We start from the raw sequence: 104042 nt of genomic DNA on the forward strand, positions 1-104042 counted from the left end.
TCATCTCTGGAAGCTCCATTCAAGTCTACTCTTCCAGGCCCTCCACCAGCAACATTGTGAGCTGAAGCATCTCAAATTTCAATGTTCATATTGGCGTGAGGGTACAGCTAAAGAGTAGAGTCTGATTCAGTAGATCTGGAGTGAGATCTCAGATTCTGCATTCTTAACAAGCTCCTATGTAATGTCTGATGGTTAGGATGAATTTTTTTTTTTTTTTTTTTTTTTTGGCTGCATGAGTTTTAACTCCTGACTATGGATTGAAACCGGGCCCTCAGCAGTGAAAGCGAAGAATCCTAACCATTGGACTGCCAGGGAACTAGGATGGACTTTTAGTAGCTCAGTCCGAACGTGTCCTCTGATAACCTACATCTGATCATAAATTCCTTTCTTCTTTGTCTGCTGAATGATGGTTTCTGATTCTTCCTTGTTTCTTTTAGAGGATCTTCTTGCTCTGTTTGTCCCTTTATATTGGTATTTCCCAAAACCCTTATGGCAGAAAGTGAAGAGGCGCTAAAAGCCTCTTGATGAAAGTGAAAGAGGAGAGCGAAAAAGTTGGCTTAAAGCTCAACATTCAGAAAACGAAGATCATGGCATCTGGTCCCACCATTTCCTGGGAAATAGATGGGGAAACAGTGGAAACAGTGTCAGACTTTATTTTTGGGGGCTCCAAAATCACTGCAGATGGTGCCTGCAGCCATGAAATTAAAAGACGCTTACTCCTTGGAAGAAAAGTTATGACCAACCTAGAGAGTATATTCAAAAGCAGAGACATTACTTTGCCGACTAAGGTCCGTCTAGTCAAGGCTATGGTTTTTCCAGTAGTCATGTATGGATGTGAGAGTTGGACTGTGAAGAAGGCTGAGCGCCGAAGAACTGATGCTTTTGAACTGTGGTGTTGGCGAAGACTCTTGAGAGTCCCTTGGACTACAAGGAGATCCAACCAGTCCATTCTGAAGGAGATCAACCCTGGGATTTCTTTTGGAAGGAATGATGCTAAAGCTGAACCTCCAGTACTTTGGCCACCTCATGTGAAGAGTTGACTCATTGGAAAAGACTCTGATGCTGGGAGGGATTGGGGGCAGGAGGAGAAGGGGACGACCCAGGATGAGATGGCTGGATGGCATCACGGACTTGATGGACGTGAGTCTGAGTGAACTCTGGGAGATGGTGATGAACAGGGAGGCCTGGCGTGCTGCGATTCATGGGGTCGCAAAGAGTCGGACATGACTGAGCGACTGAACTGAAGACTCTGGCTTAGAGGGCATCTTACAAACTCCTTCTGCATGATCCCCTTCATTCTCCAGACTTCAATAAATATCTGTATGTTTCTCAAATCTTTATTTCCAATTAATACTCTCCCCTGAGTCCAGATTCCAGTACCCACAGCTTACCAAAATTGAGTTCTACAGACAAATAGGACATGAAAGAAAGCCTCCATGGTCAAATAAGTTTGGAAAATACTGCTGCTGCTACTGCTAAGTCGCTTCAGTCGTGTCCAACTCTGTGTGACCCCGTAGATGGCAGCCCACCAGGCTCCTCCGTCCCTGGGATTCTCCAGGCAAGAACACTGGAGTGGGTTGCCATGTCCTTCTCCAATGCATGAAAGTGAAGAGTAAAAGTTAAGTCGCTCAGTCGTGTCCAACTCTTAGAGACCCCATGGACTGCAGCCTATGAGGCTCCTCCACCCATGGGATTTTCCAGGCAAGAGTACTGGAGTGGGTCGCCATTGCCTTCTCCTTGGAAAATACTGGATTAAATAAAATGAAATTGACTATTTTGCTGAAGTGCTCCTAGAACAGTTAATGTGCTAAAAGGTATTGCAAACATTTAAGAGGAAGTATGACCAACCTAGATAGCCTATTGAAAAGCAGAGACATTACTTTGCCGACTAAGGTCCGTCTAGTCAAGGCTATGGTTTTTCCAGTAGTCATGTATGGATGTGAAAGTTGGACTGTGAAGAAGGCTGAGCACTGAAGAATTGATGCTTTTGAACTGTGGTGTTGGAGAAGACTCTTGAGAGTCCCTTGGACTGCAAGGAGATCCAACCAGTCCATTCTGAAGGAGATCAACCCTGGGATTTCTTTGGAGGGAATGATGCTAAAGCTGAAGCTCCAGTACTTTGGCCACCTTATGTGAAGAGTTGACTCATTGGAAAAGACTGATGCTCGGAGGGATTGGGGGCAGGAGGAAAAGGGGACAACAGAGGATGAGATGGCTGGATGGCATCAATGACTCGATGGACATGAATCTGAGTGAACTCCGGGAGTTGGTGATGGACAGGGAGGCCTGGCATGCTGTGATTCATGGGGTCGCAAAGAGTCGGATACAACTGAGTGACTGAACTGAACTGATGTAATACTCTGTATTTCTTAAACTTGTTAGGTCTGTATAGGACATAAGCAGTACATTTCCTCAGATTCTCCCAGTCCTGCCTGAGCCCTGAACACATGACCTTTTGCTTTCCTTAACTATTTCACTGTAACCAAGTGTAGTTGTGTGGCCAACCAGCCACTCCTCTTGGCATCTTGCATTGTTTTCCATCCCACGCCCCTTCCCTTTTATATCATTCTAAAGGTTTTGGGTTTGTGCCTTCATAAAAAGCCTGAGCACATAATCTTTGCCTCAGGCTCTGTTTTCTAGGGAACTTGGGCCAGTACAACTTGCAACAGACCCCCACCCTTTTTCTTGGAATATTAATATCTCCCAGAACTTGGGTTCCTAGAACACACTTTGGAAATTCAACTTACTTATCTTTCCCTGAATATCTACAGGCACCTGAGACTCAGCATGTCCTAGTCTGAATTGATCTGTTTTCCTTTATATCTGTTTCTCATCTGGTCTTTTCTGTTTTAGTGATTGCACCACATTTGCCCACCATGCAAGTAACCTGGGTGTTGCTCTTGACTTCTTTTCCTCTTCCGTCCAATCTGTTCACCCTCTCTTGCTTCCTCCTTTCTTCTCATCTGGCTAATGAATGATTATTTGTCCCTTTTAAAAATTATTCATCTGTTTATTTTTGGTTGTGCTGGGTCTTCATTCCTGTGTACAGGCTTTCTCTAGTTGCAGAGAGCAGGGACTACTCCGCAACTGCAGTGTGCCAGCTCTAGTGGCTTCTCTTGTTGCAGAGCACAAACCCTAGAGGGTGAGGGCTTCGGTAGTTGTAGGGCTTAGTTTCCCCAAGACATGTGGAATCTTCTGGAACCAGGGATGGAAACTGTGTACACTCCATAACCACTGGACCAGCAGGAAGTCCAACAATTACTCCTTGTTCTTAAAGAGACAGTGTAGGTACCATCTTCTTACCCTGTCTCCTCAGTTTGGTGGGGTCTGGGTGATGTACCACTCTGAGTTCTCAGAAGCCTCTGAAATTGTCTCTCTTACAGCACTTATCACACTGTGTGGTAATTGATCTTTTCAAATGAATCTGTCTCCCCTCACCACCATCTTTGGTATCTTATTCAATTCTTAATCCCTAGCACCTAGGATAGAAAACTTACTGATTTATTGATAGATGGGAGTGGGTGAGGACTTTCCCAGTGGCTCAGCAGTAAAGAATCTGCTTGCAACGCAGGATTCATGGGTTTGATCCCTAAGCTGGGAAGATGCCCTGGAGGGCATAGCAACCCACTCCAGTATTCTTGCTTGGGAATCCCACGGACAGAGGAGTCTGGCAGGCCATGGTTCATAGGGTCACAAAGAGTTGGACACAATTGAAGCAACTTAGCACATACGCATGCGTGGGAGTGGATGAGGCAGGAGGGAGAAAGGGGACTCCAATTTGTAAGCCTTCCAAAGGAAGAAAAATAATTTCCCCTTTACCTTTCTGAGTTCTTTGGGGAGATCTCTTCAGTAAAACACAGATTAACAAGAGAAAAGCAAAGAGAAGTCTACTAACATGTATACCTTGTGCATATGTGGGAGATGTCCAAGAGAAAATGAGTAACTCTGAGTTGACTTAGAATTCAGGATTAAATACCATCTTAGTAGAGAAAGAAGAGTGAGGATGTTAGGACGCTCTGCTGCTGCTGCTAAGTTGCTTCAGTCGTGTCCGACTCTGTGCGACCCCATAGATGGCAGCCCACCAGGCTCCCCCATCCCTGGGATTCTCCAGGCAAGAACACTGGAGTGGGTTGCCATTTCTTTCTCCAATGCATAAAAGCGAAAAGTGAAAGTGAAGTCGCTCAGTCGTGTCCAAGTCTTAGTGACCCCATGGGCTGCAGCCTACCAGGCCCCTCTGTCCATGGGATTTTCCAAGCAAGAGTACTGGAGTAGGGTGCCATTGCCTTCTCCATTTAGGACTTTCAGGGAAGAGGAAATGATTTTTAGGAAAGATGAATAGGCTCTTCAAAGACTAGATGGAAGAAATGATAGTTTGTGACCAAGTTTGTCTGTGTGTTGTGTCAACCTCTAGCCTCCTCTCCTGTGATAAGTCAATCTCCTTGGGTTAATGATACCTCTAGGGAGGATATTTATGATAAACGAGTTCTTTTTGGAGGATCTATCTTTAGGCAGATAAGTAGGGTTCAAAGAAAGCTCTACCTGCATTTGCCACTTTTCAAGTGCCTACAGCTCCAAATAGTTAGTACACCAAAGCAGCATATTTTGGGATAGCATGTCTTGAACTCCTGCAGTCATCTTTTGGGGTGGCATATTCTGCTACCCTCATGACCCACCTTTGAAAACTCCCCAAGTTTCATGGTCTAGAAGCTGAGTTGGTAGATCTCACTCAACCAGTCTCTTAATCTTGAGAATAGGTCAGTTCAGTTAAACAACTGTGTCTCATTCCAGGAAGTGATATTGCAGGTGGGATCCTCCCAAAGTTAGAATTGATATGGTACAAGTAAGCAGGTATTTGATAAGAGGCATTTCTCTGGAAACAAAACAAACAATGGTTGGAGCACACTGTAAGTCAGTGTCTGAGTCCAGAGGGCAGCCCTGAGAAGATTTCTATATATTGGGCTGGAAGTACCTTTTGAAGTTTAATATTAATATTTTTGATGATGTCATTGGGTGTTCTGGTGAACTTTCTGAGTGACCTAGACAGCAACAGACATGAAGGTTGTCCATACATGATCCGTTGTGGTGATTTCTCTGAGGTTTATATCAAGTTGTCCAGCTTCAGCTTCCAGGGCTTTGGGAAAAGGGCAGGTTTGTTTTTAGGGATTTCAGTCAGAAGGGTGAAAGAAAATTGCAAGCATTAGTTTGGAGAATTTTAATCAGATATTAGAGAAAACTAGAATTTAAGATCCAGTCCAGTTTGCTAGAACCTCATATCCACAAAGATTGTTATAATTTTCTACTGAAACAATCTTTTGCTGTACAATCACCCCCATTTCTAGAAAATATAATCACAGAAAAGCAAATTTGTTCACAAAACAAGTTTGGGCTCGCAAAACTTGACCTGATTATTTACATAAGAGCAGCAAGAATAGCAATTGAGCATGTAGGTGCTTTTAAAATCTGCTTTGTTAGAACTTTCATAAGGAATCTCAGATTGGACTTTTAAAAGACTTTCAAGGCTAGGAAGCCAAACCAAGAACTCATTGTCAGAGTTCACATGCATATCTATACATTTGGGTTAATTCCTCTCTTCTCAAAGTCCCCCCCCCCCCGAAATATACTGAGATTCCTGGGACTGGTAGGAAGTGATCTTCCTTACTCACTTGGTAAGGCTGGAAAACCTAAAGTCAAGGAACCAGGAAGTTTCTTAGAAGGGGCTTAATGGCTCAGATGGTAAAGCAGAGCCTGGCAAGGTATAGTCCATGGGGTCACAAAGAGTCGGACACAACTGAGCAACTTCACTTTCACTTTCACTGTAAAGTCAAGCTTACTTCCTTAAAGCTGTCTGGTCATATCTTATTCTACGTACATCATTCTCCAATTTGATATCCTAGTCAAGCCTTAGTAATATAACTGTTTCCAACTGTGTCCTGTCACAAGAACAACAGATTCTTCTACAACTTATGCAAATAGCTATATTGCTGTGAAAATAAGAATACACATTAAGAGTATGAATTCTGGAGGGATCAGATAGGGAGAAAAGATAAATGCTTCAATTCTGTTTATGAAGGTATACTAAACCAAACTGCAGTAAGTCATAGGTAGCTTAAGAGAAAAAAGCTTAAGAGAAAAGAGCTTTCTTAAATCTAGAAAACAAAGCATGAAAGAACTAGCAAAATTTCAAACAAAAAGTAGTACAAACTGTAGCTGTGCTCATCAGTTTATTCAGTCCCCTATGATTAAATCTTATTTTGCTTGATCTTGAGCTACCAGTTTTATGACTCATTCTGTTTTTCCATTACAGTTTTGGAAATTCTGACCCAGTTTAATGATATGATCTTAAAGTTATTGGAAACTGGTATCCTAGCATACTTATAAGTCCTTTCCATGAATCTGAAGACAAAGAGTTTTTGCATCATAGGTACTTGCAAAAGCTTTCAGGAAACATCAGAGTAAAACAATAACTGTCTGTGACTGACAAAATGACCGTGGTTAAAAACTTGATGAAAGTTCATTTAAGAATAACTGACAAGGAAATTTGGTTATTTCTGCGTTGTACACAGTTTAGGATGATAACTAGAGTTATGACTGATAACATTGTAGGAGGATGTATCAGATTCTAGGAATTTCATATACTTTCTGGAACACACAATAATAATATACATCCTTACAAATATAACTTAGGAGGGTTAAACATTACTTCCTTAAAAAAAGAGAAGAACTCTATTTTGTACTGGCATATAGCCAATTAATATGTTGTGAGTTTCAGATGAACAGCAAAAGGACTGAGCCATACACATACATGTATCCTGCTGCTTCTGCTAAATCGCTTCAGTTGTGTCCGACTCTGTGCGACCCCATAGATGGCAGCCTACCAGCCTCCCCCATCCTGGGATTCTCCAGGCAAGAACACTGGAGTGGGTTGCCATTTCCTTCTCCAATGCATGCATGCATGCTAAGTCGCTTCAGTCATGTCTGACTGTGTGACCCTATGGACAGCAGCCCACCAGGCTCCTCTGACCATGGGATTCTCTAGGCAAGAATACTAGCTCGCCCTCTGTTGTCCCCTTCTCCTCCTGACTTTAATCTTTCCTAGCATCAGAGTCTTTTCTAATGACTCGGCTCTTCACATCTGGTGCCCAAAGTATTGGAGCTTCAGCTTAAGCACCAGTCCTTCCAATGAATATTCAGGGCTGATTTCCTTTAGGATTGACTGGTTTGATTTCCTTGCAGTCCAAGGAACTCTCAAGAGTCTTCTCTAGCATCACAGTTCAGAATTTCACATGATGTACTCTGCATATAAGTTAAATAATCGGGCGCCCTCTGGGAAATCCCAAAGTTAGTTCAAGGTCAAAAAGACTTCATTTAGAATTTGGTTTTTGGTACATTTTCCAAACTTTTTAAGAGATTGAAAAGATGCAAGAATACACAGAGAAAATGTACAAAAATGACCCAGATAATCATGATGGTGTGGTCACTCACCTAAAGCCAGACATCCTGTAATCTGAAGTCAAGTGGGTCTTAGAAAACATTACTACAGACAAAGCTAGTGGACTGGAAAAGGTCAGTTTTCGTTCCAATCCCAAAGAAGGGCAGTGCCAAAGAATGTACAAGCTACTATACAGTTGCAGTCATTTCACTTGCTAGTAATGTTATGCTCAAAATCCTTCAAGCTAGACTTCAGCAGCATGTGAACCGAGAACTTCCAGATGTGCAGGCTGAGTTTAGAAAAGGCAGAGGAACCAGAGATCAAATTGCTAAGATCTGTTGGATCATAGAGAAAGCAAGGGAATTTCAGAAAAACATCTAATTACGCATCATTGACTAACTAAAGCATTTGTTTGTGTGGATCACAACAAACTGTGGAAAATTCTTAAAGAGATGGGACTACCAGGCCATCTTACCTGCCTTCTGAGAAACTTGTATGTAGGTCAAGAAGCAACAGTTAGAACCTTACATGGAAGAACAGACTGGTTCCAAATTGGAAAAGGAGTATTTCCCAATACAAGGCTGCATTTTTTAACTTATATGCAGAGTACATTATGCAAAATGCTAGGCTGGATGAATCACAAGCTAGAATCAAGATTGCTGGGAGAAATATCAACAACCTCAGATATGCAGATGATACCATTCTAATGGCAGAAAACGAAGAACTAAAGAGTCTCTTGATGAAGGTGAAAGAGGAGAGTGAAAAAGCTAACTTAAAACTCAAAATTCAAAAAACTAAGATCATGGCATCCAGTCCCATCACTTCATGGCAAATAGATGGGGAAAAAGTCAAAACAGTGACATATTTTATTTCCTTGGGCTCCAAAATCACTGCATATGGTGACAGCAACCATGAAATTAAAAGACACTTGCTCCTTGGAAGGAGAGCTACGACCAACCTAGACGGCGTATTAAAAAGCAAAGACCTCACTTTAACGACAAAAGTCCATATAGTCAAAGCTGTGGTTTTTCCAGAAGTCATGTATGGATGTGAGAGTTGGACCATAAAGAAGGCTGAGCACTGAAGAACTGATGCCTTTGAATCGTGGAGAAGACTCTTGATTCCCTTGGACTGCAAGGAGATCAAAGCAGTCAATCCTAAAGGAAATCTACACTAAATATTCATTGAAAGGACTGATGCTGGAGTTGAAGTTCCAATACTTTAGCCATCTGATTTGAAGAGCTGACTCACTGAAAGGACCCTGATGCTGGGAAAGATTGAAGGCAAAAGAAGAAGAGGGCAGCAGAGAATGAGATGGTTAGATAGCATTACCAACTTAGTGGACATGAGTTTGAGCCAACTCTGGGAGACAGTGAAGGACAGGGAAGCCTGACGTACTGAAGTTCATGGGTTGCAAAAAGTCAGGCACGACTTAGTGACTGAATTATAAAAACAAGTTTTTTCAAAAATATCAAAAGATTTCAAAACACTTGGTTAACTAGTAGCATAGGTCACTGTGAAATAACACTTAGTTATCCATTTAACCAAAAATGACAAAGCTCTCAAAGGCAAATATGGAAATTATATAGTAGTAAAAAGAAATTCAGCTCTTTTAACATAGAAGATTTGCTTTTCTTTTCCTTTTACTTGTGTTGAGGCATAGCTGATTTATAATATTATGTAAATTTCATGTGTACAACATAGTAATTCACAAATTTTAAAGGTTATACTCCATTTACAATTATTTTAAAATATTGGCCATATTTCCTATGCTATACAATGTATCCTTGTAACATTTATTTTACATATAGTGGTTTGTACCTCTTAACCCTCTACCCCTATTATGTTCTGCCCCCCTTTCCCTAACTCCAACTGGTAATCACTAGTTTGGTCTCTAATGTGTGAGCCTGTTTCTTTTTTTGTTGTATTCACTAGTATTTTTCAGATTCCACAAATAAGTGATAACACAGTAGCTGGAGAAGACTTATTTCCTTAAGTAATCAAAGATCTGATAAAACAACATGAATCATAAGAAATTATTTCCTTTACAATGTTCACACATAATTACAGCAGTGTTAATTATATTGATTATATTGTACATTACATCTCTAGTATTTGTTTCTCTTATAATTGGAAGTTTATACCTTCTGATTGAAAGGGAAGTAGCTCAGTCATGTCTGACTCTTTGCAACCCCATGGACTGTAGCCTACCAGGCTCCTCCCTCCATGGGATTCTCCAGGCAAGAATACTGGAGTGGGTTGCCATTTCCATCTCCAGGGAATCTTCCCGACTCAGGGATTGAACCTGGGTCTCCCACATTGTAGGCAGATGCTTTAACCTCTGAGCCACCAGGGAAGTATACCTTCTGATTACTTTCCTCCAATTCCACCTCTCCCCTCCTTTATTCTTGTCTTTCTCATTCTGGAACAACCAGTTATTCTATTTTAGGACAAAATCACTCTCATTTTTTTCTTAACAAAAATATGTCTCCATACCTCATAATTTTTCTTACTTAAAATCATACCCTACATGCCTTGTATACTTGGCATAGTTTTTGTTCCTACTGCTTTTAATTATATGCATTAATTAGAATTCTTAACTCTTGAAAAGTGAAAGTAAAAGGGAAGTCCAACTCTTTGTGACCCCAAGGACTATAGCCTATCAGGCTCCTCCACCCATGGGATTTTCCAGGCAAGAGTGCTGGAGTGGATTGCCATTTCCTTCTCCAGGGGATCTTCCCGACCCAGGAATCGAACCCGGGTCTCCTGCATTGTGGGCAGACGCTTTACCATCTGAGCCACCAGGCTTAGAGACTTTAATTTCTAGTAAAAACTAAGAAAAGCAATTGGAACTGTCTGTCACACCAACATTCCAGAGGTGGCAAACTTGTGACTATGTCATTTCATAACATCCAGAATCATAGGCTTCCACGTTGTACAATTTTTTAATGTAGCAAAAGGATGCTTACTATTAGAACCAATTTTTTTCTGTTTATAATTAGAGACCAAAAGTGAGCAAACTTAGGCTTTCTTGTTTTCTATGTGTAAAAATCAAGCATTTTATTTATATAGCAAGAAAGCACTCATTTATTCTCTATTTAAATAGCATACTTGAGATTTAAAATCATATTTGGCAATGTACTGCAGGATGCTAAAAAGACTTCATCCATATTGCTTTGGATTTCCTGACATCTTGTTATATGTTTTCCATCATCCATTGAAACAGTTAGTTCAGCTTCCTTAACCTGAACTGGACACTTTAAGGATGTAAAAGCTACACTTACGTTTAGTAAAGTTTCAGAATATTATTTTATTTAGAAATTATCTAGATATTCAGTGGACATTTCAAGCGACCAAAAAGATTTTGGAAGCTATTATAAACTACTTTATATTTTATAAGACATAATTGTTGAAAAGTTCATTTAAAATTTATTTTTAAAATTTTATTTATTTAAAAAATTTTTGGCTGTGCTGGGTCTTTGTCGCTGCATGATGGCTTTCTCTAGTTTCGACGAGCAGGGTCTGTTCTTCGTTGTGTTGTGCCAGGCTTCTCGTTGCGGTAATTTCTGTTGTGGTGGCGCACAGGCTCTAGGTGCCTGGGCTTCAGAAGTTGCGGCACATGAGCTTAGTAGCTGGGCTTCTGGGCTCTAGAGCGTGGGCTTAGTGGTTGCGGTGCATGGTCTTAGTTGCTCCGAGGTATGTGGAATCTTTGCAGACCAGGGATCAAAACTGTGTCCCCTGCATTGGCAAGCAGATTCTTATCCACTGTACCGAGGAAGTCTGAAAAGTTAATTTATAAACTTTTATTTCATCTACATTTAGTTAATTCCTTTGTTCTTAACAATTATGTTTGGATAAGTGGTGACAATTTCATGAGATATTATACAAGTTAAATTATTTTAAATTATGTTTCTTCCTGACTAGTAAACCCAGGTAGAACAAAAGTTGTATATATGTATAACATTTGATACTAACATCCCTGAAGACATGCCTATTTTTGTTTCATTAAACCAGTAATATTCTTATTTGCCAAAGATTACCTGCCACGTGAACTTGAAAAACACTGGGTTTCTATATTTCTCTGAGAGAATATTTAATTTATATAAGTATTTATTTTCCTTTAAGTCAATTAAATAGAGTTCTTTTACTAATTGGGGCTGCCCTGGTGGCTCAGTGGTAAAGAATCTGCCTGCCAATGCAGGAGATGTGGGTTTGATCTCTGGGTCGGGAAGACGCCCTGCAGGAGGACATGGAGATTCATTCCAGTATTCTCGCCTGGGAAATCCCAGGGACAGAGAAGCCTCGTGGGCCATAGTCCATAGGGTTGCAAAGAGTGGGACACAACTTACTGACTAAACAGTATAGGCATACATAAACACACAAGACAAACACAAACTGAAATCTTACAGCTTTTATCTTAAAATTTTAGCCATATGTTAGGTGTATTAATTCACAAAAGAACAGTTGGATCCAAATTGTGTTTCTGGCAGATTAATAGGTTGATTACCCACTACTTGGCTAAGGTTTTCACTTGTATTCAAGGAGAAGACTTTTAAGAAATTTCACTTTCTCAGATTCCAAAAGCTCCTAGTTCCTTTTCCATAGTTGCTTTGAGGGGTGTTTGAACCCCTTGAAAGCCCCTGATGTGGGGTAAGGGACCTTAAGTTCAAGTGTCTGTAGGGAGTTGAGGGGCCAAAGTGGGAAGGAAAAGGTCTGGTAGGGTGGACAGAGGGCTGGAAGAGGTAGGCGTTTGATGGGGCTTAGTATAGGATTCAAAGGAGCTGAATGGAAGATGCAAGGTGGCAAAAGAAGGAAGGAGGAGCAGAGAGAATATGGAAAGGAAGGGGTCTTAGAGGAGTCAGTTTGGTGAGATCCTAAGTTTTCCCAATGAAGTTTCAAATTATCTGCAGCAAAATCATGCTGACAAAAAGGAAGTGGAGAGATTTCCCTGGTGGCCCACTGGCTCAGAATCTGCTACCAGTGCAGGAGACACGGGTTCAATCCCTGGTTCGGGTACTAAGATCCCAAGTGCCGCAAGTCAACTAAGTCCACATGCCACAACTACTGAGCCCGTGTACCGCAACTACTGAAGCCTGTACACCTAGAGCCTGTGCTCTGCAACAAGAGGAGCTACCGAAATGAGAAGCCTGCGCACTGCAACTAGAGAGTAGCCCCTGCTCTTTGAAACTAGAGAAAGCCGGCACACAGCAATGAAGACCCAGTGCAGCCAAAAATAAATAAAGAAATAAAAAAAACTTTTTTAAAAAAGGAAGCGGACAAAATTGGTGGAATGTAATCAGCAGAGCTTTGAGAAGAGGGTTTCAGTTGATTGGAAAGTCCCGGGAAGAACACTGTCAAATAGAGAGGACAGAGAAGTCTTAAAAAACAAAAACAAAAACAACTTCTATCAGGCTCTGAATATCAGCTTCCAATTAGGAAGGGCATCTTCTGACCATTGTTTAATCACTAAGTCGTGTCTGATTTTTTGCGACCCCATGAACTGTAGCCCACCAGGCTCTTCTGTCCATGGAATTTCCCAGGCAAGAGTACTAGAGTGGGTTGCCATTTCCTTCTCTAGGGGATCTTCCCTACCCAGGGACTGAACCCACGTCTCGTGCATTGGCAGGTGGATTCCTTTACCACTGAGCCACCTGGGAAGCACCTTCTGACCATAGAGTTCTTTTTTTAAAAATTCTTTCAATATATTATTTTATCACATTTCAGCAAGTACAAACAGCAAATATTTCTGGCAATATTGAGCTGCTTTTAAAAATTATCTCTCTACCTTTTCTTTCAAACCAAATATAACTACCAAGTGACTCGAAACCAGACCTTTCACGACTTAACTACGGACATGAGAGCTGTCCCGAAAAAGGGTGCAAAATGTGCAGCTCTCCTAAGACCCAGAAATACAAAGATCGCTGAAAGAAAAAAAGGCTTACCTCCCCTGCAAGCTGGCAATAGTCAGTAGGAGGAGAGCTGCAAATGGGGTGTGGCCCACATTCCTGTTTGGCTACATTCTTGGCGCCCCCCAACCTGATTGAGCCACCTGTACACACAAGAACCAACAGCCTGCTTTCAAGCTGAGGTCTCAGGACACAACATGAGACAAATAAAAAAGTAATAGCTGTTTCCAGGAGGGAAAGGATAGATAACCAAAGTGTTGTGTTAGTTGTTCAGTTATGTCCGACTCTTTGCACCCCCATGGACTGTAGCCAGCCTGCCAGGCTCCTCTGTCATGGAATTCTCCTGGCAAGAAAATACTGGAATGGGGTGCCATGCCCTCCTTCAGGGGATCTTTCTGATCAAAGTGTACCCCAAAAACAAAATTCATAAGAGTCACAATTCAGAGAACTAATTCTTTTGTGGGGTGGGGCTAGGCTGGATCTTAGTTGAGGAATATAGGATCTTTAGTTGTGGCATGCGAGCTCTAGTTCCCTTTCTAGGGATCAAACCTGAGTTCCCTGTGTTGCAAAGAGGAGTCTTAACCACTGGGCAACCAGGGAAGTCCCAAAGAACTCAGTAGTGTTTTTCTCCTGCTAATTTGAAATTGGAAAGGAAGGGCCTACATAAAACTTTGCCTTTCTCTCTTGATTGAGCCATACAGAGAGTTCCAGGAACACTGACTTTGGGATGAAGTCTTACCCATCTGCCAATGTTCCTAGGATTCCATCTGAGGAGGGTGGCTCAGTGGTCCCTTCTCATCCCCAGAAACTGTAGAAGAGGGAAAATAATTTTCTCTGTACCCTTCTGAATTCCTGTCTGAGACTCGTAATAGAACACAGATTAACAAGAGCAAAGCAGACAGAAGTTTGTTAATCTGTCTCTCTCATACATACATGGGAGATACCCAAGGTAAAAATAAATAAAATTTCCTAAGGTGGCTTAGGAATTCAGGATTAAATGCCATCTTAATAGGGAAAGGTGAAGGGTTGGAGGGCAGGGGATGTAGGCCTTAGAGGAGTGAAAGTGTGCTAAGTCACTTCATTCATGTCTGACTCTTTGTGACCCCAGGGACTATAGCCCGATAGGCGCCTCTGTCCATGGGATTCTCCAGGCAAGAATACTGGAGTGGGCTGCCATGCCCTCCTCCAGAAGATCTTCCCAACCCAAGGATCTAACCTGTGACCTGGGGATCAAACCGGAGTCTCTTACATTTTCTGTATTGTCAGGTGGGTGCTTTACTACTAAGGCCACCTGGGAAGCCAGCTTCACAGCACCATTCAAAGATTTTAGATCAAGCATTCCAGCAGGACTACTGTCACACAGCCTGGCATGGCCAGAGGTGCCCACTTCTTAGGCAGGCACCTGCTGTCAGGATCAGCCCTTGCAGGAACTGGAGACTGATTGCACCTGGAAGCGGGGGGGGGGGGGCCCTGCCACCTGACACACCTCACCCTAGCCCTTGACCCTGCGAGCACTTAAGCTGGGAGAGTCACTGACTCATGATGAAAATCAGACATTTAGGCCTCTTGTAAAACAAAGTTCCGTCTAGGGGAGTGTATTCGTTTCTCCAGGTTGCCATAACAAAGTCTCACAAACCAGGCGACTTAGAACAGAAGAAATCTATTTTCTCACAGTTCTGGAGGCTAGAAGTGTGGAATCAAGGTGAGGGTGAGATTAGCTCCCTTTGAGGTTCTGAGGGAGAATTCATTCCCTTGTTTCCCCTGGTGGCCTGCAATCCTGGCACTCCTTGGCTCGTAGGTGGGTGATTGCTACCCTCTCTGCCTCTGTCTTAAAGTGGCTTCTCCCTGTGTCTTTCTGTCTTCACGTGACTGCCTCCTTCTAAGGACACCAGTCAGATTAGTGGCCAATCTTACTCCAGTATGAACTCATCTTAACTAATTACATCTGCAATGACCCTATTTCCAAATACGGTCACATTCTTGGGGTTAGGAATTCCACTTACAAAAAAAAAAATTATTTACTTTATTTTTCTGCATCAGGTCTTAGTTGCAGCATATGGGCTTTTTCACTGTGGTACACAGACTCTCTAGTTGTGGTGCGTGGGCTTAATTGCTCTGAGGCATGTGGGATCTTAGTTCCCTGACCAGGGATCAAACTTGCGTCCTTTACACTGCAAGGCAGATTCTTAACTACTGGACCACCAGGAAAGTCCCGGAACTTCCACTTGCTATTAACTAATTTATTTATTGAGACAAGATGACACAAATGAACCCATAATAGGGCAAAAAAAAAAAAAAAAAAGAATTTTATTTTACATCAGTTTTGAGAGCTGCTTCGTTCTAAGTATCCTTATTTCTGTTTGGAGCAAGGATCACAACCTGGTGATTCAGGGCCAAATTTGGCTTCCAGGAGTGGGTCAGTGTCTCCACCATTCCCTAGTATGTTAAGCTGGCCACTTCACAAATTTGCTTACCTGAGTGGTCCTTGAAGGCATCTGCATATGTGACCCTTGGATTAGAGCTTGCTGTCTCAGTGTGCCTTCATGATTTACCATCTTAGCATCAGAATTACCCTGGGAAACAGAACAAATGTGTTCCCATTTCGATGACCAGGACACAGAGGCTCAGAAAGCAAAGGGGATCTGCCTCGATCACGCAGTTGGAAGTAGTGGAGCTGAGTCTCCCACCCAAGTCTCCAGCCACCCTGATGGGGCTTGTACCTGATCAGGACATCTCCACGTTTCCAAAGCTCTAAGGCTGCAGTGGGCTCTCAAGACCTGCCCTCTGCCCCATTTCTTCAGCTAGATTTTCAGAGTAGCAAATGCCACTAGCATTTTGAGTCACAGAGACTTTTTAAATAGCAGGCACATTCCTGGAGGAAAACCTTTGCAGATGTTCCTCTGAGAGAGAAGAAAGTATAATAATATGCTGTCTGAGTTAAGGGCAGGCTTGTTTTGAGCTTGGTTAAAATTTTCCTTCTCCAAATATGCAAGAAAAAGGAGTGAAAGGGACTACTCCTTCTTTTCTCTTATTCTGGAATTCCTATTAAATAGGATGGCAAACATTTTGGACCCACCCTCCAGGCTTCCTAACCTTTCTTTTCCTTTTTTCCCCCATACGCCAACATGGTATTTTAAAATTAAAGATCCAGATGAGGAACAACCTTTGAGGGAAGGTCTTACTTAGGGGTCAAGCCCCTCCAACCAGCCCCCCCCCCCACCCCTTTGAAGGCATTGGCTTCTTGGAGGGAGTGTTCTTCAACTTGCTTTTTGGTTGCTCTTTTGAGAACTGGATATTTGTTCTGGGTCCTCCTAGAAATATGCACTTACAGATGTAAGGAAATGGAATGAAATTGCTTGGCATTTCCTTTTGCTTGGTATTTTGAAATTTCATCATAATTAATCCAGGTGTTGCTGCTGTTGTTCGGTCACTAAGTCATGTCTGACTTTTTGCAACCCAGTGGACTGCAGCACTCCAGGCTTCCCTGTCCTTCACTATCTCCTGGAGCTTGCTCAAACTCACATCCATTGAGTCAGTGATGCCATCCAGCCATCTCATTCTCTGTCGCCCCCTTCTCCTCCTGCCCTTAATCTTTCCCAGCATCAGGGTCTTTTCCAATGAGTAGGCTCTTTGCAACAGTTGGTCAAAGTATTGGAGCTTCAGCTTCAGCATCATCAGTCTTTCCAGTGAATATTCAGGGTTGATTTCCTTTAGGATTGATTGGTTTGATCTCTTTGCTGTCCAAGGGACTCTTAAGAGTCTTCTCCAGCACCACAGAAGTTCGAAAGCATCAATCTTTCAGCGTTCAGCCTTCCTTACGGTCCAACTCTAACATCCATACATGACTACTGGAAAACCATAGCTTTGACTATATGAAACTTTGTTTGTAAAGTGATGTCTCTGCTTTTTAATACATCATTTAGGTTTGTCATAGCTTTCCTTCCAAGGAGTAAGCCTCTTTTAATTTCATGGCTGTAGTCATCGTCCACAGTGACTTTGGAGTCCAAGAAAATAAAATCTGTCACTGTTTCGACTTTTCCCCCATCTATTTGCCATAAAGTGATGGGACCAAATATCATGATCTTAGTTTCCTGAATATTGAGTTGACAGAATCCAAGTGTAGGTCTTTTTTAAAAAAAGTTATTCTTGGTGCTCAGTGGGCCATTTCACTGTGAAAGCTTATTCCTTTCTTCACTTCTAGGAAACAATATGTCATTGCTTTCTTTTTTAATTTTTCCCCTTCCATTCCCTCTGTTCTCCCTTTCTGAAATCCCTATAAAATAGGATGGTAGAATCTCTGGATCCATCCTCCATGGATTCCCCACTTTTTTCTATGCCAACATGAGGTGTTTTTTATTAAGTAATAAAAATAACTAAATGAAATCCTCTAAGTCCCTTTAAGACTCAGCCTTGCTGTGTGCACAGTAGGTGCTGAATAAACATGACCTCCTTCATTCTCAGCACCTATATCAACAACCACATTATTATCAACAGTAACATTTATTGGCTCCTTATTGTGTGAAGGCAGTGAGCAAAGTACTTGACACAGAACCTTATTTAATTCCCAGAAACCTATGAAGTAGGTATAATTATTGTTTCCATCTTACAAATGAGAACACTGAAAGCCATTAAGCAGAGAGGTTGGCAAACTACTGGCAGTGAAACAAACTGACCTCTGTCTTCTAACTTTTATTATTATTAGCTGCACCATGGGGCTTGTGGGATCTTAGTTCCCTGACCAGTGATCGAAACCAGGCCCTGGCATTGAAAGCGCCAAGTCCTAACCACTGGACTGCCAGGGAATTTCTATCTAACTTTTCTTTTATACTGACCATCTCTGTTCTTTTGAACTGCATTTTGGGAGAATTTCTTCATTTGATCTTTCAACTTTGTTATTCACCCTTTAGCAATATCTATTTTGTGATTAGTCCATTGAATTTTTATTTGGAAAACTGAGTTCTTAGATTTCCAAAATCTCCAGTTGATTTTTTTTAATATATGAAATATCCTTTCACATTTCTTGTGAACCTATTAATTGCACTGAATCTGAAGTCCTGTTCTTTAGTATTTGTTAATTCTGCTTATTTAGTATTTGTTTGGCTGCTTCAGGTCCTAGTTCCATCACTCAGGATCATTGATCTTTGTTGCAGCATGCAGGATCTTTAGTTGTGGCATGCAAACTCCTAGTTCCCGAATGAAGGATCTAATTCTCTAGCCAGGGATCAAACCTGGACCCCTTGCATTGGGAGCTCAGAATCTCAGTCATTGGACCAGCAGGGAAGTCCCTAATTCTGTTTCTTGATGTTAGTTTTTCTGATAGTGGATTGTGATGGTCCTATTTCATTATCCTGACTTTATTCAAATGTGTAGTTTTCTAGATATTTGTCCATGTCTTTATTGTGCATTCTTATTTTTGTCTGTTTTGTTTACTGAGCCCCCATGTAGTAACTTTGTGGGAGGAGTGGAGTGTGTTGGTTGGAAATAGATGAGGTGGGTGTAGGTAAGAAAGAAGAGGACCTATCTTGTCTTTTGGGTATGACAATCCTCTACCCTTTCTGGACTTTAGCTATTTGGAACAAGACCTTACCTCGGGCCAAAGAACCTGGTTTGAGGTGAATCTCCCCCATAGCTTGGTGATCAGTATAGGTGTGAGGATAAGGAAGGGGGAAATTTCATTAGATACTTCAAATGCAGTTTCCAAATTAACAATCCCAAGGAATGGCCCAGGTTCCAGTAACACAGAAATTTTGAAATTCAAGTTCTTTCTTAACATTTCTCCTTTTGTGCCAGACTTCTCTGCATGATTTTTTTTAAAACCAGTGTCAATTTGTTCTTTATTCTCTGCCTTTAGTATTGAACTTAGAATGGTCTTCTCTACTCCCTTCCACTTCAAAATGATATTAATAAATATTCATCTATCTTCTTCTTTTACTATTTTGATGATTTTATATTTTACATTCAAAGGTTTCAGCCATCTGGAATTTATTCTAATGTCAGCCATGACTCGGAGCTCTAACTTAATTTTTTTCCCTAATGGTGAGCAAGTTGTACCCACCATGCGTTTGGCCTTTTAAAAGGCAGCTCAACTCCCAGAGCTCCATAAAAGCCTAAGAGTTAAGAATAGAAAAGCTAGGACTGTAACTCAGTCAGATCCTAATCTCTGCTGCATCACCACTCACTCTGGGACTCTGGCAGCACTCTGTTCTCCTTAGGGAAAAAGCTCTGGCCAATGATGTAAGGCCAAGAGGGCTGAGGCAGTGAGAGGAGGATTTGCAAAGAACCCTCTGGAGGAGGTTAACAGAGGCTATGTCCCTGCCACCAGGCATGGCCTTATGAAAAACAGTTGGTCAACCTTGAAACTGTTGCAAGTGGCCCCAAGCTCTCCTCCTTAACTGTATTCTCTTTCTTTAAACCCTTTGTCCTTTCTTGACTCCAAGCCCAGTTCATGCTGCTCCTCTATGAAGCTTAGGTGCTCCTTGTCCTGGACCTCACTGCATTTGGCACTAATGAAACCTTTGCCATTGTTTATTGACACGTCAATGAGTTAACAAATAAACTAAGTTCCCAGGTTCAAAGGATGCTGCCTGCCATGTACAGGAGACAAAACCCCAAACACCAGAAGATAGATGTGGCCACCTCTGTAATGTTTGCTGGGGCTCCAACCGTTCGTGGTACCGTGGTTGGTACTGTGGAATGGCTGTGACTCTGATCAGGCCGCCAGAAGCTAAGGAGGCCATTCTATTTGACGAGTGTCAGATCCTGGAGAGAGCAGGAAGAGTCAACTTTCTCTCTTTCCTCGGGGAGCTGATAACTTATGTGTAAGTGTGTAGAGGGAATCTTGGAAGAAACTTCAGGAAAGAAAGAATCAAGCCCAACAAAGCCTCCTAAGAGAATAAGGGATAAAGGTGAGTTGGAGAATGCTCCTTCATCTATAAAAAATGTGCACCAGTGGTTCTTGTGTGCTGACTGTGTGTGAGGCTCCAAACTCTTAACACACTATGTCTCATTTGATCCCCGTGAACCCAGGTGGCATTTTGTTGATGGGAGGTGAGATGACTTAACTATGATCACCACAAGGGGGCCACAACCAGAAATCCAGGTGAGGAGGGGGTTAACTTCAGAGAGGAGAAGGACCCACCCTTGGCTGTTTGTACTTCTTCTCCTTCTCCTTCTGCTTGGAAGTACCTGGTGGGGCTGAACAGAATTTTCAGTCTTGTTCTCTGGGCCTTTGAACTGCAGTTTCCTCCGCCTACATTGCCCTTCACAGCACTTTTCCTCTGGTGAAATTTCAGCCTTCTTTGAGAGGCCAGCCTCCCATGTCCTGGCCCCCGTAGGGCCTCCTGCTCCTCCTCCGCCCCTTCCTGGAGCCCCTTCCTGGAGCCCTTCAGGCACGGTCCAGCCTGATTGTAGTTCATGAAGTACATGTCTCCCCTAGGCCTGCCTCCCTGCAGGCTGCCCTCACTGAGGACAGACTAACTCTTTTTGGTCTTTCCAGGGTCTAATATAGGGCCTGGCATGTATGCTTGTTGAATAAGTGCAGGCAGAAAACCAACACTTTTTTGAGCCATGTCAATGCATCAGTTTCAGAGCTTGTTCCTTTTTATCCCTCTAAATCCTCCCCTGAAGATTATGTGAAACTTAGCTGAGAACCACAAAAATGCTCATTCCTTTGAATTGTCTTTTGCGCTATTTCCTTGGGAATTATCCTTCCCCTGCCCCGCCCCTAAAAGATATTTTACACTTTGAGACTTAACAAAGAGAAAATTTCTTAAAATATACATGTATTACAAAATTTATCATCGCACCCCTTTTCAAATGCACAGTTCAGTAGTGTTTAGTATGTTCACAATGTTGTGCAATATATCAGATGAACTTTTGCATTTTGCAAAATTGAAACTATACCCATTAAACAACTCCTCATTCCCTACTCCTCTCAGCCCCTGGAAACAACCATTACACATGTCTCTATTAATCTGACTACTCTGGGTACCTCATGTAAGTGAAGTCATTCCGGATTTGTGACTGGCTTATTTCACTTAGCATAGTATCTTCGAGGTTCATTCATGTCATATCATAGCATATGTCAGAGTTTCCTTCATTTTAAAGACTGAAGAATATTCCGTTCAGAGGTAGCTTTTAGTTTGTTTCTTTTTATTTAATTTTCAACTTTTCTATTGCTTTTCAGTCTCAGATTTTGCTATTACTTTCTCGTCTCACTGCATTGTGATTAGAGAATGTTATCTATATTCATCCTACTTTGAAATGTACTGAGATTTTGTTCATTTGTTTTTATCAGCCTGTCATGTGGTCATTTGTTAATGATCAACAGGCACTAACAAGAGTATATTCTAGGTTTTCAAGGTATGAAGCTTGATGTCTTTTAATTTGATCTATCTTACTAAGTCAACAAATCAAGTCCTCATATCCTTCCTGATTGTGTGATTTATTGATCATAGACTAAGAGAGGTAAGTGAGAATTTTCTACTATTACTATATTTCTGTCCATGTCTCCAGGTACTTCCTCTTTTTTTGCATTATAAATTCTGATACTTTATTTTTGGTGCATAAATATTTATGACAGATCTTCACTGTGACTGTCAGCCTTTATCATTACAACATTTTCTCCTGCGGCTTGTTTTCTGATTTTCTGTGAGTTCAGCTGTGTCTGATATTAAAATCATAACTCTTTTTTGTTGTTGTTGTTACTTGTATTTGCATGTGTGATGTTTATTCTGTTTTCTATTTTTTCCTTCTCTTCTACTTTCAGTCTGTCTGAGGAGCACTATTTTAGATATGTCTCTTACACATGGCACTAGCTAGGTTTTATTTTATGATTTCATGAGCTGCTTCTAAAGAGTGGGGTGATCAGGTCAAAGTTAAAGAAAGCTTTTAAAGCTCTTCATCCTCATGGCCAAATAATTTTTTCACTGGTTGGACTGCTTTGTCCTGTTACCAGCATTTAGAAGCAAGCCATCTCCCCACAATTATCAGCATGACTATTACACTGCTGCTTAAATATTTAATAGGTGAAAATGGGACCTCATTGTTCTTTCATGCTTTTCTTGGCTTCATCTAATTCTACTTTAAGTAAATAAAGATGGAAGAAAAAAAGAAGTTAAAATGAAACATTCCTTTTCAGATATCTTCAGTGAGATTAAAATGAGTGGTGGTATTTCTTATTCCAGATTTCCATGACATTGGACCAATCTTCCACGGGCTCCTCAGCTCAGGCCTTGGATCTTTGCAGGAGAAAACTGTCCAGGTTTCTTTCTCATAGCCCTACACCATGCTTTCTTCCCTCTGAAGTGAACAGGCAAAATAACAGAATAGGAAGATACTGGGTCTGAAGCTAAATTGAATAGCTTCATTGCTATCTGCCATATTGCCAGATTGCAATAGCTAGATTGAAGCTAGATTGAATAAATCTCAGCTCCATCTCTGCTGTTTACTAGCTGCGTGTTCTATGGCAGTTCCTCAACCTCTCTGTAACTTGGTTTCCTGAGGTAATAATTCTTAGGGGTAACAATGACTATAACAGTAAATACAGTAACACCTGTTGGGGTTGTTGTGCAGAATAGTTAATTTATGCAAAACACCCAGACAGGATTGCTGTTGGCTCTTCCTCTGGAAAACACACGGCTTACACTTCAACTACGGTGGTTTTGGTGGAAGCATTTCCTTCTTCCAAGACCCTGTTCTCTTAGCCATTGCATTCAGTCTTAGGCCAGGGGCAGGCTCCTCACAAGAACAGAGCCAATCACAGTCTTTTCCTGGGAACTAAAACTGGGACATGAGAAAAGAAGCCTTTGGTGCCTTTCTGATAGGGAAACTCCCACAGTGTGAGACCCAGGTTCCTGGCAGCCATGTTTCCAGCCTGTGAGGGGAGCTTGGCTTTGAGAGTGAGGCTAACTGACCAGTGGAGAAAAGTTGACATTAGAAATGAAAAGAGATGGACATTATTGGAACCTTTACTTTTGGCTGTCTTCAAAGGCACCTTATGAGCCAATAAATACCCATTTTCTCTAAGATTGCCCTCATTGAGTTTGTCACTTGGAATCAAAAGAGTCTATTTCTTAAGGCACCTTAGGACAGTATAGATCATGAAGTCTCCTGTCTGTCCACCTCTCTGAGAAGCCCTCCCTAAGACATACACACACATACACACACACACATATTCGTGCACACACACTCATGGCAATTCTAGATATGAACTGGTAGTCTTTCTTCGCCTGTGCTGCCCACACAGACCTTAGCTTCTCTATACACACCAGAGACCGCTGTGCTCATGCCTGGCCTAAGGAACTGCACTTGCTAAACAGGATGTTATCCCGGAAATCTGTGCCCTTCTCTGTAGGCCCCTTGTTCTTTTTTTTCACTGCCCTATTCAGTAACTTCGCAAATATCTAATGAGCACCTGCCAAGAACCATGTCAGGCCTGGGGCCCCAGAGAGGCAGCAGACAGTTCCTGCTGTCAAGGAGCTGCAGGCCATGGGGGCCATCAGGCTGTCAGAAGACAGCTCCAAGAGAGACGGCGGGGTGAGTGTGGAGCAGATGTTTCTGCCAAGTGCTGCAGGAGCTCAGAGGGGGCTCTGTCACTGGCTGCCGAGGATTGTCTACTGAGACTCTGTCTATCTGCCTCCAGCTTCTGCCCACCCCAGCCCACCCTGCCTACTGCCACCAAAATGTCTCCCCCAACAGCTCAGTTCAGACTGCCTCTGCCCCCTTCCCAGGCTTAAGCCCACAAGCCTTAGCCTGGCAAGACCCTAATCCGGATATTACCTCAACCTATTTTCTCAGCCATGTTGTCCCCTGGTCCTCAGGAAACTTACCCATGCCCGGTCACTCACCTTCATCACATATGTCTGTGTTTCCCCACCTTGGTGTCTCTGCTCACCCTGCTCCCTCTGTCCCCCATCCCTGCAAGTCCCAGGTATACATACCTTCCAAGGTGAGGGATGGCAAATGTGTGCCATGTGCCTGCTCTGATCATCTGGCTGTGTTGCCGTGTTGAGAAGGATTCTGTGGACATATCTGTTTTCAGTGAAAGAGTAAGGGATCAGGGACTTCCCTGGTGGTCCAGTGGCTAAGACTCCAAACTCCCAATGCAGGGGGTCTGGGTTTGATTCCTGGTCAGGGAACTATATTCCACATGCCACAACTAAGACCTGGCACAGTCAAATAAGCAATTTTTTTTTTTAAGAAAGAGTAAGGGATCAGTCAGCAAAATCAGCCATTGGCACCAAATTGGGTGTGTGCTGTGGCTGGTGATCGGGGAGAGGTGGAGGGTTGGAGGGAGTGGGTGGTGATGAACAGCACTCTTGGGCTGCAAGAGCATTTTGGTCTAGGTTGAGGTCTTATGGATTGCCCCACCCCCATGAAGACTTCCTTGCTCCTTCAAGTGAAATTAACCTCTTTCTCTTCTGAATTTTTATAGCCTTCTCTCTGTGCCTCAGTGACAGCACAGATTGCTGCTATCTTTTTATGGTACCTCTGCGTTGTTTTTTTTTTTTGAGGAGACAGATGGTACCCTATAGAGTATGGTACAAGGGAGAGATTCAAAACACATTAACCAAACAGATGGAAACCTGGTTGGTTCCACATGATGGAACTGTGTGGAACACTAAGATAGATATACAAAGAGCCGCAAAGGGCCTGCACCATGCGGTCGGCCTTCCCCATAGCCTTGGGCAGACCTGGGGACTGTTACAGCTCCGTTCTGACTCCTGAACCAATGTCCCACCCTGCTGCTTCTGCCTGACCTGTCACCTGCTATCTTCCCGGGCACCTGTGACCACTGAGGTCTGAGCTCCCAGCTTCTCTAATTCATCCCTTGACTCAGTAAACCAGGGTTGATGCTTCCTCAGCATCCTTCTCTTCCTGTGCTTGCTGTTAGGGGCCCAGGGACGATGTCCTGCCTTCAATCTGATCACAGGCTGGGAGAGAGTGGGGCAGAGGTGGTGGAAGGATGGAGCCCAAGTCACAGGATTCAAGAAGTGATGTGGGTCCTAAGATAGGAGCAGAGAGGGTGCTGAGGAGGGATAATAGTGGCTTCTGGGGTGGGGTGGAGTGAGGGTGGAAGTTCTTGACACACCCATACCCATCAAATTTCCTCTTCCTCCACGTTCTGCAGCACGTCATGGCTGGGTTGCCTGATTGTCACTGCAAGCTCTGTGTCCCCCAGTTCCCAGGGGGCCTGTAAAGATGGAGTGAGGAAACATTTAAACAGCCTCAGAGCCTCCCACCTCTCCCTGTCCCACACAAACACTCAGACCTCAGCAGCCCAGCCCTAATGACCACTCCAGGCCTGAGAGCTTCCAGCCACTCCTGGACTCTCTTGAATCTCCTTAGCTGCTGTTCACACCTGGGATTCTGGGCCCAGGTAACCATCTGCCTGTCCCTAAATTATTCTCGGGGCTCCAGGATGACTAGCAGATTCACTCAGGCTGCCCTATCCCTCTGTTGCTCGGGGACTCTGGTGCCACCCCTGGCACCTCCCTCACCCTTTTACCCACTCCCCTCCCTGCTTCCCACTCCACACACGTTTCGGCTGGAGACCCAGCTGCAGAGCCGTGCAGCCCTGTTGGCAGGAGATGTGCTGGCTTGAGAGCTGCCTGGAGGGGAACGTGGCAGATCACATTTCTTCAGCTCGTGCCAAATATTATTCAGACGCAGCTTTTCAGACAGACACAAATTGCTCATCCAATAAACACAGAAGGGCTAATCCCAAGACATTTATCAGAGTGGAGAAAGATGAGAGAAAAGGGAGACACACAAGAGGCCTTTGAGAGCTGGCCTGGTGTGGCTGGCCTGAGGGGAGGTGGGGAGACCTGCAGGCACTCCCAGGCTTTTCTCCTTAGAGGACCCGAAATCCAGCGCCAGGGCATTGGGGTTTGCTTTCGCTGTGACACACAAAGCCAGGGCTGGTGTGTACATGTCCCAGAACAGAGTGGAGGAAATGAACGCAGGCCAGGATGACTCTCTGGGCAGTCGCCCCCACCTCTAGTTGTCAGTGGTCGTGGGGATTAGCCGTCTGCAGGGACTCTGTCACTTCTCAACCATGCACACACAGTAAGCTCTCAAGGTGTGCTGTGATTGCTGGCAAAGCTGTCAGGAGACAACACTCCTGGACTGGAATTTCTTATTTCTGGCTGACAGGTGTGAGACCACAGCTGCTGAGAAACAGGTTGATGTAGTCGGCCAACCACGATGGCAGTGGACTGGAGACACAGGGGACCTCCATCAGTACCAGAGGGCTGGCCAAGCCTCTGAGGTCCTTTGCTCATCCCTTTCTGCCGTGCCTTCCAAAGGGCGCCTTGAGTGTTCCTCTTTAGGGATTCTGCCCAGAAATGAAAGAAAGCAGGCCCTCCTCTGACACCCCATCTTGGAAATCAGGGAGAGGAGGCCCAGGTGAAGTCTCTAGAGATAGCCTGGATCCTCCCACAGTCTATGCCATGCCACTGGGACTCTGGTGTGTGCCCAGGGAGAGGTGGGCATGTGCCCATTGGAGGGAGGAGGCATTAACTAGATCAGAGTGAGGGCACAGAAATAATTGCCAGCATTTATATAGTCGGGCACTGTTCTTACTTTTCTCACAACACCATGGCACAGTAGATGTACTATTATTGATGCCATTTTTCTGGTGAGGCACTGAGAGGTTAGCTAGCTTGTCTAAGCTCACCCACTTCCTGAATGAGAGGCTTTAGCATCTGTGCTCTTAACTTGCCATACTGCCTACAGTGATTTTCAGAAATCAGCTTCAGAAATGCCAGTTGTATGGAAGTACTTAAGAGAGTAGGGTTTGGAGGCTGGAGTCCCTAGACCTGGGATGGTGCCTCTGAGGCCCAATGTTAATGCAGGTTTCCACTGAGAACCTGGGGGGGTCTATAATTAGGCTGATTAACCCTCGTAGTTTTCCAAGAACTGAGAGAGGTCTTGGGATACTGATTTTCACTTTTAAAACTGGAATGGTGGTTCAGTGCTGAAGAATCCACCCGCCAAAGCAGGAGACCTGGGTTCAATCCCTGGGTTAGGAAGATCCCCTGGAGGAGAAAATGGCAACCCACTCCAGTATTCTTGCCGGGAGAATTCCATAGACAGAGGAGCCTGGCAGGCTATAATCCATGGGGTCACAAAGAGTCAGAAATGACTTAGCAACAGACTTTCATGTTCATGGGCAAGTAGGGTTAAGTTGACCATCCTGCCTGTAACATCAGGGCTGGTCTTGGATTGCTGTGCAACTTCAGGTCCAACCTGCAGGCCACCTTCCCCCTCACATTCCCAGACTAGGGAATAACAGAGTGGTGTGCTGACTGGGAAGAGGGGCAGAATAACAACCAGCTGGCAGCAGCTCTTCCCAGACACTTAGGAGGTGCTGTGCTGTGCTTAGTTGCTCAGTAGTGTCCGACTCTTTGAGACCCCACAGACTATAACCCACCAGGCTCCTCTGTCCATGTGGATTCTCCAAGCAAGAATTCTGGAGTGGGTTGCGATGCCCTCTTCCAGGGGATCTTCCCAACCCAGGGATCAAACCTAGGTCTCTTGAATTGCAGGCAGCTTCTTTACCACCTGAGCCACCAGGTAAGCCCAAACTTAGGAATTTTGGACTGTAATGACAGGCAGCAAAAAAGCAGGGACACCTCAGCCCTCAAAGCTTAGTGGGCACAGGTGTCTTCTGGCAAGGCCAGTCTTACACAATTAGGAAGACTGGGAAATTACCAGGGGAGGACTGACAGGCAGCCCAGGTGCCTCCCAAGGAAGCCGGGGGAAGCCCCTGCCCACCCGGCCTGCCAGGAGCAAGTTTCTATTCCTGAAACTTCATTCCTGCCAGGAATGGCCTCTCCTCTACCCACCTACCCAGTGACCCACATTGACCTGTGTGCCTAGGCTAAGCATCCCTTACCCTTCTCCCTCTCTAATTTTGTCCCTGCTTGGTACATGACCTATTTGTCAGTCTCTTTGATTGTAAAGTCTGAACTTCACTCATGCAATACCTGGAAGATTCCAAGAGGAGAATGGCACAGAATCCACGGGTAGAAATGCTATTGGGTCTCCAGAGGGACAAGAACAGGGCAAGAAGCCTCAGGAATGTAGGCAGTGCTCGCTCTTCACTTCTGGTCCCACTTCTCTTTGTGGTCTGTAAAATAGAAGACATTGCAAGAGTTCATCCAGCTGCTCAAAATAAATTTGTTTCCTGCCCAAATGAAGTCAATCCAAGACACTGAGAAAACTTCCAAGTGAGATTGCGCAATCCCTGTCAGGGGTTTTTGGAGGACGAGTGCAATATGAAGAAGTCTGGAACACTGGTCATGTGCAAATGATTTTCCACTTTTGAAAAAGGATGGGTGGTGGTCGGTTTCTGTTACTTCAAACAGATCTAAGGGGGAAAAGGGAGGGGGGATTTGCCAGTTCAGATTACTGATGAGTCCAGGGCAGTCTGATATGGCCATGGCAGGGCACACTCCCACCTCCTTTTCGGCTTCAAGGGCAGGCTCTTTCCACGTGGTAGTTTTAGGGGGTCGAATGGTGTACCCCCAAAATTCATGTCTACCCAAAACCTCAGAAAAGATCTTTTTTAAATAAATAATTTTATTTATTCATTTATTCTTGGCTGTGCTGGGTCTTTAACAAAGAATGGCTGTGTGGGCTTTTCTCTAGTTGTGGTGAGTCAGGGCTACACTCCAGTTGCAGTGTGCAGACTTCTCATGGCGATGGATTCTCTGGTGGAGAATGAGCTTTAGGCATGTGGGCTTCAGTAACTGTGGCACATGGGCTTAGCTGTTCTAAGGCATGTGGAACCTTCCCAGATCAGGGATCGAACCTGTGTCTCCTGCATTGGCAGGTGAATTATTTATCACTGAGCCACCCGGGAAGCCCTCAGAAAAGGTCTTTTTTGGAAATAGGGTCTTTACATATGCAATTGGTTAAGGCAAAGATGAGGTCATACTGGATTAAGGTTGGGCCCCTTTTTCTAGTGATTGGTGCCCTAATCAGAAGACAATACATCTGCAGAAGAGAGAGATACACACAGAGAAGGCCATATGGTAACAGAGATAGAGTGGAGGGACGCAACTAGAAGCCAAGGAAGGTCAAGGTTGCTGGAAGCCACTGAAGGTAAACGAGGCAAGGGAGGATATTCCCTAGAGCTTCTGAAAATGCTAGGGAAACATCCTGTGTTTGGACTGCTAGCTTTCAGAACTGTGAGAGAGGATATTTCTACTGTTTTCAGTTGCCAAGCATGTGGCAATTTGTCACAGGAGTCCTAGAAAACTAATACAATACCCTTGACAATTCCAGGTTGGCCACCCTAGAGGAAAGGAAGAGGCTTTTTCTCAACATTTACCAAAATTCTGGAGAGGAGGGGACCTTTGCTTCCTGAACAAATCACTGTGACTGGAGGAAAACAGCACTCTGTTTGGACTGATATGAATTCCACATTTACTGAGTGGACTGTGGTGAGGTTAGACTGTCCCAACCACGTGGGAAGAGTGGACATCTTTTACGAGAATGAGGAATGAATACAGGGGAGACAAAATTAACACCTGTCCATTACAGGGAGGAAAAGCTGATTCTACAAATCATGCTCTCATCTAAGAATAGATTTTTTAAAATAATTTTATCTATTTGCCTATGCTGGGTCTTTGTTGCTGCATGGCTTTTTCTCTAATTGTGGTGAGTGGGGGCCACTCTCCAGTGGAGCTTGGGCTTCTCATTTTGGTGGTTTCCCTTGTTGCAGAGAACTGGCTCTAGGGCACAAGGGCTTCAGTAGTTGAGTTGTGGCATGTGAGGTCAGTAGTTGCAGCTCCCAGGCTTTTGGACAGCAGGCTCAGTAGTTGTGGTGCACGGGCTTAGTTGCTCCACACATGTGGGATCTTCCTGGACCAGGGATTGAACTTGTGTCTCCTGCATTAGCAGGCAGATTCTTTACCACTGAGCCACCAGAGAAGCCTAGATGATAGTACAATCAAGAGGAAAAGTAATCTGCTAAATCACTGGAGTGAATCTATGTCACTACATTTGTTCATTCAGCATGCAAACCCCTTTCTAATTTTGGAGAAATTTTCTAATGATACCATTATAGTATTGTGCTTAGTCGCTCATGTCTGACTCTTTGCGACCCCACGAACTGTAGCCCAACAGGCTCCTCCATCCATGGGATTCTCCAGGCAACAATACTGGAGTGGGTTGCCACGCCCTCCTCCAGGGGATCTTCCCAACCCAGGGATTGAACCCGGGTCTCCCACATTGCAGGCAGATTCTTTACTGTCTGAGCCACCAGGGAAGCTGCCCTGGAAGACTTTCCTTTTTACTTCCTTGCAGCCAGGGGTCAATCATGTGAATTAGGCTCAGCCATTCCCACCAGGGACTTTTAATATTTAGGAGGTGAATTTAAGAGGTGGAGGTAGTGTAGGAAGTAGTCATGACAACAGCAGCAGCAGCTGACCCATCCTGAAGTGATGATGCTCAGTGTTTACCGGCAGTAACAGCTATGGCAGAGCAGTGGTGTAATTGACTGTCTATGCAGTCAAAAACACTGATTGGTACAAAGACTGTATTTTAAAAGTTCCAGGTCAACTTGTAGAGGGTGTTTCCATTGTTCCAGGGTTCTGTCTTCAGCTCTGTCTCTAACATGGACATCAAAAAGTGAAAGTTGTATTAGAAAGCATTGGTGAAAGTGTGGTATATGGGACCATGGGGGTGAGGGATAGTTCTGCTCTCTTTTGTTCCTGAGACCCCAGCTGGGATGTTGATTCAGACCCAGGTGCTGCTCTTTTATGGAGGAAAGTGACAGGCTAGAGTCTGGTTAAAGAAGAATGATCAGGACGGGGAAGGAACTCAACCACAAAGCATGAAGAACAGTAGAAATGACAGATATGAGTCAACCTAGAGAGGAACTGCCTTTATGTTGGGAGAAGGCATATGTCTGACCTTTTAAATCTTTTTTCACTTTCTATTAAGTGAAAGAAGATTCAGTTTATTCTCTGTGGCTCCACGGAACATAGCTGGCATCACTGCTACTAGTGAGTTTCAGCTTAACTTGAGAAGGGTTTAGTAGTTGGGTCTGTGATATACACAGTGGAACAGGCTGGCTCATAACATAATGGGCTCTCTGACACTGGAGGTGTGCACACAAAACTGGATGAACTCTTTAGAGTGTATTGTGTGAGAAAATCCTATTTTGTGTGGATGAAAGAAGAGCTGGTGTCCTTCCAGTTTCTCTCCAGTTCTGAAATCTGACCAAATCCATAGGCCAGGTTGGGAAGGGCAGGAAGCTGGAGGTAGGAAGATCAGGGGAAATGCAAATTGTGAGTTGTTATTAAAAAAAAAAAAAAAAAAAGGCATGGAGGATTGCATTATTCTCAGTTTCTCACCACTCCCTGTATTTCTCTAGAGACAGAATACATTTTCCTGTCCTGCTAATGTTGGGTTGGCCAAGTGATTTGCTTTGGCTCACAGTGTGAGTAGAAGTGACCATTCCAAGCATAGTCTCAAAGGGGCACTGGATTTTTTTACTCACTCATCTTGTGTTTTTGACATTACCATATGAAAATACATGCCCTTGGTAGGTAACACAGAATAGAGACTCATGGAGTAGACTCACCTAGACAACCAACAGATCTCCAGCCTTAAGCAGAGCTGCCCTAACCAACCTATGGATACGTGAGAGAGAAATACATGCTTTATTGTTGTGAAAAGTGAAAGTGAAAGCTCTTCAGTCGTGTCCGACTCTTTGCAACCCCACGGAGTATACAGTCCATGGAATGCTCCAGGCCAGAATACTGGAGTGGGTAGCCATTCCCTTCTCCAGGGGATCTTCCCAACCCAGGGATCAAACCCAGGTCTCCCACATTGCAGACAGATTCTTAACCAGCTGAGCCACCTACAGCACTTAGATTTGTTGGTTATTTGCTATGTAGCATTATTACGGCATTTAGACAGATAGGATATTCCAACAGACCTTCAGATACAGCATTGAGAGCAGTTTCCAGGCTTCTACTGGCCTTTCCAGGGTATGAGAAAGTAGCACTTGAGGAAAGAACTCATTCCAACAGACTGTGGGCACATTCTTTTCAGGGTATAGATACTGCTGGGAATGGATGGTCAAGGTCACTTCATGGGGCACAAATCCAGCATTAGGGGCACTTTGTGGGTTTGGGGGAAAGAATGTGAGGAGGAAGCCAACCTCACTTCAGGTCATGGGAAGAGGCCCACCTGGGCACTCAAAACAAGTGTGGATGGGAGTACCATCCTGAGAAATAGTTTATTTATGTTATAATGACACAAATTCTTTGCCACATCTCTCATCAAGAGATGAAGTCTGCTTCCCCTCCTCTTGAATCTGGGCTGGCTCTGTGACTTGTTCTGACCAGCAGAATGTAGGGCATGTGCCACTGAATAACTTCCAATACTTGGCCTTAAGAGATCTTCCACTCCCTCCTATGTATTTGGGATACTCCTTCTTAGAGTCTAGCTGCCATGCTGTAAGGAAGCCCAAGCAGTCATGTGGAAAAGCCCCAGGAAGGAAAACTGAAACTTTTGGCTAACAGTTGCAACTAAACTCCCAGATAGCAACCAGCGGCAACTTTTAGCCATGTGAATGAGGCCATACACCAGCCAACAATGTATGAAGCAGAAAACCACCTAGTTGTTCTAAGAAATCTCAATCCCAAACTGCAAAAACAGTTTACTCAAAGTAACCTAAAACCTAGAGGCAGTATTAATTCTAGGACACTCCCAGTAATGTTTGGTTTCAAGGTCAAGGACATGACTGTATTACTCTTGACAGTAAAATCTCATAAAGATTTTAAGCAGTACCTTATGGACTTCTTATCTAGGTGAAAGTGCTTCTAAGAATCTTAAGGATTTGTCCATTGGTACACTGACTCACAAAACAAGGGAGAAACTTGTGTTGAGACTTAGGGATGTAGTTTTTGTTGAATGGAGTGAAACTCAATAAGGTTCATGGGAAAAACACAAAATTTTTGATTATCTTCTCTTCACCTAACAGAATTGTACCAGCGTAAGTACCAGTAGCTTGGACTAAAATAGACTAGGACAGTTCAAAATGAAATGAGGGCACTGGGCACCCACTGAAGCAGCCTGAACAAATTACTCTGCTGCAAACCAAGGGAAAGGAGGAATGACCCAGAGGATGGAGCCAAGAACCCACAGGGTGAAGAACCACAGAGAATCACATTTCTGGACTCTGGAGCAGGGGGAAATTGTGACATTTGCACCATGGAATCCTAGATTTCCTAAAGACTTAGGGACTGCTATGTTTATTACCCCCTTTTAAGTGGGAGTTTCTACTATGATTTTCCTGCCCCTGTCTTCCCGTATATGTTGGATATGAGGGAAAAAGATAACTTACAGAAAAGTTGCAAGTTTACTACAAATGCTATTTTGAACAATTTGAGAGTAAATTTTTGACACGATGCCACATTATCCTGAAATCTTAGGTGCATATTTCCAACATAAGTTATTGTTGTTGTTCACTTGCTCTTTGCGACCCCATGGACTGCAGCACACCAGGCTTCCCTGTCCTTCATTATCTCTAACATAGCTGCTGCTGCTAAGTTGCTTCAGTCGTGTCTGACTCTGGGTGACCCCATAGACAGCAGCCCACCAGGCTCCTCTGTCCCTGGGATTCTCCAGGCAAGAATACTGGAGTGGGTTGCCATTTCCTTCTCCAATACATGCATGCATGCTAAGTCACTTCAGTCGTGTCCGACTCTGTGCAACCCTATGGGCAGCAGCCCATCAGGATCCTCTGTCCATGGGATTCTCCAGGCAAGAATACTGGAATGGGTTGCCATTTCCTTCTCCATTGTTAAGGTCAGGCGTCCGGAACCCCCGCCTCTCTCCAAAACCCCAATGCCCCAAACCGCATTTTATTTTAGATTAGGTTGGGACTAGATGAAGCAGTAAAGATATAACTACAATCATCAAAATCAAGAAATTAATATTATGTACTACTATTAGCTTACCTTTAGTCCTAAGTCAAGTTTCACTGGTTGTCCCCAAAGTATTCTTTATGGCAGAAGGAGCCACTTCAGAATCATAGTAATGCATTTGGTTTCCATTTTTCTTTAGTTTCCTTCAATGGGGAACAGTTCTGCATCTTTCCTTGATGATCGTGACCTTGACAAATTTTTTAGGATTTCAGCATGGTTATTTTGTAGAATGTTTCATAATTTGGATTTCTCTGTTTCCCATCAAAATTACAAGTGTTTTGTAGGAGTGGTACTTTGAAGTTATATAAATGTATCATTAAAGTGTCTTTATCCTAATTAAGCTTAAAAGCTTCTGCACAGCAAAGGAAACTATAAACAAGATGAACAGACAACTCACAGAATGGGAGAAAATATTTGCAAGCGAAGCAACTGACAAGGGATTAATCTCAAAAAATATGTAAGCAGCTCATGTAACTCTATGTCAGAAAAACAAACAACCCAATCAAAAAATGAGCAGAAGATCTAAATAGACTTTTCTCCAAAGAAGACATACATGTGGCCAAAAAGCACATGAAAAGATGCTCAACATCACAAATTCTCAGAGAAATGCAAATCAAAACTACAATAAGGTATCACCCCATACCAGTCACAATGGCCATCATTAAAAAGTCTACAAACAGGAAATGCTGGAGAAGATATGGAGAGAGGGGAATCCTCCTATACTCCTGGTGGGGATGTAAACTTGTACAACCACTATGGAGAACAGTATGGAGGTTCCTTAAAAAACTAAAAGTAGAACCGCCATATGATCCAACAACCCCACTCCTGGGCATTTACTCTGAGAAAAACATAAGCTGAAAAGATTCATGCACCCCAGTGTTCACTGCAGCACTATTTACAATAGCCAAGACCTAGAAGCAATCTAAATGTCCATCAGCAGAGAAATGGATAAAGAAGATGTGGTTCATATATACACTGCAATACTACTCAGCAATAAAGAAGAACAAAATAATGCCATTTGCAACAACATGGATGGACCTAGAGATTATCATATTAAGTGAAGTAAGTCAGACAGAAAAAGACAAACATATCACTCATACATGAAATCTAATTAAAAATGATATAAATGAACTTATTCACAAAACAGAAACAGAGTTCCAGATATTGAAAACAAACTTATGGTTAACCAAAGGGAAACACTGCAGTGAGGTGGAGGTTTTAAATCAGGAGCTTGTGTTCTTTTTTACCTTCTGGCATAAGATTTTCCAGGCTCATCTTGTAATATCCCTGAAATCAGCCTTTCCTCCTAGAATACCTAGTTCCTTTTATTGGAAAATGGTATTTAGAAACTAAGATTTGGGTGCTAGGTTGCTTCGCTCGTGGCTCAGACAGTAAAGAATCTGCCTGCAATGTAGGAGACCTGGGTTCGATCCCTGGGTCAGGAATATCCCCTGGAGAAGGAAAAAGCAACCAACTCCAGTATTCTTGCCTGGGAAATCCCATGGACAGAGGAGCCTGGCGGGCTACAGTTCATGGGGTCACAAAGAGTTGGACACAACTGAGCGACTAACACTTTTGGGAAGCTTCTGCCCTCAAGACTTCTCCCAGGTATTCACTCATATTTACATATAAACACACAGCTATATTTATTTTATTATCTATGTATTGAAACTATGAATTCACAGCAATTTCCCCAATTCTAGTAAAGTATCAGAGTTCCTTTCAGTTTTCTACTTGTCTATACTTGTAACTCCCTTTTCTGGCAGTCAGAAACTTGGGTGACTCTCATTACCTATATACAGTTACTTTTAATCAGTCTCCCTGTATTTGACAATCTCTTCACCCCAATGGGACTCCAGCTCCCTGCAGTGGGCTGACCTACTTCACAGAAATCCCCTAATACTCCATGGGTGCCCTCTTTACTCTGTTTAGGCTTTGATATCCTGTGCTGGGCTGCCACTCCCCTCCCCTTACTCCTTCTCCTTGTTCACTTGGGCTCTGACACACACTCGGAGAAGGCAATGGCACCCCACTCCAGTACTCTTGCCTGGAAAATCCCATGGATGGAGGAGCCTGGTAGGCTGCAGTCCATGGGGTCGCTAAGAGTCAGACACGACTGAACGACTTCACTTTCACTTTTCACTGTCATGCACTGGAGAAGGAAATGGCAACCCACTCCAGTGTTCTTGCCTGGAGAATCCCAGGGACGGGTGCCGTCTCTGAGGTCGCACAGAGTTGGATAGACTGAAGCAATTTAGCAGCAGCAGCAGCAACTGACACACTATCCATGTGGACTATCCTATGACATGTAGACTCCTACCTTGTTCATCCCTGCCTAATGGCCTTTGGACTCAATTATTCAGCAACAGGAAGAGGAAGAAGACATTTGTTTTATAGTTCATATGTTCCTGAACCTGATGAATCATACTTAATATAGATGATACAATTCTGGACTTGAACCTGAAGTTATAATAGGATGAACCTTTGGAAAATTTGGAGTGGGGGAGGTTAATGTATTTTACATGGGGGAGGAATTGAAATAATTTGTGGTCTCTGGGCAAACTGCAGTTGATTAAAAAGGATAGCTGCCAATTCTTTACCCCTCCTCTCATCAAATGGTAGAGTCTATTTTTACTCCCCTTGAATCTGAATTGCGCTGTAATTTATCTAAAATGCTCACACGGACTTCCTTGGTGGCACAGTGGATAAAAATCCACCTGCCAGTGCAGGGGACACAGGTTTGATCCCTGGCCGGAGAAGATCCCACATGCTGTAGAGCAACAAAGCCCAGTGAGCCACAACTACTGAGCCTGCACTCTTGGGCCCGAGAGCCACAAATACTGAGCCTGTGTGTCACAACTAAGGAAACCCGTGTGTTCTAGAGCGGCAGCTACTGAAGCCTGCATGCCTAGAACCTGTGCTTCACAAGAGAAGCCACCATAGTGAGAAGCCTGCACAGCTCAATAAAGAGTAGCCCCTGCTCACTGCAACAAGAGAAAGCACGCGTGAAGCAACGAAGACCCAGCTAGCCAAAAATAAATACATAAAATGAGAGTAAAGAAAGAAAATGCCCACAGACCTGACGCTTAAGGCTAGGCCCTCTGGGATGTGCATCTTCTCCCCTTGTCCTTGAAATGCTCATTCCAGGAACACACAGTCAAGGTTGTGAGAAAACCCAAGTAGCCACATGAGAGGCCCTTGTGGAGAGGCCCACGTGAAGAACCAAGACTCCTGATTCATGACCCATTCTGACCCAACCCCCAACCAGTGCCAACTGCCAGCCATTGTGAATGACACCATTTTGGAACTTCCAACTGTGCCAGTGCCTCAGCTGATACCACGTGAAGCAGAACTGCTAGTTTACCCACAAAACTGTGAAAAAGAAATGGTTAATTTTAAGATACTAACCTTTGAGGTGCTGTGTTATACAGAAATAAATAACTGAAATAACTATCTACCATGTGCCAGGCACTATTCTATGCTCTTCTCATCTACTAGGGTGAAAAAAAATGTAAAATGACAGGTGCAATGAGGGTACTATAAGAGGGCAGAGGAAATCACTAACCAGTTGAAGGCAATCTGCAGGGCAGAAGCAGTCAGCTGGGTGGTTCTGGAAAGATCAGCATTGGATGTGCAAACATCAAACCCAGATTCCAGCTTTTGTCCAATCAGCACTGCAGCTTCCTCCTTCTGGTATCTCTTCATGGTATTAATTTTTCATCTGACAAAGTCAAGAGCGAAAAGAACTGAAGAAGGTTATCTTGGGTCTGTTTCTGTCTCTAACTCCATTTCAGGTTTAGACAGCTGGGCAATGTTGTCCTGGGCGGCTTTTGACTTTCTGGACCTTTCTGAAGCAAGAAACTGACCAATTCTAGGTACCTTGGGATGGGGGAGCTGTTGAGGTTGTGTCAAGCCTCAGTGGACTCTGCATGTTCCCAAGAGATGGACAGTAAGCAAGTGTTGTTCCTTTTTCTGCTTTCTGGCCACAGAGAGGGTCTTTGGGTAGGTCTGTGACCCCCTAACCTCCCCTTGATTCTGTCTCTTGGTCATTTTCTGGACATATAAAAGAGACACCTCCATTTTCCCCTCCTCACGTTTTTCAGAAAGGGGACTATTCTGACCCATCCTCACTCAGTAGCCAGGCAGTTTTCTCTAGGCATAGACAGTTGGGGCCAGCTTTACCCTTACCAGTTCCCTGGTGAACAACTCTTGACTTCTGTGTTCGAAATACAATAGTTCCTCCCCTCTCCCGTTCCCACATTATCAAGATGATCACAAGCATTCATTTGCAGTATTTGTAAAATATGCAAAATATTCAATATACTTAGTAGTAGTTTTAGTCACCCAGTTGTGTCTGACTCTTTGCGACCGAATGCACTATAGACTGCTAGGGTCCTCTGTCCATGGGGTTCTACAGGCAAGAATACTGGAGTTGGTTGTTGTTACATTCTCCAGGGGATCTTCCCAACCCAGGGGTTGAACCTGGGTCTCCTGTGCTGCAGACAGATTCTTTATTGTCTGAGCTATAGGGAAATACACTTACATATATGTAAAATAATATATTTAATAAATATTCTAGGTATTTTAACAAATGTCTATTCAGCGCCAACTATGTCTGTGGTCCACTTCTAGGAGCTGAGGATATAGCAGTAAACAAGAGAGAAAGTTCCTGCACTCATGCATCTGATCTAATGAGAGAGAGAGAGACAACAATAAATTAAATGTTTCATTTTGGGTAGTGATAACTACTCTGAAAAAAATCAAGCAGGTTAAGCAGATTTGGGTGGGGGGAACTATTCTACATAGGTTAGTCTGAGAAGCCCTCTCTCATAAGGCGACATTTGAGAGATCTGAATGTAAAATAGGGGTAAGTACTGGGCTTCCCAGGTGGCTCAGTGGTAAAGAATCCACCTGCCAATACAGGAGATGTAGGAGATACAGGTTCGATCCCTTAGTTGGGAAGATCCCCTGGAAAAGGAAATGGCAACCCACTCCAGTGGACAGAGGAGCCTGGCAGGCAGCAGTCCAGGGAGTTGAAAAGAGGCGGACATGACTGATTGACTGAGCACAGGAGGCATTTCATAGGTGTTTCAGGCTAAGTGAATAGCAAATACAAACATCCTGAGGCAGGAAGAAACAGGGTAAGTTCAAGGAATAGCAGCAGTTAGGTTAGTGTGGCTAAAGCAGGTAGAGCATGGTACAGGATGACAGCAGAAGAAAGGGATAGGGGGATAGAGGTAGAAATCAGATAAGACAGGGCTTCTACAGATGTGGAGTTTTTTCTAAATACATGTTTTTTTCTAAATATGTGTCTGACTCTTTGCGACCCTATGGATTGCAGCCCGCCAGGCTCCTCTGTCCATGGGATTCTCCAGGCAAGCATACTGGAGTGGGTTGCCATTTCCTCTTACAGGGAATCTTCCTGACCCAAAGACTGCACCCATGTCTCCTGCCTCTTCTGGATTAACAGGCAGATTTTTTTTTTTTTTCTAAATAAAGTGGCATGAATTGATTTATGACTACAGTGATCTCCCTACATGCTTAGAGAATAGATTGGGGAGGCGGCATGGTGAAGGTAGAAGCAGGGTGACCAATTAGGAGTCTATTTTATAATCCAGGCCACCATGATGGTGGCTTGGTCTAGGATGGTTACAGCGGAGTTAGCAAGTGGTTGATTCTGGTAATTTGAAGGTAGCCCTGACAAGACTTGCTGAGGGTCTGGAAATGGCCTTTAAGAATAAGAAAAGCACATCAAGGACACCTTTTAGGTTTGGGGCTTGGGGAAATGGATGAACAACAGTGAGATGAACAGTGGAGAAAGCCATTCTCTGAGGTGAGTAAGAATGGAATGGAGTGTAGGGAGTAGGTTGTTGGGGGCAGAATGTGTGGAGTTTGAGATGCCAGTAGGAGAGGCAGTTGAATATGAGTTGGTTGGTCAGGGCTGGAGATAGAAAATTTTGCAGTCATCAGCATGCACATATTATAAATTACTCCTAGGGAGTGTACACAGAAAAGAACATCACTATGGGCTGGGGCCTTCAACAACCAGGAAAGAGGAGAAGCCCAGGAAAGAGACAGAGTGGCGGCCAGTGAAGTGAGGAAAGCGTGGTGTCCAGGAAGCCAAGTGAAGAAAGATTCTGTGTGATCACAACCACGTTTCAACTCCTGAGCCTCAATTTTCTCATCTGTGAAGTGGCGAGAGTAACAACTGCCTACTTCATGGTGTTAAGATTGAGGCAACGTACGTAAAGCAGTTACACTTGCGTCTGACTGGCTGTAGGAAGCTCTTTCAGTGTATGGTAGCACTTTAGAGTAGGCTGTGACAGCCCCTCAGCTGCCCCATCCACCAAAGTGATAGCACCTCCGTGAGTCTTACTCAGGAATGAGGTGCCTGCCCACTGAGGCAATCAGGTGGGCCCGAGCCAAATCTGAAGCAAGCGACTTCAGTGCCTAAACCTCTCATCTAGATAGCTTCCAGCCCTTATCTGCAAATCAACAAGTGGGAAATAATGGTTTTAGAGCCAGAATTCTGCCTCTGCCTCATACCAGCTGAGCGAGTCTTAAATTTCTTGAGCCTTGAACTCTATCTGTAAAATGGGAACAATCTCTTACTTCATGGCATTGAGTCCAGGTCCGTTCATACTGTAAATAAAGCCAGCTGCTCTTCCTTTGCATGGCAGCGTAGGAGTTACTTGGGCTCCTGGACATCCTCCCACGCAATGCATGGTGGGGGATGCGCTAGAACAGGCACCCACACACTCCCAATCCGAGCTGGGTGGGTCTCCGATATCCCCTAGCCTGGGCTGTCGGACAGTGAGTCCAGAGAAGCGGAGATTCGTCCACTTTCTTTTCCACAGGATGCCAGGTGAGCCACGCCTCCTTGCTGGGCCCCCCACCTTCCCAGCTTGGTAGAGGGACCTAGCTCCGCCCAGGGACGGGGTTCGAACCTCTCAAAGAATCCTTCCGCTGTCCTACCTCCCGCTGGGCATCGAATCCGTTTCCAGGGCAACCTTTCTCCGCCCCTCTTCCTGACCCCCACCCAGATCTACCGAGGTCCACCGTTCTGGAAAGCTGCCGCGGCCACAACCCCTCCAGACAACAACCAGCCTGCCCTCTTCTCCTCCCTCTTCTCTGACGCCGCGCCGCAGGCCCAGACGCGTACCCCTGCTCTTTAGCCCTGCAGGAAGTGGCGGCGCGTCTCGGGGGCAGCTCGGAGAAAGAGGAGGAAGCGAGGCTTAGTAGGGACCGAACCCTCACGGTGCGGGCTTGAGAGGGCAGCGTGGGAACCCGAGAGCTCAACGCGGAGCCTGCGTGCTGCCAACCGCCTCCCCGAACGGCTCCGCCCCGGTAGCCGACCCTCCGCAGGCCCCGCCCCTCAGCTCGAGCACGCCCCTCCACAGGCCCCGCCCCACAATTCGGCCCCGCCCCCAGGCGGCCCCGCCTTCCAGCTACAGTCCTGAAAACTCTGCTTCTACTGGGGCCCTTCCCCCGCCCCGCTGACGGCCCCGCCCCAGCCCGCGCCCGCGCCTTGGGCGCACTTCTGCTAGCTGGGCTGCTGAGCCCGCCTGAGTCGCCGAGATCCGCCGCCTGCCCGCCGGTGCCGCTCCTTCGCCTTCCCCCGCCTCTCGGTCCCTCCCCCAAGTGCTGTGGTCTGGCAGTGCCTGGCTGGCGGCCCGCGGGCGGGCCGCCCTTCCCACGGTAGCCCACCCCCCTCTTAAAGCGGCGGCGGGAAGATGAAGTTTCGGGAGCCGCTCCTGGGCGGCAGCGCCGCGATGCCGGGCGCGTCCCTGCAGCGGGCCTGCCGCCTCCTCGTGGCTGTCTGCGCGCTGCATCTTGGAGTCACCCTCGTCTATTACCTGGCCGGCCGAGACCTAAGACGCCTGCCTCAGCTGGTCGGAGTCCACACAACGCTTCAGGGCAGCTCTCACGGCGCCGCCGCTATCGGGCAGCCCTCCGGGGAGCTCCGGCTGCGAGGGGCCGCACCGCCGCCGCCTTTGCAGAACTCTTCAGAGCTGCGCTCCCGGGCCGCCTCCAACCCAGACGCGGACTCTCGCCCCGGCCCTGGCCCGGACCCGGGGAGCAACTTGACTTCGGCCCCAGTGCCCTCCACCACAACACTGTCGCTGACCGAATGCCCTGAGGAGTCCCCGCTGCTCGGTAAGTTCCCCATGGAGGTTCGCCCATGCCCTCTTCCACGACAGACAGCCCCCCTGTTCCGGATCAGAGCTCCTAATCCGCAGACAGAGGTTCCGGGCTGGACTGGAGTGAGAGGTTGGGAGGTGAGTTCCTTCGGATTCATGGAGGCTGAGTAGGGCACGGTTTTGGAAAGCCGTTAGGCCCCTCCGACCCCAGAACCGGAGAAGACCTTGGAGACTTCCCAGCTCTGGCCCAAACCTCAAAAAGTTTCGGGAGTTTGAGTCCTACTAACTCGGAGCCGTCTTCGCCCTGCTAACTCTGCTTAGGGACTACCAGGCAGCTCAGAGTAACCCTCTCTAGCTTAGAAGAGTGATGATGAGGCCTCCAGCAGGGAAGGGAGCAGACCTCCCAGGTCACATCTCTGTCTTCGGTAGACCCACCGTCTCCTGAGTGTGGATTAACTTTATTCCTAAGCGTTTGGGAACGTGACTTGTCCCTAAACCTCTGGTTTTTCATCTGTTAAATGGAAATAAGAGTTACCTGTTTCAGGGGACTCTTCTGGAAGATTAGAGGAAGCAGTGTAAACAAGAGTTTAACGTGGGTAAGCCCTTGGTAAATTGTCACTATTGTGTTCCTTTCTTCCTCTCTATAGATGCCTGCCCTGGGGCCCTCCTACCCAGCTTCCTGCCCTTGTAGGTTCCCAAAATGTCTATGAGCAGGGCCCTCCCAGGGGCGGAGTGTGTTTGTACCAGTGTAGTGTGTGTATCCTGGGAGCTGGAGGGCTAAAATGTAAGTAACCAGTTAGTACCATGTTGACCCTTCCTTGGTAGCAACCTGGAGTCTCAGCTGTCTTGCCCAGATGATCTGAACTGGCGCCTCCAGCCTGTGTTTCAGCGGGAGCAGAGAGCTTGGGTCGGTGGGTCTGCGTTCCTTATGTCAGGAAGAGGCTGAGCCCATGCCGGTCGGGACCTCCCCTAAACCTGTAATCCACTGGCAGTCAAGCTTACGGCAGCCACAGGTTGCTCCCAAGATTACCAGACAGGCTGCTCAGTTTCAATGCCAGGATGTCGAGAATGTCATTCTGAATGAGGGACCCAGCAGAAGGGCAGGCATCCTGCCAGTAGGAACTGTCACTTTTTCGAAGAGCCCTGGCAGAGCAAGCGTCCTACACGCTCTTGCTCAATTTTTCCAATAATTACTTCAGTATTTTCATATCAAGTTTGGGAGGATGTTCTTGGAATTGGTCAGACATAAATTGTGGTAATAAAGGAGTTGTTTTTTTTTTTTTTTAAACCAGAAGCTTGAATTCCTTTGGACTTGATGGTTAGTCTGGGTGACAAACTGGTCCTGAAAATGAAATGAAATCTTTGCCATGCTGCTGTGTGTCTGATCTCAGACATGTTACAGGGGTCCTCAGAATCCCTTTCTCATGTGTAAAAGGGGCTTGTCTATGCTTAACTCACAGGGTTATTTTTAGGACTATATGAGATTGTATTTGTTAAGTACATGGCAAATAGGACCCAGGATTTGAAGTTCCATTTTGTCAGCCTCTGGAGATGGCCCTGAACAGCATAGAAAGGGAAAGAGAGTTGGAGAATATTCACACCCCAGAGGGACTTCCCTAGTGGCTCAAACAGTAAAGAGTCTCCCTGCAATGCGGTAAAAAAAAAAATCTGCCTGCAGTGCAGAAGACCTGGGTTCGATCCCTGGGTCGGGAAGATCCCCAGAAAAGGGAATGGCTACCCATTCCAGTATTCTTACCTGGAGAATGCCATGGACAGAGGAGCCTGGCAGGTTACAATCCACAAAGAGGGGGTCACAAAGAGTCAGATACAACTGAGCAACTAACACAACAACAACAGACCCCAGAGAGGCCAGATTTTGACCTGTTTTTAACTGTTGCCCGGATATTATGTAGAAAGAAAGAGAAATCCTTTAGCAAATTAAAGGAAAGTAACTCAGAGTTTATTAGAATGGTGTTTGAAGTATCGGACCTTCTCAGTGAAGCACGAGAAGCTGTGGTGGCCTGTGTTCACTTTGTTTTGTTTCGTAATGATGTTGCTGGTGATCGGTGGCCAGTCACTTGTTTCTGAGTTGACTCTGATGGCACAAACAGACTTCCTGAGAGATAAAGTTTTGGAGAGCACAGGTTGGGGGTGGGGAGAGGCCCTGGGCCTTCTCTAGCTTGTCCACCTTAATGTGACATGCATGCGACCCTGACATTTTGGCTCCTGCCGAGGCAGCTCTGGAAGTTCAGGGCGGAGGGTTTCTCTTCACTATTATTGAGCCCTTAGGTTCGATGACTGGATACCCGCAAGGTGGAGGTTCCTGGTTAGGAGAGGGCCTTGAGGAAGCTGAAAGTCTCCAGGGACGTGTTTGTGTGGGTTGGGGGAGTCAAGCCCATCTGTTCAGCTGGGCAGGTGTCAGCTAAAGGCCTAGCATGGTGGTTTTGAGGTCATTGGGAGAAAGCACCCTCGGGGTTTGAAGCTGTGGCCTTTTCACTACTTGCAGTTCCTTTGCACAACTGGGCTCTGCTCTCGGGCATCCAAGGGTCTGTGCCTGATGCTTGGCTCTCTCCTGGCTGGTGGGGTGATGGGTGATGGGCATACCCTTCCTGCTGGAGCCAGGCACCAGGCTGGGCTGCTCACAGGTCCCTGTTCAATCTGTCCTGGGTTGTCAGAGCCTCAGCCAGACTTTGCATGCCACTCCAGTACTCTTGCCTGGGAAATCCCATGGACGGAGGAGCCTGGTAGGCTACAGTCCATGGGGTCACGAAGAGTTGGACACAACTGAGCGACTTCACTTTCACTTTTCATTTTCATGCATTGGAGAAGGAGATGGCAACCCACTCCAGTGTTCTTGCCTGGAGAATCCCAGAGACAGAGGAGCCTGGTGGGCTGCCATCTATGGGGCCGGACATGACTGATGTGACTTAGCAGCAGCAGCAGCAGCAGCAGCAGCAGCCAGACTTCAGCACACTTCAGAGTTGGAGTCCTGCTTCTGTCTACCCTGTACGTCAAGGGCAGGTTGCAGTGTTTGGAGCCAGAGTAGGCCCTGTCCCCAGATCCCTGCTAGGTTGAAGTGAGGCTTTCGGGAATGAGACCTATGGGGAGAGGTGGGTCTTTGCTAAGGATTCCTGCAAGTTCCCAGGGAGTCCTCCTAGGGAGTCCAGGCCCTTGGCCTGGCTGTGCAGCATCTCACTGAGTATGGCATTAAGGCTCCTTTTTCTGGCTGCCTAGGTGTTTGCCTGAGATGTAGTCAGCCTGGGGGGAGTAGCGGCCTTGCGCTGAGTTACTTTTCTGGGAATGTTTATTTCTGCTTGGATTTGGTGGCAGCACAACATACTTGACTGGCACTGCCCGCCCAGAGAGGGGCTGGCTGAGGGGTGGGCAGTGGCTCAGGTAGGACTGGTTAGGGGAGGCCAGCCTGACCTGGACAGCTGGTTTTAGCCCTTGGGGTAGTGGCAGGAGGGTATGAGTATAGGACTGCCCAAACTTGAGGCCCCGCTTGCCCAGCTCCCCTTTGACGAGATCCTCTTCGTATGTTCAGATGAAGACTCTGATCTAGAGGTGGGCACCAGAGAGGCGTGGGCGCCTGGGCCAGCCAACAGCTGCAGGTTGCCAGGGCCCTGAGAGAACACTTGTCCATGAGCCCTCTTTCCCAGGTTTCATGAGGGCTGTCAGCCAAGCCTCTGCCATGGTCTGTGCCCTTGGCAGAACAGAGCACGTGCTGGGCTTCTCCCTGGCTCTTAGCTCCCAGGTGTTTCCCCAGCAGCACACAGTTCCCACTCCCCCCACTCTCCCATCGTCACACATGGGACATAGTGTATCTAGAGGACATGTGGCCTCCGCTCTGGAAAGGGCTGTCTCTCTCCTTTGGGGATGAGTCCTGGAGCCTCGTAACTTTCTGGCTTGGGGTGGAACCTCATCCTGGGGCCTGGGGAGGCACCTGGAACTTCCCCTGTGTCCAGACCTTTAAGCTTTGGGAGGTTCAGTAACAATCTTTTAAACCAGTTTTGTCCTGTTGCTTTTCCTGGGGAAAATAATTTCCTAACATATGCATAGACTTGCTTTCTTGTCTGACAGTCTGAAAAGGAGAAATACCCTCCATGACTTTTTGGCTCACTATTTTCCACGCAGCCTGATGGTCGCAGAAGTATATCCTGCCTGTTATAATTTGACCCAGATTCTAAGAAAGCACATGGGTGCCTCCACCTGATGAACCGGGTGAAAGTTCCATGGATTACAGGGTGCCCGAGCCAGGCATAAGATGGGACTTAAATTGAGGCATCCTGGAACCACAGCATCCCAGGATGGGTCTCCAGTTTCCCGACCCCTGTCATGCCCTGTGCTAAAGGGGGAAGGATCTTGCCTTAGGCCACTGAGTCAGGCAGTAGCCAGCTGGGGCTAGAAAAAGTGATATCCTGCTTCCCAGTCTAATGCTTTTCCTTAAAAGTTATTGCCCAGTAGACCCTTAGTACAGAGGCTCAGGGCAGCTTAATGTGGCCTTGAGTTTGGGAAGATCCCTGCTAGGTTTACAGGTGGGTCCATCTGAGAGGTCTGATATGGTAACAGTTTGTCTGGATTTGACAGTGTGCCTGTTCCTAGGCCGAGCGCTAGAGCTATGGAGAGTGAGACGACAAAATGCCTCCTCTTTTGGAACTCACAATTTAGGCAGAGGTACATGTGCTAAATCACTTCAGTTGTGTCCAACACTTTGTGACCCTATGGGTCGTAGCCCTCTAGGTTCCTCTGTCCTTGGGATTCTCCAGGCAACAATACTGGAGTGGGTTGCCTTGCCATCCTCCAGGGGATCTTAGCAACCTAGGGATTGAACCCGCGTCTCTTATATCTCGTGCATTGCAGGCAGATTCTTTATTGTGGAGCCTCCTGAAAAGCCCCTTTAGGCAGAGGAGGCATAATTAAACCATACTGATATCACTTAGGGAAGCCACAGTGTGTCTAAGCATTTTAGTCTTTCTGCCTCCCTGTCCATCCCCTTTCCTTCCTTCCTTTCTTCTTTCTTTCTCTTATTCAGAAACCCAGAGCTGGGACCAAAGTTTTCCAGTCCTAGTTTTATCTGATTGTGTGAAAATGTTCCTCTAATTTCTGAAGCCTTGCATTAGCTCTGCTGGGTAATCTTTAACTTGCTGCTTTATAATGACTATAATGATACATCAGTGGCCGTATGGTTGGATATTATGGTCTTTGGTTAGCAGCAGAGTAGGGGTTTCCAGGCTGGGACTAGACAAATTTATGGTTTGGGGAAGACAAAACAGTTAATCCCGGATCTTCCGTGGATTCCAGCCTGGGGGCAGGGCCAGGAGTCTCATCCCCTTCAGGCTCAGCTGGGCTCGGGCCAGTGTGTGAAGGGGGCCCAGGCATCCTGTGGTCAAGTCAGACCTGGTGATTTCTTCACTGACCCCCTTCCACCTTGCCTCCTATGCCTGACTTCCTGATCAGCGTTCATGAAGTGGAGATGGAAATTCTGCTTGAAGCCGAGTCCACCTGGCAATTCCAGTTCTTCTTATCTGGTTAAGCAGCATTCCAGTTGTTTTCAGACAGTGGTTCTCCCTAGAGCTAACTCCCTCGAGGATCTTTTTACCTTTGCCTCTAGCATTGCCCATGTGGGCCAGGTGATGAGATCACTGTAAGCCAGACCCTGACATCTGAGGAGCTAACAGGGCGTGCAAATTGGATTCGGTGACATCCACAGGGTTCCACCTGTCCCTTAACTTGGTGAGGGACCGTGGCTGTGATTGCAAAAGCCTCCGTTGTGGGGCCTCTCTGTTTACCTGGGCCTGCGCAGTCGCTGGCCAAGGAGAGAGATCTTCGATCATGTTCTAAAGGCCAGACCTCCAAGTTGGAAGGTCGTGGTGGCCTGAAGGACAGGGGACAGGGCCTGGCAAGAAGCTGGTTCTGGGTGAACATGGCCTAAAGGGATTCGTCCTTAGGAGGCAGAAGGGCTGAGTCACACGCTGAGTGTTTCAGGTTCCACTTTTCAGCCTGGCCCTGCCCGCCCCTTCCCTGTACAAATGCAGGCTAGGGGCTGTATTATTGGCTGTTGCTGAATTCTTTGGCAGGGATTTTAATGTCTGGTCTGGGTGTGTAACGTAGCTGCTTCTCTTTCCCCCTGCCGCCTCTCCAAACCCCTCACAAAGTTCAGAGAGAGAGAGGAGGAGAATTTGTCTCACTAGGATACCAGAGGCCAGGGCCGTGGGTCTTGGCTTTGCCTGTTTTTTCTCTTTGAAGAGCGAGTAATCTTTTTTCCTCCTTTTTGTGAAAGGTAATGTGGGCTCATTGAAAAATATTTGAGAAGTTAAAAGAGGTTGAAAAGCACATGTATATTCCTGTACCTAGACCAGGCATGTTGGCAAAGTTTGTCTTGTACATGTTTAAGAATTTAGCTGATAAATTTTTACAAATGGACAGATAGATTGGTATAGATAGATCTAGATAGCCTGATGGCCAGGATTTTTTCACTTAACATCACGGGCTTGGTCCTATACCTTTAAAAACAACAAAGGGTATAGCTTTTATTTTTCAACTTTTGCTGAACACATACAGTTTTTTCTTAGTGGTTTGGTGAGGCTCATGCAGAAAACTTTACATGCTTTTTGGATTGTTTCCAAAGTAGAGTTTTTTGAAAAGGAAGAAAAGGGGATGAACACTTTTTGAAAATGGCTTGGTTTTTAAACTATTCTTACTAAAGGATAGACTCGTTGAGAATTTCAGGTTTGCTTAGTGGTGGCAGATGTGTACCACTTACTGCTGAATAAAGGCTGTGTCTAGAACTCTGATTAAAAACTAGGTGCAAGGAAGTAAGTGCCTGGGGTGGGGGCAAGGGGCCAGGCTGCAGGATGACTCTGTGGTGGGCGTGATGTCCTAGGAGTCCACTTCCTCAGTAATATCTCCATCTGTCTCCTTAGCAGCCAAGTCCCTGGACTGGGCTTACGGGCCTCGTGGCCCTGGGGCAGTGGTGCTGGGTGAGCACCAGTTAGCTAACCCAGTTCCGGTGACATGACTGAGATAGGACTGTGTCTGCAAGAGGTGTGAGAACAAACTAGTGAACCAGCACAGCTCTCCCACCTCCCCTCTCCAGAGGGTCCTGAGATCTGAGAGGGGCCAGGAAACGAGAATCTATAGGTTCCCGCAAAGTCCTGTCAGGAGAAGCCTCGGAGACCAGCAGAGCTTGGCACTCAGGCTCTTTGCAAGGTGTCTGCTTTGAAGTCAGTCGACTTTGAATGTCCTCTCTGGAGCTAAATTCTCCTTCTGAGGCACACTTTGGATTTGGGACTTTGCCCAGGGTCATTTGGCACAGAGCCCGGCTATCGAAGGGGAGGCTGCACTGAGGGAAGGGCAGGGTTGTGTCAGACCAGTGTGACCACCAGGGTGTGAGGTCAGGCTCCTTCCTGCCCCACCACATGGGTCTCCAGGTCACGGGGAGGCACCCTGGCAGAAGATTCAGTGATTGCCTGACCTCATGACAGGTTGCGTTCTGAAAATGCCTTTAAACATTTCTTTAAAAGTTTCCTCCTGTTTTGCATACCGTCCTTTTGCCTTTGACTTCCTGAAATGGCAGCTCTGCCGTTGTGTTTCAGGATACTGTCTGCTTGAAAAAACAGGAAAGGACTGCCAGTTAGGGCGGACCCAGGGTAACTGGTATTGTGTTATAGAAGGCTCGGACACTGGTGTGGAGATGTTGGGTAGCTCTTGGCTTTCAAATGAGCACCTTAGGTGGCGTGGCAGGGTCCCTGCCTGTCTCAGAACGGGCAGCCTTGAGTACTTACCCCAAAGGCAGGAGGCCCCCTGCCCAGGAAGAGGATGAGTGGGGACTCCTTTGCTCATTCAGCAAATACGCTCTGTGAAGCAAAGGAGATGGACATGAACAAAGGCTGGGCCCCACCCCGGGGGCATCCCTCAGCGGTCGACAGACCCTGACAAAGATAAGAGAAAGCACGGGTGCTCCCAGGGCACTGAGAAGGTGCAGGGAGCCGGATGGGCGGTCTGGGCCAGGGTTGGAGTCAAAACGAAGGTCTCTCAGCATGTTGAACAGTCTCCCTGGTTGGGAAGGGCAGGGGTCTGCTGCCTGTTGTCATCTCTAGTTGCTCTCACACGGGGAGAGTGCCATAACCAAAGTCTCAGCTGTGGCAGGCCATCCCCAGCAGGGCAGGAGAGGACAGGAAGTTGAGGCACCGTGCAGGGAAAAGGATAAAAGAGAGAGAAGGCCGTGCAGCTGGAGTGTGTGGACAAGGGCAGGCCCAGGAAGCTAGACTGAGAGCCCAGAGCGAGGAAGCAGAAGGGGAGAGGTGCAGAAAAAGGTGCTTGTGGTCTGAAGAGTGGCAGGAGTGTGGGGCGTTCAAGGGCCTCTGGAGCGAGGATTCGGAATTCTGGTTCTTCTAGCTTATATCATTGCGAACAAATCCTGACTGCCTTGGTCCCTTCTCCCCTCTCTGAAGCGTGTGTGCTAAGTTGCGTCACTCATGTCCAACTCTGTGACTCTATGGATTATAACCTGCCAGGCTCTTCTGTCCATGGGGATTCTGCAGGAAAGAATACTGGAATGGGTTGCCATGCCCTCCTCCAGGGGATCTTCCCGACCCAGGGATTGAACCCGAGTCTCTTATATTTCCTACATTGGCAGGTGGGTTCTTTACCACTAGCGCCACCTGGGAAGCCCACCTGTTGGTCCTTAGTGCGCTTCTTCCTCTTCCTCCCGGAGTCTGGATTTGTAGGGGGGAGCCCTGGTTCTATGTGCCACGTGACCCCCCTGTGGGAGCTCCTGAGGGGCTCACTTCCCACCCCTGAGGGGTCTTGTGCTGAGGCTTCTGTTGAGGACTCTGTCATCTCTATCTAAGCAGGCATAAAGCTGTTAGGTGGGTGATCTTTGAAATGGCACGGGCGGTGTTTCTTTCCATCATGCTGGTTAGCTGTGTGCTTTGGGAAAGTTGTCATCCTCTCTGTACCTGTAAAATGGGGATAATAAAAGAATCTACCTCATGGTTGCTGTGAAGTTAGTAGGCACAAAAGGGCTTGAAGCAGTGCCTAACACAGAGTAAGCTCTAAATACACATTGTCTCTTACTGGTAGCACTGTTAGTGGCTCAGTTGTTTCCGACTCTCTGTGACCCCATGGACTGTAGCCCCTCCAGGCTCCTCCTTGCATGGAATTTTCCAGGCAGAAATACTGGAGTGGGCAGCCATCTCCTTCTCCAGGAAATCTTCCCAACCCATGGATCGAACCTGGGTCTCCCACATTGCAGGTGGGTTCTTTACTGTCTGAGCCACCAGATAGATATAGATATGTTATCTTTTATTGGTAGTACTAATAGTTCTTATTGTGAAGATTTTGGCTTTTACTTTGTAAAATTTCTCCTTCTCTTCTTCCTCCTCCTAGTCATCTTCTTCCTCTTGCTCTCTTTCCCCTCCTCTTCCTTCTCCTGCTTCTTTTCCTTCTTCTTCAATTGAAAGTGCAGTGTCGCCACATTCACTGTTTAAATATGCATAATTCTACTCCTTCCCATTGTAGTAAAACCATGCATCTACTGGCATGCTTTCCAGATGCATACATACTTTACTCTGTTGCAACCATAGTGGGAACCGTTTTGCCTTCTACTATATTTGTTCAGCATTATCTTATAAACTATTGCTTATGTTACCCGAATTATCTTTTGTGGCTCCTTTCTGAAATCCTTAGGGCTTATTCCCTTAAGGTCCAGTATCCCGTGTTTCCCCATCATAGATCATCTTTGCTGCATGTTGCTTCTTGTTTCAGTTGAATTATTTCCTGGGGATAAATTCCTAGAGGGGAATTTCTAGGCCAGAAGATATGGCCATCTTTACGGCACTGGTTCACACTGCTATTGTGCTTTCCAGTAGGTTTGGAGTAATCCACAGACCCTAAATTCTATTGGGTTGGCCAAAAAGTTGGAGTAAGATGGTATGGAAAAACCCAAATGAACTTTTTGGCTGGCTCAGTAAATTCCTGGGCTGGGGCTTCCCTGGTGGCTCAGATGGTAGAGAATCTGCCTGCAATGTGGGAGACCCAGGTTTGATCCCTGGGTCAGGAAGACCCCCTGGAGAAGGGAATGGCAACCTACTCTGGTATTCTTGCCTGGAGAATCCCATGGACAGAGGAGCCTGGTGGGCTACAGTCCAGGGGGCCACAAAGAGTCAAACATTATCGAGCCACTAACACTAGGGATTTTAACTTCTAAAGACTGGATTCCCAGGGAAAGTCAGATTTATCTGGAGTCTCACACATAATGCTCTCAGCTCTGTGTGTGTGTGTGTGTGTGTGTGTGTGTGTGTGTGTGTGTGTGTGTGTAGTTTCCTGTGTAGGACCCTGCAGGTGCTCTGGATGTGAGGCTTTTCCTAGAAGTCATTTCCTGTGGGGAGGTCCTGCTGAGGTTACTGGGTATCCACAGAGGAACCTTACACGTGGCTTTTTCTACACTTCACACACCTTTGCCAAAGAGTTGATTTATACAACATAAGGACCTTTCCTTATTTGTGGAGCCGTATATGTAGATTGGGGGCAGATCCCAGCTTTAAAAGCCTGGCTTTACAATGCTGTTGATCTCACACATTGCAGGTTGGTTGCTGGAAATACCACACGCAGAACTCATGTTAGGCTCTAATGGACTGGCCTGGGCACCTGACCATTAACCCATCTGCACGAACTCTGCTCTGACAGCCCTGGTTTATGGGATCCAGACACAGGGTCCAGATGAAGAAAGACTTCAAATTAGATTGGATATAAATAACTTGATCAGTAGCCCAAGGTCTGCAAACAGGAATTGCTGTTTCTGACCCTGCAGCCACACCCCTACCCCATACACATGGCTTTTTGTAGACAAACAGGAGCCTGCCAGCCTACCGCTTGCACAAATGTTAGAATGACTTTAGAGCTAGTGATGTCAGTGACCAGAGATTTACACCAAGTAGACGAGGTGCCTTTAGCCTGTGACAGCTGCTGCCTTAGCCTTGCAGCCCCTCCTCATGTCCTCTCTTCTACTGCATTCCTCAGCAGTCAGCTGTGACTCAGTGGGTGCTCCCAGGGTCCGTTTGGAACTGGGCCGGAGCTTCTGTGAACATCTTGTTCCTGTGGGACCCAGGGCAAGACCTCCTTCCTGTGTAAAGTGGAAAGATCGTCCTTACCTCAGAGGGTTGATAAGAGGATGGAATGATCTGAGGTACTTGGTAATGGAATTCTGATCAATGCACAATACATCCCCTAGGCAGCAAAGTAGGCTGCCAAGTAAAATGTTTTTCAAATGCAGTTTTTTCTCTCTGCTCCAGGGCAGTCAGGAGAAGAAGACTGAGGCTGTATCCACAGTTTAGGGACAGAGTTTAGCCAGTGTGGTAGAGACGGTGGCCTGCTTATCTGAACAGACCTACCCCAGGCCCCAAGGAGAAACCTCCACCTTGTTGGATCTGCAGCACTGGGAACCTGGAGTGTGGGCTGCCACGTGTCAGGGGTGCCAGGCTTTTGTGGTCATTCACAGCGTTCCCTTCTCCAGGTGATCATTGTTTGTCAGTGTCCTGGGTCGAGGCCATCACAGACTACACCGTAGCTGAGTGGTCAGGGTAGAAGCTGGAGGGAGCATTGGATATTTGATGGAGTCTCAGGAGTTAGGGCTTTTGAACTGTGGTGTTGGAGAAGATTCTTGAGAGTCCCTTGGACTGCAAGGAGATCCAACCAGTTCATTCTAAAGGAGATCAGTCCTGGGTGTTCATTGGAAGGATTGTTGTTGAAGCTGAAACTCCAATACTTTAGCCATCTGATGCGAAGAGCTGACTCATTTGAAAAGACTCTGATGCTGGGAAAGATTGAGGGCAGGAGGAGAAGGGGATGACAGAGGATGAGATGGTTGGATGGTATCACCGACTTGATGGACATGTGTTTGGCTGGACTTTGGGAGTTGGTGATGGACAGGGAGGCCTGGCGTGCTGCAGTTATGGGGTCGCAAAGAGTCAGACACAACTGAGCAACTGAACTGAACAGGAGTTAAGAATGGCTGTGTTAAAAAAAAAAAAAAAAACAACCAGGTGCTGGGCTGGACATAGGTGGGCTCAGGCTGGGCCACCCAGTGGTCTGTACCACTGTCCTGTTAGAAAACTAAGACACAGGCCTAGACAGCCTGTGTCTACCCAGGGGCTGGTGTAGGAAGCCAGGATACCACACCCTGAAGTTCTGTTTTGGTGCCAGCCTACTGAGTGACCCGAAAGAAGTCACATTCTCTTCCCCAGGCCTCACTTTACCCATCTGTTAAGTGAGATAAGGGGTTGGCCTGGATATTCTCTGGTGTCTCCTCCTGCCTGGGAATTCTGATGTAGCCTTGAACTCCTGCGTAATACAGTTGAATGTCTGGGCTGCAGGACAGCTGGCCCAAGAGGGCCAGCCATGTAGACCTGGGTGACTGTCAGTGTACCCTGAGCCAGGATTGAGTCAGTTACTGGCCAAATCCACACCCAGCTGACCCTCCCAGCAATTCCCATAGCTAGGCTCCAAATCACAAGTAAATCGGTCAGCTTGAAAACCCAATCAGTGGGAGCTGCTGTGAATCTAGGGTTCTAGGTTCCAGCAAAAACCACATCAACCACACCCACAACAGATAATGCTTACTTAACATCTTACTTACATGCCAAGCATGGGAAAAGTACTACATCTGCATTATTTTCAGGGATTCTCACAGCAACTTTTTTTTTTTTTTTGGCCTAATTGTCCTGGTTTGAACTTCCAGCACATTGTCGAATAGATGAGTAAGAGAGGACATCCTTGCCTTGTTTCTGGTCTTAGGGGAAAAACATTCAGTCTTTCACATTCAGTCTTTAAGTATGATCTTAGCAGTGGGATTTTTGCAGAGGCTTTTTATCAGATGAGGAAGTTCCCTTCTGTTCCTAGTTTCTTGAATGTTTTTATCATGAATAGGTGTCGGTGTGTTTTGTCAAGTGTTTTTCTGTGTCTGTTGAAATGATCATGTGGTTTTTGTCATTGGTCGTTCTATTGATGTGGTATATTATACACTGATTGCTTTTCCAGGTATAAATCAAACTTGAATCCCTGGGATAAATCCCACTTGGTTGTGGTATGTCATCCTTTTCATATACCTCTTGCTTTAGTTTTTTTATTTTTAATTTTTTTTTAATTTTTTTTTTTTAAATTTTAATAACTTTAATTCTTACATGCGTTCCCAAACATGAACCCCCCTCCCACCTCCCTCCCCATGGTTTACCAATATTTTTGTTGAGAATTCTTGTTCATAAGAGTTCAATAAGAATTCTTGTTCTTGATCTATAGAGCTTTTCCCTCAGCTTAATTGAAGTATAATTGGCAAATGATCTGTAGTTTCCCTTTTCATCCTTCTCCTGGTGTCTTTGTCTGAATTTGGTATCAAAGTAACACAGGCTCACAAAGTAAGTAACACTTTAATGCCCATGGTGGGGTTGGAAAATGGAAGTGGGAATGAGGATCAAAGAGAACAAATAAATATAAGGCAAGAGAGTCCTTGATGATAAGAGGCTATGAAATAAAAAGTTGGATGGCTGGATGGAAAGGAAGAAAAGAAGGAAAAAAGTACAATACATAGGGGAGTGGTGGAGAATGGTTGAGTTCCCTCCTCTTCAATTTTCAGAAGTTTGTGAAGGGTTTGTATTAATTCTTTAAATATCTGGTGAAATTGACTAATGAGACTTTCTGGGCCTGGACTTTTACTTGTAGGAAGCTTTTTGATTACTGGGTCAATTCCTTTACTTGTTGCAGGTCTATTTGGATTTTCTTTTTATTCTTCAGTCAGTTTTGATAGTTTATGTCCTCCTAGGAATTTGTCTACTTCATCTAAACCATCTAATTTGTTGGCATGGTTGTTCGTAGTATTCTCTTATAATCCTTTTTTTTTTCACTCCAAAGTTGTTAGAAGTATTTCTGTTTTCATTCCCAAGTGTGGTAATTTTGTCTCTCTCTCTGTCTCTTTTTTCCCACCTTGAACAGTCTAGCCAAAAGCATGGCATTTTGTTCATCTTTTCAAAGAACCAACTTTGGGTTCATCGATTTTCTCTGTTATTTTTCTGTTCTCTATTTCATTAATTTCTGCTCTAATCTTTATTATTTTCTTCCTTCTGTTTTGCTTTAGTTTTATGTGTAGTTTGTTTTTCTGTTTCTTAAAAATCTTTTTAAGGTGGAAGGTTAGGTTATTGATTTGGGTCTAAAGATCATGTACTTTCCACATTTTAATAAATACTATTAAATTGTCCTCTGGTTTACACTCATCAGCAGTGTATGGAAATTGCCTGTTTCCCACACTGGATATTTATCATTACTCTTTCTACATTTATCAATATGATGGTCAAATGTGGTATCTTGTTGTAGTTTGTTTCTCTGATTACTGATGGTGTTGAGCAAATGTTAATGTATTAGTTGGCCATTTGTATTTCTTTTGTAAATTACTTGTGAATATTTTTACCCATTTTTCTAATAGTTTTAAAATATGTGTACAGGAGTTTTTAAGACTATGGATATTACTCCTTTATAATATATCATTTGCAAATAAGATCTATTTGTCATGCGTCTTTCAACTTTATCTCTGGTATCTTTGATCATATAAAAGTTTTATACATTTAAGTCTGTCTTTTCCTTTATGACTTCAGGTTGTTTTGGCACTTAGGAAGTTCTTCATGTTTCCAAGATTGTAAAAATTTCTTTTGGTATTCTTTTCTAAGCTGATTCTTTAGCATTTTAGTACTTGTCCCTGACAGTAAAAACCAAACAGAATCACTGTTCAGCTCTCATATGTTATAAGAAACCTTATAGCATACCCACAGAACCCTTTGAGCTCTAAATCTATCATCGATGCTGATGGATTAGAGTAGAAATGTGAAATTTCAGTCACTTGTGATTACAGAGTTGTAATAATCTGTATGCTTTGAAGTTCTAGGGAGTCAGGGGAGAAGACGAAGTAATATTTATTGAACATCTGTGAGTACGAAGTAATATTTATTGAACATGTATTAGTGCTAAGCACTGTGATAAGACTGTATATGTGTTATCTCATTTACCACGTGGAGAGAACACATTATTATCTCCACTCCTTAGAGGAAGAAATTGGAACAGGCTGCATTCAAAGAGGTCCTGATGCCAAAGAGGTATTGTCAGGAGTGCATGGCTGGCTGACTGCCCAGGTGGCCTGTAGGGCAGCAAGCTTTCCACAGTCCAAGGTCTGGTTCTAGTTGGAGAGGGAAGGATGTACTGGTAACTAGCACTTCAGATCCAGAAATGCAGTCAGGGCTCCAAAACTAATCAGAGGGTCAGCTGACTCAGAAATAAAACCCCCATGAGACTTATTTACATGCTGGAATGCTAAGCTGTGCTGTGCTACTGGAAGATTGAAACTGTTGTCAACTGGCTTAGCATTCTCTGGCTGCTGGCAGCACTATAAGGGAAGCCATAGTATAATCAGGCAGCTGTGAAGTCAGAAGTCAGAGCAGAGAAGTGAGTTGTACTCCAGTGTTGGTTGGAGTCAGGTGGTCAGGCTGATGAACCCGTCCCTGCAGTATTGTGGAAGCCCTTCAGGGACCTTGGTCTGGTCCAGAGATTGGAACTCCACTCTCCCCTGTGCAGCCCTGGAAGGACACATCCTACACCATCCTACACCACTCCCCTATGTATTCCCTTATGTACTTTTTTCTTTCTTTTCTTCCTTTCCATCTAGCCATCCAACTTTTTATTTCATAGCCTCTTATCATCAAGGACTCTCTTGCCTTATTTATTTGTTCTCTTTGATCCTCATTCCCACTTCCATTTTCCAACCTCACCATGGGCATTAAAGTGTTTAATGTGTATCTTTTTTTTGCTTTTGCCAGATGGGAGCCACTGTTTCATATATATGCAATTTTTAATTTAAATTTAATTTTTTAAATTAACATACCTAAAATTGGCCTTTTTTGGTTTACAGGTCTATGAATTTTTATATGTATATACACACATATATATAAAACTACCGCAATCCAGATGTAAAATATTTTTTCACCACCCCCAGCCAAAATCCCCCTGTAGTCGTATTTTCCTCTCACCTTCACCCCTGTTAATCACTGATCATTACTGTTTTTTTGAGAATGCTGTATAAGTGGATCACATAGTATATGTATATATATATTTTAACTTATAAACCATTTTATTTTATTTTTTGCCATGCCGTGTGGCATATGGTATCTTAGTTCCCCAACCAGGGATCATACCTGTGTGCCGTCCTGCATTGGAAGCTTGTAGTCTTAACCATTGGACAACCAGGGAAGTCCCAATGGTATTTTTTATAGCTCATTTTGATTCTTTTTTTTTTTACCCACTTCTGCTTTTTCTTTCTTCTTTTTTTTTCTTCAATTTTTAAAACGTTTGACATAACTTCAAACTCATAGAAAAGTTGGTAAAATTATGCAGAGAATTTCTGGATAGCCTTTGAATGTGGCTCAGTTGTGTCCTACTCTTTGCGGCCCCGCGGACTGTCCATGGAATTTTCTAGGCCAGAATACTGGAGTAGGTAGCCTTTCCCTTCTCCAAGGGATCTGCCTGATCCAGGAATCAAACCGGGGTCTCCTGCATTGCAGGCGGTTTCTTTACCAACTGAGCTGTTAGGGACAGCCTTTGGATCCCCCTGAATTCCCCAAACGTTTACATTTGCTGTATTTGCTTTTTTCTTCTTTCTCTCCATGTATGTGCATGTGTGATATTCTAACTCATGCCCTGTTAGCCCTAAATATTCAGTGTGTATTTCCTAAAAACAAGAATTTTTTAATATAACTGGTTAGTACAATGACCAAATCAAGAAATCAACATTGAAAATTTTCTATTATCCCTTCTATAGACCTTATAAAGATTTTACCGCTTGTCCCAAGATTGTCCTTGTACTAAAAGGAAATTGAAGAGCAGGCATTTTATGCCATGATCATGTCTCTTTAGTCTCTTAATCTGGAAAGATACCTGACATTTCTTTGTGTTACATGACACTGACATTGTTGAAGAGCACAGACCAGTTGTTTTATAAAGGTCCCTCAATTTGAGTCTGATGTTTCCTTGTGGTGAGGTTCAAGTTATGCGTTTACAGCAAGAGTATTGGGTGAATGTTGCCGAGTTCTTCTCAATACGTATCATGTAGAAACACATGCTATTAGTTTGGTCCTTATTGGCCAAGTGAACTTTGGTCTTTTCATTATGGTGGCATCTGCTGTTTCTCCATTTTCAAGTTTGTTATTTTACCCCTTTTAATTAAAATGTGTTTTATGGGCATTTACTTTGAGATTATATGAATATCTTGTTATTCCTCAAACTTTCATCCATTGGCTTTGAGCACCTATCAGTGATTCTTACTGGAATCGATTATTTGTATGGTGTTTGGCGATCTAATTCTGTCATTGCTCCTACATTTATTAATGGGCATTTTCGTGTGAGGAAGAGCTACAGATCTTTCTTTGTTCAGTAGTTCATAATTCTTCACTAACGTTATTTATTTTAATGCTCAGACTCTCTCGGGTCGCAAAGAATCGGACACGGCTGAGCGACTAAGCACGTACGTCCCAGATTTGGCCTACGAGATCCCTTTCAGGCTAGCTCCTGTGTCATTTTGGCACATCTCTCTGTTCTTTGAGCATTTCCTTCACTTTCAGGCAAATCAAGACGTTCCAGCCTCCTCTTGTTTGTTCTGACTCTGCCCTGGAATCAGCCACTTCTCCAATGAGCTCTTGTTCTTTTTAATAGAGGATGGTGTTTAGAAACCAGAAGCTGGGCTCCAGACACTCACCCTTGATTTTAAGGTCCATCCTCGTTGCCATGTGTAATCTAGTGTCTGTGGTGTTCATCCCAGTTTTCTCTCTCCGTTAACGACAGACTCTCACGCTACCTTCACACATCCTGACGTAAGGAACAGCCTTCTCCATATCCTCTATGGACCTGTGTGTGGATTTATGCTGCTCCCTGAGTGCCAGATACAGCTCCAGACCAGCTACCCCCGTTTACATCTCCACCAGCGGAGAGCAGAGCGTCTCTATACCTCTCTACAAATACTTAGCCTTAACGAACTTCCTCATTTTTGCCAAACGATTAGATATGCTGGGTGAGCTCTGGTTTTAACTTGATTTTCTCTGATGACAAATGAGCTGGAGCATCTTTTCGTATGCTTGATGGCCTTTGGGAGTCTTCTTTGGTAAATTGCTTATTCATAATTCTTCTTTGGCTGTTTTTTCAAAGGGGCTCTTATGGTTTCGTGATGATACGTAAGATTTCTTTATACATCCTGCATACTAATCTCTTGTTGGTCTCAGACACTACAGGTCTCTTCTCTCAATCTGTCCTTTATCTGTTCACTCTGCCCATGCTATCTTTTGTTTGAATGGAAGACTTTTTCCCCCTTTGTTTTGTGCTTTCTCTCACCAGTACCCTTTTTCTATAACTACGTGAATACCCTTAGTCCCTCCACATTTTAAATGTGCTGGTATGACTAAGCTCTGGTGATTCTCCACAGCAGTCTGTCTTATGACTTCTTAGCCTCTATTGATTTCTGTTAAGAATGACTTTGCCTCTTAGAATGTAAGATCCGCATGCAGGTATTATTCATATGTTTATTCAGCAACTCTGTGTTGTAAACCCACTATCTGTTAGGCACTGTGCTGTATCACAAGACAAGGTTCAGAGAGGGTGAAACATGCCTGTGGCTTTTCAGAGGTAGAGCAGGGATTTTTTGCCTTTTTATTAAATTTTATTATTAGAGTATAATTGCTTTACGATGTTGTGTTGGTTTCTGCTGTACAACGAAGTGAACTGACTATAAGTATACATGTATCCCCTCCCTCTGGGATCTCCCTCCCAGTCACCCCCCATCCCTCCCCTCTGGTCATCACAGAGCGCGGGGCTGAGCTCCCTGTGTGGTCCAGCAGCTTCCCGTAGCTATCTATTTTACAGTTGGTAGTGTATGTCTGTCAGTGCCATTCTTCCAATCTGTGCCGTCCTTCCTGTTGCCCTCGTGCCCACGCGTCCATTCTCTACTTCTGGAGTAGGGATTTAAACCTGGTCTTTCCCACTGAACTGCTTCCCTCGGAAATTGCATTTGGTTCCTATAGAACCGTGTGTCAAATTTCCACACCTTTTGTAACAAATGGCCTAAGAAGGTGCAGAGCAACGTGCTCTCCACCGGCATCCAGGGAGGGGAAAGTCATCAGGAGGAGTGGAGGGAAGTGTGGCTGCCGCCTTCCTGGGCCTGGCAGGCCCTGGGCTACCCACTGCTGGCTCCAGGCTGATAGTGTCAGACCCAGAGGAGACTAGGAGGCCGCTTCTGCCTGCAGGGGAAGGTCTTAAAATAACACCCAGGCCTGTATCATCTAATCCTTTCTGAGAAGCTCAAATCATCCCTTCCAGAAGTGCTCTGGTTCTAAGAGGAGAGAGATACAGCCGGATCATCCTGGGGCTAACAGAATTTCCAAAGCCTTTCCTGGTAGTGATAACGGCGGGCAGGCGCAGTTTCCGCAAATTCCAGCCCGGCAGGAGAAGGGCTGGGTGAGGAGGAAGTGTGCGTTTGGGCTGGAACCAAACAAAGCAGAAACTCCTCCTGGGACAGTTTTTCCCCAGAGGACAAATGCTGGGAAGCCTGTTTACTGGGCTGTAAAAGCGTTGATCCCTGGGCACTGCTTCCTGATCTCAGGCCGTGCATCTCTGTGCCTGTAGAAACCTTGGGTTACCCCAGGACAGATGTGTACTGTTAGGCTCCCAGTCCTGGGGTCTCCCAGGGCTCCCTAGTTCTCTATCCTTGTTTCTACTGCCCACTCTGAATTCTGAACCATGACCATGTATGTGTGGAAATACACGAGAAGGGTTTAGATCAGCGATGTCGCATCGGGTTCACTTTTAGGCTCCCTGAATCAGAATCCCCATGGATTCTGAACCCTGGAGTTCTGAGATGGACTATCCCCCTGGGCACAGTGGAGGGAAAGCAAAGGGCCACGTGAGCTGTGATCTGCTGCCCACTGTGTAGATATAGCCATGATCATCAGAATCTTAAAGGATTAATAAGGAGATGATAAGGATGACTCTTTTGCAAATCTTAAGTGTCCTTGCAGAAATCTATCAGGCTCTCTGTCCTTTGTGTAACACTGGGGTTAAAATATAATTCTCAAGGTCCCTCCAGCCCTGGTCTGCTAGGATTATCCAAGGGGCCTGTTTCAAGGTGGACCCTGACCCTTCAAGGTGATGGAATCTGACCTTGCCTTCAGTCCCTTAGGTTTAGGCCTTGGTGCCCTTGGTAATAGGATCCTGGACCAGGTGAACATCCAAGGCTTTCTGATGATTTTACGACCTGTGTTAGACTTTGAACTTTGGAGTTATTCTCTCAAGGATCAAGTGGTATTTGGGGAAGCACCTGTTTGATGTGGCAGTGTGAAGTTTAGATGAGGAAATAGCAATATATTGTTTAGAAGATGAGGCTGTATACTACCACTGTGTCTAAAATTATAGGGCTAGAATCTGGAGGAAACTCATTTTAAAATGTAGGGTGGGGGATATGCCCGTAGGTCATGAATTAGGTGCTATACCTGGAAACCAAAGGCATCTTTAGAGCTCAGAAGGGAGAGTTTTCTTGCCCTTGGTCACCTTGGGTGTAGGTGTGTAATTAGGACAACAGCTAGATTCTCAAGCATCATATAGGCAAGATGGCTCCCAATTCTGCTAACTCAGCTTCTTAGTTCATAGCTGAATGTGTTGTGGGGATCACCAACATTTGTACAGCCTGTTCTTTTAGAAACTGTTCCAGGTTCAAAAGGAATGGTATACTGCCCTCAAGGAGACAAGGGTCTACTAGAGGAAGCAGGTAGATAGACTGGCACCCTCCTCCCGGGGGGCTTGAATGCGGTCTTGTAAAGGTTGAAACATTGGTAGGTGAAGAGTGTTTGTAGGCAGCTGGAGCACAGACCAGCTGGCCTGAAGGATCCTGGAAAAGCTTTGAAATTCAAAGTTTGAACTTTGAAGGACTGTTCCCTTGCCTACTTCACAAAGGTTTTTGAAATAGCATAAGAGTGCTGCTGCTAAGTTGCTTCAGTCGTGTCCGACTCTGTGCGACCTCATAGGCGGCAGCCCACCAGACTCCCCCGACCCCGGGATTCTCCAGGCAAGAATACTGGAGTGGGTTGCTGTTTCCTTCAATGCATGGTGAAAGTGAAGTCGCTCAGTCATGTCTGACTCTTCGCAACCCCATGGACTGCAGCCTACCAGGCTCCTCCGTCCATGGGATTCTCCAGGCAAGAGTACACACTGTAAAAAAGGATCAACATAAATAAAACAAGAGAAAGAGAAAATATAGCTTAAAAGTTAAGATTCAGGCAGAGTTAAAATGTAGATATTCAGATGCGGCAACCCAGCATAGCCATTTCGTCTGTCACTTTGCAAAAGCCACAAGTGAAACGTCAGAGAGCAACGATATGCAGTAGTTCCTGAGCATAAGTTGTTTTTCTTGGTGCTTCACTCTTTAAGAGCTTCATGGGGGTGGGAGGGAGGTGGTGTTTAGCCGGTGAGCCTACAAACCAGCATTCCTCAAACTATACTCTAGGGACCTATGTTAGTGCTACCTAGAGTACTTGTAAAAGGCAGAGTCCTGGGCCCCAACCCCAGACCTACCAGATCAGAAGCTCTGGGCAGGAAGATCCAGGAATCTGCAATTTTACATGCTTCCCCAGATGACTGTCTATGTACTCCTCAACTTGAGAACCTCTGCAGTAGATGGAAACCTCAACAATATCTTGAAAGCACATGCAATAAAGCAAATGTGAAGGCTTGGCCTTTGTGTGAAGGCTGGGTGGGAATTTAGTGGGAGAGAGAGCAGGGCACAAGAATAGGCAGTTCCACTGAGGTTCATTCCCGGCCAGGTCACTTTCAGGTCATATTTTAGAAGAGGTACTCAATGTGGTAATTCAGGCGCGTGGCAGGGACGCTCCTCAGCACAGAGATGGATGGCCCCACTGTGTTGTCCAGCTTGTCCAGCTTCCCCTCGCCCTCCTGGGCTCTCTTCTGTAGATCTGCTCTGGCAGGCTCTTTTATTTTTTTGAGCAAATACTTTGTTTTTCTATGTGCCCCCAAATGCAGGGTTCTGAGACCACAAATGTGCTCAGCTTCCTGTTGAAAAAGTGTTTTTCCCCTCAGGGTCTAATAGCAACTTGGATGATGAGTTGGCAGAAAACAAGTGGGTGTTGACATTGTGTCCTGCATGCAGTGTGTCTGAGACTCAGCAGGCCAGCCTTTAGAGTAAATGATTCCTGTTTTCTGGTCATGGAGTTGTATGTTTTGAAGTCTTTATTTTGGAAGACACTTCTTTATTGGGAAAGGGATGAAGAAGGGGGGGGATCACACTTCTTGACCTCGGGTTATATTTTTAAATAGTTATTGTTTGATTTTAAAGATATACCCAAAAGTATAAAGAAAAGGAGCGTGAGCATCTGGTTTAAGAAATGATTTCCAGTACTTTGGGAGCCTTTGTGATTTGGATTTTAAAACCCAGTGAGACATGGTTACCATGAACCATGAGCAGTCCCATCTCGTGGCTTTCTGTCCTGTCCTCCTCCATCACGTTCTCTCGTGTTTTCTTGTACGTTAAACCTTCGTCACGTTTTCTCAAGGTTTATTGAAATCCTCTTCGTTTCTTGCACTGGTGGCAGGGAGAACAACTGCGCACCATCCATTCGGCTCAGGTTTGTTGGCGTACTCCATGTCCACGGCAGCAAAGTGGACACTCATGACTGTCCTCCCGGGGTGGAGCTGAGGGAGCCATTAGAGGCAGCTGCTGCTCTGCAGAGCTTTCCTTGATTGACTCTGTTCCCCGGCCCCAGAGTTGACTCCCCCTCCTTTGTGCCATTTCCTCTATTCTCACCACTATCACCCTCAGCATTGTATTTGCATTGCCAGTCTCCCTCCTGGCCAAGGGCAAAGACTTCTTCTTAACCCATCCCCCACTGCTTGCATGCCTGGCACCAACTGGCAAGTGGTGTGTGCTAACTAGGTGCATGCTTAAATGGACATGGTGCTCCGAGTCCTTAACAAAGGAAGAGGAAGAACCAACCTTGAGTGGTCTGAGAAGGCTTCCGAGGAGAGGTGATGTTTGAGCTGTGGCCAGGCAGCTGTCGGATTGGTGATAACGAAGTTGTTGGAGAGACGGTTTAGTGTAAGCGCCTTGCAGTAGACGTTGCTTCTCATTTCTAGTCTGCAGTCACAAGGGGCACCGTGGGTTGGTAAGACCACTGCAGACAGCTGTCATTCCTGTGCCTGGGGATTTGATAGTACCTAGTTTGGCTTCCAGCTTACATCAGGTCTTTGGAAGGTTGGTACAGAGGAAAATGGCTCACCCACAGCAACAGTCCGAGGAGCAACACCGCAGGGGAGCTGAGGGGTGGGCTGCGGGAGGGATGGTTTGAAGAGGGGCTGTGCCATGTTGTTAGGTCTGAGGCTTGGCCAAGGAAGAGATTCCAACATCTCAGCTGGTTGAGTCACAAAGTTCTGGGCATGGGCTAGTTCCCAAAAATGTGAATTTCATCACTCAGGAAAGTTTTTTTTTTTAAGTGGGGAGTCCTGATCCCTGGTTGCCAAGTAAGGGTGTCTTTTTTTTTTTTAATTTAAATTAAAAAACAAGCAATCCAACATTAAAATCTACTGTGCTCATTTCCTAAAAGAAAGGGGATCTTAACATTTAATGAGTAAGAAGTACTTCCTCTTGGAAGAACTGGCATTCTGATATACTGATTGCTTTGAGCTTAATGAAGGACCACTTACATCATCTTTTGTTGTTCAGTTGCTCAGTCGTGTTGAGACATGGACTGTAGCCCCCCCAGGCTCCTCTGTCCATGGGATTTTCCAGGCAAGAATACTGGAGTAGGCTTCTGTTTCCTTCTCCAGGATATCTTCCCTACCCAAGAACCTGCGTCTCCTGTGGCTCCTGCACTGCAGGCAGAGCCTTTACCACTGAGCCACCTGGGAAGCCCCACATAGTTCTTACGTTAACCATTTACATTCACCATCTCGGGCTGGTGAACCATTGTCATCATCCCACTTCAGGCCGAGGACTGTCTTGACCAATCAGCTGCTCAGCTGGGAAGCCGTGACTGGATGTTCCAGCCTCTTTGGCTGATCCCAGAGGAGTGAACCAGTGGCTTGGCTGGCAGGGTAGCAGGGCGTCCATGCTGGGCTCTTGATCTGCAAGGCTTCTGACGAGGGGTGCGTGTGTGTTTAGGTTTGCTGTGCTGGGCTAGGGAGCAGTGGAATTTGTCTGAGTTGAGCTCACACATTGAAGTTATTGAGCGACTTACACGCAAGGCCGTGACCTGGACTCCCAGCTGAGAGGCCCACGTGGCGGAGCTTTAGCAGGAGGAGCTGAGGACAGGCTCACATCTGCTCATCTGCTTACGTAACCCTGCCTCCCAGCTCTCAGAGCCAAGAAAACACACAAGCCGACCCAGCGGGGCCAAGGGTTTGTGGTAGCACCGCCATGCGCCACCCAGCAAGGGGGCCTTGGCTCAGCTTTCTGCCTCCTCCTCGCGCCTCTTCCCGAGGCCCCCACAGTGTCTCTGAGACTGGCTGGCAAGTCCCGGAGGTTCCGGGCAGAGCTGGTCACTTGCCCTCCTGGAGTCTGAGTGCTTAGACTTTGTCATTAGGACAGAGCCAGGTGTGCTGCCCAGGACAGCCCCTGCCACATGGCAGGAGGTGAGTAGGGCACGTGGGGAGGCTTCCCACCTGGCTCCAGACCCAGGAAGGCATTCGGCTCCAGGTCAGGAGCCTCCACGGCTGCTGAGCCCTGACCCATCTCAGGGTTGTGAGCTGGAGGGTTCTCAGAGCAGTGGCAGCTTCGAGGGGGGAAGGTGGGGAAAAGAATTGTCAGATTGGGCAGGAAGGGCTGGGGTTCACTCTTCCCATCTGTGTGGGAGACACGGCAGGGCTGTAAGAGGGGCACAGGGAGGAGCAGGGAGTGGGAAGAGGCTGTTTGGTGATCAAGCTCTGCGTGGAGCCGCTGGGACAGCCAGTCCCTTAGACAGCCTTGAGCCAGGGTAGTTTTCACATGGATCCTGCCCTATTCAGCAGGGAGTGCCTCAAGGTCAGGAACTGTCGTGTCCATCCCATCATCACCTCCCACCTCCCCGACCTGGTTCACAGTGGATGTCCAGAAAGTATTGATTGAAACAAATTGAAAGTGGCCTTGACACACCACAGGAAATGTTTACATTAAACAAACACTTCAGAAAGACTCTGGCTTGATGCTTGAGTAGGTTCCCATGGATGGGTGGTCACATGCTATTAATACCTTGTGAGAGTGTGTGTGTGTGTGTGTGCGCGCGTGCGCACGCACTCTGGGATTAAAGGAACAGGGGGAAGGTTATCCGCTCCCATAATTGGGTGGACAGTGTTATCAGTTGCTGAAGGAACTCTGGAACAGAAGCTGGTTGGCCCTAGGTGGTGGTGGTGGCGGTGGTTGGTGGAAGTGATAAGGTTAAGTAAGTGTTCATTTGAGTTCCAACCCCTGGAATTTACAACTGGAAGCCAGTATCCTGAGAGTGGATGGTCGTCACCCAAAGATCATCCAGCAAGTCACTGGCAGAGCTGAGCTAGGGCCCAGGCAGCCTTTTCCTGACCAGGAAACTCTGCCTCACTGCTGTCTTCCTAGAGCCACCGAAGGGATGAGAGTAAGATGCTTTAAGCCTGCAGGTGTCTGCTCCAGGGAGGCCAGGCAGCCCAAGTGTAAAATACCTCTTTCCTGGGTTGGTTTCAGAAGTTGTGAGAAAGTTGGTAGAGTGACAGTCCAGATGCCCTTTGGGTTCCCGAAAATGAAGATATGTTTAGCTGCATCTTCCGAACCAAAGGTGGGGCAGGCCGTGGATGGAGTGCAGATGTCATGGGGCCTTCTGAAGTGAGAAGAACCCGAGCACCGGTCTTTTCTTCTTGTTTTTCGCAAGTGCCCTGTGTATCAGGGCCTCCCAGAAGGCTGTGCCCACGGCTGGGGAGTCGGGCAACCCAGGCTTGTGGGACCTCGTGGGAAAGGGCTACTACCTCCCTGAAGGCCCCAAGCTTGTGAAGATGTGCAGGCTGGCCCTGTCCGCTCCCCACCACCCAATTTGTCCAGAAAGAATTGCTTGGGCTGCTTGTTATTTACATGGGTCCTTCCTGAGATCTGACAAGTCAGACTCCCTAGGGCAGAGGCCTGAGATTCCATATTTTTACTGATTGCCTCACTTGATTTTGATGATCAGTGTGAAGAAAATGGTCACGCCAACCCCTTACTTAGCTCTAGGACATAGGACCTACTCCCTGGAGGGCACCATGGGAGTTTGGGGCTGAGGCAATAGGCAGTCATGGGAGGGAATGGTCTGTGAGGCCTCTGTTCCTCCAGAGACCATGTGCGTGGCTAGGGAGAGACCAGGGCTTTTTGGTTTTGTTTTTGTTGCACAGGGTCTCTGATGCTGCGTGAGAGCTTTCTCTAGTTGTGGAGAGCAGGGGCTTCTCCTTGCAATGGTTTCTCTTGTTCCAGAGCACAGGTTCTGTAGTTGTGTGCGTGGGCTTTGTTGCTCCACGGCATGTGGAATCTTCCTGGACCAGGGATCAAACCCACGTCTCCTGCACTGGCAGGTGGATCCACATCCACTGTGCCACAAGGGAAGTCCAAGACCAGGGCTTTTGATCCCTAAAGATCCCCTTCTGCCCAGGGGTCTGCCATCTGAGCTCTGTGGGAAGGAGTAGAGATAAAGGACAAGGCCGGATTGGGGCTTCAGTTTGAAGATTCTGGTCTCTCGATGCCATTAGAGGAAAGAGGGAAGGGCATTTCTGGCAGAGGGGAAAGTGTGGGCACAGACACAGTTCATAGGGGCGGGAAGGGAGGGGGAGCTAAGAGGCTTAACCCTACATGGTCCAAGATCATGGCCTTAGAGCCATTGGAGGGTTTTATCAGGAAAATGGTAGGATCAGAGCTGTGTCTCCGTAGAAAAAGGACTATTGGGAGCAGGTCCTTTGAGGATGGAACTGGGTCAGTGTCAGGGAGGGAAGTGGTGAGGAGTCCCAGGGATCCAGGAAAGGCGAGAGGAAGAAGAGACAGCAGGTTCACACCTACTGACAGGCCAGAGGAGTGAGTCATAGCTTCCTTTCCTTGCGCTGCCGCATCTCGGGAGAGTGAGTGATCCATGAAGACGAGAGGTGCTCAGACAAAGTCACATGCCATTGACAAGCCAGCAGGGCACCAGAGGGCCACAGTGGCCCCCGGGTGGTCCTCACCAGCATGTTTCAGGGGAGCTTGCTCTGAGCTTGAGATCAGGGTCTGGCCTCTGTTCTGTTGTGTGTGGTTTCCTCCCTTTGTTCCTGTGGATGGTTTGCTCCACAGGTAAAGTTGGTTAGGCTAGAGTAATGGTTCCCAAAGCGTGTTCACTGATAAAATGGTTCTGTGGCTAAGTAAGTTTAGGAAGTGATGGGTTAGATAAAGTGAATGGGGTTTCTTTCTCTTTTTCAAAGAGTTTATTTGGCTGCTCTAGGTCTTAATTGTAGCACCCAGAGTCTTTGATCTTCACTGCAGCACGTGGGATCTTTAGTCGCATCCTGGGAGCTCTTAGTTGTGGTATGTGGGAGCTAGTTTCCAGACCAGGGATCGAACCAGGACCCCCTACATTGGAAGCGTGGAGTCTTAGCCGCTGGACCACCAGGGAAATCCCTGAATGGGGTTTCTTGACTGCACAGCTCCTCAGAGCTTTTGGTGTGCATTATGACCTTCCAGAAGCAAGATTTAGTTTGCAAGGTTCCCAGACTTTTTTGACCAGGGGGACCTGTTTTTCCATTGAGCATCTTACTGGGACTAGTGGTTCCTGGAATCCACTTTGAGAAAGTCTGGCCTACGGGGAATACTGGGGACCTGGTTTGAAATGTTCACTCTGTCCACCATCCCCTGTCTGTCCCTGGGCCTCTTTCTCCTGCCCTCTTCTTGTGTGCTGTGGCAGGAGCAGTCCTCAGACTTGGAGTCTTCTCTCGGCTCCACCTGTTTCTACTTAGGAGGCGGGGACGTTCATTCCTGTATCTGGATCTTGACTTTGACCTTTTCCTCGCCTAACCTGCCACTACCTCAGAATCCACCATCTGGGTCTCATCAGTTTTTCCTCTAAGCCCCAGCTCTCTTACTTTTCTGTGCTATACTTAGTCGCTCAGTCATGTCTGACTCTTGGCAACCTCATGGACTGTAGCCTGCCAGGCTCCTCAGTCCATGGGGATTCTCTAGGCAAGAGTACTGGAGTGGGTTGCCATGCCATCCTCCAGGGGATCTTCCCAACCCAGGGATCGAACCCAGGTCTCCCTCATTGCAGGAGGATTATTTGCCATCTGAGGCACTAGGGAACTTAATTCTCTCATTTGGAGCCATGTTCTTCCAGGACAGAATCTTTGTGGAGTCTCCCCCGACTTTACCTTCCTTCTTCATCCACTATTTATCTAAGCGTTCTTTTTTGGTGTTCCTTCTGGCTGTTCTTTCTCTGTTTCCCGAGTTCCTCCAGCCCCTCCTCATCAAGTTTGTTTCATTCGTGCATCACATCCCTTCCCCAGACATGGGTAACTCGTGCCACTCGCTGCTGCCTTCTGACTTTAGGCTGATTTCCTCAACACTGAGCTCCTCAACACACACGCACACTTCCCTTCCAACTAGGTTAGGTTCAGAGAGATGATGTAAGTTGTTTGTCCAAGGCCACACAGCTGGGAGGTGGCAGAGTTAAGTTTCAATGTCAGAATTTCTAAGAAAGTGCTTTCTCAACCGTGCTCTCTGATCCTTACAACAGCTTGTCCGGAAATCTGAGCAAGAATTACTCCATTTCCATTTTTTCAGTTGAGCAATATAAGAGTCTGAGTGGGTCCTGGGGATAGGAGAGTGCTTCAGAGGGTGACTGGCTGTCTGGGTTTTCTGGGACTGAAAGGTTTTCCCAGATGGTTGGTCGCGCTGGTGCTGGACATGGTACCTCGTGCTTGGCCTGAGAGCCTTTGCCGTGGCCACACGGCCTCCCCAGGGATGGCTTCCTGAGGCAGTCCTGGAGCCTGATGTCTTCTCCTTTCCCCCACCTCTCTAGTCGGCCCCATGCTGATTGAATTTAACATACCTGTGGACCTGAAGCTTGTGGAGCAGCAGAACCCGAAGGTGAAGTTGGGTGGTCGCTATAGCCCCACGGACTGCATCTCTCCTCACAAGGTGGCCATCATCATTCCATTCCGCAACCGGCAGGAACACCTCAAGTACTGGCTGTATTACTTGCACCCAATCCTGCAGCGTCAACAGTTAGACTATGGCATCTATGTTATCAACCAGGTGAGGTCTGGGGGGATGGAGGGAGGGAGGGAAGGCGTGTATGTATGTATGTCGTGTGTGTGTGCGCGTGCGGGCACTTACGTACTCAAATATGTGAGTGATGGGGGTGAAGGAATAGAAGTACTTTTTTAGACATCTGGCGTTTTGAAATTCTACCATACCACCCTCAGGTGCAAATGAATTAAACGCTGTATAGTTCCCCCTACCCCCACCCAAGAATTTAACTTTGGTATTTCAAGTTTAGCCTGAATACTTAAATTCCCACCTTTAGACTATAACCTCCCAGGTGGAATAACACATCTAACTTATCTTTCTACTAAATTCCATTGAAATTCCTTTGAAGAGACAGAGTATATACATTTCCATTTCTAAAAGGCCCCGTGCCCATTTCACGTCAAGATAAACTATGGATCTTCTTGTAGTAAGTTAGTTTGAATAGAAAGATTGTTAGCAGCTGACAGCTTCCATCAAAACTGAGGGACTTTGTGAATGTACCTTGGACCAGAAGAAAAGCTAGAAACAGCAATGTGTCCATTAGGCATTTCTGAGCACTGCCAGGACAAAGCAGAGAGATACTAAAGAAACGATGAAGTTTCCTGATTCTACCTGTCCTGAAGCTTCCATCCTCATTTATGGCAAGTGGGACCCTTCCAGGGAACAATTTGCTAATAATCTCAAGAACTGGATCTCAAGGTGGGAGAAGAGGTGGCAGGCAAAACCCCTCAAGGCTGTTGGAGGGCCTTGGCCAAGTGAGGCACAGACCATGGCCCCAAGAAAATCTGCTTGTAAGATAGCCAGACAGTTGGGCTTTACTATGGAAGAATATTTGTATTATGTAAGAGAGAATAGGTATATGCCCTGCAAAATCCAAGCCACTTCAGTCCAACGAGTATTTGTTTAAAAAAAGCCCTGCTGTCGAGGAACACTTGTCTGATGCCAGTGTGCACATGTCGATCATGGTAGGATTCAGGAGCCCGTTATTAAAGCACTGGTTTTGAGCGCCTGGAAGAGGAAGCCACAGTTGCCAGGCCAGCAGGGATTACTAAGCATAAGCCACGCCAGCTGCCTCTCCTTTCCCTCATTGATAATTGTTATACCGGTAGATGAGTGATACACTGTAGACACTGTGGCAGATTGTTTCATCAAGGTATCTGATAGCCTCCCACAAATCTGCCTGAACAGAAGTTAGACAGCTGTGGTCTGGGTGGCATATAAACTGTATAGATTAAAATGCTTGGGTAAAGAGTGTTAAAGAGAGTTAGTGATGATGCCAAGTGTTTGAATTTAGGTGACTCTGATCAAGGAAGACTTTGGGGCAGGAGTGGAGAATGCTAATGTGTAGAAAGGTTGTATTTTAAGTAAATGTGAGATTGCCTCGTTGAATTATAAAGTCAAACATATATTGGACCGGTAACATTTAGCCGCTGTCCTAAGTTCCTATGGCAGGATTGATACAGATATTACCCAAGTTTCAAACAACAGATTTCCACATGTCTTACACCAGCTATTTCCTCCTGCCTGCCCCAGTCCAGGCTGGCAGAACAATAAATAGGCAAGCCAGCTTGGACCAGCAGTACCGCTTTGCCGGCTCACACCGGTCACTGCCCAAGATGGGACTTCTCCCCAAGTGTGCTCTCCGAAATGGGGATCTGAGGTCACGTGCATTTGAGGGATGCTGGGGACAACGGGAAGCAGGTTTTGTTCCTGCAGAGCCTTCAGTGTCTTGGTGTACATGACAGCCTCCAGAGGGAACTCGGCACGTTTCCTGAGCTCATCTGACTGGAGGAACCGCCTTCCAAGAACCATCTCGAGTGACAGCTATTCCGTGAATTGAACACTGGGGGAAAGCAGGCCTCCTCTTCTCCCACCTCCTCACTTTCCCTAGGATGCTGGGAAACACCCCCAACTCCTGTCTTCTCCCATGTGAATCTCAGCATCGGAAAGATTTTATTTTTCATTTTTCAAACCTTTACATCTCTCTCTTTTTTTTTTTTTTCCCTCTAGTTTGGTCAGTATAATCATCTCCCCCTCACCACCACCCCCCACCCCCACCCCTACCCTCTGCCCTAGTCCATGTCTTTTCGTTTCTTCATCTTTTTCTACTCTTCCAAGGGTTAACTTTCCGCCTTGAGAAAATCATTTCCTTTATCTCCCTCTCCCCCAGCTAATCTTATTTCTTCTGCTCCAGCTCCGCCCTGATTATTTCTTTGGGAAAATGTGATCTGACTTCCAGGTAACCAAGTCATAAAGAAACCTGAAGTTGCCCCTACCTTTTCAGCAAAGGACATCTTGTGTGGTATCTATAAGAAACCCATGATAAAGCGATGATAGGAAAGCCCAAGCCTTGAAAGAGGTGGGAGGGGAAACATTTGGAACATGCCCTCTCTACAACTTAGAACCTTCCCACGTTCCCTGTGTTACAATTAGATGCTCTGGTTCAGAGCATCTGGCTTGGGTTTTGTGGTACCATTTGTTGAGCAGCTAGGCCTCTTAGCATCTTCCTGTCTCAGACACCCTGCTGTCGTCTTGACACTTCATTCACTGCCCCTGCCCCAACACACACACCCAATTTAAGAAGGGAAATTGCCTAAAATAGGAGGGGCCCCTGAGACATCTAGCCCTCAGGTTCTCAGGCAGGTTTTTAAGAACAAAACCTCCCCTTGCCACGTTGAAATGCTGCCTAGCCCTGCATCCACAGTGGGTCACATTGGGTCACAGCATGTTCCACTTGAAGTGGAGGCTGTGTCCCCACCTCTATTCCTGACTTCCCGTTCATTCTTTGCTGGGATTCACCTGTACCCCTGAGGTACAGAACAGAGAGTTCTGTTCTCATCTGTTTTACTGATGAGGAAACTGAGGCTCACAGATTGGAAGAAGGGACTAGTAGGAAGGCACATAAACCACAGTAGGGCTGCAGCTCTGAGCCCAGTCCCGTGTCCTAGCACCCTCTCAGCACATTAGCACCAGTTCCCTTCTCAAGGGTACTTGGTCCCTCCTCCTCAGAGCTGGGCGTCCAGGACTGGCAGTGAGCTCCAGGCTCAGACTGCCTGGGTATTGGCTCTGCCCCTTCCCAGCTCAGTGACCTTGGACTCAAGTCCTTCACAGCTCGGTTTCCTCATTCATGGGAGGGAAAGGCTACAGTCCTTCCCACACACGGGACGGGGCTGTGACTCACACACCTGGCACACAGGGAACCCTCCGTAAACATTAGCTGCTTTGAGTTCCTTCTCCCTCCCCGCCCCCCCCCACTGTCCCCCTTCTTCCTGCCTGTTTTCTCTGCCCAGGACTATGGTGATAAACTCTGTACTGTTCTCCCTGCCTCCTGTTTAACCCCCGCTCAGTACCAGGATCGAGACCCTCCCTCCCGTTCTTGGGTTCTCCATGGGAGCAGAAGGTCGTGAACTTAGGGACCACGGCCCACCTGCCAGCTTCTTCTGAGAAGGGTTGTGTCTCGGGCTCTGCCCACAGGGGTGAGCTTTCATGGGCTTCTGTGGCTCCTGCCCCATGACCCTCAGCTGTTGACCACTTTCTTTTGGTTTAGTCCCCTCCAGTCACCATAATAACTTGCATCTCACAAGAAGAGGGGTGGAGGGTTGATGAGCCTGAGAAGCAGCAGCATTGCTGTCTGTTCTCAGCGTCCAGCCCTCCTCCTGCCTTCGCCCGCCAGCGACTGAACATCCTGTTAGGGTTCTGGCAGGTCCAGCCTTTCAGAGCCAAGGGTGCTACTCTGAGGCTCAGATATCCTACCTGAGGTCCAGCGCAGGTACAGAGGAGGACACTAAGAGATTTTAGCAGATGGGAGGTGGGGTGCACACTTCCCTTCCTTGTACTTTCATTGAGAAAGGAAACTATAAAACCACCAAGGGCAAAGGGAAGGCAGATCACCACCTGGCAGCCCTGACTCTAATAAGAAATACAGGATGTTTGTGAGATAAGCCACTAGGGGAATTACCAAATGGATGACAAATGCAAGTGGGTTCGTAGTAGTCGTGGCAGCACCTTGCCCCAGAAACAGGGCCCAGGATCCGTCTCTGATTCTGTTTGTAGGTCTGGTGCCTCTGTGCTCACTCAGTTTTTCTAGCTCCGACCATGGCATGCCCTCTGTAAACTCCATTATGTCCTCGCCCACAGGCGAGGGTCTGAAGGGCATGGGAGCCTGAGCTTGGCACCTGGACTGAGATCTGCCACCACTTCCCCTCAGTTCTCCTTCACATGCCACGCTGGACTCACCACCATCCCTGAGACACGCTCCCTCCTGGGCCTCTGCTCATGCTGCACCAAATACCTCCATCCTGCGTGCCTCCCTTGCCTCCCCTGGTTGCTTTCTTTCTGGCCACCACGGAAGGCCGTCCCCTTAGCTCTGCAAAGGCTTGGAGTGGAACTGTGCTGCCTTCTCCATCTGGGCTGCTTCCAAGCCCCATAGTGCTTTCTAGTGAGGGGAGAGGAGCGTTTGCCTGTGTGTGGGCCTTCCCTGCCCCTGCGGCCCCGAGACCCACATCCCTCAGGCCTAACTCCCTTGTCTCCCTGACCACCAGGCTCTGTGCTTCATCCACAGTTAGGGTGTGGAGCCAGAGCTGCTTCCTGTGGCTCCACCAGCTCTCGGGACAGGACCCCTTGTTCCTGGCTCTCTGGCAAGTGAGAACCTAAGACGTGAAGCCTCCTTTCCCCTCCAGGCCAGTCATGACCCCTGGGAACCTGCATGGCCTTCTCCTCTCTGCCCCATCAAAGCTTCCTGCCCAGCAGAGACCCCACTTTAGCTCTGTGGTGGTTAATGGTCATAATACATGATGGTCTTTTAGACTGAGCCTCTTTCACGGTCTCAAAGTTTGAGTTTTGACCCTGACAGCCCCCAGTGAGGCAATGGGTGCCCCTGTTCCACACCATTCCTGCTGAGGGAAGACTCCCAGAGGGGAGCAGCTTGCTGGGGGTCTCACGATGGCCAGGCAGCAGAGCTAGGACAGAAATCACCTGCAGCCCCTGGAATGCCTCACCTTGCCATGTGTCTGTTCCTCACTGAGGAGCAGCTCCATTTCCACTTGGTGGTGTCCCCTGTGAGTCCCACTGGGTCACGAGAAGAGGACAGTGGCTTGGGAGTAGCAGCCTCAGAACCTCCAGGAGGCTGGCCCAGTTGTCATGGTTACAGGTAAAACCTGGCCTGAATGGAGGCCCCAGCTCCCTTCAGAAGAGTCTCCATCCAGCTTTGGAGTTTTTCCCCTCTTCCTTCTCATCTGTGCACAGTTGTGAGGTGGTTCTAAGCTGCTTGTCTGAGACCAAGAGTGGGCAGGTTTGGAGACGGCCCCCTGGCACCCTCAGTGAGTGAGAGCCTCTGTTACCCTCCTCGGCTGCTTACCTCTGTCCCTGGGCCAGGCAGCTGATTCCTAAATGAGGCCAAGACAGTTAGAGTGAAGCTCCAGAGGACAGCTGCCTGGGCCTGAGGCATCCCCCTGGGTTGGTTTCCATCTTGATTGTGTCTGTTTGCCATCCGCCTCCCTGCCTTACGTTTCCTGCCTAAGCTGTCAGCACCCAGATTGAGGTATGCAGGAGCAGGGCTGGGGAGGGGTGCAGCAGCCCCTTTCTCTGGGCACTGGGACCTTTTGTGGGATGGCTGTAGATACCCGCATCCCACTGCTGCTCACGTGCTGCCCCAGTGACTGGTCGTTTCCTTTGCTGTGTGTTTCCCCTTGCTCTGTCTGTGGCTCGCTCCAGCCTCCAGGGATCATGTTGAAGCAGCACTTACAAGTACTTGCCTGAGCTGGTGATTTGCCTCCCTGGGCATTGTCCTGGGAAATGTCATTCCCCCATGACTTTGTGATGGGGACTGACCACCTATTAGGAATGTGCCTTTGCCTTGGAACCAGGGTGGCCACAGCCCAGACCCTTGCCTCTCTTCCTCACGTCTCTCCCTTGCAGCCACCCTTGTCTCTTTTTTCTTTTTTTCCTTCTAGTGGGGGCCCTTTGCTTTTCCTTGTTAATCCTGTTTGTAGCAAAGCAAGCTGAAGGAGGACCTCCTCTCTGTGATATGCTTCTTGCTCTCCACCTGCTCCTCTTCTGTGCCCTTCACCTCCTAGAGAGAGAGAGGAATGCCGACCTTACTACCACTGCGACTGCTGCCGCTGCTGCCACCACTGCCACCACTGCCGCCACCCTGGTAATGTCCACATGCCCCCAGATCCAGTCCAGAGCCCAGGCGCTGCTGGACAGGGGGAAGCTGTGTAAATGATCCTGAGCATGTGCCATCCCGGGCCCTGGGGTTTCCCAGACAGGGCCCTGGCCCCTGTGGGCTCACTCAGAAATGCTGAGGCTGGTGGGAGTCTGGCTTTGCATTAAAGAGACTTTGCATTAAAATCAAGCCGGAGTTGAGCTCATACTGTATGTGTGTATACTTTTGTACCTTGCTTTTTTTCCTTAAATTCTGTATCGTCAACATCTTCCCATGTTATTTCATAGTCTTCATAATCATCACTTTCCATGCCTTCATAATAGTTGAGCCTGTAGTTCCACCATAATTAGTGTAGACATTCCTCTGTTAGAAGGCATTTAGGTAATTTTCACTTTCTCAGTAGTGTAAATAAGACTGTAATGAACATCTTTCAGTTTGTGGCTTATTCTGTGCTTGCTTCTTCCATATTTAGATTCATTTCCCTAGGCTAGATTTTCAGATACAAGACTATGGGTTCAGAAATGGTGTAAACATTTCTATGGTTTATAATATAAGTGGCCAAATTGCTTTCTTGAAAACGAAGCCTTTATTTTCTGAGTGTTTTTCTGCAGAAAATCTCATCTCAGTGCCGTAGGCCCTGGGAGAGAGGCGCACATCCTGCTGTAGAACTGAAGTTTTAAAATTATTTTCTGTGTTTACCTTGCCCAGAGTCCTTGCTTGGCTGCTTTATTAGTTCTGTTCTCTCTGAAGGGACCTTATGGCTCTGACCTGTGTTCTGCTCTGTCAGGGGCCGAGGATATGCCCTCTCTTGTGAGTAATTACTGTGGCAAACAAGAGGACTACCCCCTCCCTGCAACAGACCCTGGAGGGCACCTTTCCTTCACTCACTGGGAGAAGAGCTTAAGTCTCTGATCCAGGTTTTATTGAGGGCCTTGTCCGAACTCAGGGCCTCCTGTATTATTAAGGTTCAAAGCCAGAGACCCAACTGCTATGAAATAATGGGTCAGTGGATATTATCCCGCCACAGACTCAGCGTTTGTGTAATCCCAGCAATTCTCTGGAGATCCCCTCACAGCCAGCCTGTCTACCCTCCTGAGGCTTGCTGGTCAGCCCTGCTGCATGGCTGCCTGGCCAGAGCTTCCTCTGCTTGTCTGCCACCCATTTGTCCTGGGTCTTTCCTCTTAGAGTCTGAAGGGGCACAGGGAAGCATGCAAAAGGGTATTTCTGCAGAGATTTCCACTGCCTGCAGACCTGCCTCTGGATCTGTGGGCTCGAGAGCCTGTGGGTTACTGTAGCTATTGTGGAGGGGAGGAATGGTGTGATGGGCAGGGGGTATGTATAGGAGCAAAATTGTTTCTCCCATCCCATAGAAATTCTGATTCTTTGAGACTCTGGGCTTAGGGTTGGTGTTTCCAACCTCTTTGCTGCTGTGTCTTTTGGTGGCAGAGGGGCCAGGTAGTCAGCCCCCAAGCCGTCATGGTCAGGGGATATGTGTGCTGGTGTTCACACGAGGGCCTGACATCCAGGGAAGCCAGGGTGGTGTGGTGGGTCTTCTAGAAACTGTGAGAACTTAGGCAGTTGGTGCTGTGGTCATCTGTCTCCTCTTACCATCAGGGAAAGGCTGCACTTGCCTTAACCACAGGATTTGCCTGGTGATTAGACCAGATTCTGGTACCTCTCCTGGAAACCCCACGAAGGCTGCTCACAGGTGCAGCGCACAGGCCCGGGAACAAGTGAGGCATGAAATGGGGAAGTGGAGTCCCCCGCTTAGCCCTTCCGGAGAGGCATTCTCTGCTTGCCCCGTGTCATTGCCTAGTCTCCAGTAATCATGCCATAGTTTCCAGACTGGTCTTGCTGCCCTCAGCTGGCAAGTAGGGCACAAATTCTTCCTGGACTTGCAAAACATAATACTCATTTAAAACCTCAAGAGCTTCCTATGGCCTGAATAAAAAAAAGAAAGTCTTGATTATTTCAGCAAAGTTCCCAGCCTGCCTCTCCTGCCCCATGTTTTGATCCATATCCACCTTCTTATCTTAGTCTGGCTTCCCCAATCTGTATTTCTGTAGTTCCTTGAATGCTATCTTTTCCTCACAGGCTTTACAAATGCTGCTCGCTCGTCTTGGAACATTCTTCTCATGCCTCCCAACTGAACTTGGCTAGCTTCTTCGAGGCCTTCTCTAATTTTCTACGATTGGGTTTGTGTTTCCACCTCTACTTCTCTGTATGTGCTGAGCTGAGGAGCTCCTTTCTTCTCCTTCCCCTTTAGGTAGCTGTCCACCCTAAAGAGCTCATCACCCCATAAAAACATAATTGCCTGTTTAACTTGGAACTTCTCAAAAGCAGGGCTTGTGTCTTTTCTTTTTCTGTATTCTGTATTTTTGCTAAGCAAAAAGTAGATACCCAATAAATGACCAGAATCAATATATGAAAAAGAGGGAGAAAAAGAGCCCTCTGGTCCGCTCCCATCTCTGGAGCAGGCTTTTCTTTTTTTTTTTTTTTTGATAATTTAGTTGAGATATAATCACATATCATACAATATACCTATTTAAAGTATATAATTCAGTAGTAGCTTTTAGTATATTCAGAATTGGGCATCTATCAACCATGAACAATTTTAGAACATCTTTATTAAGCCAAAAAAACTCCCCTACACTTCTTAGCTATCAATTAATTCCTCCATTCTCTTCCGCCCTAGTAGCTACAATTCTACATTTTGTCTCTATGGATTTGCCTGTTCTGGACATTTCATATAAGTGCAGTCTTTTCTGTGATCCTTTGTGACTGATTTCTTTCACTTAGCATGATGTTTTCAAGGTTCATCCAATTTACAGCATGTAGCAGTACTTCATTCTTTTTATTGCAAAATAATGTTGAATTGTATGTGTATACCACATTTTATTTGTCCATTTATCAGTTAATGGCCATTTGGGTTGTTTCCACTTTTTAGCTATCTAAAAAGTGCTGGACAGTGCTGCTGTGAATTTTGAAAGTTTTTGTGTGGACACATTTTCATTTCTCTTGAGTATATACGTGGGAGTAGAATTTCTGGATCACATGGTGACTGTTTGTTTATCCATGTGAGGAACTCCAGCCTGTTTTCCAAGATGGCAGCACGATTTTGTATTCCCACCAGCAGTGTATGAGGATTCTGTTTTGAATGGACATATTACTTGCTCTTCTGCTTAGGGTAAATGAGGGCTCTCGAAAAAGGTTCTAATGCCTTGGAGAGCCATCTGGCACTTCTTGAGACATTTGTCCCTGCCACTCAGATCTGCCCGAAGGGCTTTGGTTTTGCTGCATGAAGTGTCTGGAGAGCGTAGACTCTGCCAGGCCTCCCACCTCACGTGTCCTCACTCTTCCCCAGGCCAGCACACTGACCAGGCCCAGGCTCCTGTCCCCTCTGAACTGATGGATGTTGGCCTCTCTTGACTGGTACACCCACTTGTCAGTCACCCCACACATGGGGAAAGGGGTAGAACAGGTCTGCTCCTTGGGTTTCTCCTCTGGACTGCCATTGGTCCTGGGGTTGGCACCAGCGGTGCCCATTCATGGTTCCATATTTCTAGTTCCTGTGAGAGGAAAATGCTTAGGGTAGTCTCAGTCAGATATCTGCTTAGATCAACCAGTCATGGCCAACAGGCCAGGTCCTGTGGTTCAGACAAGGCCACCAACACCCTGCGCCTGTCACTGGGGAGCAGACCAAGAGAAGGGAACATTGGGCAGCGACTCTTGGGGATCTGCTCCACAACTGAGAAAAGGCTTTGTTGGAACATTGCCTGTTCACTTGTTGGAAACATGTTCAATGGGGCTGAATTATATCTCACAATGTTCAGAGAAAGCTAATTCTTTGAGAATCTTTATGGGACTGGAGGAGGAAGATGGAAGCCACCAGATGCAGGCCTGTATTACCAGGAGGTCGAAGGTTGTGGGAGGAAGGAAGCAAATCAGATTTGGAGGTGAAGGTTGTTAACAAGATTGTTGAGATGATTAAAGGACACACCATGCTTGTAAAATACTTCCCTGTGCCTGGTGTATTGGATCCCCCAGAGAATATTAGCAGTGTGTTATTATAATAATAATGACGACGACAACTTCATATGCAGTTCCTAAACTTTGGTAATTTTTTTTTTCTTGGTCTCATGACTTATACAGAATTAGCTGAAGGCAGAATTCTAGATGGTTCTTAACTGGCGTGTGTGCCTGTGTGCGTGCTCAGTTGTGTCCAACTCTGAGATGCCATGGTGCCTCTCTGTTAACTCACAGAGCAGCCCAAGTACACCCTGAGTACTTCAGGGTGCAGCCTTTTCCTGTTACCACACATGGTTAGAATGCTTTCTCATGGGCTGAAGAAAGGAGCTCTCATGTAAAATGTTTCATTTACTCTTTGGGGCTGTTCTTTCTGACTTCCTGGTACTTATCTTTCTTAAGTGGTCCGTGGCCCCAAGTCACCCTCCTGACACTGGGGGGTGTGGCACCTTCCGGGCACTCTGTCCTCACTAAGGCAGCCTGGTGGAGAGCCAGTGTCTGGGCCTTATCTTAGAGTTCTGGAGAGAAGATGTTCAGCACCCCACCTTAGAGACCGTACAGATACTGTAGGCCCTCGTGAGGCACATTTTCCCCCAAAGTAGAGGTCCTTGATCTTGTTGATCCTGAGAAAGACTGGAAAGTGAGAATTCTAGAGGGTTGGGCTCCAGCACTGGCTGAGTCATTTATGTGGCCTTAGTTTCTTCATGACAGTGGTGGGAGAATTCCAGCCAGGATGAGAGTATGGATATTGAAGTGCTTGTGAATTAAGTGTAAGTGTGATTGTGTCGATGATGTTACTGTCCTTACTAACCTGGGGTCTTGGTAACTGGTAAGAGCAGAGACCCATGAGAGGCCCCTTAGGTTGGAGTCTCCTCAAAGGGTTGCCATCTGCCATTGTATGTTGAAGCCCATCCATTTGTCTACTCATCCATCCACCCATCAATCCATCCATCCAGTGGTTATTTATTGAGCTCTTATTGTATGCCAGGCTGTGTTGCAGGCCTGTTTCCAATGGGTGAAGAAGAGGCAAAAAAAAAAAAATTCCAGCATTCATTGAGCTTATGTTCTAATAGGAGGAGACTGAAAATAAACGAGAAGTAACTAAAATATGAAGTACCTTTGCACCAGCACACTTCATTCTTGTAGACCCCGTGGTTGGCATCCTGAAGCAGGTGTCCTCCTCTCTCATACACACTATCTCTACTGTGCCCAGTAGCGCACTGGTCCCCCCCTACACTGTGAGCACTGGGAGGGCAGAGACTGGCTTGAGTTTGCCATATTTCCTGGTGCCTGGTTTAGTGACAAATACCTGGACACAATGTGATGATCAAACCCTAGTCAACCACACAAAAGCAGGTAGAAGTGAAAAAGTCCCATTGTCACCAGCTTCCTGATATCCTTCCTGCAATTAGCCTATATGTACTATAAGAATAAATAACACATCTGTTTAAACACCTTTCACCTAACAATACTATCTCGATGATCATTTCCTTTTAGAGCTTCCTTATTTTTTTTTTAAACAGCTCTATTCCATTATATGGATGCATCACGGTTTATTTAAGCCATTTCCTGGTCATGTTTACGTCATTGTTTGCAGCCTTTTGCGTTGGTGAACATGTGGTGAAAAGAGTGAACTCGTTGTTCACCTGTCATTTGCACACTTGCAAGTCCTACAACATAACTCCTAGAAGAGGGATTGCTGGTTCAGGGAATGCTATTCAGGATTGAGTTGTAAAGTGAGGGTAGAAAATGAGGCCCAGGAATGGTCTAAGGGCCATGTGGAACAGACAGGTCACCAGTCCCCATGGGTGTTTGGCTGAAAGGCCTCATGGCATCTGATGGCAACTTTTTTTGTTTCTGTACCAGGCTGGAGAGTCCATGTTCAACCGCGCAAAGCTCCTCAATGTTGGCTTTAAAGAGGCCTTGAAGGACTATGACTACAACTGCTTTGTGTTTAGCGACGTGGACCTCATCCCAATGAACGACCATAACACCTACAGATGCTTTTCACAGCCACGGCACATTTCTGTAGCAATGGATAAGTTTGGATTTAGGTAAGAGATGTTTACCGGAATCTGCAGAAAACATATCTATGCCTTCCATGACAACCAGGGAACGCAGTTCCTCTAGCCCAGGAGTAAGTGCCTCTTAGGCTTTGGAGGAGAATGCCTTTTGGGAGAACTGGGTGCTTTTGAAGCATATGTGTGTGAGTGCTGTGTTAAGTCTCTTCAGAGTGCATATGTGTTGAGTGCTGTGCTAAGTCACTTCAGTTATGTCTGACTCCTTGCACCCCTATGGACCGTAGCCCACCAGGCCTCTCTGTCCATGGGATTCTCCAGGCAAGAATCCTGGAGTGGCTTGTTATGCCCTTCTCCAGGGGATCTTCCTGGCCCAGCGATCGAACCCGTGTCTCTTCCGTCTCCTGCATTGGTAGGAATTCTAGACCACTGGAGCCACCTGGGAAGTCCTTTGAAGCTCATCAGTTCAGTTCAGTCGGTCAGTTGTGTCCGACTCTTCGCGACCCCGGTGGACCACAGCACGCCAGGCCTCCCTGTCCACCACCAATTCCTGGAGTTTACTCAAACTCATCTCCATTGAGTTGGTGATGCCATCCAACCATCTCATCCTCTGTCGTCCCCTTTTCCTCCTGCCCTCAATCTATCCCAGCATCAGGATCTTTTCAAATGAATCAGCTCTTTACATCAGGTGACCAGAGTGTTCAAGTTTCAGCTTCAACACCAGTCCTTCCAATGAACACTTAGGACTGATCTTTAGGACGGACTAGTTGGATCTCCTTGCAGTCCAGGGGACTCTCAAGAATCTTCTCCCAACACCACAGTTCAAAAGCATCAATGCTTCGACACTCAGCTTTCTTTAGAGTCCAGCTCTTACACCCATACATGAGTACTGGAAAAACCATAGCCTTGATGAGATGGACCTGTGTTGGCAAAGTAATGTCTCCATCTTAATATGCTATCTAGGTTGGTCATAACTTTCCTTCCAAGCAGTAAGTGTCTTTTAATTTCATGGCTGCAATCACCATCTGCAGTGTTTTTGGAGCCCAGAAAAATAAAGTCAGCCACTGTTTTCCCATCTATTTGCCATGAAGTGATGGGACCGGATGCCATGATGTTTGTTGTTTTCTGGATGTTGAGCTTTAAGCCAACTTTTTCACTCTCCTCTTTCGCTTTTGTCAAGAGGCTCTTTAGTTCTTCTTCACTTTCTGCCATAAGGGTGGTGTCATCTGCATATCTGAGGTTATTGATATTTCTCCTGGCAATCTCAATTCCAGATTGTGTTTCATCCAACCCAGCATTTCTCATGATGTACTCTGCATATAAGTTAAATAAGCAGGGTGACAGTATACAGCCTTGACATACTCTTTTTCCTATTTGGAACCAGTCTGTTGTTCCATGTCCAGTACAGATTTCTGAAGAGGAAGGTCGGGTGGTCTGGTATTCCCATCCCAATTCCTTCAGAATTTTCCACAGTTTTTTGTGGTCCACACAGTCAAAGGCTTTGGCATAGTCAATAAAGCAGAAATAGATGTTTTTCTGGAACTCTTTTGCTTTTTCAGTGATCCAGCAGATGTTGGCAATTTGATCTCTGGTTCCTCTGCCTTTTCTAAAACCAGCTTGAACATCTGGAAGTTCGTGGTTCACATATTGCTGAAGCCTGGCTTGGAGAATTTTGAGCATTACTTTAGTAGTGTGTGAGATGAGTGCAGTTGTGCGGTAGTTTGAGCATTCTTTGGCATTGCCTTTCTTTGGGATTAGAATTAAAACTGACCTTTTCCAGTCCTGTGCCCACTGCTGAGTTTTCCAAATTTGCTGGCATTTTGAGTGCAGCACTTTCACAGCATCATCTTTCAGGATTTGAAATAGCTCAACTGGAATTCTATCACCTCCACTAACTTTGTTCGTAGTATTGCTTCCTAAGGCCCACTTAACTTCCCATTCCAGGATGTCTGGCTCTAGGTGAGTAATCACACCATTGTGATTATCTGGGTCGTGAAGCTCTTTTTTTGTACAATTTTTCTGTGTATTCTTGCCACCTCTTCTTAATATCTTCTGCTTCTGTTAGGGCCATACCATTTCTGTCCTTTATCGAGCCCATCTTTGCATGCAATGTTCCCTTGGTATCTCTAATTTTCTTGAAGAGATCGCTAGTCTTTCCCATTCCATTGTTTTCCTCTATTTTTCGCACTGCTCACTGAGGAAGGCTTTCTTATGTCTCCTTGCTATTCTTTGGAACTCTGCATTCAGATGGAGAATAGTCATAGTCAGTTATTATTTAAGGAGGAAAGTGGACTCCAGAAGCACCTATACTTCTGCACCTCCAGGTGAGAAGTGTTTATATTTGGGATGGCACTTATCTTCAGGCTCAGAGGGTGGTTGTATTACTTGACTTTCTTCTCCCCTTCCCCTCACAATTTGGGAAGCAAATTGGAGTCATCTTCCCTCAGTAATTTCTTGGACTTGGGTAATTGAGATCTTCCTTGGCACTTTAAGAAGGAACACGGTTGTTTCCCTGCAAAGCACAGGCTTCTGCTTAAACACTGGGGCTCAGACTTTCCCACCAAAATGCCCCTTTGCAAGGAATCCAGCTGATGCCTGTCCCCAAGAACAGCAGTGTAATTAAAGCCTATTGTCATAGGTGGAAAATAGTCTTGTGGTCCATTTTTTTAATCTTAAAAAGTAAATTTGCATTTCATTCCATAATTTGTCCACGTTTGTATCAACATAAACTTAAGGCAACTGTCAGTTGGATAACCTGACCTCTTCCTCCATGTTCTAAGTCAACCTGGAAGCTCCAAGAAGGTGTGCTGTGGGTACCTCGTGTGCTGGGCCTCCCTGGCTCAGGCTTGACAACCGTAGTACTGCAGGCCTGTGTGCCAACTGGCAGTCCCTTGGTATAGAACAACCAACGGCTTTCTTTCAGACTCATTTTATTTATTTTTTAAAGTTTGAGTAATTTTTTGGCCATGCCGGGTCTTTGTTAGTGCACATGGGCTTTCTCTAGTTGCAGGAAGCAGAGGCTGCTTGTTGTGGTGCACAGGCTTCTCGTTGCAGTGGCTTCTCTTGTTGTGAGCACAGGCTCTAGGCACGAGGGCTTCAGTAGTTGTGGCTCACGGACTTAGTTGCTGTGCAACACGTGGGATCTTCCCGGACCAGGGATCAAACCAGTGTCCCTTGCATTGCAAGGCAGATCCTTAATCACTGGACTACCAGGGAAGCCCCAGACTCATCTTGCTTTCATCATTTCTTTCTGTCCTCCCTTGCTGGGGGCATGAGTGCTGTGAGATGAACAGAGGATGCTCTGAAGTCCTTCCCCAAGATTAAAGCGTTTAGACCATAAACATCCTGTCTTAACGGGGGAAACTTTTGACTGTAAACAGAACTTTGTACCCTCCTATCTTCCCCCTCTCCCTCCCTGTTTGTGTATCTTCTCCTCTTTGAGGCACACCGGTTCCTCTGAACTCTGCCCTTGAAGTGTGGTGGTGCTTACCTAATTCTTTACCACAGCATCATGTATGTTTCACCCAGAACTAGTTAGGCTTGGGAGACGAGGCAGGAAGGTAAGAGAAACCAGCAGAGACAGCAAAACCAAATCTGGTCAGAATAGCAGATACTTCGCCTGTGCAGTGGCTGAGAGTCCACTTCTGTAAAAACACTGATTATGAAAAAGCCTCAATGGCCTGGTCACCTCTGGTTTTCAAACCCTCACATTATAAGTGCAGACTATAGTGTGCAGATAACCAAAGGGGGATGACTTGATGCTTAAATGATGATACCTAATTACAAGTGGATTATCTTTGATTCATTTAAGCAGGCCCCCAGGGATCTTTGCTTGTGGGTGCTTGCAGTCAGAATTCTGGAACGTATTTGAAAATAACAACTGCATCTTTTTTTTCATACATTTTGTATGGTTTGGCTGACTTCCCCCTCAAAGTCTGAGTTAAAGTTTTCCTTAATTTGTGTGATGGGTTTTGGTCTCTTCGGATTCCAGTAAAAGCCCAATTGTGGTTTGGAGCTACACACAGGGCTGTCACAAAATCGCAGCCTTTATAAAGCCCACAGGAAAGCCTTTGCTTGCCCTCTGGGCACATCCAGATTCTTAACATTTCTCGTCAGTCCTTCCTCTGTGTCCCTCAGGAGTCCACAATTCATAACCACTGAAATATTGAAATGCAGAATGGTTTGGAAGGATGAAAGCCTAGATGCCCTACTGCTTGAAAATGGGTCAAAATAGATTCATCATCATACATTTTGCCAAGTCAGGATGTGGTAGAATTTTCCAAGAAAATTTTTATTTTAGCAAATTTTTAGAAATGCTGTCTCGACTGTTGGGGTCAGTGTTCAAGTCAGTATACCTTTAGAAGAATGAAAGCAAGACTGTAAATGGGCCAGGGGTGGGAAGGGGGGCATGACAGGGTGGGCACAGGAGACTCTAAAGCAGTCTCAGTTTCTGGGACCTTCTGGAGAAGGATTTCTGACCCATGGAAAGCAGGTTCTCGAGCAATGCAGGAGAACTGGGCTTCTGTATTCATCACTGACTGATTGTCTAGATAACCACAGTGTTCTTGGAAAGTGCAATATTCTACTTTTTGATATCTATGTCTTCTCTGCGATAATCTGAGTCTGATATGAAAACAAAACAAAGGAAACCCTCATAAATCCCTAACTTAAAAGTTCCAGGGAATAAAAATAACTTTAGAAGTGTTTATATATTTAAAAAAATAATTTAATAAGACCCTGATGCTGGGAAAGATTGAAGGCAGGAGCAGAAGGGGCGACAGAGGATGCCAGTTGGCTGGCATCGCCGACTTGATGGACATGAGTTTGAGCAAGCTCCAGGAGTTGGTGATGGACAGGGAAGCCTGGCGTGCTGCAGTCCATGGGGTCGCAAAGAGTTGGGGATGGCTGAGTGGCTGAACTGATTCATTTTCGGCGGTGCTGGGCCTTTGTTGCTGCACGTGGGCTTTTCTCTAGTGGCGGCGAATGGGGCTAACTCTTTGCCGCAGTGCCTGGGCATCTCATTGTGGTGGCTTCTCTTGTTGCAGAGCATGGGCTCTAGGCACACGGGCTCCAGTGGTTGCAGTTCTTGGGCTTGAGAGCACAGGCTCAATAGTGGCGCAGGGCTTAGTTGTTCTGAGGCATGTGAGGTCTTCCTGGACCAGAGATTGAACCCATGTCTCCTGCATTGGATTCTTTACCACTGAGCCACCAGGGAAGCCCAGAAGTATTTATATTTTGAGTGAGCTTTATTAAAGAATAAATACTAACTACTGGTCCTCTGTGTGTGTGTGTGTGTGTGTGTGTGGTTTTTTTTTCCCCAGCCTACCTTACGTGCAGTATTTTGGAGGTGTCTCTGCTCTAAGTAAACAACAGTTTCTCAGCATCAATGGATTTCCTAATAACTACTGGGGCTGGGGAGGTGAAGATGATGACATTTATAACAGGTAAGCGTCACAACTTAGATTTCGTGCTTCCCTGTCTCCCTTCACTTCTGGTTTTTCTATCAGTGCTTGGTTATTTTGCAAGGATTGACCCTGAGGAGAGATGCAGTCCCCACCGAGCCTGAATTCTTAGGTGAGCTCTGCTCTAGATGCTCCAGGTGATAAAGAGTATCTTAAGAGACACACCATGAGAACCCTTAATGAAACTGGAAAGCACCTGAAAATACGCATGTGTGTAGCTCTGATGTGCTCTTGAAAGTTTTAATCTACCTGCATTAGGAACAAAAACAAAAAACTCAACCTGTACTCACTGCTGTATTTAAAATGGATAACCAATAAGGTCCTACTGTATAGCACATGGAAGTCTGCTCAATGTTATGTGGCAGCCTAGATGGGAGGGAATTTTGGGGAAGAATGGATACATGTATATGTATAGCTGAGTTCCTTCCTTGTTGACTTGAAACTATCACAAAATTTTTAATCGGCTATACACCAATACAAAAAAAAAGTTTAAAAAATCGGCTATACACCAATACAAAAAAAAAGTTTAAAATAATTAAAAAGTATCTTTAGGAAAACTAGCTTCTGTGATTTTTGCCTTAGCCTTCTGGAAAATGTAAAATGAGAAACATGTGAAGGGGTGATTCACACTACATGGCCATCCAAACCCTGGGGCTCTTCATGAGTTGGTAAAACTTTATTACGTGAGTTGTCATCACAGATGGTAAAAAAAAAACCATCTGTCAGTGGCATTTGAAAGCACATTCTGCTTGGTTTTTCCTGGCAGTGGAATCTTCACCCCTGCTGGATATAGGCAAAAAGCACCTTCTCCCTCTGGGAGCCAACCTGAACATGCCACTGAGTTTGAAACCAGAATACACCCTGGTGCCTTCCTGAACTGGAGTACATTAATTTCATCATTAACAGAAGATGTCTTTCAGAGCAGCAGCCAAGTCGCTTAAGATTAGCTTTGCAGCATAGACCCAAGTCTTTAACACAGTTCTTGAAGAAAACTTGAATTTTAGAGATTGATTATCAATATGCAGAGCACTGGGCCAGGCAGGACCAGTGGTGAGGAAGACAGTGAAGCCCTGAACAGGGAGTCCAGACAAAAACAGACTTCCTTTCACAGCACCACACCCAGGCAGCTGGGCCCATGTGGCGGTGTACAGGACTGACGTGCTGCACAGACCTGAGTGATCAGAAAAGTCTCCAGGAGGGAGCCCCGAGAACAAACCCCTGAGGGTGGGGGAACAGAAGCATCAGTGGTTGTGGAGGAGCTTTCTGTCCTTTCTTTTAAAAAAGTTTTTAAAATTTTTAAATTGAGGTATAGTTGATGTACAATGTATGTTTCAGATGTACAACATAGTAATTCACAATTTTTAAAGGTTATATTCCATGTATGATCATTATAAAACTTCGGTTATAGTCCAAAAGTAATACCCCTTTCAGACATTGGCCCTGTTCTGGGAGATGCTCTGAGAAGGCCTCCATGATACAGTCTTTGCCCTTCTTTCCTGCTTCACCTTTGGCCACTTCCTACCCCAAACTTTGATGCTCCCAGAGGGCACTGCGCTTGCTCTCACCTCCCTGCCTTTGCCTGTGCTGTCCTGACTGCCCAAAATGCTCTGACAAACACCCACTCATCTTCAGGGCTTGGCTCTGCCCAGTCTCGATCAGGTGGAGTTGGTTGCTTCTCCCTCTGTGCTGAGCATCCCCACCCACCTCCTCCCCTTCGTCCTGTCACCTATGGCCCTACATTCTAAGCATCCACATCGTAATTTCCATGAGGGCAGACACCCCCAGTGCCTGGCACAGGATAGTCCCCCCACAAGATCTAGAACCAAGGGTAAAAGGATATGAGGGAGGGGTGTGAGTTTTAACTGCTGCCTGTACACTGGGCTGGGATGTGGGTTGGTGAGACCAGCTGGCAGTTTAGGATGGTGGATGGGACAAAAGTCTTGCCACTGGGGCTGTGGGACCTGGGTCTTGTGGCAGCTCTGTGATGACCACTTGTCCCTTTGCTCCTTACAGATTAGCTTTTAGAGGCATGTCTGTGTCTCGCCCAAATGCTGTAATCGGGAAGTGTCGGATGATCCGCCACTTGAGAGACAAGAAGAATGAACCTAATCCTCAGAGGTGTGTTCTCTTTTATTCTCTCCCCTGTGTGTGTTTCCTTCTGCCTTCAAGTGGGGCTGGCTGCAGGAATGGGGCTCTGGAGTGGGCTCTGTGCCTTAAGGGAAAACGGGTTCCATCCACAGGGCAGGGTTGGAGTAGGAGGGAAGTGGTGGTGGTGGTGGTGGTTTAGTTGCTCAGTCATGTCTGACTCTGCGACCCCACGGACTGTAGCCCACCAGGCTCCCCTGTCCATGGGATTTCCCAGGCAATACTGGAGTGGGTTACCACTTCCTTCTCCAGAGGATCTTCCTGACCCTGGGATTGAACCTGCATCTCCTACATTGGCAGGTAGATTCCTTACTGATGAGCCACCGGAGAAGCCTAGTAGGAGGGAAAAGGGGCCATTAAAGTACAGACGTTTTAAGTTTTGAGTTTTGTTTTTGCTTTTTTTTTTCCTAAGATTTTTGTGTTGGCTTCAAACTCTTTGTCTGTTTGTTCCTTGTAGGTTTGACCGAATTGCACATACAAAGGAGACAATGCTGTCTGATGGTTTGAACTCACTCACCTACATGGTGTTAGAGGTCCAGAGGTACCCGTTGTATACCAAAATCACAGTGGACATTGGGACGCCAAGCTAGCATTTTGGTGCACTGATCAGAGACCTGAAAATGGCCAGGGACTTCTGCTGTGTCTCTGCCCGTGTGCTGGGCTGGTCCCTCTCACTCTCACAATCAGTGACAGGCCCTCTCTGCTCATCATTCAGACGCCTTTCCGGACGACCAGGACAAGTGGGATATATTGCCCCCAACTTGGCTCAGCATGTGACTTCTCAGCCCCACGAGGTGTATGTAAGCATAGAAACCATCAGCCTCTGGGGGCTCTCGGCATGTTCACGGTGTCACCCCAAAGAATCAAAGCTATGCACAGCTCCAAATCTGGTGACTGTGGGACTCATCCCCAGCAAAAAAAAAAAAAAACCGCCTGCTAGTTTGTTGTGATATAGGTAAGAATTTTGCTTTAAAGTGTGGTATTATTACTTTGTGAAAAATTGGAGAGTATTACTGAAATCGGATCGGTGTGGTGTTTTTCCATTGTCATGTTTTAACAGAAAAACACCCAGTTACAACCATTCTCGTGTTACCACCCCCTACCCTCGACCCTCTCTCCATGATATGCAACTATTACAATCACTGTGTATGTGTGTCTTTTCTTAGCAAAAGAATTTTAAAACTTGAGGCTTGAATTCCAAGGCCACTTTAGCCACCAGAGCAAAAGCCTTGGGTGTTCTCACATTCAGTGGCCTTTCTCCAGATGCCTGATTTCTGAATGTAAATCCTTTTTTTTTAAATAGCATTTGTTGTAGTATTTTAAAGAACAAATCAGATCCTCCTTATGGTCTAGCTTGATTTTGTGTTGATCCAGAATGGCATAGTCTTTAGTCATGGCAATTTATTTTTCTGAGCATGCTATATAAACTTGAATTTCCTATGTATTTTTACTGTGGGGTTTTACATGTGGGGATGGGGATTGAGCATTTTTTAGGGTGAAAAATAACATATGCTGTAGTGGCCCCACATGGGCCTTGGATGGAGCTGGCAGGCCAGGTTTTCTGAAGCGCGTAGACAGCTTTGGGTCCTTCGGTGAGAGCTAAGGTGCCCCATGAGCACTGTCAAGCTGGACTCTGAAGGGGAGGCAGACACCTTGGCCTGCCTGGCAGAGTTCCCCACCTCACCACCTCCCTGCCCTCCCCAGGTGGGCAGGGCCAGGGAACAACCCCTATCTCCTCAGACTGATCCCAGCAGCCCCCTTAGGCCCCAGGCTGTGGAGCTGGAAATGACAGCCATCAGATTGTTTACTGGCCCTCCATCTGCCCCTGGGGGCTGCCTTCCAGGCACCGTTGGCCGAGCTGCCTGGCCCACCTTGCAGGACCGGTTCTCTGTCCTCCTCCTCCTCCTCCTCCTCCTCCTGCCTCCCTTGTGCTGCCTTTCTCTTCCCTCCCTCCCCCTTTTTGTTCCGTTGCCTCTTGCCTGTTTCCTAAAACTGGCCTGTGGCACTCAGGGTCAAACAGACTGTCCATTCTCCAGCATGAATGTGCCTTTTAATTAGAGATCTAGAGAGCAGTTCAGCTGAACACACCCACACTCCTCCCACGGCCACTCTGGTGCCGAGAGCTTCCCATCCCCCCTCAGGTTTTAGCAGGTGCTCCTACCCCAGGGAGGCCGACTCACAGCGGATGTCTTCCCCAAGCCCTTCTCTGCTACTGGAGGTTTTAGCCTGCCTGGGGTGAGATGCACAAGGCAGTTCCTGCCACTGGGCACGAGTGCTGGGTTCAGGCTGGGCTGAGGGCTTACAATTCAGCTTTCTAATCCCAGGGTTAACCTTTCAGCTGGGCGCAGCCTAGAAACCAGCCCTCAGTGTGGACGCTGAACTGGTGCCTGGCCCCAATCATACCTGTGCCTTTATCACTTTGAGCATCTCATGCTATTACCTGGTTCTTTTTCCAGAAACCTTTGTGTTGGTTACAAATTATTTTCCACTGTAGCTGTGCTATGCAAAGAGTATTCCGTCTGTCAATTCCCCACTCCTTAATGACGACGTTGTTAAAGCCAGGAATAACCCTGACAGGAAGCTTTGGGAAACGCAAAGAATGAAGACCTCGCTTTCTGTCCCCAGATCCTGACTTTTCCAAAGTGCCTTAAAAGAAAGGAGACAAGTTTCCTGGGTGGTAACCTTTTTGTAACTTTACTTTTAAAAACGAAATTCTGACTTTTTTTTTCTTTTCCTATTACATTTTCTTTCATGTTCCATTGTAATAGTCAAGTCTGTGGTTCATTCTCAGGACCACCGGAGACGCTGCTTCATCACCCATTCCCCGTTTGCTCATCTTCTGGTGCGCTCATGGGGTCCACCCGGGCCCAGGGTTAAGCCTAGCCCTGGTCTGGTTCATCAGATGCTGCAGCGCTTACTTCCTCCCTGGGGAGTTGAGTACTAAGGGTTCAGGAGCATTTCCTTCACCTGGAAGTTGTCACCATGACATTGTCACCTGCTCTTCTCTGTTTCTGTCCATTCTGTTGCTGGTGACCCTCTAAGGTGGCCTTTGGGAAAGGTCAGAGGGCAGAGGTGGCGCAAGAGGGTAAAGGAAATGCTGGTGCTGCCCCCTCAGGGCCTCTGCTGACCAGTGGTGGGGGGGTGGGCTGGAGGGAGGGGTGCCTCACACGGCTGGGAGGGGAGCCTTCCTATCCTAGAGACCTGTGTGCTGTGTATTTTGATTTCCCATGTACACAAATGTATGTATTTACCATTGTAAGTGGGTGAATGTCTGACCTTGGTGTTCAAAACAGAACTGTATTTTTGCCTTTAAAATCCAGTAATATAACGTGAATAAATGACCCTATCTTTGTAACGGCAGGTGGTCTCTCTTCTGATGTAAGCGGTTACAGGTTCCTCCAAAGCTGGAGGACAGGGATTGGGGCTGCCTGCTGGAGGGTCTGAGGAAAGCAGGGGCTCTGCCTCCTCTGCCTGCCTCACTGTGTGGGGGGCGGAGCTGGGGGCTTGGGTGAAGGGAGGAGATGTTCTCTCACCTGCCTGGGATCACACACACCCTACCGGAATCAGCCGTTTCCCCATCTGCGTCTCATAAGAATATCCATAAAATGGGAACAGTAACACACAGACTTTCTGAGGCTTAAAAGAGATGTGTCTGAAATACAAAGACAGGCACCTCACAGGTACTTACCACATAGTAGCTGGGGGCCCTTCAGAGAAGAAGTTTTCCCAGCAGTTCTCTGGCTCTGTTCTGTTTTCCACACAAGCCAGCATGTTCTCAGCCGTTTACGCAAGGTGTTCACAGTGTAGCTTAGATCAATACTCTTCTCTTTTCAGCCCCAGGAGATTTAACCTGGCACTACAGAAGGTCTTAGCTGTGCCCCAAGGACTTGAGACAGTAAGTACCTTGGGCACTTCCTCCAGTGCCCTAGGTCAGGCACTGCAGCCTCTGACATGTGGCTTTGATTGAATTGGCTTCTGGAAAAAATGGGCCAGAGGAAACCAGTATGCTAGAGAGGTCACCCCCACGCTGTCCAAGCTGAGGGGCCACAGGCCCTGCTGGATGGAGCTGTGATTGTAGGACCAGCTGGGAAACAGGGCCGGAAGGACAGCCCCCTGAAGCCCTACCAGGGCCAGCTGGCCATTTCCACCCATCCGTGTGACCAGTGGAAGGAGCCCTAGTAGCCTCAGGCTTGAGCAGTGGCTGGCACTCAGATCTGTCTTTCTGACCAGACTCCTTTGGACAGAGTGCTGCCTTACAGGGCTTTGCAAGCTATAAGGTCTGGGTTAAGTGGGGCACCCTTCCCTCTCCCAAAATACATGGACACCGCCAAGTACTTAGGAGAGGCCAGAATGCCTGTCTTCAAATCCTGTTGCTGCTTCTTCCCAGTTTCAGGACCTTGAGTGAGTGACTTAGCCTCTCTATGCCTCAGTTTGTTCATCTGTGTAATAGGATAACAGTACTTCTTTCATAAGATTGTCAGGAAGATCAAGTGAATTAATTTTATAAAGCACTCAGACCATATCTAGCTCATAATAAGCATTATGCACATTACAAATATTTGTTAAATTTTAAAAGCGCAGGTATACGTGCATACCAATGTGTACATAGACTGCTGTGTACACGGTACCCACATATACACACGAACACACCAGGTGTGCTGGGGATCTTTTTTCCTCTTCTAGGGCACATGTCTGGGACTTAACTGTGTGGCAATTGGGTGAATGGATCTCAGGGTAAGTGACCACTTCTCTTCTGGAGACACCCAAGACCTCAGCAATGCTATTTCCCCACCCCTTCCTGCCTGCCCTGAGGGAAGGTGTTTGGAATGGTGGCCTTGGCAAGGGAGAGGGGCTCAAATCCTGTGTTGGTGTGCTCCAAGGTGCCAGGAGGATGGGAGGAAGAGGGCCAGGGCCAGGCTCTGGGGGTAGCCATTTCCTTGAGAAGTGCCCTTAGTCTGCTGCTTCACCTGGGACCCAAACCAAGTCTGAGCCAGGGCAGAGCCCAGTAGCCATGGGTGTGGATTTGGTGGGTACCAGTCTTGCCCCCATAGAGTACCTCTTTTCCATGAGAGAATGTGACCTGGATGCCTAATCACTGACCCACAGATGTCCTTTGGAGGCAGGGCTGTGGTGCCCAGATGGCCGGGGTGCTCGTGGAAGTATATGAGTAAAGCCTCCCCTGTAGGAGTTTTTGCTGCTGGGGGTAGAGGGAAGCTGTGTCTGGGGAGGGTTGGGGGAGGTGGAGGAAATGAGAAGATGAGCAAGTGCAAGGTGTTGCCAAGTCACCACTCTCCTGAGCTCGCTGCCTCCTGTTTATTCCAGGAGGTGGGAGTTTGGACATTCCTAGGGGCTGATTTCTTCTTAGAACTGGAACTTCTTACCCCATCAGAAAGGAAATGAGATTTGCTAGCTGAGCCAGTTGTGCCAGATGAACCTCATTTCCTCCCCTGGCACGGTCCCCAGGCAGAGAACGTGGCCGCTGCCTTCATTTGGGCTCCAGGACCTGTCCCCAAGCTGGGCGGCAAAGGAGCCAGCATGGTCTGAATGGCATGTGAAGTGATAGGGTCGATGGACCAGAAAGCAGAGGACCGTGACATTCCCAAGATACTGGTACTTGAGCAAGTTGTGTGCCGGGACACCAGGCAGGGGCTAGGAGGAGGGCTGGAGGAAGCCATACAAAGAGTGGTCACTGTCTGGCCCTCTGATTTCCCACTGACTGGCTCACTCAGTTAAAGTCCGTTCCCCTCCCTGAGCCTCAGTTTGCTCTCCTGCTTTATAAATCTACCCCTGGTCTCCCCATAATTTTTCCCTCCCCGCAGAAGGAAGTGCTGTAGTCTCGGGTTTCCCCTTGCTCCTGAGACTCACCCTTCATGCCGCCTTGGAGGAAGTTATTTTATCTGGAGTCTTCATTTGTAAAAATAGCAGGATCACCCCTGCCTTCCCCCTCTTTTTCCAGGACAGCATTGAGCATCACAGGATACACTTTTTTTTTTTTTTTTAAATATTTTTTGATAGGGACCATTTTTAAAGTCTATTGAATTTGTTACTTCTGTGTTGCTTCTGTTTCATGTTTCAGTTTTCCAGCCAAGAGTAGTGTAGGATCTTAACTCCCTGATCAGGGATCGAACCCTCGCCCTCTGCACCGGAAGGTGAAGTCTTAACTACTGACCGCCAGGGAAGTCCCACGAGATACACTTTTAAAACTCTACCTGGAAAAAGAAGAAAAAAAAAATTCTACTTGGGATTTCCCAGGCAGTCCAGTGGTTGAGAATCCACCTTTCAAGGCAGGAGACAAGAGTTCGATCCCTGGTCAGGGAACTAAGATTCCATACACTGCAGGGCAACTAAACCCACACACCACAACTACTGAGCCTTTGTACTGCAACTAAGACTTGACTCAGCCAAGTAAATATTTTCTTGAAACTTTAAAAAACGAAACAAAAATTTCTACCTGGAGGAGCGGGCTGGAATCCTATTGCTTTTCTGTCTCCCTCTTCTGCCTGTGGCCCCTCCAACTTTGGACAGACTCCTGTTACCTGCTTCCCCTCGGGTTTTCCAGATTCAAGCTTCCTGATTATCCCATCGGCCCTGAGGGAGAAGCACAGGAGCCTCTGTAGTAGCCGTGTTTACCCTGCCATTACTCATAACACTGAAAGCCTGAGAGCCCCCATCAGTGGGGGCTGTGCTCAGTGAAATGAGGTGTGTCCAAACAAGGTGACCACTGAGCATGATGAAGTGGATCTGTGCTTACTGATTGGAAAGAGGTCTGAGGGGAGAAGGCAAACTACAGAATGGGATCTCCATATAGGACAGGAAATGCCTGAATAATGTAGTGCAAAAATTATTGTGATTGTTGGTGGGAGCAGATACACAAGCAATAAAATGGAAAGGTGATCTCCTCTCTCTGCACCGCTTTTGTGGCCAGGCTCCCAGCCTAGGGTAACAACCTTTAGTGTTCAGGGGCTGCCTGAGGGCCGAGGCCTTTAACGGGACCAGCCCCATTGAGAGAATGAGCTGGGTTGTCCCCAGGGGAGTTGTTCTATTGCTCAGTCTTGTCTGGGGGCTTTGCAACCCCGTGGACTGCAGCACACCAGGCTTCCTTGTCCTTCACCATCTCCTAGAGTTTGCTCCAACTCATGTCCATTGAGTGAGTCGGTGATGCCATCCAACCATCTCATCCTTTGCTACCCCCTTCTCCTGCCCTCAGTCTTTCCCAGCATCAGCGTCTTTTCCAGGGGAGTTGCATTCCCTCAAAGTGCCTAGATGTGGAAGGGAGACAGGTCCTCTTCCTCTGAGGAGGTGCTGGAGGCCTGTGCCCTATTCACCTTGGGCGGGATGGGGGACGTGGCACACTGTGGGGTTGTCCAGGGAGGCTGGACAGGATCAACTCAGGCTCAGAAGTTTCTATCAGTTCTCTTGGGTTTAGAAACATAAAAATTAGAACAGTTTGCTACTCTCTTCTGACTGCCATTGAACATTCACACCTGTTATACTTGGGTAATTAAAATGTTAACCAACCAAAAAAAGTGGCGAGGGCGGGGGGCACTGTGCCCCTTGGCTCTGGAGGGGCAAGATTGGCCTGAGACACCTCATCAGGGCCCTGGGAGGAGCAAGAAGTGAGGGGGATCTAGCTGCCTGTGGATCTCTGGCCCCAGAATCCAGGAGTCCTGTTGCTGGCACAAGGAGGCCCTGCCATCTGGATTTTGATGCAGACCCAAGCCTAGAGCTCTCAGAGATTCATTTCCGGGCCAGATGTGAGTGCTGGATGATTGGCATGTTCTCTGGGACCTCGTCCTGCCTAGGAGGCATGTGCCAGGGGAGGGTAGGCACCAGGCTGTGACCAGTAAGAGTGCACTCCACTGCCTTGGAATCTCTGTCTGGTGGGGTGCCAAGAGCTGCATGCCCAGTCTTGCCCCCACTGCTGCTCAGCTCCACGGAAGTTCAGCCAGCTTGAGCTTCCTGCACTGAGAGACTGGACAGGGTGGGCCAGCAGCCATCATCCAGCTGGGGACTAGGGCCACTGGGGGGCTTTCAGAGTGCTCCCCCTCTGCAAAATATCCTGTTGCTGTGGCTCTGGGGACTTTGCTTTTCCCTGACAACAGCAGCACAGGGACAGGCCAGCTCCCAGGCCTCAGCTCTGTGGCCTCCCACTTCACCAAGGGTCTGTAGTGATGGATGGAAGAGGAGGACCTGGCGAACTGCTGCTCCACTGTGACCCTTCACACAGCTGCTCCCCTTTCGAGCACACCTGGCCCTTTGCCGCCTCCTGTGCTGCACTGCTCATTGCAATCATCCCTGTCATGAGAAACATAGGCTCGAGGCGGTCACATAAGGCACAAGAGCACACAGAGTTACTCTCTGATGCAGGAGTGCTGAGTCCCAGCCCAGGCTCTGTCCACAGAACCATGATCCAGCCACTCATCAGCTTCAGGGGCTTGTCCTCCACAAAACAGCATGGGAGCTGGAGGCCGGGGAAGGAGGGTGCCCTGCCTCAGCCAGAAGACAGGAGCCTCGCCTTGAGCCCGTTGCTGCAGCGTCACTAAGAGAAGTGCAGTATAGACCACGGGTTGGACCCAAGACCTGGTTTCCATTTTGTGTGGTTTGGGTTCTGTTTCATTTTCTTTTTACAGTTCTAGAGGACTTGAGAAGCCAATATACTCGGTGGCAACAGCTCCCTGTGCCAGGGATATCATTGCAGCCTCCATCTGGGAGACACACTGGAGTGGTTAACACTGAAATCATTCATGATGATTCAGGGGGCCTGGGTCATGGGTACAGAGACGAAGGGAGACCCTTGAGAGCTGAGGGTCCACACGGACCTGAAGAAGTTGGGACTGCTTTTTGCCTCTGGAAGCATCGCTCTGGGTGGCAAGAAGCAGCCCCTTGTTCACAGACAGCACAGTTCCTTCTGAAATTAAAAGACACTTGCTTCTTGGAAGAAAAGCAATGACAAACCTAGATGGTGTATTTAAAAGTAGAGACATTACTTTGCCTACAAATGTCGTATAGTCAAAGCTATTGGTTTTTCCAGTAGTCATGCATGGGTGTGAAAGTTGGACAGTAGAAAAGGCTGACTGCCAAAAACTTGATGCTTTTGAATTGTATTGGAGAAGACTCTTGCGAGTCCCTTGTACTGTAAAGAGATCAACCCAGTCAATCCTAAAGGAAATCAACCCTGAATACTCATCAGAAGGACTTAGGCTGAAACAGAAGCTCCAATACTTTGGCCACCTGATATGAGGAGCCAACTCATTGGAAGAGACCCTGATGCTGGGAAAGATTGAAGGCAGGAGGAGAAGCAGACAACAGAGGATGAGATGGTTGGATGATCACTGACTCAATGGACGTGAGTCTGAGCAAACTCCAGGAAACAGTGAAGGACAGGGAGGCCTGGTGTACTGCAGTCCATCAGGTCGCAAAGAGTCGGACGTGGCTGAGTGACTGAACTGCAGCGGCTCCTTCACCCCAGTGCTCAGTCCTGCCCTTCCCCTGGGCTAACACCTGGCATCCAGGGGGCTCCGCACAGTGTTGTCCCAAGGCTCCTGGGGATGTGCGGAGAGGCGGGTGGCTCTGCTGAGGTCTGGACTCCTACTCATCTTTCCCTTCTCCTTCTTGTCACCCCTTTTCCTCACCGTACACCCTCTGCCCAAAGGAGGGCAGCTGTCACCCCATTCCCAATCCTCCCAAACTTTCTTAGCCAATGGCATTTTCCTAAATGAAGCCAGGGGCTGTGTCTTGATAATTCATGATTTTTAGACTGTCTCAATCAAGAGTTCTAAAAAGCTCTGCTCGGTTTGACTTCATCAGACTCAGTGATTTATGTTTCACGCGGTTTGCTCTGGATGGAAGCTGACCTGGCCACAATGAGATGTGGAATGAGGAGAGCTAACCTGCTGCCGAGGACGGAGGAAACCTCTGCCACGACCAATTTGTTGGGCAATGTCTTTCAGATGCCAGGCTGGGCCCTGCTGCCAGCTCGGAACACTCTGCCTCTGATTCAGGTGCTGGGGCTCAACTCCATCTCTCAGGCCCTGGACTTGGTGACTGATGGGCCTGGCTGATGATCTTGGCTGCGCTGGCTCCGTGGGGCCTGTAGGCACTCTCTCTACCTTGGACCTGCCCTGTCTTGCACGTTCACTGTCCACACCTTCCAGAAGATCTTTTCAGGGCTTTTCTTAATGGGAAACAGGGCCTGCCAGGCCTTTCCCTGGCTCACTACCAATACTGAGTGAGCACATGTCTTAGCACACTGCTGGAGTGACTGGCTTCAGGAGGATGAGACAGGAGAGGAAACTGAGGAAGGCCAGTGTTGACTGGAAGCCCAGTGTTGACTTGCTAGGTGACCAAGGCCATATCCTCTCTGGTCCCCATTAGAAACTGGCTGAGGAGGATGTGAGAGCCCACTGGGGCTGCTGGCTATGGCTCTAGGAAAACTCTTTGGAGTGGTTTATTCCTCCAGCCTTCTCTGCCTGTTTGAGGTTGCCGCTGGGGCACTTAAGCCAGGATTCAAGGCCAGAAACAAAAGTCCTCTTTGTTAGTCCAGGAACCAGGAAGGGGGAAGGTAGAAGGAAGGGTAGATCAAAGGCACCCTCAGGGTCAGGGTCCAGAATCCAAAGGGAACTGGACTGCAAGCCTTCCTGGAGGGACCTTATGCTTTTCCTTCTTCCTTGTCTTATCACCTGGACTGAAGCTGCAATAAATCAGAGTTCAGCTCACAAAGTGAAACACAAGACTTGTGCCCAGGGCATCTGGTGGCCAGGCTCCTGCGTTCTCACGAAAGTTCCATCAGAAAACCACCACCACCATCACCACGCTTGTTGAGATCCTAACTGAAATTATGATGAATCTATGAAACCTCAGATGGTAAAGCGTCTGGCTGCAAGGCAGGAGACCCGGGTTCAATCCCTGGGTCAGGAAGATCCCCTGGAGAAGGAAATGGCAACCCACTCCAGTATTCTTGCCTGGAAAATCCCATGGACGGAAGAGCCTGGTAGGCTACAGTCCATGGGGTCGCAAAGAGTCGGACACGACTGAGCGACTTTCTTTCTTTCTATGAAACCACCCAGGCTTCCTGGGTGACTCAGGTGGTTAAGCATCTGCCCACAGTGCAGGAGACTTGGGTTCAATCCTTGGGTCAGGAAGATCTCCTGGGGAAGGGCATGGCGACCCACTCCAGTATTCTTGCGTGGAGAATCCCATGGACAGAGGAGCCTGGTGGGCTACAGTCCTTGGGGTCACAGAGAGTTGGACACGACTGAGCCACTAACACTTTCACTTTTCTTTCTGTGGACCACTATAAGGAGACTTGATCTCTTTTATCTATAAAAGATAAATGTATTATAATCCTCTTTTGGTTAGGTCTTCTTTTTATTATTTTTATTTTTTGGCCGCGCCAATTAGTTTGCAAGATCTTAGTTCCCTGACCAAGGATTGAACCTGGGCCCAGGCAGTGAAAGTGCCAAGTCTTAACCACTGGACTGCCAGAGAACTCTGGTTTAGGTCTTCTTTATCCTTAGGGTTCTTACACTTTTTTCCCCTAGGTATTTGGTATATTTATATTGTAATAAATAATGTTGTTGTTCTTTAGTCGCTAAGATGTGTCTGACTCTTTGCAACCCATAGACTGCAGTGTGCCAGGCTTCCCTGTCCTTTACTATCTCCCGGAGTTTGCTCAGATTCATGTCCATCGAGCTGGTGATGCTGTCTAACCATCTTGTTCTCTGCCACCTCCTCCTTTTGCCTTCCATCTTTCCCAGCATCAGGGTCTTTTTCAATAAGTCGGCTCTGCATCAGATAGACAAAGTATTGGAGTTTCAGCTTTAGCATCAGTGAATATTCAGGGTTAATCTTCTTTAAGATTGACTGGTTTGGGCTTCCCTGGTGGCTCAGACAGTAATGAATCTGCCTACGATGCAGGAGACCCAGATTCAACCCGTGGGTCGGGAAGATACCTAGAGAAGGAAATGGCTACCCACTCCAATATTCTTGCCTGGAGAATACCACGGACTACAGTCCATGGGGTTGCAAAAGAGTTGGACGCAACTTGACGACTAAACCACAACTTAATTATCAGTACCTACTTAACTTGTTTCACTCCTATCCCTACGCTGTCTCAGATTATTTTGAATCAAATACCTGACATTATGATATTTCATTGTCTATCACTAAAAGGTCAGTATTCTTTCTAAAACCCAAATATAATAATTAGTAATAACTCCTTAATATCAAATATTCAGTCAGTGTTCAAATTCCTCCAGCTGTTTCATGCATGCTCAGTCACTCAATAGTGTCTGACTCCTTGCGACCCTGAGGACTGTAGCTTGCCAGGCTCCTCTCTCCATGGGATTCTCCAGAAAAGAATACTGGAGTGAGTTGCCATTTCCTCCAGTGGATCTTCCCAACCCAGGGATCGAACCCACATCTGTGGCTCCTGCATTGGCAGGCAAATTCTTTACCACTGAGCCACCTGGGAAGCCCCTCC

At 46.7% G+C, this 104042-nt stretch overlaps 1 protein-coding gene and 1 long non-coding RNA gene across 7 annotated transcripts; one reads left to right on the forward strand and one right to left on the reverse strand.

The window, feature by feature from the left end:
- Nucleotides 1–5197: 5197 nt before the first annotated feature.
- Nucleotides 5198–41639, reverse strand: LOC105607270 (uncharacterized). Of its 5 annotated transcripts, none has more exons than XR_003588074.3 (8): nt 41449–41639; nt 37852–38007; nt 34320–34473; nt 28326–28468; nt 25433–25528; nt 24276–24366; nt 15810–15908; nt 5198–11209 (listed from the first exon to the last, which is right to left on the reverse strand). It is a non-coding gene; the product is annotated as an uncharacterized LOC105607270 (long non-coding RNA). The 5 variants fall into 5 exon arrangements; XR_009599534.1 differs by having other exon boundaries at nt 40899–41639; XR_003588075.3 differs by lacking the exon at nt 34320–34473.
- A 181-nt stretch (nt 41640–41820) lies between these two features.
- Nucleotides 41821–94916, forward strand: B4GALT1 (beta-1,4-galactosyltransferase 1). 2 transcript variants are annotated; one of them, NM_001246211.1, is given in 6 exon segments: nt 42001–42443; nt 71515–71750; nt 83803–83990; nt 89276–89398; nt 91430–91534; nt 92019–92431. In NM_001246211.1, coding segments are annotated over 6 exon segments (1209 nt in total). In that variant the 5' UTR covers nt 42001–42019; the 3' UTR covers nt 92152–92431.
- The last annotated feature ends 9126 nt before the right edge of the window (nt 94917–104042 follow it).

This window comes from Ovis aries, chromosome 2 (genome assembly GCF_016772045.2).
Source record: "Ovis aries strain OAR_USU_Benz2616 breed Rambouillet chromosome 2, ARS-UI_Ramb_v3.0, whole genome shotgun sequence".
Taxonomy (NCBI): Eukaryota; Metazoa; Chordata; class Mammalia; order Artiodactyla; family Bovidae; genus Ovis; species Ovis aries.

Excerpts from the sequence above, each read along its gene's own strand:
- B4GALT1 (XM_060408759.1), top strand. The coding sequence starts at position 42,020 with ATGAAGTTTCGGGAGCCGCTCCTGGGCGGCAGCGCCGCGATGCCGGGC. Across the intron at positions 42,444-71,514 it reads TGAGGAGTCCCCGCTGCTCG|TCGGCCCCATGCTGATTGAA; the intron begins GTAAGTTCCCCA and ends CCACCTCTCTAG. Across the intron at positions 89,399-91,429 it reads GATGATGACATTTATAACAG|ATTAGCTTTTAGAGGCATGT; the intron begins GTAAGCGTCACA and ends TGCTCCTTACAG.